This window comes from Coregonus clupeaformis, chromosome 18 (assembly GCF_020615455.1).
Source record: "Coregonus clupeaformis isolate EN_2021a chromosome 18, ASM2061545v1, whole genome shotgun sequence".
NCBI lineage: Eukaryota > Metazoa > Chordata > Actinopteri > Salmoniformes > Salmonidae > Coregonus > Coregonus clupeaformis.
The window spans coordinates 38643645-38756878 of NC_059209.1; the positions used below are offsets into that span (position 1 = coordinate 38643645).

At 44.2% G+C, this 113234-nt stretch overlaps 3 protein-coding genes across 6 annotated transcripts; 2 read left to right on the plus strand and 1 right to left on the minus strand.

Moving 5' to 3' along the window:
* Positions 1-10118: 10118 nt before the first annotated feature.
* LOC121530715 (frataxin, mitochondrial) lies at positions 10119-32949 on the minus strand. Of its 3 annotated transcripts, none has more exons than XM_041835894.2 (7): positions 32690-32947; positions 31833-31953; positions 31330-31422; positions 30803-30900; positions 27699-27819; positions 21184-21281; positions 10119-12262 (listed from the first exon to the last, which is right to left on the minus strand). In XM_041835894.2, exons 2-7 carry the CDS (start codon positions 31884-31886, stop codon positions 12124-12126), a joined length of 603 nt encoding a protein of 200 aa, XP_041691828.1. In that variant the 5' UTR covers positions 31887-31953; positions 32690-32947; the 3' UTR covers positions 10119-12123. The 3 variants fall into 3 exon arrangements, with proteins under 3 accessions (XP_041691828.1, XP_041691826.1, XP_041691827.1); XM_041835892.2 differs by having other exon boundaries at positions 31833-31919; positions 32690-32945; XM_041835893.2 differs by lacking the exon at positions 31833-31953 and having other exon boundaries at positions 32690-32949.
* Positions 32950-34184: 1235 nt separating this feature from the next.
* LOC121587203 (up-regulator of cell proliferation) lies at positions 34185-44214 on the plus strand. Its single transcript, XM_041904125.1, has 6 exons — positions 34185-34383; positions 38054-38155; positions 38263-38298; positions 39539-41826; positions 43327-43837; positions 44027-44214. Exons 2-6 carry the CDS (start codon positions 38128-38130, stop codon positions 44212-44214), a joined length of 3051 nt encoding a protein of 1016 aa, XP_041760059.1. The 5' UTR covers positions 34185-34383; positions 38054-38127.
* A 10591-nt stretch (positions 44215-54805) lies between these two features.
* Positions 54806-111552, plus strand: LOC121530714 (metal transporter CNNM4). Of its 2 annotated transcripts, XM_041835888.2 has the most exons (8): positions 54806-56201; positions 89327-89470; positions 90890-91030; positions 94276-94445; positions 102693-102789; positions 108893-108955; positions 110466-110638; positions 110824-111552. In XM_041835888.2, the coding sequence occupies exons 1-8, from the start codon at positions 54806-54808 to the stop codon at positions 111121-111123; spliced, it is 2484 nt and encodes an 827-aa protein (XP_041691822.1). In that variant the 3' UTR covers positions 111124-111552. The 2 variants fall into 2 exon arrangements, with proteins under 2 accessions (XP_041691822.1, XP_041691825.1); XM_041835891.2 differs by lacking the exon at positions 108893-108955.
* Positions 111553-113234: the final 1682 nt, after the last annotated feature.

The following is a 113234-nucleotide window of genomic DNA, read 5'->3' on the forward strand; positions in this document are numbered from 1 at the left end:
TAGCATTTGGTCCCATATTGGTCCCATATTCATAACACGCAATGACTACATCAAGCTTGTGACTCTACAAACTTGTTGGATGCATTTGCTATTTGTTTGGTTTGTGTTTCAGGGTTATTAGTGTAGAAGAGAAGTCTAATGGGGTAAATAGTGTATAGTGTCTTTTTGGGAGTCACTTTTATAGTAAAGAAGAGCAGAATATGTGGTTCTAAACACTTGTGGATGCAGCATGATTGCAGTCTACATGGGGAGTTACAGAGGGAGAGCAGCAGAACTACTGGGAGTTATAGGGGAGCAGCAGTAGTCTACTGGGGTTATAGTGGAGCAGCAGCAGTCTACTGGGGTTATAGTGGAGCAGCAGTAGTCTACTGGGGTTATAGTGGAGCAGCAGCAGTCTACTGGGGTTATAGTGGAGCAGCAGCAGTCTACTGGGGTTATAGTGGAGCAGCAGCAGTCTACTGGGGTTATAGTGGAGCAGCAGCAGTCTACTGGGGTTATAGTGGGAGCAGCATCTACTGGGGTTATAGTGGGAGCAGCAGTAGTCTACTGGGGTTATAGTGGGAGCAGCATCTACTGGGGTTATAGTGGAGCAGCAGTAGTCTACTGGGGTTGTAGTGAAGCAGCAGCAGTCTACTGGGGTTATAGTGGGAGCAGCATCTACTGGGGGTTATAGTGGAGCAGCAGTAGTCTACTGGGGTTATAGTGGGAGCAGCAGTAGTCTACTGGGGTTATAGTGGGAGCAGCAGCATCTACTGGGGTTATAGTGGGAGCAGCAGCATCTACTGGGGTTATAGTGGGAGCAGCAGTCTACTGGGGTTATAGTGGGAGCAGCAGCAGTCTACTGGGGTTATAGTGGGAGCAGCAGTCTACTGGGGTTATAGTGGGAGCAGCAGTAGTCTACTGGGGTTATAGTGGGAGTAGCAGCAGTCTACTGGGGTTATAGTGGGAGCAGCAGTAGTCTACTGGGGTTATAGTGGAGCAGCAGCAGTCTACTGGGGTTATAGTGGGAGCAGCATCTACTGGGGTTATAGTGGGAGCAGCAGTAGTCTACTGGGGTTATAGTGGGAGCAGCAGTAGTCTACTGGGGTTATAGTGGAGCAGCAGTAGTCTACTGGGGTTATAGTGAGGAGCAGCAGTCTACTGGGGTTATAGTGAGGAGCAGCAGTCTACTGGGGTTATAGTGGAGCAGCAGTAGTCTACTGGGGTTATAGTGGAGAGCAGCAGTCTACTGGGGTTATAGTGGGAGCAGCAGTAGTCTACTGGGGTTATAGTGGAGCAGCAGTAGTCTACTGGGGTTATAGTGGAGCAGCAGTAGTCTACTGGGGTTATAGTGGGAGCAGCAGTCTACTGGGGTTATAGTGGGAGCAGCATCTACTGGGGTTATAGTGGGAGCAGCAGTAGTCTACTGGGGTTATAGTGGGAGCAGCAGCAGTCTACTGGGGTTATAGTGGAGCAGCAGTAGTCTACTGGGGTTATAGTGGGAGCAGCAGCAGTCTACTGGGGTTATAGTGGGAGCAGCAGCAGTCTACTGGGGTTATAGTGGGAGCAGCAGTAGTCTACTGGGGTTATAGTGGGAGCAGCAGCATCTACTGGGGTTATAGTGGGAGTAGCAGCAGCAGTCTACTGGGGTTATAGTGGGAGCAGCAGTAGTCTACTGGGGTTATAGTGGGAGCAGCAGCATCTACTGGGGTTATAGTGGGAGCAGCAGCAGTCTACTGGGGTTATAGTGGGAGCAGCAGTCTACTGGGGTTATAGTGGAGCAGCAGCAGTCTACTGGGGTTATAGTGGAGCAGCAGTAGTCTACTGGGGTTATAGTGGGAGCAGCATCTACTGGGGTTATAGTGGGAGCAGCAGTAGTCTACTGGGGTTATAGTGGGAGCAGCAGCAGTCTACTGGGGTTATAGTGGGAGCAGCAGCAGTCTACTGGGGTTATAGTGGGAGCAGCAGTAGTCTACTGGGGTTATAGTGGAGCAGCAGTAGTCTACTGGGGTTATAGTGGGAGCAGCAGCAGTCTACTGGGGTTATAGTGGAGCAGCAGTAGTCTACTGGGGTTATAGTGGGAGCAGCAGTAGTCTACTGGGGTTATAGTGGAGCAGCAGTAGTCTACTGGGGTTATAGTGGGAGCAGCAGCAGTCTACTGGGGTTATAGTGGGAGCAGCAGTAGTCTACTGGGGTTATAGTGGGAGCAGCAGCAGTCTACTGGGGTTATAGTGGAGCAGCAGCAGTCTACTGGGGTTATAGTGGGAGCAGCAGTAGTCTACTGGGGTTATAGTGGGAGCAGCAGTAGTCTACTGGGGTTATAGTGGAGCAGCAGTAGTCTACTGGGGTTATAGTGGGAGCAGCAGCAGTCTACTGGGGTTATAGTGGGAGCAGCAGTAGTCTACTGGGGTTATAGTGGAGCAGCAGTAGTCTACTGGGGTTATAGTGGAGCAGCAGCAGTCTACTGGGGTTATAGTGGAGCAGCAGTAGTCTACTGGGGTTATAGTGGAGCAGCAGTAGTCTACTGGGGTTATAGTGGAGCAGCAGCAGTCTACTGGGGTTATAGTGGGAGTAGCAGCAGTCTACTGGGGTTATAGTGGAGCAGCAGTAGTCTACTGGGGTTATAGTGGAGCAGCAGTAGTCTACTGGGGTTATAGTGGAGCAGCAGTAGTCTACTGGGGTTATAGTGGAGCAGCAGCAGTCTACTGGGGTTATAGTGGGAGCAGCAGCAGTCTACTGGGGTTATAGTGGAGCAGCAGAGTCTACTGGGATTATTGTGGAGCAGCAGTAGTCTACTGGGGTTATAGTGGAGCAGCAGTAGTCTACTGGGGTTATAGTGGAGCAGCAGCAGTCTACTGGGGTTATAGTGGGAGTAGCAGCAGTCTACTGGGGTTATAGTGGGAGCAGCAGTAGTCTACTGGGGTTATAGTGGAGCAGCAGAGTCTACTGGGGTTATAGTGGAGCAGCAGTAGTCTACTGGGGTTATAGTGGAGCAGCAGTAGTCTACTGGGGTTATAGTGGGAGCAGCAGTAGTCTACTGGGGTTATAGTGGGAGCAGCAGTAGTCTACTGGGGTTATAGTGGAGCAGCAGTAGTCTACTGGGGTTATAGTGGAGCAGCAGTAGTCTACTGGGGTTATAGTGGAGCAGCAGCAGTCTACTGGGGTTATAGTGGGAGCAGCAGTAGTCTACTGGGGTTATAGTGGGAGCAGCAGCAGTCTACTGGGGTTATAGTGGAGCAGCAGTAGTCTACTGGGGTTATAGTGGAGCAGCAGCAGTATACTGGGGTTATAGTGGGAGCAGCAGCAGTCTACTGGGGTTATAGTGGGAGCAGCAGTAGTCTACTGGGGTTATAGTGGAGCAGCAGCAGTCTACTGGGGTTATAGTGGAGCAGCAGAGTCTACTGGGGTTATAGTGGAGCAGCAGAGTCTACTGGGGTTATAGTGGAGCAGCAGCAGTCTACTGGGGTTATAGTGGAGCAGCAGAGTCTACTGGGGTTATAGTGGAGCAGCAGCAGTCTACTGGGGTTATAGTGGAGCAGCAGAGTCTACTGGGGTTATAGTGGAGCAGCAGTAGTCTACTGGGGTTATAGTGGGAGTAGCAGCAGTCTACTGGGGTTATAGTGGGAGTAGCAGCAGTCTACTGGGGTTATAGTGGAGCAGCAGTAGTCTACTGGGGTTATAGTGGAGCAGCAGCAGTCTACTGGGGTTATAGTGGGAGCAGTAGTCTACTGGGGTTATAGTGGAGCAGCAGAGTCTACTGGGGTTATAGTGGAGCAGCAGAGTCTACTGGGGTTATAGTGGAGCAGCAGCAGTCTACTGGGGTTATAGTGGAGCAGCAGAGTCTACTGGGGTTATAGTGGAGCAGCAGAGTCTACTGGGGTTATAGTGGGAGCAGCAGTAGTCTACTGGGGTTATAGTGGAGCAGCAGTAGTCTACTGGGGTTAAAGTGGGAGCAGCAGCAGTCTACTGGGGTTATAGTGGAGCAGCAGAGTCTACTGGGGTTATAGTGGAGCAGCAGAGTCTACTGGGGTTATAGTGGGAGCAGCAGAGTCTGATGTACAACTGTCACTGGGCTACTGGTTGAGATGAAGGCTACTATAAAGGGGAAACTACTCTATAACATGTAATAGTGGGAAAGATATAAAAACTATAAAACAAGTACGATATAGATTAGCTCAGTTGTAGAGCATGGCGCTTGCAACGCCAGGGTTGTGGGTTCGATTCCCACGGGGGGCCAGTATGAAAAATGTATGCACTCACTAACTGAAAGTCGCTCTGGATAAGAGCGTCTGCTAAATGGCTAAAAATGTTTTAAAAAATAAATAATTCATACTGCAACAACTACATGATCTCACAACAAACCACTGCACAGATTCCAAAGTCTACTCGTTGCTTGAGATTTCAATAAAACTGACATAAAGGATATACATAAAACACCACAATACTGTACTTGTATACTCAACTATCAAGTATTGTTGAAGGGTAAGTTTATTTACCTTGTAGGATGTTTGTCCCCTCTTTTCTGCAACAAATATCCTCAGTAGAATACCAGCGGGTTGATAAACTAAACAGGAATCAGGATGTCTTGTATGTACACACGAGGTATCCAGGCGTCAAACAGGTGCATATGGGCGTGTCTGGATTGGGAATGAACAGGTGAGCACACGCCCGGACTACTGTAGTTTGTCGTTTTTTTTTGCGCCTTGGAATTCGAAACCGCATTATCTGCAGGCCTACTTCATGTTGCTAGAATGCCTATTGCGAAACAACGCCTTTAAAATGCTTCACAACTATTTTCCAAATAGAAAGGTGATGAAATTCTGAACCATAGGCCTGTGTTACATACCTTCTTGTTTACAGTCGCGTATCCATTCCAGGCTCGAATTTGTTGAGCAACGCTCCTCGGTCCGCTGTGTCGAAGGCCTACTCTCATTTCGGATGCCCCCTGCGCCGTAGCTCCACCTGTCGGTTCTGTGGGTTGTTTTATAGAGGGAGGACGCAGGGTGATATCTGAGTCTTTCAGACGGAGAGAGAGAGGAAATATAAAAGGCTGCAGACAAAAGGTGTTCAATCCAGCGGCCACGTCGTTCCCATGGAAACTTCCTTCCTTCAGTTTCTAGCAGCTATTTATGGGGCTGTGATGTCGGTGACATGTTGGTGGTGGTGTTGTTGCAGGATACATGTACATAGCAGGGCCATGCTCGTCACCATCTGGAAATCTAAGCAAATCTAGGCATCACTGTCTGTTAATGATTATGGTCAACTGTAAATAAGATACATAGGCCTAAAGAAACATAGGCCTAAATGCATAAAACACCACAATACTGTACTACAATAATGTAGGCCTAAATGCATGTACAAATAACTATTGATTACACTGATTCTGGCACAGCTATGTCACAACTATCAAATCGTGGGCCTAATCTAATGACACACAGATCAAAAGACGTTGCACAGTACTTGCCATTGAATAAGAAACACAAATTTTTTTTTTTTAAACATAGTTGAAGCTGTTCCTTTGACATACAGGAAGGAACATGCACTGCAAACATGGCGTTACAGATCTGTCCGTCCGATGTGTGTGTGAGTGTTTATATTCGGGGAGGATCTCTGTCTGTAGTGTAGATGTTGATTGAAGATCATCCAGAGACTAATCTAATCTGATAGCAGTATAACCACATTACAACCACGTGTCAACGCCAACAGCCATACGTGGACGAGACTGACTCAATCTTCTGATGCACCCCAAATGGCACCCTATTCCCTATATAGTGCACTACTTTTTGACCATAGGTCCCAAAATTACTGCACTATAGGGAATAGGGTGCAATTTAGGAAGCAACCAACATTGTGATGCATCAGGCTGACTCTAGGGTCCAGGAAATGTCTTTATCTAACCACGACATCGACATGGACAATTACACTGAACTTCAAATTATTTTATTTCCCGATGAGAAACCAGAGGTTCCAATAAATATGGGTTTGACAGGCGTGAACACTCTTTGACGACACTGATTGACGTACCCAGTTCATATCCCAATTATCTCTTTCCTCCCAAAGTGTGCACTTGTTCACATTCCTTCACTGATTTGAAAGGAAATGACTGCTATGAGAAATATGGTGGAAACTCCCTCTAGCCCACGCCTCCACCAATCCAACACGCTTAGATTTGTGGGAAGTAAGGTACAAGAGTACACTTCAGGAGGAAGGCGATATTATTAGAACACACCCTCTGGGTCCTGAAATAAAGGACCCTCTGGGTCGTGAAATAAAGGACCCTCTGGGTCCTGAAATAAAGGACCCTCTGGGTCGTGAAATAAAGGACCCTCTGGGTCCTGACATCTCACTGGGAGGCAGACAGCAGTTCAGAGTAAGTGCAGCTCTTTTGAGAAGAAAACACAGAGACAGACTGGAGAGAATTATAGACAGACTGGAGAGAATTACAGAGACAGACTGGAGAGAATTATAGAGACAGACTGGAGAGAATTATAGAGACAGACTGGAGAGAATTACAGACAGACAGGAGAGAATTACAGACAGACAGACTGGAGAGAATTACAGACAGACAGACAGGAGAGAATTACAGACAGACAGACAGGAGAGAATTACAGACAGACAGACAGGAGAGAATTACAGACAGACAGACAGGAGAGAATTACAGATAGGCAGGAGAGAATTACAGACAGACAGACAGGAGAGAATTACAGATAGGCAGGAGAGAATTAGACAGACAGACAGACAGGAGAGAATTACAGACAGACAGGAGAGAATTACAGACAGACGGGAGAGAATTTCAGACAGACAGGAGATAATTACAGACAGACAGACAGGAGAGAATTACAGACAGACAGGAGAGAATTACAGACAGACATGAGAGAATTACAGACAGACAGGAGATAATCACATGGTTTTACAGTGTTTTCCACTAACGCCGTATTTTGGCCAAACAGCTAAACGATCGATGACAGGGAAACACTGATGTCTATCCCACCTATCTGTAACTGTGGGCGGTGTGATTTGTGTGCGCTGTGGTTGGTTGCAGTCTAATTTCTTTACACGGAGGAGGGGGAGAGCTCCTTCATAGTCTCTGTAACCACGTTTCCATCCACAGTTTTTATGCGAGTAAAGTCATACCATATATTTAAAAAAACACAACAGCTGTGATGGAAATCAGGAAGTTTCGGTACATTTTTATAAATGCTGACAGATGATTTGTTCGTTCGACATGGTGGGATCTTTTTGTGCCGGTGAAATTAATTATACAAAAAACTGGCAGTGGAAACGCCTTTATGTGCAAATATTGAATAAAATGTGCATATTGTCTTTATGAGGATTTTTGAATATTCACATAGAAATCTGTCTTATGAGTGATTTTCAGGGCTCTAATGCGACCATTTTACTCGCATATCCGCCTAAAATTAGATACGTGCAAACCACAAAAGTAAAGCATGAGCACATGTGCGAATTGTGATTTTATGCTAAATTAAATCCTGCCGGGGCTATTTTCTAAGTATTTCTGACATTTTGTTTCGTAGCTGGTAGCTAATCACACAAAGAACCAGAGAAATGATGAATGATTTCTATGCAAATAACTACATAGAGTCCCATATATTCCACCTCGCGCCAGGGCCGTAACTACATGAGGACAATTTCTTTTTAATAAAAAAAGAAATATATATATTTTATGAACTCAGTGGGGTACTCGACTTCCTGTTGAGAGTTAGAATAGTAGAATAAACCAGGTGACATTTTGAAACGTAGTTGCGCACCAGCAGTTTTCCTCTTGCTATAAAACAATGCCCTTTCCAGGACAGACTGGCCAGGTGAATCCAGCTGTTAAATCCACTTCAAATCAGTGTAGACGAAGGGGAGGAGACAGGTTAAAGAAGGATTTTTAAGCCTTGAGACATGGATTGTGTACGTGTGCCATTCATAGGGTGAACGGACAAGACAAAATATTTAAGTGCCTTTGAACGAGGTACGGTAGTAGGTGCCAGGTTTGAGTGTATCAAGAACTGCAACGCTGTTGGGTGTTTCACGCTCAACAGTTTCCCGTGATGTCTCAAGAATAGTCCACCACCCAAAGAAAATCCAGCCAACTTGACACAACCGTGGGAAGCATTGGAGTCAACATGGGCCAGTATCTCTGTGGAATGACACCTTGTATAGCCGACAAATTGAGGCTGTTCTGAGGGAAAGGGGGGGGTGAAACTCAATATTAGGAAGGTGTTCCTAATGTTTTGTACACTAAGAGTATGTCACTCACTGACAGTGACTCAATTAGCCCATGTCAGTTAATTTTTTTTTAGATTGGTCTATTCATGCCAAGGGGCCCTGACCTCCAGGGGTCACCCCTTGATTTTGTTAGTCACTCTCAGTCAGATATCATATTAACATGGCATAAGTAAAGGCAAAACGTGTAGAATTGCAGAAAATTAGCTGCAAAACTGCAAAAAAATTATATGTAAAGCAAACTAATTTCTTTACTTTTTGTTAATAAAATACTTTTTCTGCTAACAGATCCTTCTGTACGTATTCAATGATAGTTTTTAATCCTGGTGCTGAGTTGATGTGTAGCGGCTAATTGTTTAGCTAATGTGTTTTGTAGATCGACTGAGGTGAATGAAGCTACAGCAACCAACGTGATAACGGCTGGGGTCATTTTTTCCTTGTTACTGTTGTTCTCCAAATAGCATTTTAGAGTTATTAAATTGTATAAAAATCCCACCTTCAATGTCCAGACCACACCAAGACTCAGACCCTGGTTATTGCCCTTCCTAGCCAGCAACAACAGTTGATTTTTTTCTTCTCCCAAGCGAGGAGTTGAGCGTGTCGAATTTGGTTAGCAAAGAAATAATGGCTTATTTGCTGTGTGTGGCTTATTTGATCTAATAGAAGTTTCGTGATGCTTAGGTTGTTACGAGTGTACTGCTATAAGTAGGACATGTGACATACCGGCAACTTTGAGAAAAAAAACACTTTATATCGGAGTTGTGCCTGTTGTTCACACGTGTATCTTTGTTTGAGCATGGATCACCCCAAAAACAATTCTCACACCCCAAAATCATTTTACTCACCCCAAAAACATTTTACTCACCCCAAAAACATTTTACTCATCACAAAAACAATTTCCATTGTGCGCCAAAATGTATTTTTGTGCTGCTAAAATGTGTTCCTTGTAATAATGTCAGCATAGAACCCTGAATGTGTTCCTTGTAATAATGCCAGCGTAAAGTCCTGAATGTGTTCCTTGTAATAATGTCAGCGTAAAGTCCTGAATGTGTTCCTTGTAATAATGTCAGCGTAAAGTCCTGAATGTGTTCCTTGTAATAACGTCAGCGTAAAGTCCTGAATGTGTTCCTTGTAATAACGTCAGCGTAAAGTCCTGAATGTGTTCCTTGTAATAACGTCAGCGTAAAGTCCTGAATGTGTTCCTTGTAATAACGTCAGCGTAAAGTCCTGAATGTGTTCCTTGTAATAACGTCAGCGTAAAGTCCTGAATGTGTTCCTTGTAATAACGTCAGCGTAAAGTCCTGAATGTGTTCCTTGTAATAACGTCAGCGTAAAGTCCTGAATGTGTTCCTTGTAATAACGTCAGCGTAAAGTCCTGAATGTGTTCCTTGTAATAACGTCAGCGTAAAGTCCTGAATGTGGTCCTTGTAATAACGTCAGCGTAAAGTCCTGAATGTGTTCCTTGTAATAACGTCAGCGTAAAGTCCTGAATGTGTTCCTTGTAATAATGTCAGCGTAAAGTCCTGAATGTGTTCCTTGTAATAACGGCAGCGTAAAGTCCTGAATGTGTTCCTTGTAATAACGGCAGCGTAAAGTCCTGAATGTGTTCCTTGTAATAACGTCAGCGTAAAGTCCTGAATGTGTTCCTTGTAATAACGTCAGCATAGAGCCATGTAATGTAGTCTAAGTGGTAACAATGAGGCAAAATCCGGACTTATTGTTTTCTTGCACATTCATTTACATTTTTGTTTCATTTAGCAGCCACCTTTCATTTATTTTTCAAGATAATGTGGGTTGTGGGCTATTTAAATACTTTTTCTGTTCTGAAGAACAAACATCAAACATTGTGACATTTCATATCTTGCAGTAAAACAGTAAATAAGACTTTAATCTCAAGAGAAGACAGGTTAAATGTTAAAAAAGGTTTAATGTTCTTTTATTTAGAGAATAGTCCTGATCATATAGGTCTAGACGATATCCAAAACAACTAACACACTGAATTCACACATTTTCAGTAACTAAAACTGTAAAGTCATGTCCTTCTACACACAATACCACAACTATTTCCAATCTGGGAGGTAAATTTGATAAAGTATTCAATCATTTTGCTGTGTATTTCGGATGGAATCAAGGCATTAGAATATACCAGAGGCCACCAAAATATAGGTTGATGGGCAAAATGTTTCTAACCCTGCCTGGCTACTTTTTCTATTTGGCTAGCTACTCCAGGTACTTGTTTAAAACACTGTTTGAAACATATTTACAGGTATTCAATTATAAAACAAGATGGCAAACAAGGATACATACATTTCAACACATTCATACCCGAGACTCCCAGAATAGAATTTGACAGTGAATGCAGACGAATCCGAAGAGAACTGAACTTTCCAAACAATGGAGAATGGGAGTAATATTATCCTGGCTCAACATAAACAATTGACTCCGCTTGCTCCCTATAGATGCATTTCATCTGAACTGTCTGACAGTATGACTGTTGTTCCGACAGTCTCTGTCCCACCAGAACATTCCACTATAAATATGTTTCTATGCACAGTTCAACACAGGCCCGTTGACACGTCAGGACAGAGATTGACTGTCTCTCTCGCTCTCTCTCTTCCAGCAGTGAATAAGAAAAGAGCAGAGCTCCACCACTGATCTAGAGGGAAAAACTCTTACTCTCTCCCAAAGTAATCCCTGTCTACTATGCACCCAAAACAGACTGTAGCGCAGTAACATCACATTACAGAGACACTAACCACCGATAGTCGAATGCCTGATGTCCATGGACCAATTGAAAATGCACACTATAGGACTGACCTTAACAGTGCTGTGCTGGTTTGGATATTTTCTTTCTACATTGTCCTTTCCAGCACGGTTCCAGAAACTATGGTGGATACATAACCAGACCAGTCCAGCCCTATTATGTGAATCAAACACAAGCTTTAGATAACAGTTTGGGAGAGATAGGACATCAGAGAGAGAGAGACCCACTAACGTCTGTTTTACCCATAGGAGGTAGAACGACTGGAGCAAAGCCCCTCAGACCATAGCAATGTGACAGGATCACTCATGGGAACACTCAATATGGCCGCCGGTCCATTCATCACAGAACACTGACTGGAATGGGATTCCTCGTTGTAGTAAATCTAGTTCTATGGCTTTAGCTGCGTTTGGCTCAGCCATTTAAACTGGACAAGACTGGGGGAAACAGAACAATGAATCCAGGGTTGGGACTCATTTCCATTTAAATAGAATGTGTCTGTTGTTTACGATGTCTATAGCATGTTTAACTGGCCATCTTAATAGAAAGCTGTTCATTGATTATGGTGTTTCTCAATAGGTCCCAACAGGTTTATCATTACAGTTTATAACTGCTCAATTAGACATATTTGATCCGAATAAGATGGCACTTGTTTAGAAATTAACAGAGGAATACGCCAAGCCTGAAGTAGGATGTGAATTCAGGAACGAACTTCAGCTGTAATGAGAAAGTAATCATAACCAACTGAAATGGTCTGGCAACATTTTCCTTTCCTTCTGTTACAGACAAGACCGACACATCCGTTCACATGTATATTCATATACACAAATAAACACTGCATCATCAATACATACAATTAATGCCCTTATTTGATCTATATTATATCACAGATTTATATGAACGTTACGGTATTTAAGTGGTATTGGTGCATAAATCCATTTGGTTCTGTTTCCGAGCTGAATCCTAACTTGAAATCTGGGCACACAAGAGGTTTTACAGACGTGTGATTAAGTACATGGATGTAGTGATGAAGATTATTCTAATTTTCCACATCAGTAGTATGCTGTGTAAGAGAGTTGGGACAGATGCCAATCTATTTCCTATGTAGTGCACTACTTTTGGCTCCATAGGGAATTGGGACATGGCCCAGGTCAGGAGTGTACTAGCGTGGTCATGTCCAGGTTCATGTTGTAGATGATAGAGAACTCTCTAGAGAGGAGCTGGTGGAGACCCATGCCGTCATGGGAGTAGACCCAGCGCTCTCCTGTCCAGTCATAACGCTTCGGACCACTGGAGGAGAGAGAGAGCCACAGGAAGGGGAGGAGATCAGGCTAGAGTTGAAAACACCTAAATCACTATGAATTGACTGGTCAAACATTTACTAGCACATACAGTGGGGAGAACAAGTATTTGATACACTGCCGATTTTGCAGGTTTTCCTACTTACAAAGCATGTGGAGGTCTGTAATTTTTATCATAGGTACACTTCAACTGTGAGAGACGGAATCTAAAACAAAAATCCAGAAAATCACATTGTATGATTTTTAAGTAATTAATTTGCATTTTATTGCATGACATAAGTATTTGATCACCTACCAACCAGTAAGAATTTCGTCTCTCACAGACCTGTTAGTTTGTCTTTAAGAAGCCCTCCTGTTCTCCACTCATTACCTGTATTAACTGCTCCTGTTTGAACTCGTTACCTGTATAAAAGACACCTGTCCACACACTCAATCAAACAGACTCCAACCTCTCCACAATGGCCAAGACCAGAGAGCTGTGTAAGGACATCAGGGATAAAATTGTAGACCTGCACAAGGCTGGGATGGGCTACAGGACTATAGGCAAGCAGCTTGGTGAGAAGGCAACAACGGTTGGCGCAATTATTAGAAAATGGAAGAAGTTCAAGATGACAGTCAATCACCCTCGGTCTGGGGCTCCATGCAAGATCTCACCTGGTGGGGCATCAATGATCATGAGGAAGGTGAGGGATCAGCCCAGAATTACTCGGCAGGACCTGGTCAATGACCTGAAGAGAGCTGGGACCACAGTCTCAAAGAAAACCATTACTAACACACTATGCCGTCATGGATTAAAATCCTGCAGCGCACGCAAGGTCCCCCTGCTCAAGCCAGCGCATGTCCAGGCCCGTCTGAAGTTTGCCAATGACCATCTGGATGATCCAGAGGAGGAATGGGAGAAGGTCATGTGGTCTGATGAGACAAAAATAGAGCTTTTTGGTCTAAACTCCAGGAGGAAGAAGAAGGATGAGTACAACCCCAAGAACACCATCCCAACCGTGAAGCATGGAGGTGGAAACATCATTCTTTGGGGATGCTTTTCTGCAAAGGGGACAGGACGACTGCACCGTATTGAGGGGAGGATGGATGGGGCCATGTATCGCGAGATCTTGGCCAACAACCTCCTTCCCTCAGTAAGAGCATTGAAGATGGGTCGTGGCTGGGTCTTCCAGCATGACAACGACCCGAAACACACAGCCAGGGCAACTGAGGAGTGGCTCCGTAAGAAGCATCTCAAGGTCCTGGAGTGTCCTAGCCAGTCTCCAGACCTGAACCCAATAGAAAATCTTTGGAGGGAGCTGAAAGTCCGTATTGCCCAGCGACAGCCCCGAAACCTGAAGGATCTGGAGAAGGTCTGTATGGAGGAGTGGGCCAAAATCCCTGCTGCAGTGTGTGCAAACCTGGTCAAGACCTACAGGAAACGTATGATCTCTGTAATTGCAGACAAAGGTTTCTGTATCAAATATTAAGTTCTGCTTTTCTGATGTATCAAATACTTATGTCATGCAATAAAATGCAAATGAATTACTTAAAAATCATACAATGTGATTTTCTTTTTAGATTCCGTCTCTCACAGTTTAAGTGTACCTATGATAAAAATTACAGACCTCTACATATTTTGTAAGTAGGAAAACCTGCAAAATCGGCAGTGTATCAAATACTTGTTCTCCCCACTGTAAATGTATGTAATATAGTAAATAAAATGTACATAAATGTATGCAATATAAAATATAAACGCAACATGCTACAATTCCAAAGATTTGACTGAGTTACAGTTCATATAAGGAAATCAGTCAATTGAAATAAATAAATTAGGCTTTAATCTATGGATTGCAAAGGACTGGGAATACAGATATGCATCTGTTGGTCACAGATACCTTTAAAAAGAAATGGGCCTCAGAATCTCGTCACGGTATCTCTGTGCATTCGAATTGCCATCGATAAAATGCAATTGTGTTCGTTGTCCGTAGCTTATGCCTGCCCATACCATAACCCCACCGCCACCACTGGGCACTCTGTTCACAAGAGTTGACATCAGCAAACCCCTCAGCCACACAACGCCATACGCCGGTTGGACGTACTCCCAAATTCTCAAAAATAACGTTGGAGGCGGCTTATAGTAGAGAAATGAACATTAAATTATCTGGCAACAGCTCTGGTGGACATTCCTGCAGTCAGCATGCCAATTGCACGCTCCCTCAAAACTTGAGACATCTGTGGCATTGTGTTGTGTGACAAAACTTCCCATTTTAGAGTGGCCTTTTATTGTCTCCAGCACAAGGTGCACCTGTGTAATGATCATGCTGTTTAATCAGCTTCTTGATATCCAACACCTGTCAAGTGGGCGGCAGGTAGCTTAGTGGTTAAGAGCGTTGTGCGAGTAACCGAAAGGTCGCTGGTTCTAATCCCCGAGGCGACTAGGTGAAAAATCTGTCGATGTGTCCTTGAGCAAGGCACTTAACCCTAACTACTCCTGTAAGTCGCTCTGGATAAGAGCGTCTGCTAAATGACCCAAAAAAAAAAAAAAAAAAAAAAATTATTATTATTATTATTATCTTGACAAAGAAGAAATGCTCACTAACTGGGAAGTATACAAATTTGTGAGAAATTAGCTTTTTGTGCGTATGTCTGGGATTTTTTATTTCAGCTCATGAAACATGGAACCAACACTTTACATGTTGCATTTATATGTTTGTTCAGTGTAAACAAAATGTACATAGATTGTGATATATTAAATAAAATGTACATACAGTGCATTCGGAAAGTATTCAGACCACTTCCCTTTTTCCACATTTTGTTACGTTATAGCCGTTTTCTAAAATGGATAAAATATTTTTTCCTCAACAATCTACACACAATACCCCATAATGACAAAGCGAAAACAGGTTTTTAGACATTTTTGCAAATTTATTTAAAAAAATGAAAAACAGAAATACCTTATTTACATAAGTATTCAGACCCTTTGCGATGAGACTCGAAATTGAGCTCAGCTGCATCCTGTTTCCATTGATCATCCTTGAGATGTTTCTACAACTTGGAGTCCACCTGTGGTAAATTCAATTGATTGAACATGATTTGGAAAGGCACACACCTGTCTATATAAGGTCCCACAGTTGACAGTGCATGTCAGAGCATAAACCAAGCCATGGGGTCAAAGCAATAGTGCGTAGAGCTCCGACACAGGATTGTGTTGAGGCACAGATCTGGGGAAGGGTACCAAAACATTTCTGCAGCATTGAAGGTCTCAAAGAACACAGTGGCCTCCATCATTCTTAAATGGAAGAAGTTTAGAACCACCAAGACTCTGTGGAGATGGGAGAACCTTCCAGAAGAACAATCAGCTCTGCAGCAATCCACCAAATCAGGCCTTTATGGTAGAGTGGCCAGACGGAAGCCACTCCTCAGTAAAAGGCATGACTGCCCGCTTTGAGTTTGCCAAAAGGCACCTAAAGACTCTCAGACCATGAGAAACAAGATTCTCTGGTCTGATGAAACCAATATTTAACTATTTGGCCTGAATGCCAAGCTTCACGTCTGGAGAACACCTGGCACCATCCCTACGGTGAAGCATGGTGGTGGCAGCATCATGCTGTGGGGATGTTTTTCAGTGGCAGGGACTGAGAGACTAGTCAGGATCGAGGGAAAGATGAACGGAGCAAAGTACAGAGAGATCCTTGATGCTGCTCCAGAGCGCTCAGGACCTCAGACTGGGGCGAAGGTTCACCTTCCAATTCGCGGTTTGAGGCAAGCAACACTGAAGCATGCATGAGAGCACCAGCTGTTCCGGACGACTATGTGATCACGCTCTCCATAGGCGATGTGAGTAAGACCTTTAAACAGGTCAACATTCAAAAGGCCGCAGGGCCACAGATTACCAAGACGTGTACTCCGAGCATGCGCTGACCAACTGGCAAATGTCTTCACTGACATTTTCAACCTCTCCCTGACCGAGTCTGTAATACCAACATGTTTCAAGCAGACCACCATAGTCCCTGTGCCCAAGAACACCAAGGTAACCTGCCTAAATGACTACCGACCCGTAGTACTCACGTCTGTAGCCATGAAGTGATTTGAAAGTCATGGATCACATCAACACCATTATCCCAGAAACCCTAGACCCACTCCAATTTGCATACCGCCCCAACAGATCCACAGATGATGCAATCTCTATTTCCCTCCACACTGCCCTTTCCCACCTGGACAAAAGGAACACCTACGTGAGAATGCTATTCATTGACTACAGCTCAGCGTTCAACACCATAGTGCCCTCAAAGCACATCACTAAGCTAAGGACCCTGGGACTAAACACCTCCCTCTGCAACTGGATCCTGGACTTCCCGACGGGCCACCCCCAGGTGGTAAGGGTAGGTAAAAACACATCTGCCACACTGATCCTCAACGCTGGGGCACCTAAGGGGTGCGTGCTCAGTCCCCTCCTGTACTACCTGTTCACCCATGACTGCATGGCCAAGCACGACTCCAACACCATCATTGAGTTTGCCGATGACACATAAGTGGTAGGCTTGATCACCGACAATGATGAGACAGCCTATAGGCAGGAGGTCAGAGACCTGGCAGTGTGGTGCCAGGGTAACAACCTCTCCCTCAACGTGATCAAGACAAAGGAGAAGATTGTGGACTACAGGAAAAGGAGGGCCGAGCACGCCCCCATTCTCATCAACAGGGCTGTAGTGGAGCAGGATGAGAGCTTCAAGTTCCTTGGTGTCCACATCACCAACAAACTATCATGGTCCAAACACACCAAGACAGTTATGAAGAGGGCACGACAATGCCTATTCACCCTCAGGAGACTGAAAAGATTTGGCATGGGTCCTCAGATCCTCAAAAAGTTATACAGCTGCACCATCGAGAGCATCCTGACAGGTTGCATCACCACCTGGTATGTCAAGTGCTCGGCCTCTGACCGCAAGGCACTACAGAGGGTAGTGCGTACGGCCCAGTACATAACTGGGGCCAAGCTTCCTGCCATCCAGGACCTCTATACCAGGTGGTGTCAGAGGAAGTCCCTAAAAATTGCCAAAGACTCCAGCCACCCTAGTCATAGACAATTCTCTTAACAGCTTCTACCCCCAAGCCATAAGACTCCTGAACAGCTAATCAAATGGCTACCCGGACTACTTGCATTGACCCCAACCCCATTTCTACGCTGCTGCTACTCTCTGTTTATTATCTATGCATAGTCACTTTACCTACATGTACATATTACCTCAATTACCTGGACTAACCTGTGCCCCCGCACATTGACTCTGTACCGGTACCCCCTGTATTTAGCCACGTTACTGTTATTTTATTGTTGCTCTTTAATTATTTGTTATTTTTCTATTTTATTATATTTTAGTAAATACTTTCTAACACTTATTTTTCTTAAAACTGCATTGTTGGTTAGGGGCTTGTAAGTAAGCATTTCACTGTAAGGTCACCTGTTGTATTCGGCGCATGTGACAAATAACATTTGATTTGATTTGAAGAGGACAACGACCCTACGCACACAGCCAAGACAACGCAGGAGTGGCTCCGGGACAAGTCTCTGAATGTCCTTGAGTGGCCCAGCCAGAGCCCGGACTTGAACCCTATCTAACATCTCTGGAGAAACCTGAAAATAGCTGTGAAGCGACGCTCCCCATCCAACCTGACAGAGCTTGAGAGGATCTGCTGAGAAGAATGGGAGAAACTCCCCAAATACAGGTGTGCCAAGCTTGTAGCGTCATACCCAAGAAGACTCAAGGCTGTAATCGATGCCAAAGGTGCCTCAACAAAGCACTGAGTAAAGGGTCTGAATACTTATGTAAATGTAATATTTCATTTATTTATTTATTTATTTGCAAAAATTTCTAAAAACCTGTTTTTGCTTTGTCATTATGGGGTATTAATGATGGGGGAAAACGCTCGAACATAACAAAATGTGGAAAAAGTCAAGGTGTGAATACTTTCCGAATGCGCTGTAAATGTATGGAATATAATAACTAAAATGTACATAAATGTATGTAATGGAGCAGCTTATATACAGTTGAAGTCGGAAGTTTACATACACTTAGGTTGGAGTCATTAAAACTTGTTTTTCAACCACTCCACAAATTTAGTTTTGGCAAGTCGGTTAGGACATCTACTTTGTGCATGACAAGTAATTTTTCCAACAATTGTTTACAGACAGATTATTTCACTTATAATTCACTGTATCACAATTCCAGTGGGTCAGAAGTTTACATACACTAAGTTGACTGTTCCTTTAAACAGCTTGGAAAAATCCAGAAAATAATGTCATGGCTTTAGAAGCTTCTGATAGGCTAATTGACATCATTTGAGTCAATTGGAGGTGTACCTGTGGATGTATTTCAAGGCCTACCTTCAAACTCAGTGCCTCTTTGCTTGACATCATGGGAAAATCAAAAGACATCAGCCAGACCTCCACAAGTCTGGTTCATCCTTGGGAGCAATTTCCAAACGCCTGAAGGTACCACGTTCATCTGTACAAACAATAGTACGCAAGTATAAACACCATGGGACCACGCAGCCGTCATACCGCTCAGGAAGGAGACGTGTTCTGTCTCCTAGAGATGAACGTACTTTTGTGCGATAAGTGCAAATCAATCGCAGAACAACAGCAAAGGACCTTGTGAAGATGCTGGAAGAAACAGGTACAAAAGTATCTATATCCACAGTAAAACGAGTCCTACAGTGAGGGAAAAAAGTATTTGATCCCCTGCTGATTTTGTACGTTTGCCCACTGACAAAGAAATGATCAGTCTATAATTTTAATGGTAGGTATATTTGAACAGTGAGAGACAGAATAACAACAAAAAAATCCAGAAAAACACATGTCAAAAATGTTATAAATTGATTTGCATTTTAATGAGGGAAATAAGTATTTGACCCCCTCTCAATCAGAAAGATTTCTGGCTCCCAGGTGTCTTTTATACAGGTAACAAGCTGAGATTAGGAGCACACTCTTAAAGGGAGTGCTCCTAATCTCAGTTTGTTACTTGTAGAAAAGACACCTGTCCACAGAAGCAATCAATCAATCAGATTCCAAACTCTCCACCATGGCCAAGACCAAAGAGCTCTCCAAGGATGTCAGGGACAAGATTGTAGACCTACACAAGGCTGGAATGGGCTACAAGACCTTCGCCAAGCAGCTTGGTGAGAAGGTGACAACAGTTGGTGCGATTATTCGCAAATGGAAGAAACACAAAATAACTGTCAATCTCCCTCGGCCTGAGGCTCCATGCAAGATCTCACCTCGTGGAGATGCAATGATCATGAGAACGGTGAGGAATCAGCCCAGAACTACATGGGAGGATCTTGTCAATGATCAAGGCAGTTGGGACCATAGTCACCAAGAAAACAATTGGTAACACACTACGCCGTGAAGGACTGAAATCCTGCAGCGCCCGCAAGGTCCCCCTGCTCAAGAAAGCACATATACAGGCCCGTCTTAAGTTTGCCAATGAACATCTGAACGATTCAGAGGAGAACTGGGTGAAAGTGTTGTGGTCAGATGAGACCAAAATGGAGCTCTTTGGCATCAACTCAACTCGCCGTGTTTGGAGGAGGAGGAATGCTGCCTATGACCCCAAGAACACCATCCCCACCGTCAAACATGCAGGTGGAAACATTATGCTTTGGGGGTGTTTTTCTGCTAAGGGGACAGGACAACTTCACCGCATCAAAGGGACGATGGACGGCGCCATGTACCGTCAAATCTTGGGTGAGAACCTCCTTCCCTCAGCCAGGGCATTGAAAATGGGTCGTGGATGGGTATTCCAGCATGACAATGACCCAAAACACATGGCCAAGGCAACAAAGGAGTGGCTCAAGAAGAAGCACATTAAGGTCCTGGAGTGGCCTAGCCAGTCTCCAGACCTTAATCCCATAGAAAATCTGTGGTGGGAGCTGAAGGTTCGAGTTGCCAAACGTCAGCCTCGAAACCTTAATGACTTGGAGAAGATCTGCAAAGAGGAGTGGGACAAAATCCCTCCTGAGATGTGTGCAAACCTGGTGGCCAACTATAAGAAACGTCTGACCTCTGTGATTGCCAACAAGGGTTTTGCCACCAAGTACTAAGTCATGTTTTGCAGAGGGGTCAAATACTTATTTCCCTCATTAAAATGCAAATCAATTTATAACATTTTTGACATGCGTTTTTCTGGATTTCTTTGTTGTTATTCTGTCTCTTACTGTTCAAATAAACCTACCATTAAAATTATAGACTGATCATTTCTTTGTCAGTGGACAAACTTACAAAATCAGCAGGGGATGAAATACTTTTTTCCCTCACTGTATATCGACATAACCTGAAAGGCCGCTCAGCAAGGAAGAAGCCACTGCCATAAAAGAAACCGCCATAAAAATGCCAGACTACGGTTTGCAACTGCACATGGGGACAAAGATTGTACTTTTTGGAGAAATGTGTGGGCAGAACTGAAAAAGCATGTGCGAGCAAGGAGGCCTATAAACCTGACTCAGTTACACCAGCTCTGTCAGGAGGAATGGGCCAAAATTCCCACAACTTATTGTGGGAAGCTTGTGGAAGGCTACCCGAACCGTTTGACCCAAGTTAAACAATTTAAAGGCAATGCTACCAAATACTAATTGAGTGTATGTAAACTTCTGACCCACTGGGAATGAGATGAAAGAAATAAAAGCTTAAATAAATCATTATCTCTACTATTATTCTGACATTTCACATTCTTAAAATAAAGTGGTGATCCTAACTAATTTTAACTAGGATTAAATGTCAGGAATTGTGAAAAACTGAGTTCAAATGTATTTGTCTAAGGTGTATGTAAACTTCCGACTTCAACTGTATGTATTTTAATTATCAAATAAATTCAATCAAGCGCTGTACACAGCAGAAATAACTGTTTTTTCCAATTTTGCACAGACACAGACCTGGTAGGAGACGATAGCCAGATCTGTTTGTTAGGAGTCTGTTTGTTGATGACGTATGTCCCATGGTCTCCTCCCACCTTCACTGTCAACACACCACTCTGGAAGGAGAAAGAGAAGAAAACCTGTTGAATTTGACTTATTAAGCTATGACTCATTCTTACTCTAACTTAGAACGGCCCATAGGGCAGGAGCCCATCTCCTGTTTCTGACATACCAGTACACCCCCTGGACAGGACGCTAGTCTATAAGACAAGTCAGTCTACCTACTGTAGCAGCATGTCCGTATTATTTCTCAGCCTGACAGGACTCCGAGCAGAGCGTGGCTGGCAGATATACAGCAGTAACACTGTTGTCCGATCTAACACAGCGGCAGCCTGCCAGGACAACGTCTGAACGCTACAAATCCATTCATAATCACAGGAACTCCAGTAACTGCTCTGTACAGACACACACCACCAGCCTCACTGGTTAAATTAGGTTTTATTTATTTAATGAATGACTGTCGTCTGATGGGATTTGTACAGCCACAGCCCTCTCTTCCATGTCCTCTCTTTCCCTCCTCTTCTGCTCTCCTTCTCACCATCTCCTCTCTTCTTCCTCTAAATGATATCCCTTCTCCATTCCTCTACATACCTCTCACCCTCCTCTCTCCCAATCCTTCCTCTCCTCTCCTCTCCTCTCCTCTCCTCTCTTCTCCTCTCCTCTCCCCAGGCCAGGGTTGACCTCTAGGCTGCAGCGCTGCACTATTGGCTCGTTAACAGGCGTTAATGAATATTTCCCACTCATTAATGGGTTTAAACAGTCATGGTAGCAATAATCCTATTTCTATGGGTGTCACAGAGAGGGTGGTGGACTGCATTCTATAATGGAGCATGAAGGATTCAATGAGAGAGGATTCCAGAATGGGCTGGGCTGTTGAGGATTCCATAGTGACAGGGCAGGAATACTGTCCTGTAAACCCCTCAATGGCCTCTTCTTTCAAGGACAACATTAAGAGCATTGTGATGTCATCCTAGTCAAACATACCATCTATAGTAATTTCATTCAAGTGCTACATGACAACAATTTCCAGTCAGAGAGGGCCAGGTACAGTATGAGGGGTTAGTGTGTACACTCAGTATGAGGGGTTAGTGTGTACACTCAGTATGAGGGGTTAGTGTGTACACTCAGTATGAGGGGTTAGTGTGTACACTCAGTATGAGGGGTTAGTGTGTACACTCAGTATGAGGGGTTAGTGTGTACACTCAGTATGAGGGGTTAGTGTGTACACTCAGTATGAGGGGTTAGTGTGTACACTCAGTATGAGGGGTTAGTGTGTACACTCAGTATGAGGGGTTAGTGTGTACACTCAGTATGAGGGGTTAGTGTGTACACTCAGTATGAGGGGTTAGTGTGTATACTCAGTATGAGGGGTTAGTGTGTAAACTCAGTATGAGGGGTTAGTGTGTACACTCAGTATGAGGGGTTAGTGTGTACACTCAGTATGAGGGGTTAGTGTGTACACTCAGTATGAGGGGTTAGTGTGTATACTCAGTATGAGGGGTTAGTGTGTACACTCAGTATGAGGGGTTAGTGTGTACACTCAGTATGAGGGGTTAGTGTGTATACTCAGTATGAGGGGTTAGTGTGTACACTCAGTATGAGGGGTTAGTGTGTACACTCAGTATGAGGGGTTAGTGTGTACACTCAGTATGAGGGGTTAGTGTGTACACTCAGTATGAGGGGTTAGTGTGTACACTCAGTATGAGGGGTTAGTGTGTAAACTCAGTATGAGGGGTTAGTGTGTACACTCAGTATGAGGGGTTAGTGTGTACACTCAGTATGAGGGGTTAGTGTGTACACTCAGTATGAGGGGTTAGTGTGTACACTCAGTATGAGGGGTTAGTGTGTAAACTCAGTATGAGGGGTTAGTGTATAAACTCAGTATGAGGGGTTAGTTTTTTTATTTATTTCTACACACAAACCTATTTAGGCAACAGGGACCTTGATCCAGGAGGGGATTGAATGTCTCTAGATAATTGTTGTGATTGGAGGATAGCTGTGAGGGTTATCGAATCAAGATCAACTCCTCTGTTCTCCCTCGAGCTCGTTAATGATAGAATGTTCATATTTGAAGATGGCAGAAAGTCTCTTTGGCAATGACAAGGAGTGGAATGTTAGCTACAGAGTCTGGTACTCAGGCTAGAATGTCTCTGCTCTAACCAAGAAGCTCGATCTTGAATCTAGCCACTTAGCTAGCGAGTTAGCAAACCAAATGCATAGCTGGAGCCCTGAGCTGGATATGATTTTGATTTGTTATAGTTATACTTCACTTATAGTTAGTTATAAGCAGTGGTGTAGCCTCTGGGTGCCCCCCAACCCAAACAAATAGTTGGATATTATTTATTTTTGTTTAAACGGTATTGAAAATCATACTGTCGGTATTTCGAAATATACCGTATACTAGGGTATCGCCCGAGCCTATTAAATACCTCCTCACAGGCGAGAGAGAGAGAGAGAGAGAGAGAGAGAGAGAGAGAGAGAGAGAGAGAGAGAGAGAGAGAGAGAGAGAGAGAGAGAGAGAGAGAGAGAGAGAGAGAGAGAGAGAGAGAGAGAGAGAGAGAGAGAGAGAGAGAGAGAGAGAGAGAGAGAGAGAGATGCTCTGGGGAGGACGGAATGAGAAAGAGAGGACTATAGATATTTGTGGAGAATTTATCCCAGAGGAAATCTAACAGTGCCAACAAACACAGCTGTGGGACTGACAGGCATGCAGTCCAGTGTCATGATGTGACCAGTGAGGTGGTGTTAGGAGCAGACTGGGAGTGAGCGTGAATAGCCTGTCAGGCTGTCTCCTAACACCACCTCACTGGCTACATCGTGACACTGGCCTGCATGCCTGTCAGTAACACAGCTGTGTTTGTCCTCCCCAGAGCATATCTCTCTCTCTCTCTCTCCCCCAAAGTGAAATAGATAAACAAAAGTGAAATAATAAAAAATTAACAGTAAACATTACACTTACAAAAGTGGCTATGTACAGTGTTATAACGATGTGGAAATAGTTAAGAAAAATAAATCAACTTACAGTGCATTCGAAAGCTATTCAGACCCCTTCACTTTTTCCACATTTTGTAACGTTACAGCCTTATTCTAAAATTGATCAAACAAAAACACACAATACCCCATAATGACAAAGCAAAAACAGGTATTTATAAATCTCAGCAAAACTTATTTACATAAGTATTCAGACCCTTTACTATGGGATTCGAAATTGAGCTCAGGTGCATCCTGTTTCCATTGATCATCCTTGAGATGTTTCTACAACTTGATTGGAGTCCACCTGTGGTAAATTCAATTGATTGGACATGATTTGGAAAGACACACCTGTCTATATAAGGTCCCACAGTTGACAGTGCATGTCAGAGCAAAAACCAAGCAATGACGTCGAAGGAATTGTCTGTAGAGCTCCGAGACAGGATTGTGTCAAGACACAGATCTGGTGAAAGGTACCAAAACATTTATACAGCATTGAAGGTCCCCAAGAACACAGTGGCCTCCATCATTCTTAAATGGAAGAAGTTTGGAACCACCAAGACTCTTCCTAGAGCTGGCAATTTGGGGAGAAGGGCCTTGGTCAGGGAGGTGACCAAGAATCCGATGGACACTCTGTCAGAGCTCTAGAGTTCCTCTGTGGGGATGGGAGAACCTTCCAGAAGGACAACCATCTCTGCAAAACTCCACCAATCAGGCCTTTATGGTAGAGTGGCCAGACAGAAGCCATTCCTCAGTAAAAGGCACATGACAGCCCGCTTGGAGTTTGCCAAAAGGCACCTAAAGACTCTCAGACCATGAGAAACAAAATGATCTGGTCTGATGAAACCAAGATTGAACTCTTTGGCCTGAATGCCAAGCATCACGTCTGGAGGAAACCTGGCACCATCCCTACTGTGAAGCATGGTGGTGGCAGCATCATGCTGTGGGGATGTTTTTCAGCGACAGGGACTGGGAGACTAGTGTGGATCGAGTGAAAGATGAACGGAGCAAAGTACAGAGAGAACCATGATGAAAACCTGCTCTCATGACCTCAGAATAGGGGGTAAAGGTTCACCTTCCAACAGGACAACGACCCTAAGCACACAGCCAAGACAATGCAGGAGTGACTTCGGGACAAGTCTCTGAATGTCCTTGAGTGGCCCAGCCAGAGCCCGGACTGAAAATAGCTGTACAACGACACTCCCCATCCAACCTGACAGAGCTTGAGAGGATCTGCAGAGAAGAATGGGAGAAACTCCCCAAATACAGGTATGCCAAGCTTGTAGCATCATACCCATTAAGACTCGAGGCTGTAATCGCTGCCAACGGTGCTTCAACAAAGTACTGAGTAAAGGGTCTGAATACTTATGTAAATGTGATATTTCAGTTTTGTATTTTTAATTCATTTGCAATATTTCCAAAAACCTGTTTTTGCTTTGTCATTATGGGGTATTGTGTGTAGATTGATGAGGGGTAAAAAAAAAACGATTTAATCAATTTTAGAATAAGGCTAACGTAACAAAATGTGTAAAAAGTCAAGGGGTCTGAATACTTTCCGAATGCACTGTAAATATGGGTTGTATTTACAACGGTGTTTGTTCTTCACTGGTTGCCCTTTTCTTGTGGCAACAGGTCACAAATCTTGCTGCTGTGATGGCACACTATGGTATTTCACCTAGTAGATAAGGGAGTTTATCAAAATTGGGTTTGTTTTCGAATTCTTTGTGGGTCTGTGTAATCTGAGGGAAATATGTGTCTCTAATATGGTCATACATTTGGCAGGAGGTTAGGAAGTGCAGCTCAGTTTGTGGGCAGTGTGCACATAGCCTGTCTTCTCTTGAGAGCCAGGTCTGCCTACGGTGGCCTTTCTCAACAGCAAGGCTATGCTCACTGAATCTGTACATAGTCAAAGCTTTCCTTAAGTTTGGGTCAGTCACAGTGGTCAGGTATTCTGCCACTGTGTACTCTCTGTTTAGGGCCAAATAGCATTCCAATTTGCGCTGTTTTATGGTAAATTTTTTCCAATGTGTCAAGTAATTATATTTTTGGTTGGGTCTAATTGTGTTGCTGTCCTGGGGCTCTGTTTGTGTTCGTGAACAGAGCCCCAGGACCAGCTTGCTTAGGGGACTCTTCTCCAGGTTCATCTGTCTGTAGGTGATGGCTTTGTTATGGAAGGTTTGGGAATCGCTTCCTTTTAGGTGGGTATAGAATTTAACGGCTCTTTTCTGGATTTTGATAATTAGTGGGAATCGGCCTAATTCCGCTCTGCATGCATTATTTGGTGTTGTACGTTGATATACAGTATGTGGCTGTTTTCGCTGCATAATATTTAGAAAATGTCATTTTGGGGTTTATAAAAATGTCTGCTAAATGCTAACTCCCGTTCTTATAAGCTTGTGGCAAAGCTACTAGCTAGCATATAGAAATCGGTGGTAATGTAATGGAAAGGCTTGCTTCTTTTTATAATGCACTCGGTGGATTCATAGATTCTACTTGTAGAAGCAAGATGTCCCCTAGAAGCAGTGATGCCGACAAAACACACAAGCCAGCAGCAGTCAGCCAGTCAGTCAGTCAGTCAGCCAGCCAGTCAGTCAGCCAGCCAGTCGTCTGGGCATCAATAGATCCTCTTGTTGTCTGATACAGCACCGACCCAGGTCAAGATGTCAGCTCATTACCACCATTAATCACTTTTTACCATAATGTCAGACCAATTTACTCCCATGGACACAGACACGAACAGACAGACAGACGAACAGACATACAGATAGACAGAGAGAGAGAGAGCGAGACATCAGTGTATTGACGTGGTGTTTAGTGCCCTGGGCACCATGGATCCCTAACAGACATGCACTCATCATTCACAACCAGACACACAGGCCTTCACAAATAGATAAACAGGCCTTGGACTACTGATCATTCACAACCAGACACACAGGCCTTGGACTACTCATCATTCACAACGAGACACACAGGCCTTGGACTACTGATCATTCACAACGAGACACACAGGCCTTGGACTACTGATCATTCACAACGAGACACACAGGCGTTGGACTACTGATCATTCACAACTAGATACACAGGCCTTGGACTACTCATAATTCACAACTAGATACACAGGCCTTGGACTACTCATCATTCACAAATAGTTTTTTCTGATGAAGAACTCCCAACATTATCAGGATAAATGTGGCAAATAGGATTGTCAAACCTCCAATGGAATGACATGTGAGTCAACAGCTACCCCTAGTGGACAAAATGGAGGAGGACAGAAACAGTACGTACAGTATCTCCCTGGACTTACAGAGAAGACAACGTCATACTCTGACCATTTGTCATTTAGTAGATGATCTTCCAATTAGTATACAATCAGAAGCCTACTACTTGCAGAGAAGACAACGTCATACTCTGACCATTTGTCATTTAGTAGATGATCTTATCCAGAGTAACTTACAATCAGAAGCTTACTACTTACAGAGAAGACAATGTTATGTGTGTGTACTTACAGAGAAGAGAACATCAAACTCCGGCCCTGCTAGTGGTCCATCCATCAGATCCTCAAAGTAGTCAGCCAACGCATCCAGAGTCTCATCTGCTAGCTTCTCATAGGCTGCCTCGCTGATCTCACTGGGGAGGGATAAACACACAGGGTTAGGGTCAGAATGAGGGTCAACAACCACAGAGGCTGAATTTTATACAAACTGTATTTGGCATGTGAACTGAATGTCCACTCACTGGCCTGAAAATAACTTAACCCAAATAGAACACTGCCTACTGTACTCCCTGTTCACCCATGACTGCGTGGCCACGCACGCCTCCAACTCAATCATCAAGTTTGCAGACGACACAACAGTAGTAGGCCTGATTACCAACAATGACACGACAGCCTACAGAGAGGAGGTGAGGGCCCTGGCGGAGTGGTGCCAGGAAAATAACCTCTCCCTCAATGTCGACAAAACAAAGGAGCTGATCGTGGACTTCAGGAAACAGCAGAGGGTGCACGCCCCTATCCACATCGACGGGACCGCAGTGGAGAAGGTGGAAAGCTTCAAGTTCCTCGGCGTACACATCACTGATGTTCTGAAATGGTCCAGCCACACAGACAGCGTAGCGAAGAAGGCGCAACAGCACCTCTTCAACCTCAGGAGGCTGAAGAAATTTGGCTTGGCACCTAAAACCCTCACAAACTTTTACAGATGCACAATTGAGAGCATCCTGTCGGCTGCATCACCGCCTGGTACGGAAACTGCACAGCCCGCAACCACAGGGCTCTCCAGAGGGTGATGCGGTCTGCCCAACGCATCACCAGGAGCAAACTACCTGCCCTCCAGGACACCTACAGCACCCGATGTCACAGGAAGGCCAAAAAGGTCATCAAGGACAACAACCACCCGAGCCACTGCCTGTACACCCCGCTATCATCCAGAAGCGAGGTCAGTGCAGGTGCATCAAAGCTGGGACCGAGAGACTGAAAAACAGCTTCTATCTCAAGGCCATCAGACTGTTAAATAGCCATCACTAGGCGGCTTCCACCCGGTTACGTAACCCTGCACCTTAGAGGCTGCTGCCCTATATACATAGACATGGAATCACTGGCCACATTAATAATGGAACACTAGTCACTCTAATAATGTTTACATACATACAGTGAGGGAAAAAAGTATTTGATCCCCTGCTGATTTTGTACGTTTGCCCACTGACAAAGAAATGATCAGTCTATAATTTTAATGGTAGGTTTATTTGAACAGTGTGAGACAGAATAACAACAAAAAAGTCCAGAAAAACGCATGTCAAAAATGTTATAAATTGATTTGCATTTTAATGAGGGAAATAAGTATTTGACCCCTCTGCAAAACATGACTTAGTACTTGGTGGCAAAACCCTTGTTGGCAATCACAGAGGTCAGACGTTTCTTATAGTTGGCCACCAGGTTTGCACACATCTCAGGAGGGATTTTGTCCCACTCCTCTTTGCAGATCTTCTCCAAGTCATTAAGGTTTCGAGGCTGATGTTTGGCAACTCGAACCTTCAGCTCCCTCCACAGATTTTCTATGGGATTAAGGTCTGGAGACTGGCTAGGCCACTCCAGGACCTTAATGTGCTTCTTCTTGAGCCACTCCTTTGTTGCCTTGGCCGTGTGTTTTGGGTCATTGTCATGCTGGAATACCCATCCACGACCCATTTTCAATGCCCTGGCTGAGGGAAGGAGGTTCTCACCCAAGATTTGACAGTACATGGCCCCGTCCATCGTCCCTTTGATGCGGTGAAGTTGTCCTGTCCCCTTAACAGAAAAACACCCCCAAAGCATAATGTTTCCAACTCCATGTTTGACAGTGGGGATGGTGTTCTTGGGGTCATAGGCAGCATTCCTCCTCCTCCAAACATGGCGAGTTGAGTTGATGCCAAAGAGCTCCATTTTGGTCTCATCTGACCACAACACTTTCACCCAGTTCTCCTCTGAATCATTCAGATGTTCATTGGCAAACTTCAGATGGCCCTGTATATGTGCTTTCTTGAGCAGGGGGACCTTGCGGGCGCTGCAGGATTTCAGTCCTTCACGGCGTAGTGTGTTACCAATTGTTTTCTTGGTGACTATGGTCCCAGCTGCCTTGAGATCATTGACAAGATCCTCCTGTGTAGTTCTGGGCTGATTCCTCACCATTCTCATGATCATTGCAACTCCACGAGGTGAGATCTTGCATGGAGCCCCAGGCCAAGGGAGATTTACAGTTATTTTGTGTTTCTTCCATTTGCGAATAATCACACCAACTGTTGTCACCTTCTCACCAAGCTGCTTGGCGATGGTCTTGTAGCCCATTCCAGCCTTGTGTAGGTCTACAATCTTGTCCCTGACATCCTTGGAAAGCTCTTTGGTCTTGGCCATGGTGGAGAGTTTGGAATCTGATTGATTGATTGCTTCTGTGGACAGGTGTCTTTTCTACAGGTAACAAGCTGAGATTAGGAGCACTCCCTTTAAGAGTGTGCTCCTAATCTCAGCTCATTACCTGTATAAAAGACACCTGGGAGCCAGAAATCTTTCTGATTGAGAGGGGGTCAAATACTTATTTCCCTCATTAAAATGCAAATCAATTCATAACATTTTTGACAAGCGTTTTTCTGGATTTTTTTGTTGTTATTCTGTCTCTCACTGTTCAAATAAACCTACCATTAAAATGATAGACTGATCATGTCTTTGTCAGTGGGCAAACATACAAAATCAGCAGGGGATCAAATACTTTTTTCCCCTCACTGTATATACTGTATTCTATTCTACTGTATTTTAGTCTATGCCACTCCGACATTGCTCATCTTAATATTTGTAATATTTGTATATTCCTTAATTCCATTATTTTACTTTTAGCTTGAGTGTATTGTTGTGAATTGTTAGATATACTGCACTGTTGGAGCTAGAAACACAAGCATTTCGCTAGACCAACAATAACATCTGCTAAACATGTGTATGTGACAAATAAAATGTGATTATATTGTAGTAGAGCGTAATACTGCAGTTCCTTAATGTTGCCACGAGGGCTTCGCAAGAGATTAAATGAGATGTGTCATCAATGGTGATACTACACTTAGCTAGCACTCCTCTAGTCTCCCACGGTACCTTTCCCTTATCTGAACAGCGTTTTCCTCTGTCTGTACTGGTGAAGTGACATGTAGAACTCTCCTCTGTTCTCCTCCTCCAGTTCTGCTATCAAGCCACTGGGATAGAGAAACACACAGATAGGTATATCATTGCATTGTATAGTATAAAGTGCTGTGGCAAAAAATCTGTATGATATCATAGTTCCCTAGACCAGCAGACAGTCACCAACCCTGGTACTGGATCTTGCACAGTGTATGCAGGCTTTTGTTCCTGCCCAGCATCACCAACATCTGTTCAACCACTGTCTTGATGATGAGTTAGTTGAATCATGGGTTGTTAGTGCTGGCGGGAACAAAAAGCCCACTCACCCTGTTGCTCTCCAAGACCAGAGTTGATGACCACTACCCAAGGTGATGTACACCTGGCTGGCTTCTCCCTAGTCACAAAACGTGGTGATGTTATCAGAGTCAGATTTACTAGGCAAGCTCCTCAGCTGACATCAAAAACCAACAGTGTTTATCAGCGGGACTAGTAAGTAAGTTGACCTTTGATGAACACAGGGCACTCCACGAGATCACAGGCTTAGATGTGTCATTTGTTGGAGACCAGGTTCTCAAACAGCGAGAGTTTCCCAGGTGCTGAAAATGAGAGAAGGCAATATCTGTTATTGCATCTTGTATGCATGATTCAGTTGATAAACACCCGCATTTTTAAAGGTGCTACACATAGGATATATATATATATTTTTAAACCTTTATTTAACTAGGCAAGTCAGTTAAGAACAAATTCTTATTTATAATGATGGCCTACCCCGGCCAAACCCTCCCCTAACCCGAACTACGCTGGGCCAATTGTGCGCCGCCCTATGGGACTCCCGATCACGGCCGGTTGTGATACAGCCCGGAAATTGTAATTTCAGAAAATGTCCAAACATCTGCAGTAATAGTGGCATGAAATTGTATGCACTCACTAACTGTAAGTCGCTCTGGATAAGAGCGTCTGCTAAATGACTAAAATGTAAATGATAGTGTTTCACAGTATTACTTACCCGCCAGTGTTGTGATATTCGCCTATTGATTTCTCCCACCGGTGCAGCATCCATTGTCAAAACAGGATAGGTCTTCTGACTTTGTGGCTGCGTTGTCAAGTAGAAATCGCTCCGTCATTTCCTGGTTAATAAAATTCTACACCCTTCACTCAATTTCAGTTTATGTGAGAAAACAAGCACTAAATAGTGTGTGTGGGGGGGTCATTATACCATCTAAATATCTTTCCCATAACAACAAATACTGTTTTTACTGCTGTTTGAAGCAGGTGGACCAAAACCGTCATTCAAAAATAAACCCCCCTTTCCCCTAACATGGCAGAGACTGGAGCCTTTTATTTTCGGTTTTGGTCCACCAACTTAAACCAGCTGTAAAAATGATATTTTTTGATATTGAAAAGATATTTCGCAGCTATTTAGAAGGTACAATGATTCCCTACAGCATTCAGTACTTGTTTTCTCACATAAACTGAAATTGAGTTAACAGTGTAGAATCTTAGCAAATTATTAGGCGAATATCACAGCAAATCACAAAACTGGCGGGTAGGTAATACTGTGAAACACTACTATTACACTATTACTGTAGATATTATGGACATTTTCTGAAATTACAATACAAAAATCCCCCCCAGAATCCTGTGTGTAGCACCTTTCAAAGTCAGTAGCTAAGTTTACTTTCCCGTGGAACCAACTAGACAAACGGTAGGTTTAAATTAGAGTTTATTCAACATTCTGACAAAAGGAAATCTCCCATTTTCGCCCATCTATTTGGTGGCTATAATCTTGCTAGCTAACGTTAGCTGTTACACAATGATGACATTTGCAAAACATAGCTAGCGGCGTGGCAAATATGACATTACCTTATTAGACAGATATCTGGTCCCTTGTACACATGTCATCGTTCTCTGCTGTATTATATAGCTCTGGTCGCGTATGAATTGATAAATACATAGTTTTTTAATGGATAACCTCTGCATGTTCGCCTTTCAGTGCTGCTGATCTTGTTATCAACTTGATTGGTAATGTCTGTTCGGGAACCTTCTACTCATGCCTGTTTGGCGGTTTACTACAGCCAAAAAGTCATAAACCCAGTCTATTCTTCAATTTCTCTTCCTAAAATGTGATTTTAACCCTAACCTTAACATACTGCTAACCCTATGCCTAACCTTAAATTAAGACCAAAAAGCAAAATGTTTGTTTTCATGCATTTTTGTGATGTAGCCAATATTGACTTTGTGGCGGTGGTAACTAGTGTTAACCCTGTTTGGCTACACCGTTATGGCGCATTAACACCACCTGCCAGCCTGGAGTGGGATGGCACATTAGAGAACTTTTCTCCTTTCTAACCGTATGCACTGAAATAGCAGGGGCCGATTTCCCAAAAGCATCTAAGGGTGTTTCACACTTGGTCCCTTTCAGACAATTTTTGTGAACTCAGTGCGGTTCGCTTAATTTTTTGTGCAGTGTGAACACTCCAAAAGAACTCAGACTCCTCAAAAGAGTGTGGTATCTGAACAATTTATGATTTTGTTAACGTTTGCAAATGGTAGCTTAGAGGATGTTGATTCAGCTTAGGGAAGCATCTGGGGAGTGTTAGAAATTGCGTAATTCAAATCTGGTATTGGAATAAGAATCAAGAGATCTTCAATCCAAGCTAAATTTATTACATGCAAAATGTATGTATGATAAGTATGAAGGTTCGTATATACGGGTCCACTGAAATACCACGCAGGGCACTCAGAGAACTAATCCATTGTTACAGGTTCTTCTTCAAATACTCGGACAGTTTTTAGTTCCTGCTCTCTGCTGGGCCTATCAGGGTAGAGGTTGGGCGTGGTTTAGACTTGCCCAACCTATCCGTTGGCGCACCGGCAGGTCCCAGCCCTGTTGCCAGGCAGAAGTTTTTATCATAACAACCTGTAGAGTCAGCACTTTTTGCAGTACCCATGTCCTTGGACGGTTCACAGATCACAAAGAAGCAGTGTTCGTATCTGTGAGAAATACAAGTCTTATCTATAAGAAATACAAGTTTTATCTCATCCTAGCCCCTAACGTCCCTCACATGAATCACAGCCTGTTATGTGAAACAATTCATATCAGTACAGTATATACCTTTTATGCTTGAATCATTAATGCATTCTTTCTAAGTTAGTAATCCCATCCATTTATGAGAATAATAAATCCCCACAGGAGCAGTTTTAGAGGGGCACCCTGAAGCAGAGGAAGTCTGTTAGGTGACCTCCTGGGATTGGTATGTAGGGGAAACACCCATATCAGATTACATAGGAGATATACTATGGTTTGGGACAAAGGACTGAAATCCTTTGTTATGAATAAACCTTTATAATCAAAGTACAGTTTCAGCGGAATTCTTGTTCCCACAGCATAATTAGCAGAATGTTAGCAGAATGTTAGCAAAGTTTTTATCATAACAACCTGTAGAGTCAGCACTTTTTGCAGTACCCATGTCCTTGGACGGTTTGGGACGGTCTGCGTCTCTCCAGTGTTCCATTCATGAGCTGCGAAGTGACTCCCGCTCAAGCCGGCTCATAAGGTGAGATTTCTCATAAAATTTGTGCGCTAGTCGGTTTGCTGGCTTATGGGTGTGTGCGCTGGAGAAATGTACCGTTTTAAAAAACCTATGTGTGCATTTTGCTGGGTTGCTGTGGGATAGGAGTCCGTTCTGAAAATTCTAAATTTGTTTGCGCTGGTAAACAACGCAAACAGGGGGGGAGTATATAACTATTGAAGAATAGAAGGAATAAGGCCAGGAACTAAGGTAAATGTATACAAATTAGGACATTGCGGATCTATGGAAGCCCTCTAAACGAGGCGATCATTAGGATGTGCCGAAAATCCTAAAACTGTGTATGTTTGTGTGTGTAGAAGAGAGTAGAAGTTGTGTTCTATGTTTTGTGAGCTCTGTTAAAGTGTTACTGTTTGTCTATGAGGAGAAAACGGAGGTACAGCGGAACTTTTAACTTTCTGTTTGGCTTGGAGAGAGAGCTGCTTGAGGGCTCCGTCCACGCTGAAATCGCACTGGTGAATGTACTACGCATGCGTGTGATTTTATGACTTTAGAGTTACGTAGGGCAAATGTGCCACTCCTCTGCCTACACTGGCTGCTGGGAGACGCAGACTCAGAAGCAGACAGAGAGAGATTTGAACACGAATGGAATGTTCTATTTGTTAAATGGGCTGTTGCTTAACGATGAAACTATTTGTTGAGATCTATTGAGTTGATAAATGAGAGAGATATGTTGACGGATTAAAAATAAAAAATAAAATAATTAATTAAATAAATAAAATAAAATGTTATTGAGCTATCTATCAATATTCCTGAGTTAAGTTGTTTGCTTATTTCTTAGCGCGAATGTGAACAGAGGAATATTGAATGGTTGAAATTTGTGTCAACGAAGGAATAAACTCTGTATTCGGTGATTATCCTCCTGCACCTGACTCCTTTCACCACACTCACCACACATCTAGTAAATATCAATATGTTTATTCCATAATCTAAGGATACATGTATGATCAAATAGTCAGTTTATATTGATATTTTCAGTAAATTTGGTCAAAATCTTTGACTGTCCTACTTGGGGTGCTTGTACATTTTACAACTTAAATATGACATTAGGCCTACAGTTTCAATATCTCCGGCCCAGAAAACCAGTATCTTACAAGGTAAAGTTATCCTGGTTTAGTGGGGTCTCACTCAGTTTTCTCAGAGGGTCTATCTGAGAATGGTCCTTGGTGGTGTTATAGCCCACAACAGTAGCTGAAAACATCTGAATGTTCATATTTTCTGTATTGCATAATAACTGTATGAAAAGTAACTAATGCCTCCATTCCATGGTCTGAGTGTTTACACTGACTATACAAAACATTAAGGACACCTGCTCTTTCCATGGGCCAGCATCCCTGTGGAACTCTTTCGACACGTTGTAGTCCATGCCCCGACGAATTGAGGCTGTTCTGAAGGCAAAATGGGGTGCAATCAAATATTAGGAAGGTGTGAAGTATAAAAGATGGACTCTGGACTTGAGAGGGCAGAGCGCTCTCTGAATGAAGCCTGATAATTGTAAGCTGGGAGACTTAGTCTGTCTGTTAGAGATTTACAACCTCTGGGATACAGATTGAGTAATATAAGAGTTCAGTTTTGAAACATTGAGAGAGAAATTCTCGTGACAATTACACTCATCTGAATATCTGCAGTGCTGCTCATGGCAACATGGGCTCTTGAGTGGCGCAGTGGTCTAAGGCACTGCATCGCAGTGCTAACTGTGCCACTAGCCGGCCGCGACCGGGAAACTCATGGCGGCGCACAATTGGCCCAGCGTTGTCCAGGGTAGGGGAGGGAATGGCCGGCAGGGATGTAGCTCAGTTGATAGAGCATGGCGTTTGCAACGCCAGGGTTGTGGGTTCGATTCCCACGGGGGGCCAGTATAAAAAAATATGTATTCACTAACTGTAAGTCGCTCTGGATAAGAGCGTCTGCTAAATGACTAAAATGTAAATGTAAACATCATATCGCTGAGTCGCAGTGTAAGTTATACAACATTTTAATAGGTTTCTCGGTGTTGGTCTGTTTGACATTGAACATTGTCCCCTATCATGATAGAGTATAGAGATGTTACCATTGTGAACATCTTTGGGTGAATTGTTAATCGTTCTGTTGAATCAGAAGGCCCATCACAGTGTAGGCTTTGATATCATATGATTACACATCAGACCTGGGTGGAAAATAGTGGTATTTTGTAGTTTATTAGATACTTTTTTTACATAGTTGAGGTAGTTTCATGTGAAGGATCAACTAAAGGCAATTATTTCCTTTGATATTGAAAAACAGGTATCAGAAAAAACAAATCATATTTTAAAGTATTTCGAATACTTCTCAGAAAAACAAATACGTTTTTTTTTATATATAAAAGTTATAAATACAAAAAATTGACAGCACTTTATAATAACACCTTGTAATGAAGAATTTATAATGGATTAGTAAATAGTTTATTCATCATTTATTCATCATTACTCCCACATTTGTAAATGTTAGTAAGCTAGTTATTTACACATTTATAAACAACTTTTAAAGCTGAGATCCTCAGTTCTGGGAAACAGTGCTTTGGCTGCCCCACCACCATTGCTATTGTTTTTGTTGATGAGCTCAGGAATGTCAGGCAGTAGGATTTTTTTTAAATCTGTAGATATTATTGTGCTCTTCTATCGTGCGTACAATGATGTCCGAGGTGAAAAAACTGTGTTCATTGTTTTCAATAACTTATTTGTTGTTGTAATCTTGCACTTTCTTCAAGCACTTTTTGATTGCAAATAGTTTTGAATGTCTATGATATCATACAGAGCTTGAAGAAATATTGCTCGTAACAGGCTATCATCCGCGTTAAATCAAACTTTGTTGGGGTGATTTAATCATACATATTTATTATGTGTATTTGTATGTCATAATGAACAAAAAATCTTCAATAAATTGATTGACGTTGCCATTTTACAAGTATATGTATTTAAGTATACTGTACATTCAGATGTTAGTCATATATTTAGTGAATATGGCCGAAATCTATTATTACCTCAAATGATTACCAAAAAATTAATAAAAAATGTAAACGTTGACTGCATTTACACTTGTCCCCTTAGTATAACTCTGCCCCACAATGTCAGATCCTCACAGGGTAAAGTGCTTATTGTTCAGAAGTGTCCTTCTGAGTAGTTAGAGGGGACTTACATTGTCTGAGAAAGGTATTTTCATTCGCTAATACCAAAGTTTGACCAAAATGATGGGAAATATGCTTTTTCTGTGTATATGCAGGACTTAAACCATTATGATAAAATGTCAAATATGTTTGTTCCATAGTCTAAGTATGCACGTATGATCAAATAGTCAGTTATATTGATATTTTCAGTCAATTTTGTCAAAATATTTGACTATCCTATTTGGGTGCTTGTACATTTTACCCCTTAAATATGACATTAGGCCTACAGTTTTCACATCTCTGACCCAGAAAGTCACATTCCTACGAGGTAAAGTTCTCCTGGTTCAGTGGGGTCTCTTGCACTTTCCTCTGAGGGATGATGGGAAATATCCTTTGTCTGTGTATATGCAAGACTTAAAGCTTTATACAACATTTAAAGTAACTGTAAATATGTTTACTCCATAGTCTTATGTATGACATGTTTGAATGTAGATTGTTTTTACTCTTTTATTCTAGTTTCTGTGGCTTGAAGCATGACTAGTCAGTGACACCATAGAGAGAAGAGAGAAGGAGGTGGATTCCCATTGACCATGGCTTCCCATCCAGAGGGAATAGAAAGTAAGTTCATCCTACGACTACTTAAAGTGAATAACAACAATAACACAGATTCCATTGATTTTTCATTGTAATGCTCATTAAATTATTTATTTTTTGGGGGTTGACAGTGAAACACTACCCAGAGGCTTCCAAACTCGACCCAGGTAAAGTGCATGTGACTGTCAGCCGTCACTAGATTCATGTGATCTTCATCCCTAACAACTCTGAACCTGTACAGCAGTTTCTCAAGTATTTTTGTCAGGCCAATGCAATGCTGTATAAACATAGGCTATATTAAAACGATTCTAGCTAGCTAGGCAGATGCACCCTACTGCTGCTACACAAGCAGAGCCCACAATGGATGGGAAATCTACCCAATCCACACATACGTACTTGTCAGTTAATAGTACACTTTTATTTTATATCACTCAATTATTCAATTAATGGTGGCCAATATTGAAAGAAAGAGAGGTGTAATCGAGCTGTGTTTTTGCTCTGTAATGCATGAAGCAGGCTGCTATTTACTTTGACTACATATCCATAATGCATTTATTACACATCTATAATCGGCTCATGAACGCGTTATAACAGGTCCCAACCGCATTACTGAAGGTTAATGAAATATATCTATAGCGCATTCATGTCATGCTATGCAAGAGCTCATAATTAGGTATCTCAATACTGTAGATGCATTATTACAATGACAGCATAGTGTTATCAATAGGGCTGTTCTCAAAATGTGCTTCTGCCATACCAGTGTTAGTGAGTATGCCAAAAGGCCAAACCACATTTTGAAAGTTGTGCTGATATATAGCCTGTAACCGCCCCATTTCCCCTTCCAGCCCGTGACTTTACATTTTACATTTTACATTTTAGCAGACGCTCTTATCCAGAGCGACTTACAGTTAGTGAGTGCATACATTGTTTTTTATTTTAATTTTCTATTTTATTTTTTGTACAAACATTTTTCCATACTGAAGCACAATTTTGAGAACAGCCATAATGATGACACTACGCTGTCATTGTAATGATGCATCTATTAAGATACCTAAATAAGCGCTTGCTGCATGACATAAATGCGCTATAGATATGCTATGGATATATTCCATTAACCTGTAATAATGAGGTTGGGACCTGTTATAACACGTTGAGGAAATGCTTATAAATGTGTAATAAATGCGTCATGGATATGTAGTCAAAGTAAATCACTACTGAATATACAGTCCTTGGCAAAAACAAATGTAGACATTAATATATCTTCTATATCTTCCAAAATGTTTTAAACAATGGGGGAGGAGTACAAATATGGTGGTGCAGTGGCTTCAAAACAGCACCCCCTGTCAATCATCTAATGTTTATATACATTAATGATAACTTCACTGAGTTTCACTGTTCTTATTTTAGGTCCTCTGAAGACATTACTCCACAAATTTGGTCTGGAAAAACAATATCCTAATAAACTGACTCTTAGATCTTTGCTCGAGATCAACAAGGACAGTATATCTGATGAACCTGTTGACTCACTCAAAGCAGTACCATGGTACTTTCTGAAGAAGCTATTGATTGTCAATGCAAAATGTAGGAGTTGCGCATGTTTACCCGTGGATGAAAGTAGCATTGAGCTTGATAGTGATGACAATACAGAGGATAATGAGGTAAATCTTCTAGATCTCATCACTGCACTCTTTCTCTGTGCTGACCGTTTCCTGCAGCAGGAAATGGCCCTCAAGATGTCCATGTGCCAGTTTGCTGTGCCACTCCTGCTACCCCAGGGCACTGGCACTCAGAGCACCCTCATGTTGTGGGCCTTGAGGGGTATCCTTAAAGAGTGGCGTCCACATTCGCTATCAGAGTCAAAAGGGTTTGAGGAAGGTAATATTGTGCTTTTGCAAATGCCTTTAATCTCCTTTGTCAGGCTTCAAGCCTGTAGCATGTCAAAATCGCAGCTTTTGAATCATGTCCTCAGCATTGACCAACAGAATCACAACATTTTCGCTCACAAAGACATGGATGGAGGGGCAGCTCCAAGGACGATCTCAGATGGCTTGGTAGAGGCTTGCTGGTATCTTCCATGTGGAAACAGAAATGGTGATCACTTTCCGGAACCACTAACCGTTGCTAATTTAAGAGGAGACATTTGTGCTTCACAAGCACAATTTCGTTTTCTAACCCAAGTGTCAACAGCCATCTTCGTCTTCCTGGACAGTGTTGATGAAGATGAACGGAAGTTGTTGCTCTCTCTTGGGGACATGGGATCCAAGCTGTTCCTCGTGGTCATTTCCAAAGGAGAGGTGAGCCGTAATGTCAGGACATCGCTAAAGGAGATAATGGATGCATTCAAACTAAAGTCAAACAAATTACTGATGCGGAGACCAAATGTCAACCTTGCAAGATTCTCACATCAGCTCACCAAAGCCATGAAAGATATGTTGAAGGAATCTACTTCAAAAATAAGCATAGAAAGTATGTCAAACAAAGCTATCGATCTGGGGTCATCTGTTGATGAATGCAAGACTGAGGCCTCAAAATCAGCAGCTGAGGAGATTCTGAAAGGCATTGGAAACCAGAGCATAGTGGATTACAAGAGGAACCAGCTGCCATTGCAAGGTGAACACTGGAAACAATTAGCTAAGCTAGAGAAAGAGGAGTGCAGGTTAAAATACTTCAGAGGAAACAGACTAGAAGAGTACAAGGCCAAACTCCAGAAGAATCAACTGAACATTAGAAGAGAGCAGAGCAAGTACAAGACTACCAAAGCTATGGCACGCTTTCTAGGATTCCTGGCAACAACCGATAAAGAGGAAAAGGCCTTATTTCTGAAATGGTTGCAACTCAAGCTTGATATGCGATCACGGAAAGACTTGGCATCTCTGCAAAACAGATTCAAAGAACGGTCTTTGGTGAATCAAGATAATAAATGTTTGGAAGTGCTAGATCAATGTCTTTTGGACTCGTCTCTGGGAATCGAACATTTCATGAGAGAGATGGGACAAATCTATGAGGCATCCAGGCTTGGAAATCCCAAAGCATCAGCAGAACATTGCCCTCTCCCTGCCCTGGCAGCTGAGCTGCTGTTGGATGGCTATCCATTTGAGCTTTTGGATGGAGATGCCTCCAACATCCCAGAGAAGTGGGTGACAGATGTCCTGATGGAGCTTCACAGAAAGGTGGGAGAGAAAAGCAAGCTGCTAGTACTAACTGTATTGGGGGTACAGAGTACAGGAAAATCAACGCTGCTCAACACCATGTTTGGTGTGCAGTTCCCCGTCAGCAGTGGCAGATGCACAAGGGGAGCGTTCATGCTTTTCCTCAGGGTGGGAGAGGATATGAGGAAAGACCTGAGTTGTGACTTCATCCTTCTAATCGACACAGAGGGCCTCAAGTCACCAGCTCTAGCACAACTGGATGAAAGCTGTGAACGCGACAATGAGTTGGCAACTCTAGTGATCGGTCTTAGTGATATCACAATCATCAACATTGCCATGGAGAACTCAACAGAGATGAATGAAGTCCTGCAGATAGCTGTTCATGCCTTCTTAAGGATGAAAGAAGTTGGGAAAATTCCAGTTTGTTATTTTGTGCACCAAAATGTGGCAGGAGTGTCTGCACACAACGTGACGGACAGAAAATATATTCTGGACCGACTCAATAAAATGACACAGATTGCAGCTGAGATGGAGAAGCGGCCCTCTGTAAATACATTTACTGATGTACTGGATTATGATGCAGACAAAAACAACTGGTATATTCCTGGGCTGTGGCATGGCACTCCACCAATGGCACCTGTCAATACAGGTTACAGTGAAGCTGTTTTGGCTCTCAAGAAGAACCTTCTAGAAGTTCTTAAAACATGCAGACATGATGAACCTTCACAGATCCCAGCATTCATTGAATGGATGAAGAGTTTGTGGAAAGCTGTGAAATATGAGAACTTCATTTTCAGTTTCAGAAATACTCTTGTTGCTCAAGCATATGACAACCTCTGGAAAGAAATGACGGAATGGGAGTGGGAATGCCAAAAGAAAATCTATACATGGCGGACTAATGCAGACCTACAGATCTCAAACATTGAGGTAAACAGCTTTGAAAACCAGGCAGACATCCAAGACTTCCAGAAATTGGAGGAATCTTTAAAATCTGAGGCATTGAAAATGGTGGCAACTCTAGAGAAAGAGATGACAGAGAAACTGGATGCATACTACAAAAGGAAAGACAAAAATGTATCTCTGATAGAAAAGTACAAAATTGATTTCTTTCATCATATTCGAGATGTTCACAGAGATATCTTAAACACGGAGAATAATAAACTTAACATGGCCGTAAAGCTTAAGCAAAATACGGTCAAGGAAGATGACGTTCATAGAGAACAGAAAGTCAGGATTGAACAGAAGGTATCGCAGCTCCTGCAAAACTCCAATGACAGGAAAATCCCACTCTCAGACGAGCAGCTGAAAGATGAGTTTGGGAAGATGTGGAGCCGAGAAATAGTGAAGATTTCAAGGTTGGAAGAGTGTGACATACCTTCTTCTGTTTTCAAGCAGTTGAGAGGAGATTTCTTCAATCGCAATGTGAATGAGGAGTTTCAAAATGTAGAGAATCTGACAGCCTACGGCAAGGAGCCTTTCAAGGCCAGGGACAGACATATTTGTACCATGACAAAATTCAAACTGAAAATGATGTTTGCAAAGAAAAAAGCTAAAGAAAGTTTGCAGAGATTTTCAGAGAGCGTTATTGATACCTGCACAAGGTTTATCGTAGATTCCACAAAATCACAAACAGATTACCATGAGATTCTTACGAAAAAAGTTCTTGAGAAGATAAACGAATCTCTGAAAGAGAACTACAAGGACCTAAAAACAAATACAAAGTTTGAGGTTGACCTGAAACTGCACATATGTGGTATTGCCTCAAGGGAATTCCTTCATATGCACAGGAATTTCCTTCTTCGCAAAGATCCTCAAAAGCGTCTGGAGGAGTCCAGGAATCAGTACTTGTCTGATTTCATAGACTTATACAGAAAGAGAGACCATGGCCAACGCAAAGCACAGGATTTCGCCCAGCACGGTCTCCGACCAGCGATCTTACAATACATCAATAGGTTCCTTGGGACTGACATTGTAGATTAAATGGTGAAAAGTAGCCATGCAGCAGAGTACAGCTCACGGTCATCCTTCCAGTACTCTATCCTCAAGGAGCTGCTGGAAAAAGATGACTTTCAGACCTTTGTCAAATACTTTCAGACGTACGAGATCTATGTTAAAGATTTGATATGCCAGCACATTAAAGAATGCTTTTCAGCTGAGCTGTCTTTTGTCATGTTGAAAAACAAGAGGCTGAAGGAGATCATTCAAAAGATAAAGGAGGCCATAGAAAAAGCTAGCCAACCTCTGCCCAATGACACTACAAGTGTCACAGAGTTTCTGAAAAACCTGTGCAAATATCTTGTCAAAGACATCTCGATATCCATGGACGCTGTGGACGGGGTCCTCTTTCAGATAACTACTACCTGCGATCCTTTCACCACGAGTCTCCAAGAGTCACTGAGTGACTTGAAGCAGCAAATGGAAGACGAATTCTCGAAATCCACTGACGTCATCGAATCCCTTTACACCCTTCCCATCAAACCTCTGGACGAGCTCTTCAAGCGGGTGTCGGGTTGTGCGAAGCAGTGCCCCTTCTGCAAAATGCAGTGTGATGCTGGAGGTAAACAGCACAGAGAGCATCACGCAAATGCACATCGGCCACAAGCACTGGGCAGCTGCATAATTATTCACACTCAAGAACTTGTTGAAACACTTTGCACAACTGATGTACACAGTGAAAGATCTTTCAGATGTGAAGCCACTGACTGGGAGTTACACCCTTACAAAGACTATCGTACCTATTTCGCAGACTGGAACATCCAACCAGACTCAACTGATGAGGCTTCTGACTACTGGAAATACGTCCTGGTGACATACAATGACAGGCTGGCTGTGAAGCACAATGCCAAGCCAGCTGTGATTCCAGAGGCATGGAAGAGCATCACAAAAGCGCAAGCGCTGGAGGGATTGAAGGTAGCTTTCAGTATAAAACAGTAGGCAGTAGCAGAATGACACCTGAGTGCCAATATGGGCGCCGACTTTCATTTATGAAAAACTATGTTCAGAATGTTATGCTGTGTAAGTCAAAATCATGTTGTAAGATTTATTCCCTGAACGATAAGGAGATGAACCATCTCTGTTCCAGGTACATAACTTTTACACTAAATTACTGTAAAACAATCCCATTTATTTAGCTTTCTAACATGCATATCTGTCTCACTGTTCTAGGTAATATTACTGTAAAATAACCCTCATGATTAAAAATGATTACGCTTTGTAATAGTCTAATCTGTCTCACTGTCCCAGGTAATGGCATGTTAAAAATAATTAGAATAATGTTTACACTTACTTTGAATAGGTTAGAGGTATAATTCCTTGGGGCAAAATTAGACAGATTTATTTGTAATCATTTCTTGTTCATTTAGTATTTTGCCTTTATGGCCTCTCTCTCACTCAATTCCATTAATTGTTTGCTGTTGCTTTTGTTTTTCTTTATTGTAAAGCGACTTTGGGTTTCAGAAACGCGCTATATGAATACAATGTATTATTAGTAGAAGATGGCGATGACACCTAGAATCTCTACAATGTTCACAAATGGGAAGAAATAACATGACTGAAGATGGAATTGATAAAGTGGCACTACCACCATAATTGAGAAGTTCACCCTGAACATATCATCTTACGTATTTTAATGGAACTGCACATGTTGAAATATTGTATTCAAGACATGATTCAATTGTGACAAGGGGAAAGTTTTTTAAACAATGTGTTAAAAGCTAAATATGCTAATTAATTCATAATGATTTATTATATTTTATTTGAGAAGGATGATACTAAGATGAATGTCTGTACGGTATTGGTGAGGTTGTACAATAATTAACGGATTTATGAAATTATGTTAGTCACTGTAGTCTTGAGAAAATATGCTGAGTGAAATAAACAACCTGTTCATTTACTTTGATGTTATCAGTATATTATTTAAATAAATATATATCTCCTTTATCTTCTTATCTAATCTCTCTCTCTCTTATGTTTATGTCAAGGGATTTGACTTTTGTAGTTCAACTTTTGTAGAGGACTCCCTCTACTGCTCTATTCTGGTTACTGCATGTCAGTAATGTTACTCAATACAATGTAGCGTAACATAAAGTCTTACATACACATTAATCCTCTACACATTTTACATTGAGAGATCATCTGCTCAGCAACCGTTTTGAAACAAGACACCAGTCTTCACCGTAGTCAATAAATGATAAATGATTAATAAAACACCAACTGGAGTGCAGTAACTAGTCACCTAGACATGTAGCCTACATTACAATGACTGTAGGTATAGTCTTCATAATTCCCATTCCCACGAAATGTATCTACATCACCTATACATGTATGGCCCTGTTACATGACTCACAACACTGCTTTGCTCACTACATCAATGGGTTTGTTTTGCGTTGTGTCTGCAGCACTGGGGATGGTATGAATTCATGGGAGAGAATAAACCCAATGGCTTTTACATAATACACAACATTGATGATCTCAGCAGGGACAACAGGAGGACTTATACATGTATGAATAATTCAATAACAAACTGTTAAATTATGTTTATAAGTAGTTTATAACAGGAAGGGTTACAGTAACGGTTATACTGAAGTTTGGAGCCACCACACGACATCTTAATGAGTGCATAGTTTGGCAGGGATACCAAGGATTGAGTCAATCACAGATGCAGCAGAGAATCAGTTATCATTACGACATCTGGAAAGCCTAACAAATGTACTGATGATACGATAGGAACACCCAGAGCCTTCTATTAGGTAGAGTTGAGTTGAGTTAAAGGAGCAATCTGCATTTCAAACAATAACAACGCACACACCCTGCCACTGTTTTGGTAAAAAGCTGAGGGATGGGGCTGCAGAAATGTAACACTCAGATTAATAGACAGAGCTATGGATGCAAGGACTGACCATCCATGATATCAACATGATAGTTTTAATCCCTGTTTTGAAGCTATACAGTTTTTGTTTACAAACAATGGAGTAAACCAAGCTTATATTTTGTGTTCTGATGGGGTACAACAGTTGATCTGAGTTCATGAGGCATTAATAAGTTATATTCTTCAATAATCAGTGAGTATACAGTTGGGTACTCATCATCCCTACATAAATGAGAGAAGATTCAACACTGCTGTAAATCATGTTCAGTCAATGATTGGTGGGTATGAAGACCAAAACAATAACATTGTTAGAGATTACTTCCTGTACCGTTTCACCAACCAATAGTAAGTGGTAAAACAGGGAAGTGGTAAGTGTGTTGATATAAGCTGGTAAGGGGTAATATGTTAGGAATGATATGATTGAATGTCTGGGGTGTACATTTGGCCAGGACATCAGGATTTCAAACGTGGGTCAAGGCACTTCATGAAAACCGACCTTTTCTGTTCCTGGGACAGAGCATTAATGCATCACACCCAAAAGTGAGAAAATAACTGTTAAAAATCATGTTGCATCATGATAAATAAGGGTTAATCTTATAAGCATGTGTATCTGCACTTATTAATGGTTAATAACTGTAGATAAATATTGTCTCACTATATGGCAAACACTAACCAGTTATTGCACTATTTTGACCAATGCGGCATAACAGTTTGTTAATGGTTTATAATGCATTTACAAATGATTAAATAACTGTTAATGACGTAATTACACTGCTCAAAAAAATAAAGGGAACACTAAAATAACACATCCTAGATCTGAATGAATGAAATCATCTTATTAAATACTTTTTTCTTTACATAGTTGAATGTGCTGACAACAAAATCACACAAAAATTATCAACGGAAATCAAATTTATCAACCCATGGAGGTCTGGATTTGGAGTCACCCTCAAAATTAAAGTGGAAAACCACACTACAGGCTGATCCAACTTTGATGTAATGTCCTTCAAACAAGTCAAAATGAGGCTCAGTAGTGTGTGTGGCCTCCACGTGCCTGTATGACCTCCCTACAACGCCTGGGCATGCTCCTGATGAGGTGGCGGATGGTCTCCTGAGGGATCTCCTCCCAGACCTGGACTAAAGCATCCGCCAACTCCTGGACAGTCTGTGGTGCAACGTGGCGTTGGTGGATGGAGCGAGACATGATGTCCCAGATGTGCTCAATTGGATTCAGGTCTGGGGAACGGGCGGGCCAGTCCATAGCATCAATGCCTTCCTCTTGCAGGAACTGCTGACACCTCCAGCCACATGAGGTCTAGCATTGTCTTGCATTAGGAGGAACCCAGGGCCAACCGCACCAGCATATGGTCTCACAAGGGGTCTGAGGATCTCATCTCGGTACCTAATGGCAGTCAGGCTACCTCTGGCGAGCACATGGAGGGCTGTGCGGCCCCCCAAAGAAATGCCACCCCACACCATGACTGACCCACCGCCAAACCGGTCATGCTGGAGGATGTTGCAGGCAGCAGAACATTCTCCACGGCGTCTCCAGACTCTGTCACGTCTGTCACATGTGCTCAGTGTGAACCTGCTTTCATCTGTGAAGAGCACAGGGCGCCAGTGGCGAATTTGCCAATCTTGGTGTTCTCTGGCAAATGCCAAACGTCCTGCACGGTGTTGGGCTGTAAGCATAACCCCCACCTGTGGACGTCGGGCCCTCATACCACCCTCATGGAGTCTGTTTCTGACCGTTTGAGATGACACATGCACATTTGTGGCCTGCTGGAGGTCATTTTGCAGGGCTCTGGCAGTGCTCCTCCTGCTCCTCCTTGCACAAAGGCGGAGGTAGCAGTCCTGCTGCTGGGTTGTTGCCCTCCTACGGCCTCCTCCACGTCTCCTGATATACTGGCCTGTCTCCTGGTAGCGCCTCCATGCTCTGGACACTACGCTGACAGACACAGCAAACCTTCTTGCCACAGCTCGCATTGATGTGCCATCCTGGATGAGCTGCACTACCTGAGCCACTTGTGTGGGTTGTAGACTCCGTCTCATGCTACCACTAGAGTGAAAGCACCGCTAGCATTCAAAAGTGACCAAAACAACAGCCAGGAAGCATAGGAACTGAGAAGTGGTCTGTGGTCACCACCTGCAAAACCAGTCCTTTATTGGGGGTGTCTTGCTAATTGCCTATAATTTCCACCTGTTGTCTATTCCATTTGCACAACAGCATGTGACATTTATTGTCAATCAGTGTTGCTTCCTAAGTGGACAGTTTGATTTCACAGAAGTGTGAATGACTTGGAGTTACATTGTGTTGTTTAAGTGTTCCCTTTATTTTTTTGAGCAGTGTATAAACAATGTATAAACCCTAAACAAACGGTACCTTATTGTAAAGTGTTACCAATTGAACTACTGTTGGCTATTTAATATAGGCTCAAGACTTTAAAGTAATCTCCATCTCACTCATCACTTCTGTGTAATTTGACCTGTGTGTAAACATTGCTGGTAGATGCAACTAACATCTACTGAGGCTCAATCAAAGGAAAAAAGTACAATAAAACACACTGTAAATTTAGGATGGCCTATTTCAATATAATCTCAAGATTACTGCAATTTACCCAGCATTTTCCTATTGCTCTGTTTACTGTTTCATGTACTACACAAAAACATCAAATAAATTGTCCATAAAACTGTAGACTATATGAGCAATCCCCTTACCCTTGTATCCAAAAGAGAAAATGTGCAAACATACTGTTATTGTTGCTGTTCACCCATCTCCAGTGTGACAGAGTGCCTTCAAACTCAATGTGTCTATGTACTCATAGGTCAATTCCATGACAATGATTGAAGGATTGGATCAATTTTTTCTCTCCTGCTTTGCACAGTACTTTTGGCATATAGTCAAACTAATGTTAATATGTTGGTTTCTCCACGTTTCATAAAATGTCCCTGATCCACTCTAGCAAAGACTGCACATACTGTAATTGTATTGTAATGGTTGCTGTAATGGCTACCAAAGGTGCTTCCACCAAGTATTAACTCTGGGGTGTGAAGACATCTTCAATGTTATATTATTATCTTGCACTCTGAAAAGGTGGAGTAGGTAATTCCTTTTCAGATAAACATTTTAAGGCAGCAAAATGTGAAGACTGTGCAAGGGGTGTGTAGACTTACACTAGGCACTGTGCCTACAAACCTAAGCCTAACAATTCCAATCATTTGACCGGTGTATCCTGTTTCCTTTGTTCTGTGTTTTATCATGTTTTATTATCTAGGTCCAATAGGCTATTGTTATTTTCACATGGCATTTTATCTTTAAATACCCATTTATTTCAGTATTAATGTATTACCTACATCTTCTGTATACTGTCTTTCTGATAGGAACAACTGAAATCCTAAACAGAAACCACATAATCCATTACAATAACTATTGGATAACTTTCTTTGGATAAAGTTGTGCAGGTGTGAGTATTTAACTCTAGATGCACATTCTGACAATTCCGTTAAATTATTACCAACAAAAAAAGCACCAAAAAGGTGTCTATTTTCAAAACCAAAGGGCAGATTGTCCTGTCTTGGACATACGTATTTATTTATCTTTACAATGCAAAGATTGAATATTGGTTAACAAGAGTGGCATAATATGTTCAGGTAAGACCTCAAGTAGCAAATGTTTGGTCACATCAAGTGAAAACATGAAATGTAGCCAAAAGATTTGTGAGAATACGGTCATTAAACTTCATATAATCTCAAAACGACATAACGGAATTTTACACATAACCACAGTGCCTTGTCATGTCAAGACACAATTCATCCTTCACAACACAGACTATTTGTATATTGGTAAGATATCCTGATATTTACAGACTATTCATTAAATGAGCAAATGTTTGGTCACAGAGAGTGAAAACGAACACATGGCATTGGCCAAATTTCCACCCCAACCTTGGTGGAGACGACACAGTGAAGATGGTCATTATTCACATCCACCTCTACTGTAACAACTTTAGGTTTTCATTCTGTCTGTGTCTGTTCACTTGGTAATGGTGTGAATACCAAAAAAAGTCTGAACTTGTCCATTCAGGAATTAGTCCATTCACGCTCCTGTAGAGAGATTCCATTCAACTGGCCCCAAACTCTGTCCGACAGACCTGTGGTGTCTTTCTGTGGTTTGAACACAAGAGGGTGCACTAACACTAAAACATGAGCCACATCACCCCACATGATGAAAATAGGGGAGTTGGAACAGGATAAAATTAAGAACTCAATTAAAACACAATTCATTATTTACATCTCACGCCACTTAATTTCCTCTCACACCACACTATTATGAGACCCACAGGACCAGGATCTATTATGAGACCCACAGGACCAGGATCTATTATGATACCCACAGGACCAGGATCTATTATGAGACCCACAGGACCAGGATCTATTATGAGACCCACAGGACCAGGATCTATTATGATACCCACAGGACCAGGATCTATTATGAGACCCACAGGACTAGGATCTATTATGATACCCACAGGAACAGGATCTATTATGATACCCACAGGACCAGGATCTATTATGATACCCACAGGAACAGGATCTATTATTATACCCACAGGACCAGGATATTTTATGATACCCACAGGAACAGGATCTATTATGAGACTCACAGGACCAGGATCTATTCTGAGACCCACAGGACCAGGATCTATTATGAGACCCACAGGACCAGGATCTATTATGAGACCCACAGGGCCAGGATCTATTATGAGACCCACAGGACCAGGATCTATTCTGAGACCCACAGGACCAGGATCTATTATGAGACCCACAGGACCAGGATCTATTATGAGACCCACAGGACCAGGATCTATTATGAGACCCACAGGACCAGGATCTATTCTGAGACCCACAGGACCAGGATCTATTATGAGACCCACAGGACCAGGATCTATTATGAGACCCACAGGACCAGGATCTATTATGAGACCCACAGGACCAGGATCTATTCTAGCATCTGTTTTCTCCTGACTCCTGCAAATGGCAGCTGGCCCAGGAAATCCACCAGGGTGTGTGGCAGGGCAGGTCATGGGCAGGGTAACAGGGGCAATGGGCATACGTACCTCAGATGCCAAGAGCACCATGCATACTAGGACGCAATGCCCTGCTGCCAGTTACTCACATACCAGTCAGGATGAGTATTGGGTATCTGCATTGACACTGCAGCAGACCTGGGTTCAAATACTATTTCAGGTATTTCATTTGCTTTTCAATACATTTCAAAACAAGTATTCAGCTTAGGGTTGCAAAACTACTGGTAATTTATCCAAGTTAGTGGAATCTTCAGTAATATTGGTAATTAACAGAACATCTAGGGCAATGTATTGTAACTTTGGTCATTTATACTTGAATAACCCTTAAAAAATGTATTCATATATAGTATTCATTTTTCATATCTGTCCATATTGTCCATGAGTTTCTAGTAGATAGACCATATGGTTAAGACAAAAATGGAACAATGTAAAAAAAATTACCTCTGCAACTCATCCAACTATTGACTTTTGTCACAACTGCCACAAGTTTGAGGCCAAAACATTGACAACAAATACATACTGACATAGTAAAATAAATAAAAGTGTATAAAAAATCTAAAGGATATTTCATGCTGAAACCCTCATATTAAACACCAATGGTATTCACTAATTGATGGTTTATGTTTAGGATCATGTTTTACAGCTTTGTCATTCTTTTTTTTTCTTCAAAATCATCTTATTTGATTATTTCATATATTTTTCATGTGATAAGGCCAGAGAGAGGGCCAGAGATCACTACAGACACCTGGACTACAGGAAAAGGAGGACTGAACACGCCCCCATTCACATCGATGGGGCTGTAGTGGAGCGGGTCGAGAGCTTCAAGTTCCTTGGTGTCCACATCACCAACAAACTATCATGGTCCAAACACACCAAGACAGTCATGAAGAGGGCATGACAACGCCTATACCCCTCTGGAGACTGAAAAGATTTGGCATAGGTCCTCAGATCCTCAAAAGGTTCTACAGCTGCACCATCGAGAGCATCCTGACCGGTTGCATCACCGCCTGGTATGGCAACTGTTCGTCATCCGTCCGTAAGGCGCTACAGAGGGTAGTGCGTACGGCCCAGTACATCACTGGGGCCAAGCTTCCTGCCATCCAGGACCTCTATACTAGGTGGTGTCAGCCACCCAAGTCATAGACTGTTCTCTCTGCTACTGCACGGCAAGCGGTACCGGAGCGCCAAGTCTAAGCCCAAAAGGCTCCTTAACAGCTTCTACACCCAAGCCATAAGACTACTGAACAATTCATAAAATGGCTACCCGTACTATTTGCATTGACCCCCCACCTTTTTTTTTTACACTGCTGCTAGTCACTGTTTATTATCTATGCATAGTCACTTTACCCCTACCTACATGTACATATTACCTCAATTACCTCGACTAACCTGTACCCCCGCCCGCACCAGTGGAGGCTGCTGAGGGGAGGATGGCTCATAATAATGGCTGGAATGGAGTCAATATAGTGGTATCAACCACATGAAAACCACATCTTTAATGTGTTTGATACCATTCCATTGACTCCATTCCAGCCATTATTATGAGATGTCCTCCCCTCAGCAGTCTCCACTGCCCCGCACATACCACCTATATATAGCCTCGTTATTGTTATTTTATTGTGTTATTTTTTGTAAAAAAAAAATTACTTTAGTTTATTTTGTAAATATTTTCTTAACTCTTATTTTCTGAAAACGGCATTGTTGGTTAAGGGCTTGTAAGTAAGCAATTCACGGTAAGGTCTACACCTGTTGTATTCGGCACATGTGACAAATACAATTCGATTTGATTTGATTTCTGATCATCTGAATTACCCAAAAGGGCCACTAGATGTCTTGTGATAGACTTTGAAAGTTTCCAGTAATAAACATTCTTTTCTTTTTTAACATTTTTAGTCATTTAGCAGACGCTCTTATCCAGAGCAATTAGGATTAAGTGCCTTGCTCAAGGGCACATCGACAGATTTTTCATCTAGTCGGCTCGGGGATTAGAACCAGCGACCTTTCGGTTACTGGCACAAGGCTTACCCACTAAGCTACCTGCCGCACTACATTCCCTTGCAACCATAATTCAGATAGCCTTTATCTGAAAAAACAAGTACCGTAGTTGAATATTGGAAAGTATTTGAAAATACTCAAATACATTGACTCAAATAAACTCCCATGCACTTAACCCAGGTATTTCAAAATAATATTTCAAATAAGTGTTTGAAAATACTTTCAAATATAATTTGCTAGACTATTTTTTATTTTTAACAGATAACGATTAAAATACTCAGATAAAAGTACTTAAAGTATTTAAATAACAAATACTCAAATACACATGTATTTGAACCCAGGTCTCTACTGCTTGTGTGTGGTGCAGTGAGCTCCTGAGTGGCGCAGTGGTCTAAGGCACTGTGCCACTAGAGATCCTGGTTCGAATCCAGGCTCTGTCCCAGCTGGCCGCGACCGGGAGACTCATGGGCGGCGCACAATTGTCCAGGGTAGGGGAGGGAATAGCCGGCAGGGATGTAGCTCAGTTGATAGAGCATGGCGTTTGCAACGCCAGGGTTGTGGGTTCGCTTCCCACGGGGGGTAAGTATATATATAAAAAATATATGTATTCACTAACTGTAAGTCCCTCAGGATAAGAGCGTCTGCTAAATGACGTAAATGTGCAGGCACTAGTCAATCTCCTATCAATATGAACCCCTACATGTTGGTAAAAAATTAAATAATCATATGAAAAGATAAAGTTCAGAAATATCTTGCAGGGTAGCGGTAGAGCAGTAGATCCCCGTGTACTCAGTTAGAAATATCAGACTTTGGGAATGATCTCATCACTCTACAATCAGAGTGAGGCATTTATGTCATGATGTAATGTTTACTACCAACAAGGTGCAGTTGACTGAAAACAGGAGCAGGTGTATGTGATAATAAGACATTTCAGACTTTAAAGGGGCAATCTGCAGTTGCTACATCCATTTTTGGATTTATAAATTAATTATATGTACCCACTGATTCTTGAAGAATATAACTTATAAATGACTCATTAGCTTAGTTGAACTGTCCCCATCAGAACCCAAAATAGAACATTGTTTGTTTGTAAACAAAGTCAATATAAAGAAACACTGTATAGCATGATATCATGGATGGTCGGTTCTTGTATCCATAGCTCTGTCTATGAATTTGAGAGCGGTTACATTTCTGCAGCCCCAATCCTCAACTTTCTACCGAACCAGTGGCGGAACTTTCCACCGAACCAGTGGCGGGGAAAACGCTTGGTTATTGTTTCAAATGCAGATTTCCGCTTTAAACAACAATAAATATAATGTGTGAAGCGCCACTGTTCCATATCAATACCTAAAATAACATGTATAAGTGCCACAAATGTTATTGATACCCTTGCGTACGTTCACCTTAAAAACAATACTAGCAGTCCACCTTAAGAAAACAAGAGGGGCTCGCTCAATTTTAATAGGTGACGTTTCGGATGCGGATTGGACGCGCCGCAGCATTATGTTAATGAAGGGCGGGCTGTGCAAAGTGAGTAGGTGACGTCAGCTCCGAGTTCGCGGAGAGTGAAACAAACATGGCGACAGACTGGAGTGGCTGGCAGGGGTATACGCTAACTTTAATCGTTTTCTTACGGTGTACGGCGGGCACAGAAGCCGAGACGGGGATCCCGGAGACCGGTAGCCCCACCCAGGTCTTCGGCATGCGGCTGGAGAGGAGCGACAAGCCGGCCACTACCACAGACGACGGGGTGATCCAAGTAACAGAGGAGAGCAACATCTTCATGAGGTTCTACGGGCTGCAGATTCTTCCTGACACCTCGTCACAGATCAAGTTCATGGAACATGAACATGTTGATGTTACCAGCAACAATGGCCATTTTAACAGGACTTGCGCCGAATATACCAAAGATATCGTTATCCGGGGTGGCATGAACGTGAGCCACCTCGGAACCTCGGGGGTGGTGAGTTTGAAAATCAAGCCGCTACGGAAGCGCGAGCTCAAGAAGGAGTATGGGCTGTGCGTCCGGGACAGCCAAGATGGCAAGTGGTACCTGTTGGGTGAGGATGACGGGAGGCTGCGGGTGGTTGAGGAAAAGAAGTCCATGCTTCCTATGTGGTTCCAGTGCATCCTCATCTGCTGCCTGCTGGTGCTGTCAGGTATGTTCAGCGGGCTCAACCTGGGACTCATGGCCCTGGATCCTATGGAGCTCCGTATAGTCCAGAACTGCGGTACCGAAAAGGAGAAGAGGTACGCCAGCAAGATCGAGCCCATTCGGAGGAAAGGGAACTATCTTTTATGCTCGTTGCTCCTGGGTAATGTGCTTGTCAACACAACGCTCACCATCCTCCTGGATGATTTGATAGGGTCAGGTCTGGGAGCAGTGGTCGCTTCCACTATAGGTATTGTGATATTCGGGGAGATCGTTCCCCAGGCGCTGTGCTCTCGCCACGGACTGGCTGTAGGAGCTAACACCATCATGGTGACCAAGTTCTTTATGTTGGTGACCTTCCCACTGTCATGGCCCATCAGTAAACTCCTGGACTGCATCCTGGGCCAGGAGATCGGTACCGTGTACAACCGGGAGAAGCTGGTGGAGATGCTGAGAGTAACGGAACCGTACAATGACCTGGTCAAAGAGGAGCTCAACATGATCCAGGGCGCGCTCGAGCTACGGACCAAAACCGTTGAAGATGTCATGACGCCGATCAGTAACTCCTTCATGATCCACAGCGACGCGGTGTTGGACTTTAACACCATGTCAGAGATCATGGAGAGCGGTTACACACGCATACCGGTGTTCGAGGACGAGAGATCGAACATTGTGGATATCTTGTTTGTCAAGGACCTGGCTTTCGTTGATCCGGATGACTGTACGACGCTGAAGACCATCACCAAGTTCTACAACCACCCAGTGCACTTCGTGTTCCATGACACCAAGCTGGATTCCATGTTGGAGGAGTTCAAGAAAGGTTTGTTTGGAGACAGGTTGACTCCCAAATGACACCCTATTCCCTTTATAGTGCACTACTTTAGACCAGGACCCAAAGGGCTCACAGGGAGGGAAGGTAGTGAGGGTGATGTGGTTTTGTTTACATTGATTAGTTTGTTTACCTGATCACTAAACAAGTTATTTACCTTGTTTACTACCTTTACCTAGTTTGTTTACCTTGTCAGGGACAGCAGTGGCTGATGGGGGCTTTTCCAATGGAAGTGTGTGTGTGAGAGGTGATAGAGCCTATTAGGATTTAACTCCTCTGTGTGTGTGTGTGTGTGTGTGTGTGTGTGTGTGTGTGTGTGTGTGTGAGAGAGAGAAATAGACTGTCACTTTTCATCAGACACACACACACACATCAAAATATTTGGGCCCAGAAATGCATGTTTTCTCTCCATCAGTTTCAGTGAACTTTGAGAGAGATGTTATGTTATTGATTCTTTGTGGGCTTGTTTGATGTTTTTATATGGCATCTATCTGGCCTATCTGGCTGCATTCTATGAGCCGCTCGCCTCTATCCTGTTCCTGGTTCACCCCATTGGATTCCATGTCACGTCACACACTGTAGTGTACAAACTTCTCATTCACCTAGCTTCTCTATACACACACACACACACACGCTCTCTCGCCCTTTCCCGCAGGGGTGTTTTAATCACTCTCTCCCAGGGTTTGGTCTCAAGGTCAGACCCCTAGACAGACAGACAGACACCGACATACAGACAGACACCTAGACAGACAGACACCTAGACAGACAGACATACAGACAGACTGTAGATAGCTTCTTCAGCTTTCATTCGCTGCCAGGCAGACAGACGTAGACAGACACCTAGACAGACACCTAGACAGACACCAAGACAGACACCTAGACAGACATCCAGACACCTAGACAGACAGACAGACAGACACCTAGACAGACAGACACCTAGACAGACAGACACATAGACAGACAGACACCTAGACAGACAGACCGACAGACAGACTGTAGATAGCTTCTTCAGCTCTCATTCGCTGCCAGGCAGGCAGGCAGACAGACAGACAGACAGACAGACTGTAGATAGCTTCTTCAGCTCTCATTCGCTGCCAGGCAGACAGACAGATGGACTGTAGATAGCTTCTACAGCTCTCATTGGCTGCCAGACAGACAGACAGACAGACAGACAGACGGTCACACTGTGTGTGTTTGTGTTTCTCTCTACAGATGAATGGAGGAGGGGCATCTCTCTGATTCACTGGTGTTATGGTATCTCTTCCTCCTCTTCGTTATCAGTCATGTGACTGGGACGACATTGTGTGTCTAGTTCTCTGTTTTCATTGATTTAGAATTAGAACCACAGTAGCCTTGTAATTCTCAGTCAGCCCTCTCACTCAACCTTGAACAATGTAGGCCCATACAGACATAAACAAGGCAGTCTGCATCCTACTACTGTCAGGTAATGTAGCCTAGCCAGCCTAGCACAATAGGATTGAGTAAAGTTGTAGTTAATGTCATTATAAGTGTCAGTATAGCAGCACATAAGCCCATTCTCTGGAACGTCTTCAGTGGTGGCTGGCAGGCAGACAGGGCTACGGGACGGCGGGTTAGATTTGGCTGTGAAACAGTGTTCCACCTAATCTCTATTGGCTAACCCAGTACACTGTGGAGGGATAGTGGACATACATGTGTTGTTTGGCTCTGCAGCCGTCCGTTTCGTATCCATGGTGAGTTGGCGAAACACATGACTCCCAACCCCCCACATGGCATGTCGAGTTCCAGAGTTCCACTCCCTGCCATTTGGCATCGGTTGCCATGGCACCCAACACTGTCTGCCATTTGCTGTTGTCCTGAGTGCTCTGTGTGTATGATGCCCCCCGCCTTGTCTCTTTGGTCCAGTCTAAAGATGAATAGGGTCTAATGTGTTGTCATGGAGAGCAGAGACCAAGCGTTGTGGTGAAACCAGAGCTATAGGTGAACAGGTAGATCAGTGGCGGTTCGTGCCGTTCAAGATTAGGGAGGGCAATTTTTTAAATGAGCATGGCCTTATTTCTGTTACAGCATATTGGATGACTGTCATTCATATTCCATTCACCCAGCTCAATGTAACATCAATAGGTTTAGGCTACTACATGATACTCAAATTTGCCCTATACCGATCATGAGGTTGCTACAACCTAGCCGACAAATGAAAGTTTATAACGTTGGTGCACAGGTCGAGAGAAAAGTTGGAGTAATCAAGGTGACAGATGGTGACACATGCAATACTGCCATGCACACTCTTGCCTGCGTCTAGCTGTTCCTGGGGTGTAATCATTAGTCCAAACAGTTGCAAAATGTTTTGTTTTGCAACTAAAACTATAGTTTCTGTTGGACAATTTCAGGTAGGTCTCTCCCCGTTGCGTTCCGTTTGCTTCCGTATAAGAAATGTTTTGCTACAGAACCTGCTCACCCGCAAACACAGTTCACTTTCATAGCAGCCACATACAGCGACATCACTTTGCTCGTTGTGAAATTCCTTCTCGCATCTAAGCACTCTCCTCCTCTCGCCTTTTCTCTTCGCTTGTGGACTTCAGTGCACAACACAACAGCTGTCTGTGACCAGGCACAAAAACCTATCCAAACCAAACCTTCATACCATAACCGCTAACTGCTACACAGCCTACATCATTGCCACCATATTAACGTTATAGTCAACAAACTAGAACTAACGCGTTAGTAAACCCACAATCCAAACAATGTGTACAATCACGCAGTACAGTGTACAGCTAGCAGTTACATCGGCGGGCCCCGGTGGCAATAAATTTATATAACCGGAAGCTTACCTTGACTTGGAAGAGTTGCTGTGTTGGATAGCCTTAGCCAGCTAGCTAACATAAATAACGTTCCTCTCTGTTTTGAGTCAGGTTGTTGAGTAGGCTAGCTGCATTAGCTAAGTAAGTGACCTTAGAATAAATAATAATAATATAATATGCCATTTAGCAGACGCTTTTATCCAAAGTGACTTACAGTCATGCGTGCATACATTTTTTGTGTGTATGGGTGGTCCCGGGGATCGAACCCACTACCTTGGCGTTACAAGCGCCGTGCTCTACCAGCTGAGCTACAGAGGACCATAAATGCTCTCTCTGCTGCTTCTCCTTAATTTTTGAAGAAATTAATTTGTTAACTGTTCAACTATTGTATTTTTCTCTCTTTGAGTCAACTACTCACCACACTTTATCCACTGCAGTGCTAGCTAGCTGTAGCTTATGCTTTCAGTACTAGATTCATTCTCTGATCCTTTTGATTGGGTGGACAAGAAGTTAGTTCATACTGCAAGAGCTCTGATAGGTTGGAGGATGTCCTCTGGATGTCGTCATAATTACTGTGTAAGTCTATGGAAGGGGGTGAGAACCACAAGCCTCCTAGGTTTTGTATTGAAGTCAATGTACCCAGAGGAGGATAGAAAATAGCTCTCTTCCGGCTACACCATGTCGTTACCGTAGAGGATGCTGTTGAGGCTAATGTAGAACTTAATTGCAAAACAGTGTTTTCATCAGTTATTTGGTGCCCTGAGTGTATTTAGTGTAGTTTTATCAAAAAAAGTTACTTTTTAAATGTCTCACTATTTGTATTTTTATGAAATTCACTGAATAGGATGGTCCTCTCCTTCCTCCTCTGAGGAGCCTCCACTGCAGGGTTTCTGTTACCCGGTAATAGTTGGCTTTTGGACGATTAAAAAAATAGAAATGCTGATAAATAAAATAGGCTCCGCCAATTGTCCGGGAGAAGAAAAACATCCCATTGCAAAATAATGCTTTTTAGCCTATTCATTGATGGAAATACTAGTTGATGTCAATACATTTGACTGGTCATGCTTATCGGTCTATAGGTTAATTTGCATAATTGAGTGGAATTAAATTGGCGAGTGTGTACAGTATATTCATTATGTAGCTTATTTATCATATGCCTACAGCATACAGAGCCTTTGAGCGGAAAATATGTCAGACAGAGAGAGCTGCAGCTGCAGCATCTCAAACAGCAAATGTATAGGCAACGGAAGGCCGGCTTCATCAGCACGTCACACACCACTTTGCAATGAACTGGAGGCAGTATGCATTTTGAAAACATATACTTAATTGTTAGAAACCTGAACGTTTTATTACTTATTATGAGGAGTGTCTTACCAAAATCAGACCATATCTGTGGAGGCAATTCATTTATATAAACTTTCTTTCATTGTCCAGTAGCCAAAGGCACAATCCTAGTAATATTAGATCTCCAGTCTTTCTCAATGTCTAACGGATATTTTCATCTGTCACATAAAACCGCTTGCATGTGTGGTGCGTGTTTACCCGCTAATTGCTTTATGGAACGAACATTCACGTGCAGCCTGGTATACTGCCTGGTGCGTATCGCTGCGCTTTTAATCGGAAGAAATAATAGTTTATCAACATTTTAAGCTAAACGTTCTGATCTGTTTCATCAGACTCATTGGTTTGTAACTTTTTTTTTAAATATAGCATAGGCCTCCTGGTTGGATGGATTTGGGATCAATCGTCCTCCCACAACTGTCCCAGAGTCTGTTTGGAATAGGCTATTTCTTTCTCGACAAGCTGACCAATAGAATAGGTCAACTTTTCTACTATGGGGGATTTTGCTGTTCGTTACTCGTCTTGTTGGCTGAGGAAAAGTAAATGTGGACAGTTATTCTAACATCTTCAAAGTGCGCTTCAGAATTCAGTACGAAGGACCGCACATCGTTGCATCCTCGACTTGCATGTTCTGTTAATATAAATTACCATAATCTAAATGTGATTTCTGTCATTCTAAGCACCGTGGGTGGACGCCCTAATCAGGTTGCTCACCCATGGGTCCCGTACATTTCTCAAATGTCCGGTGCTACATTTTCCTAACGGAAACCCTGCTCCATTGATTATCTGTAGATTATGTCCATTATGTCTGTAGGCCTGGGTGAAAAACATGATGTGAATCAATGGAAACACCTGGTCACTGTCCATAAAATTGTAGGGTAATATCACACAGAGTTGGGGTGAAAGCAGAGCTATAGGTGAACATGTAGGCCCTGGGCGAAAGATAAATCTGTACATGAACAGATTCAATGAAAACGTCTGGTCACTGTCCAGGCTATTGGCTAGCTTCCAGTCCTGCTCTCTTGTAGTGATATGGAAAAACAGCATTTTGATCTTGAGTGTGTGTGTGTGTGTGTGTGTGTGTGTGTGTGTGTGCGTATGTAGTGTGTGTGTGTGTTGGGGTGTCAGTGTAAGTTTGTGTCGGTAGAGAAGTGTGTGTGTGTGTGTGTGTGTGTATAGATTCAGTGCAAGAGTTAGTTAAAATAAGGGTTCATGCAGGAAGTCCGGGTAGCCATTTGATTAGCTATTTAGCAGCCTTGTTTAGCAATCTTATGGCTTGGTGGTAGAAGCTGTTCAGGGTCCTGTTGGTTCCAGACTTGGCGCACTGGTACCGCTTGCCGTGTGGGTGTGGGTGTGGGTGTGTGTTCCTGCTGTGAGTCACCCTGATGATCCTCCACAGATTGTTTCATTGTTTCCTCATCAGATAGGAAGATAATACCAGCTGACTATATAAAGATATAAAGCCCTTCTATCATACCTTACAGACAGACAGACAGACATCATACCTTACTGTATCACCGCAGACAGGCAGGCAGGCAGGCAGACAGACAGACAGACAGACAGACATCATACCTTACTGTATCACCAGAGATAGGCAGGCAGACAGACAGACAGACACGCAGGCAGACAGACAGGCAGGCAGACATCATACCTTACTGTATCACCAGAGACAGGCAGGCAGGCAGACAGACAGACACGCAGGCAGACAGACAGACAGGCAGGCAGGCAGGCAGGCAGACATCATACCTTACTGTATCACCAGAGATAGGCAGGCAGACAGACAGGCAGGCAGGCAGGCAGGCAGACATCATACCTTACTGTATCACCAGAGACAGGCAGGCAGGCAGGCAGGCAGGCAGGCAGGCAGGCAGGCAGACAGACAGACAGACAGACAGACATCATACCTTACTGTATCACCAGAGACAGGCAGACAGGCAGACAGACAGACACGCAGGCAGACAGACAGGCAGGCAGGCAGGCAGGCAGGCAGGCAGACATCATACCTTACTGTATCACCAGAGACAGACAGACAGACAGACAGACAGACAGACATCATACCTTACTGTATCACCAGAGACAGGCAGGCAGACAGACAGACAGACACGCAGGCAGACAGACAGGCAGGCAGACATCATACCTTACTGTATCACCAGAGACAGGCAGGCAGGCAGGCAGGCAGACACGCAGGCAGACAGACAGGCAGGCAGACATCATACCTTACTGTATCACCAGAGACAGGCAGGCAGGCAGACAGACAGACACGCAGGCAGACAGACAGGCAGGCAGGCAGGCAGGCAGACATCATACCTTACTGTATCACCAGAGACAGACAGACAGACAGACAGACAGACAGACATCATACCTTACTGTATCACCAGAGACAGGCAGGCAGACAGACAGACAGACACGCAGGCAGACAGACAGGCAGGCAGACATCATACCTTACTGTATCACCAGAGACAGGCAGGCAGGCAGACAGACAGACACGCAGGCAGACAGACAGGCAGGCAGGCAGGCAGGCAGACATCATACCTTACTGTATCACCAGAGACAGACAGGCAGGCAGGCAGACAGGCAGGCAGGCAGGCAGGCAGACATCATACCTTACTGTATCACCACAGACAGACAGGCAGACAGACAGACAGGCAGGCAGGCAGGCAGGCAGGCAGACAGGCAGGCAGACAGGCAGGCAGGCAGGCAGGCAGGCAGACATCATACCTTACTGTATCACCAGAGACAGACAGACAGACAGGCAGGCAGGCAGGCAGGCAGACAGACAGACATCATACCTTACTGTATCACCAGAGACAGACAGACAGACAGATAGACAGACAGACAGGCAGGCAGGCAGACATCATACCTTACTGTATCACCAGAGACAGACAGACAGGCAGGCAGGCAGACAGACAGACTATTGTTTGTTAACTCTTTAGTAAGTTGACTGATAGAGAACACATTGTCATTTACAACAATGACCTGGGGAATGACCTGAGCTTCATCAAATCAAATGTTATTGGTCGACATATATTTTGCAGATGTTATTGCGGGTGTAGCGAAATGCTCGTGTTCCTAGCTCCAACAGTGCAGTAACATTTAACAGTACACACAAATCTAAAAGTAAAAGAATGGAATTAAGAAATCTAGAAATATTAGGACGAGCAACGTCGGAGTCCGGAGTATAAATATACACTATATATACAAAGTATGTGGGCACCCCTTCAAATGAGTGGATTCGGCTATTTCAGCCACACCCATTGCTGACAGGTATATAAAATCGAGCACACAGCCATGCAATCGCCATAGACAAACATTGGCAGCCTTACTGAAGAGCTCAGTGATTTTCAACGTGGCACCGTCATAGGATGCCACCTTTGCAACAAGTCAGTTTGTCAAATTTCTGCCCTGCTAGAGCTGCCCTGGTCAACTGTAAGTGCTGTTATTGTGAAGTGGAAACGTCTAGGAGCAACAATGGATCAGCCGCGAAGTGGTCGGCCTCACAAGCTCCCAGAACGGGACCACCGAGTGCTGAAGCGCGTAGCGCATAAAAATGGTCTGTTCTCGGTTGCAACACTCACTACTGAGTTCCAAACTACCTCTGGAAGCAAAGTCAGCACAATAACTGTTCGTCAGGAGTTTCATGAAATGGGTTTCCATGGCCGAGCAGCTGCACACAAGCCTAAGATCACCATGCGCAATGCCAAGCGTCGGCTAGAGGGTGTAAAGCTCGCCGTCAATGCTCTGGAGCAGTGGAAACCCGTTCTTCGGAGTGATGAATCACGCTTCACCATCTGGCAGTCCGACGGACAAATCTGGGTTTGGCGGATGCCAGGAGAACGCTACCTGCCCGAATGCATAGTGCCAACTGTAAAGTTTGGTGGAGGAGGAATAATGGTCTGGGGCTGTTTTTCATGGTTCGGACTAGGCCCCTTAGTTCCAGTGAAGGGAAATCTTAACGCTACAGCATAAAATGACATTCTAGACGATTCTGTGCTTCCAAATTTGTGGCAACAGTTTGTGGAAGGCCCTTTCCTGTTTCAGCATGACAATGCCCCCGTGCACAAAGCAAGGTCCATACAGAAATGGTTAGTCGAGATCGGTGTGGAAGAACTTGACTGACCTGCACAGAGCCCTGACCTCAACCCCATCGAACACCTTTGGGATGAATTGGAACGCAGACTGCGAGCCAGGCCTAATCGCCCAACATCAGTGCCCGACCTCACTAATGCTCTTGTGGCTGAATGGAAGCAAGTCCCCGCAGCAATGTTCCAACATCTAGTGGAAAGCCTTCCCAGAAGAGTGGAGGCTGCTATAGCAGCAAAGGGGGGAGCAACTCCATACTAATGCCCATGATTTTGGAAAGAGATGTTCGACAAGCAGGTGTCCACATACTTTTGGTTGTGTGCGTGATGGGATGTATAGACATTAATGGACAGGATGTGGATAGAATATGTAGTATATCTGACTAATACGTAGGATAGAATAGTATATGTACAGCAATAGCTGAATAGGATGGCCTTGACTAGAATACAATATATACATATGAAATAGATAAAACTGTATGTAAACATTATTAAAGTGAGCAGTGTCCCATTTATTAAAGTAACCAGTGATTCCATGTCTATGTACATAGGGCAGCAGCCTCTAAGGTGCAGGGTTGAGTAACCGGGTGGTAGCTGGCTAGTGCCAGTGACTAAGTTCAGGGCAGGGTACTGGGTGGAGGCTGGCTAGTGATGGCTATTTAACAGTCTGATGGCCTTGAGATAGAAGCTGTTTTTCAGTCTCTCGGTCCCAGCTTTGATGCACCTGTACTGACCTCGCCTTCTGGATGATAGCGGGGTGAACAGGCCGTGGCTCGGGTGGCTGAGGTCCTTGATGATCATCTTGGCCTTCCTGTGACACCGGGTGCTGTAGATGTCTTGAAGGGCAGGCAGTGTGCTTCATTAAACCATCTCAAATATCCCCATATATATATAAAACCACAGAATGCATTAAGAAAATTCATGACAAGTTTGAAAGCCATAGAGCCTGAAGGGACTGTACAGCTACCGTAGGTGGGTGGGTGGGTGTTTGGTTGGTTGGTTGAATTTTGAAAACACTGTTTCAGATTGAATACCTCGTGCCAACCCTCTCCCAATGTTCCCTTATGTTGTGGTGGGTTTTCCAGTTGTCAGGTGGCAATTGATTGTCATTGTGCACCAGGACCTTGTAACCTATATCTGTGATGGCAGACAGGCCTATCTCACCATGTACTGTGCTTTTGTCAGTTGTTAGGGACCTCGCTGTATGTGTGTGTGTGTCACAGACAGTTCAATGACATTCCTTCACGTTAACCCAGCCCAATGTTTTTCTTTGTCCATTACATTTTATGACACTAATTATGTTCTGCCTCTAGCCAGGTTAGCCTAACCCTTAGACAGTGTCTGTTGAAATGCTTTGCCTAACCATTAGACACAGTGTCTGTTGAAATGCTTTGCCTAACCCTTAAGCTCAAATCTAACGAAAAGCAGTTTGTTTTTTTACATGTGTGTGCAAGCTGGAATTAGAATGCATGGTAGTGAATGAGAGAAAACAGATGGTCCGCGAGAGTCAACATCGTCAACGGCGTCATGCGCTTCAAATTAGAAAGCAAGTCTATTTTTCTCGCATCTATGCGATGCAATGCTGGTAAAGTGAACAGATAAATTGCCAGAAAATAGGCTGTTACGTCTGGAATTGTGACGTGTAGTTAAAAAGTGTCTAATTAGTGTTAAGTTTAGCTTCCAGTGCCAATAACTTTATGCCTACCTTTTTGTAGATTTCGAGCACAGGGATATAGCCTAGGCAGGCTACATCTGGGAAACTGGAGGAACTCTGTAAAATGAACACCCGCCACCTGCCACCTGCGGGTAGATTCTGGCATTGGCGGGTAAGATGTCTATTTCACCAGCCACATTGGTTGGTGGTAGGGCTCCACAGTGTGAGCATTTCACTCGCATTTGTGAATAAAAATAGTCAAGTATGATCACATTTATAGTAAAACAAATGCTGCAGTAGCTGTATTCAAAGTATTTCTGCTGTTTTGTTTCATAGCTGATAAATTAATCGCACAAAGTCAAAGAACTATGAATCCTATATAACCTATCCCACCTCGAGCTGCAACACTGCCAGGCTGGGAGCTGTGCACACGTGAAGAGCTGAGTTCAAGATTCATTTTTAGAAGCGCTGCGCACAGACATAAAAGTTGGTCTAATTTACTTGAAACGAACGTCTACTGAAGTGAGACTTTGTCCTTGTGTTTCTATGGCTATTTACCTTGTTTTGTTACCAAGTTAGGCTGTTTTTCACTGCTTGAGTTTCAACTGCTAGGGAAGAGAAGACAACACTGGTACTAGTCAGACTCTCAATCTCACAGACACAAACGTGACTGAGTCACGTTACCACGGGAACCTTCCACCCTTAAAGGGGCAGGTAAACATTTTTGCGTCTGATAATTTGGTTAAAAGACTCAGGTCACAAAATTGAAATGAAATTAAACATCATACCACATTACTTCTTACTAGTAATACATGTATTGTTTTAGAAACGTTTACAAAGCATGCTCATCCTTTTTTATGTGTTTTTTTGTGTAATTTTAGCGGGGGAAAAAACATTTTGGCTGGTAAAAAATCTGAGTGGCTGGTATATTTTTCAATCTATCTGCCACAGTGGCTGGTGGACCAAAACATTTTTTAGGCCCTGAACTCTGTTCAAGAGAAAAATACTGTTATGTAGAAAGAACGAGACTAGCTAAATTCGTTATAAACTGCTAGCGTGTATTAGCTACAACTCTCCTCACATTGGTGAGCCAACATAACAGGAGGCAGGTACGGTGGCTCCTGTAGGACATATAAGGTGAGTCAAAAGGAACACAACAATCATTCACAGGGGCTGCATAGTGAACATAATACAACTGTTTATTATGGATTCTCATGACAATTAAGTTGAGATTGCTGTGAACAAATCAGTTGGTTTATGGAAGTGGCTGAGTGAGTGTGACTCTTTTCTTTTGCCCCCTTCCCTCTCCTCCACTCAGTCTCCCCCCTTCCCTCTCCTCCACTCAGTCTCCCCCCCTTCCCTCTCCTCCACTCAGTCTCCCCCCCTTCCCTCTCCTCCACTCAGTCTCACCCCCCTTCCCTCTCCTCCACTCTGCCCCCCCCTCAATTAAAGGGCTTTATTGCCATGGGAAACATATGTTTACAGTGGGGGGAAAAAGTATTTAGTCAGCCACCAATTGTGCAAGTTCTCCCACTTAAAAAGATGAGAGAGGCCTGTAATTTTCATCATAGGTACACGTCAACTATGACAGACAAAATGAGAAGAAAAAAAATCCAGAAAATCACATTGTAGGATTTTTAATGAATTTATTTGCAAATTATGTGGAAAAATAAGTATTTGGTCAATAACAAAAGTTTCTCAATACTTTGTTATATACCCTTTGTTGGCAATGACACAGGTCAAACGTTTTCTGTAAGTCTTCACAAGGTTTTCACACACTGTTGCTGGTATTTTGGCCCATTCCTCCATGCAGATCTCCTCTAGAGCAGTGATGTTTTGGGGCTGTCGCTGGGCAACACAGACTTTCAACTCCCTCCAACAATTTTCTATGGGGTTGAGATCTGGAGACTGGCTAGGCCACTCCAGGACCTTGAATTGCTTCTTACGAAGCCACTCCTTCGTTGCCCGGGCGGTGTGTTTGGGATCATTGTCATGCTGAAAGACCCAGCCACGTTTCATCTTCAATGCCCTTGCTGATGGAAGGAGGTTTTCACTCAAAATCTCACGATACATGGCCCCATTCATTCTTTCCTTTACACGGATCAGTCGTCCTGGTCCCTTTGCAGAAAAACAGCCCCAAAGCATGAGGTTTCCACCCCCATGCTTCACAGTAGGTATGGTGTTCTTTGGATGCAACTCAGCATTCTTTGTCCTCCAAACACGACGAGTTGAGTTTTTACCAAAAAGTTATATTTTGGTTTCATCTGTCCATATGACATTCCCCCAATCCTCTTCTGGATCATCCAAATGCACTCTAGCAAACTTCAGACGGGCCTGGACATGTACTGGCTTAAGCAGGGGGACACGTCTGGCACTGCAGGATTTGAGTCCCTGGCGGCGTAGTGTGTTACTGATGGTAGGCTTTGTTACTTTGGTCCCAGCTCTCTGCAGGTCATTCACTAGGTCCCCCCGTGTGGTTCTGGGATTTTTGCTCACCGTTCTTGTGATCATTTTGACCCCACGGGGTGAGATCTGGCGTGGAGCCCCAGATCGAGGGAGATTATCAGTGGTCTTGTATGTCTTCCATTTCCTAATAATTGCTCCCACAGTTGATTTCTTCAAACCAAGCTGCTTACCTATTGCAGATTCAGTCTTCCCAGCCTGGTGCAGGTCTACAATTTTGTTTCTGGTGTCCTTTGACAGCTCTTTGGTCTTGGCCATAGTGGAGTTTGGAGTGTGACTGTTTGTGGTTGTGGACAGGTGTCTTTTATACTGATAACAAGTTCAAACAGGTGCCATTAATACAGGTAACGAGTTGAGGACAGAGGAGCCTCTTAAAGAAGAAGTTACAGGTCTGTGAGAGCCAGAAATCTTGCTTGTTTGTAGGTGACCAAATACTTTTTTTCCACCATAATTTGCAAATAAATTCATAAAAAATCCTACAATGTGATTTTCTGGAGAAAAAAAATCTCAATTTGTCTGTCATAGTTGACGTGCACCTATGATGAAAATTACAGGCCTCTCTCATCTTTTTAAGTGGGAGAACTTGCACAATTGGTGGCTGACTAAATAGTTTTTTCCCCCACTGTACATTGCCAAAGCAAGTGAAATAGATAAACAAAAGTTCTCCCCCTCTTCTCTTATCTTAAACGGTCGCCCCATTGGCTCATGTTTCCTCAATCATGGCCCTCTGACCCTAGTCCCCAACACGCCCCTCCCCCTCCACTCACTAGGGTTAGGCTAAGGCACTCCTACTGGCTCCTGTCCTCCACTCACTAGGGTTAGGCTAAGGCACTCCTACTGGCTCCTGTCCTCCACTCACTAGGGTTAGGCTAAGGCACTCCTACTGGCTCCTGTCCTCCACTCACTAGGGTTAGGCTAAGGCACTCCTACTGGCTCCTGTCCTCCACTCACTAGGGTTAGGCTAAGGCACTCCTACTGGCTCCTGTCCTCCACTCACTAGGGTTAGGCTAAGGCACTCCTACTGGCTCCTGTCCTCCACTCACTAGGGTTAGGCTAAGGCACTCCTACTGGCTCCTGTCCTCCACTCACTAGGGTTAGGCTAAGGCACTCCTACTGGCTCCTGTCCTCCACTCACTAGGGTTAGGCTAAGGCACTCCTACTGGCTCCTGTCCTCCACTCACTAGGGTTAGGCTAAGGCACTCCTACTGGCTCCTGTCCTCCACTCACTAGGGTTAGGCTAAGGCACTCCTACTGGCTCCTGTCCTCCACTCACTAGGGTTAGGCTAAGGCACTCCTACTGGCTCCTGTCCTCCACTCACTAGGGTTAGGCTAAGGCACTCCTACTGGCTCCTGTCCTCCACTCACTAGGGTTAGGCTAAGGCACTCCTACTGGCTCCTGTCCTCCACTCACTAGGGTTAGGCTAAGGCACTCCTACTGGCTCCTGTCCTCCACTCACTAGGGTTAGGCTAAGGCACTCCTACTGGCTCCTGTCCTCCACTCACTAGGGTTAGGCTAAGGCACTCCTACTGGCTCCTGTCCTCCACTCACTAGGGTTAGGCTAAGGCACTCCTACTGGCTCCTGTCCTCCACTCACTAGGGTTAGGCTAAGGCACTCCTACTGGCTCCTGTCCTCCACTCACTAGGGTTAGGCTAAGGCACTCCTACTGGCTGACACCCCAGTGAAAGACTGGAAGTTGCCCTTTTAGCACAGATCTAGGAAGTTAAATTTCTCATATCCTATCTGTAATCCTTTTATAAGGGGGAAACAAAACGCTGACCTTAGATCAGGTTCTGAGCAACTTCCTCCAACTTCCTCCTTCAGAACAGGTGATGCCCAGCTGAGTGTTGGACACTTGGACGTACGCACACACAGACACACACACAGACACACACACAGACACACACACAGACACACACACAGACACACACACAGACACACACACAGACACACACACAGACACACACACAGACACACACACAGACACACACACACACAGACACACACACAGACACACACACAGACACACACACAGACACACACACACACAGACACACACACAGACACACACACAGACACACACACAGACACACACACACAGACACACACACAGACACACACACAGACACACACACAGACACACACACAGACACACACACAGACACACACACAGACACACACACACACAGACACACACACAGACACACACACACACAGACACACACACAGACACACACACAGACACACACACAGACACACACACAGACACACACACAGACACACACACCTTTATGACTGTTGGAGGTTGCCCAATCCTCATACTGATAAGACTAGTCACAGGTCAGTGTGAGTCTGTCCACTCCTCCTTTCTGCGTTGGGTGTTAGCTAAGGGCATTTCCATCTAAAAGGACCCATGAGCACCAATGTGAAGTTCATAGGAGCATGTCAAATAAAAGCGAAGAGTCTATATTTTTGAGGAATTAATGCATATATACGTTTTTACTACCATTTCCCATCCTAAATATTAGGAATAAGCAAAGGCTTTGATTTCTGGTCAAACAGATGGAAAAGGGGTCTTAGACAACATCTGCCAGAAAGTATTCAAAGATATTACAAATACATCAAAACACAATAATATTGAAGTAAAGACCCCTGCCAACTAATATCAACACATATTTATTTTTCGAGAAATGATTTGCCTACAGCATTTGAATTGGCTACTGCCCTCCCTTCCACTGGCATACTGTTATGTTCAGCTCATAACTGTTTTTTCTCTCTTTCTGTCGTCTGGTGGTCAAAGCAAGACTGTTAAAACAGTCTGGACAACCCTGAACATTAAACATTACACAAGTTCCACAGGAATAGCGACATTTCAAATGGCTATATACTGTACATTGATGTAACGATGTGCAAATAGTTAAAGTACAAAAGGGAAAATAAATATGGGTTGTATTTACAATTGTGTTTGTTCTTCACTGGTTGCCCTTTTCTTGTGGCAAAGGGTAACAAATCTTGCTGCTGTTATGGCACACTGTGGTATTTCACCCAATCGGGCTCCCGAGTGGTGCAGCGGTCTAAGGCACTGCATCTCAGTGCTTGAGGCGTCACTACAGACCCCCTGGTTCAATTCCAGGCTGTATCACAACCGGCCGTGATTGGGAGTCCCATAGGGCGGCGCACAATTGGCACAGCGTCGTCCGTGTTTGGCCAGTGTAGGCCGTCATTGTAAATAAGAATTTGTTCTTAACTGACTTGCCTAGTTAAATAAATGTAAAATAAATACAATAAAAAATATGGGAGTTTATCAAAATTGGATTTCAAATTCTTTGCGGGTCTGCGTAATCTGAGGGAAATATGTGTCTCTAATATGGTCATACATTTGGCAGGAGGTTAGGAAGTGCAGCTCAGTTTCCACCTTATTTTGTGGGCAGTGTGCACATAGCCTGTCTTCTCTTGAGAGCAAGGTCTGCCTACGGCGGCCTTTCTCAATAGCAAGGCTATGCTCACTGAATCTGGACGTAGTTAAAGCTTTCCTTAATTTTGGGTCAGTCACAGTGGTCAGGTATTCTGCCACTGTGTACTCTCTTTAGGGCCAAATAGCTTTATAGTTTGCTCTGTTTTTTTTGTTAATTCTTTCCAATGTGTCAAGTAATTATATTTTTGTTTTCTCATGATTTGGTTGGGTCTAATTGTGTTGCTGTCCTGGGGCTCTGTGGGGTCTGTTTGCGTTTGTGAACAGAGTTTCACGACTTCCTCCGAAGCTGCCTCCACTCCTTGTTCGGGCAGGCTTCGGCGTTCGTCGTCACCAGCTTACTAGCCACTGCCGCTCCATATCTCATCATTCCATTTGTCTTGTCTTGTCAATTACACACACCTGGTTCATATCCCCTCATTAGTACATGTATAAGTGTTCCCTCTGCCCCCTTGTCCTTGTGGGTGATTGTTATTTGTGAGTTGAGTGTAGCTCAGTTGAGCTACCCGTACCTTGTATTTCCGGGGATATTGTTCCCCATGTGCCTGTATTTTGTTGACGCTATCCAGCGTAACTGTGTCCTACGGAATAAACTCTGTATTCTGTGATTTACCCTCCTGCGCCTGACTCTTTCAAATCACATTCTCACACAGAGCCCCAGGACCAGCTTGCTTAGGGGACTCTTCTCCAGGTTCATCTCGCTGTAGGTGATGGCTTTGTTGTGGAAGGTTTGGGAATTGCTTCCTTTTGGGTGGTTGTAGATTTTAAACGGCTGTTTGCTGGATTTGGATAATTAGCGGCTATCGGCCTAATTCTGCTCTGCATGCATTATTTGGTGTTTTACGTTGTTCACTGAGGATCTCTCTCTCTCTCTCTCTCTATTAAAAAGAGGAGGATCCCATCAGCTTTCTATAGGCTAGGCCTACCATATTTATTTCTCAACTTTCCTAATATTAAGCACGTTGATTCTGTTTACAACCGGAGACGCCTACCTGGCTGGCATGAAAATGAACCGTGGGAAAAGCGTCCTCCATTCGCTATTCAATTGCATATAGATCGGATGACGTCATTTTCCCCTGCCCCTGTTCTGACAGGTGCATGATAATGGCCCATTCTAAATCAACTAATTTCATATATTATTTAGTATATGTAAAGACAAGATTCAATTGAGGAAAGTCTGATGGGTGAGTATCTCTTGTGAATGATGCCCAGGGTGTGCAGTCTAAGGGACTAAACAGTGCATGCATTTATTTGTGACTTTTTCACATCATACTCGCGTGCATCCTTTCTATTTTATTCCATTCAATGTTCAATTGTATTCTTCTTACTATAAAATAATATAAAATTATGCTACTGGAATTCTAAGCAAATCTTATCTGCTAAATGAACTAGTGTAGCCCACAGCCATATGGCATAGCCAGATCAGGGCCTAACATAAGGACGACTCAGAGTATGCTATTCTGTTCTTCTGAAATAGGCTACATTTTCTTAATATCATAATGTTATGTTGATTTTTAGACCTGCCTAAATGAAATAGCCTAAGGGATTGGTTGTGATCTATATTAAATGGATTTATTAGAAATGTAGATATTCCTAAGGTCCGCATCAGCGGCTTGTAGACGATGCGTGGAAACACAGATGCTGAACGTGTTTGTTAATTAACGGTCAATTACCATGAGACCTGCAGTTATTTGCATGACAGTTACCGGCTAACACTATTTCATGACTGCCACAGCCCTAACCATGACACCTACCACCTACCCTCTTTCCATTTAGTGTAACAAGCGTTCTCACCCACTGAGCACAGACTGACACCGGACGTTCGTGGACATTGAAAAGTAGCTGAAATCTGGTCAGTCCACCCTGGCCAGACCAAATCTGAACCAATCATAGACGTCTATGTTTCACAAATTTGGACAGCACAGTACAGTACAGTACAGTAGAGTATAGTTCAGTAGAGTAGAGTAGTGGGTTCGATCCCCGGGACCATACGTAAAAATGTATGCACACATGACTAAGTCGCTTTGGATAAAAGTGTCTGCTAAATGGCATATTATATTATTATAAAAGCATTCCTGGTGAAGCTGGTTGAGAGAATACCAAGTGTGTGCAAAGCTGTCATCAAGGCAAAGGGTGGCTATTTGAAGAATTTCAAATATAAAATATATTTTGAGTTGTTTAACACTTTTTTGGTTACTACATGATTCCATATGTGTTATTTCATAGTTTTGATGTTTTCACTATTATTCTGCAATATAAAAAATATAAAAAATCAAGACAAACCCTTGAATGATTAGGTGTATCCAAACTTTTGACTGGTAATGTATACTGTACTTTACTGTACTCTACTGAACTATACTCTACTGTACTCTACTCTACAGAACTATACTCTACTGTACTCTACTGTACTCTACTCTACTGAACTATACTCTACTGTACTCTACTCTACTGAACTATACTCTACTGTACTCTACTCTACTGAACTATACTCTACTGTACTCTACTCTACTGAACTATACTCTACTGCTCTACTCTACTGAACTATACTCTACTGTACTCTACTGAACTATACTCTACTGTACTCTACTGTACTCTACTCTACTGAACTATACTCTACTGTACTCTACTCTACTGAACTATACTCTACTGTACTCTACTCTACTGAACTATACTCTACTGTACTCTACTCTACTGAACTATACTCTACTGTACTCTACTCTACTGAACTATACTCTACTGTACTCTACTGAACTATACTCTACTGTACTCTACTGAACTATACTCTACTGTACTCTACTGTACTCTACTCTACTGAACTATACTCTACTGTACTCTACTGTACTGAACTATACTCTACTGTACTCTACTGTACTGAACTATACTCTACTGTACTCTACTCTACTGTACTATACTCTACTTTATTGTACTCTACTGTACTTTACTGTACTCTACTGTACTATACTCTACTGTACTCTACTGAACTATACTCTACTGTACTGAACTGTACTTTACTGTAATGTGCTCTACTGTACGGAATTATACTCTACTGTGCTGTACTGTGATGTCCAAACTTGTGAAACATAGACGTCTATGATTGTTTCAGATTTGGTCTTGTCCGGACCAACCAAATGTGGTCTTGTTTGGGGGGTAGAGCGTATTTCTACTTTTGTGTACCTATTCAGGATACATCACCATGAAGATAATTATATTCATATTAGTGATGCGTGGGTTGACTCATAACCCACTGTCCCCACGGTTATATCCGCAGGGTGGGCGGTTTTAGGGTCATGAAATATTGTGTGGATGAAGTGTGGGTGGGTAATGGTCGGGTTGTGTGTGTGAGGCTTGTGTGTGTGTGTGTGTGTGTGTGTGTGTTAGGCTTGTGAGGCGTGTGTGTGTGTGTGTGAGGGGGGCCTGTGTGTGAGGCGGGCCTGGTCGTGAGGTGGGCCTGTTCGTGAGGCGGGCCTGGTCGTGAGGTGGGCCTGGTCGTGAGGCGGGCCTGGTCGTGAGGCGGGCCTGGTCGTGAGGCGGGCCTGGTCGTGAGGCGGGCCTGGTCGTGAGGCGGGCCTGGTCGTGAGGCGGACCTGTGTGTGAGGCGGGCCTGGTCGTGAGGCGGGCCTGGTCGTGAGGCGGGCCTGGTCGTGAGGCGGACCTGGTCGTGAGGCGGGCCTGGTCGTGAGGCGGGCCTGGTCGTGAGGCGGGCCTGGTCGTGAGGCGGGCCTGGTCGTGAGGCGGACCTGGTCGTGAGGCGGGCCTGGTCGTGAGGCGGACCTGTGTGTGAGGCGGACCTGGTTGTGAGGCGGGCCTGGTCGTGAGGCGGGCCTGGTCGTGAGGCGGACCTGTGTGTGAGGCGGACCTGGTCGTGAGGCGGGCCTGGTCGTGAGGCGGACCTGGTCGTGAGGCGGGCCTGGTCGTGAGGCGGACCTGTGTGTTAGGCGGACCTGGTTGTGAGGCGGGCCTGGTCGTGAGGCGGGCCTGGTCGTGAGGCGGACCTGTGTGTGAGGCGGACCTGGTCGTGAGGCGGGCCTGGTCGTGAGGCGGGCGTGTGTGTGAGGCGGACCTGGTTGTGAGGCGGGCGTGTGTGTTAGGCAGGCGTGTGTGTGCGTGAGGCGGGCGTGTTTGTGTGTGAGGTGGGCGTGTTTGTGTGTGTGATGTGTTCTATTTTTAACAAGACAGACCCTCAGGTGTTCTGCTGTTGTTTGAATATCTCGTGTACACACACACTCACACTCACAAGCACACACACACAGCACATGTGGCTAATCAGCTGACTCACTGACCTGCAGGACTGTGGTTTTCTCTTTGCATATGCATATATGCTTTTATTTCTGGGAAGGAAATAAGTTGATGACAGGAGTTAAGTCTGTCATTCTAATCCTAATTCTTAATGATTATAATAATAATAATATATTGTGTATATGTGCCATTCAGAGGGTGAATGGGCAAGACAAAATATTTAAGTGTCTTTGAGTGGGGTATGGTAGACACAACTGTGGGAAGCTGTTCTGAGGGCAAAAGGGGGGAGGGGGTGCAACTCAATATTAGGAAGGTGTTCTTAATGTTTTGTATACTGAATGTTGAAACACTTTTAATTAGAGCATAAACAGGTTAGACGAGTAGAAAAGTAGTTTAGAGTTAGACTTTAATGAATAAAAGGAGTGTTGTCATTGGCTGTCTTGTGATGACACCGGTCAACTGCCACATGGGGAGAACAACTACCCTTCCTCATGCTTCGGTTCGGCTGGCACCTAGCCAAACGATTTAGCTCGCATGCTCCCTTAAAACATGGTTTCCCCAACTTTTTCACTCAGGTCCCCCTTCCAGCAATGGGGAACACCCATTGCCATTTTTGCTAAAAATGTAAGCAGATCAATGCACATCCACTAATTATGACTAACTTCTTGTAGCAGGCATTATAGACAATTAACACAGGTCTTTATAAACAATCCCTCAAGCACAAGCCCCCGTTCTAGTGAGTAGGCAGCTAATCTTCATATTTCAAGTTTATTTGTTTGCTAACAAGGTAGAACAGTTGAACTGTTATGAATACACCCTCCGGTCCGTCTCCAACTGTTTGAACAACATAGCCTGTTCACTTTGTTCAGATATTGAAGTCAAGCGGCCTACCTGGAGAAGAAGAGGCTTATTTCTCAGAATGAGAACGAGTCGCCATTTCCTTATATAAATGCATATTTCTATACTCATTGCACATTCATAAAACACAGACTAGACTAGCGAATAACTGTCTGTGGCTGAAATGCTGCTAGTGGTACGTGGTACCGCAATGCCATGCGCAACAGAGACTTAGCATTCATTTTCCACAACATGTTCACTAACCAGGTTTCCATCCAACCTTATGCGAGTAAAGTACATGTCGATAAACTTTCCAAATGTTGGCTAGACAAGGTGGGATCTTTTAGTCGTTTTAAATGAATTATGGGGGAAATGTCTGTGGAAACTCTCTTATGCGCAAATATTGCTATAATAACCATCATTTTGAAGTAAACTTGGAGTCACGCGATGACATGTTCTGTGGTCCTCCCACTACGACTCGGGAAAGCATTCAGTTTATTAGGCTACAGATGAAATAAGTTATGATGAACTTCACAGGGTGGTGAAAGTGCAAGGTGATGAGCTTGATGCTCCTTTCCAATAAATATCAAGGGTCTTATTCTGGTGACATGATGGTCGATGGCAGCCGATTGACAAATAAAAAATAATCTTGCTATTTTGTCCATAATAAGCTCATCATGTAGGCTATAGGCCTACGAACTGTAGCTGTTAGCTGTTAGCTGTTAGCTGTTAGCTAGAGCGCACGTGCCAAAACCAGAGTGGGCACACTCACTATATAACACAACCTTTTTGGTGAGAAAACCATCAGTATAGTTGAAAATGCGATGGAAACCCATTTAACTTGTCTTTTCTATTCGGTACATGTGAATTTAACCGCAAAACGTTATGTGCACTACATCATCACGCATTTTATCTGCAACAAGTCAATTTGATAGAAACATCTCTGATGGGAAAATGCGCATATTGTTTTTATTTGGATTTTATAATATTTTTAAATCTTTCGCCTATTGGATGGAAACCTAGCTATTGATACTCTCGCTCCACTAGGGCCCTCTCAGCCAGCTGGCTCCACTAGGGCCCTCTCAGCCAGCTGGCTCCACTAGGGCCCTCTCAGCCAGCTGGCTCCACTAGGGTCCTCTCAGCCAGCTGGCTCCACTAGGGCCCTCTCAGCCAGCTGGCTCCACTAGGGCCCTCTCAGCCAGCTGGCTCCACTAGTTTGGTTATAATTTGGTTGGGCCAGATTGTCTGAGTGCTGTCCTGAGGCTTTGTTGGGTTGGTAGTGGTTTGTGAACTTAGCCTCAAGACTAGCTGGATGAGGAGACTTTCCTCTGTTCATCTCTTGTCATTTCAGGGCTTTGTACTGATAGGACTGGGTATCGCTTGTTTTTAGTTGGTTATAGAATTTGATGGCTCGTGTTTGTGTATTAGTAATGGATATATTTTTTTGTTGTTTACATTTTAGTCATTTAGCAGACGCTCTTATCCAGAGCGACTTACAGTTAGTGAATGCATACATTTTTTATTTTTTCATACTGTCCCCCCGTGGAAATTGAACCCACAACCCTGGCGTTGCAAGCACCATGCTCTACCAACTGAGCTACACGGGACCCTACGTGTAGCCTTATTCTGCGCTGCATGTTTTATTTGGAGCTTTTCTCTGTACGCTAAGAATGCTTTTGCAGAATTCTGCATTCAGGATTTCAGTTGATTGTTTGTCCCATTTTTTTTAAATATCTTTATTAGTTTGCGGACCCCACACTTCACTTCCATATAGGGCAATTGGTTCAATTGTAGATTTGAATATTTTGAGCCAGGTTCTAATTGGTATGTTAATTTGAATTAGTTTTTTGATAGCGTAAAAAGCCCTTCTTGCTTTCTCTTTTAGTTCATTGACGGCCAAACATAAATTACCTGTGGAGCTTATTTTTAAGCCCAGATATAAATAAACCTTAGAACACACTATCTTTTGTTCCTACTGTGAAATTGTGTTTTAAGTCTTGGGATTTTGATCTTTTTTTTGGAAAATCATGTTTTTTGTCTTCTTGAAGTTTACTGTCAGGGACCATGTCTGACAGAACTGATGTAGGATATTTAGATTATGTTGTAGACCCACTTTTGTGGGTGACAAGAGAACTAGATTGTCTGCATACAGCAGGAATTTAACTTCCGTCTCTCGCTCTCTTTCTGTCTCTGTGTCTCTCTCTCTCCTTGATCCATCAGTGGGGAGGGGGTGTCTGTTCTGTGGGGAGGAGAAGACAGTGCAGCATCAGTTTTTTTCTTGTTCCAGGCTGGTAGGGTTGGTAGGGTTTTCTGTCCTGGATGGTTGGTGTACTGGGTTGGGGCTAACTGTGGACCTGTATGTTGGAGGGCTTAGGTACAGTGTAGCAAATAGGCTTAGGGACTGTTTAGTAAATTACTAGTTGGGGCAGGCAAAAATGGCGGTGTGAAAGACCAGGTAACATGAGTTTCAGGGGGCGGGGTGTACGGATCCCAGAGCTGTGCCGTCGGAGCTGGTGCGGGCTCGGCTCACACTGGAGCATATGGGGGGCTGGTGAACCGTCTAGAGGACTTTGTAGCGGTGTGGGGCGTCAGGGGGGTTCTATGTACAGTGGACGAGGAGGGGGGCTTGGTTCTAACTTTATAGGTTCGTTAAAATGAAGTAAAGTTTGTGCTTTTAATGATGTAACTACAGGGCTCGACATTTAACACTTGTCCTCTTGTCCGGGACAAGTTTTTATTTTTTTTATTGTTGGACAAGAAGTCTATAGATTTAAGTTGTCTGAATAGACAAGTTTAAAAAAAAAAATCACACCACAATATCAAACAATTACTCAGATCAGATCTGGATCCGAGAGACCAACATTGGAATAATTTTCAAAGCCTACATGTCAAAGTGTAGGTGATATTCATATTGTCTACAGACTCCTGTCCAAACCCATGCTGACATGAGGGAGGCCCCAGAAAATGGAGCCAAACTTTAATGACACTTTTAATGACATAAATATAGGCTAAACGCCAGTCATGTTTTACAAATATAATGAAGGATGATGAATGTTAATGTCTAAAGGCTTGATTCTGTCGACATACTCGAGGCACGGTTCGTTCGGATCAAATGGCCACAAGACCGGAGAGTGAAGGACAGTGCCTGTTGCGCACCGCACATCACCCACCTTGAATCTGAGCAGAGGCGGTCAGAATTGTTTTACTATTTAGGCCTAACCATAAACGTAATTGTTTAAAACCTAGATGTTTTATGACATTTTATGAAGCATGTCTTACCTTGTTTCAAAGTAGCCTAGCCAAAATAGAACTGTAGAAATGTTGAGGGAATTATTTTATAAAGACTTAAAATGCCATTGAAACCAGCATTTTTCTCATGTTCTATTTGTTTTCAAAATCAACGTTCTTTTATTGTCCAGCAGCCAAAGGAATAACCCTATTCATAATAGTAACACATGATAGTTGATGCATCTTTAGATCTCCCCTTTCTTAGTTTCTAAGGTAATTTTCATCTCTAACATGAAACCACTCGCGCGTGCGGTGTGCTTTTCAGAACAGTGTTTTCCTGCTAATTTCATTTTGGAACATTCGCAGTAGCCTACAGCCATGTGGGCATTGTTGAGCTTATAATATGAAGAAATCAAACGTTATCAACATTTTAAGCTCATCTGTTGCATCAGCCTCATTGCTTTAAAAAATATATATGTGATGTGGTTGTATGAATTTCGGATCTCCCGTCCTAGAGTCTGTTTTGAATCGTACAAATATTTTTTTGCGTCCCAGGGATGACATCTTATATTTTGAGACAGGTTTGAATATGCAAAGAAGCCAATGGGCAGAGTGTAGCCTACATTTTTGTCTGACTCTCCATAGTAAAGCATTTTATTTTGTAAATTGATTCCTTGCAGGAGACTCATACTCAGTCTCCTGAGTGGCGCAGTGGTCTAAGGCACTGCATCGCAGTGCTAACTGTGCCACTAGATCCTGGTTCGAATCCAGGCTCTGTCGCAGCCGGCCGCGACCGGGAGACTCATGGGCGGCGCACAATTGGCCCAGCGTCGTCCAGGGTAGGGGAGGGAATGGCCGGCAGGGATGTAGCTCAGTTGATAGAGCATGGCGTTTGCAACGCCAGGGTTGTGGGTTCGATTCCCACGGGGGGCCAGTATAAAAAAAAATATATATATATATATATATGTATTCACTAACTGTAAGTCGCTCTGGATAAGAGCGTCTGCTAAAATGACTAAAATAAAATAAAAAATAAAAATAAAAATAATGTAGAAATGGTGTCCAAAGGACAAGTAGCAAAAAAAGTGAATATCAAGCCCTAAACTATTGGGCCAATAAAGGTATTTTTAAATCTCTGTCTCTCTCTCTCTCTCTCTCGCTCTCAATTCAATTTCAATTCAAAGGGCTTTATTGGCATGGGAAACATATGTTAACATTGCCAAAGCAAGTGAAATAGATAATAAACAAAAGTGAAATAAACAATAAAAAATTAACAGTAAACATTACACTCACAAAAGTTCCAAAGGAATAGAGATATTTCAAATGCCATATTATGGCTATATACGGTGTTGTAACGATGTGCAAATGGTTAAAGTACAAAAGGGGTAATAAATAAACATAAATATGTATTGTATTTTCAATGGTGTTTGTTCTTCACTGGTTGCCCTTTTCTTGTGGCAACAGGTCACAAATCTTGCAGCTGTGGCAAACTATGGGAGTTTATCAAAATGTGATTTGTTTTCGAATTCTGTGTGGGTCTGTGTAATCTGTGGGAAATACAGTGGGGAGAACAAGTATTTGATACACTGCCGATTTTGCAGGTTTTCCTACTTACAAAGCATGTAGAGGTCTGTAATCTTTATCATAGGTACACTTCAACTGTGAGAGACGGAATCTAAAACAAAGATCCAGAAAATCACATTGTATGATTTTTAAGTAATTAATTTGCATTTTATTGCATGACATAAGTATTTGATACATCAGAAAAGCAGAACTTAATCTTTGGTACAGAAACCTTTGTTTGCAATTACAGAGATCTTACGTTTCCTGTAGGTCTTGACCAGGTTTGCATACACTGCAGCAGGGATTTTGGCCCACTCCTCCATACAGACCTTCTCCAGATCCTTCAGGTTTCGGGGCTGTCGCTGGGCAATACGGACTTTCAGCTCCCTCCAAAGATTTTCTATTGGGTTCAGGTCTGGAGACTGGCTAGGCCACTCCAGGACCTTGAGATGCTTCTTACGGAGCCACTCCTTAGTTGCCCTGGCTGTGTGTTTTGGAGTCGTTGTCATGCTGGAAGACCCAGCCACGACTCCATCTTCAATGCTCTTACTGAGGGAAGGAGGTTGTTGGCCAAGATCTCGCGATACATGGCCCCATCCATCCTCCCCTCAATACGGTGCAGTCGTCCTGTCCCCTTTGCAGAAAAGCATCCCCAAATAATGATGTTTTCACCTCCATGCTTCACAGTTGGGATGGTGTTCTTGGGGTTGTACTCATCCTTCTTCTTCCTCCAAACACGGCGAGTGGAGTTTAGACCAAAAAGCCCTATTTTTGTCTCATCAGACCACATGACCTTCTCCCATTCCTCCTCTGGATCATCCAGATGGTCATTGGCAAACTTCAGACGGGCCTGGACATGCGCTGGCTTGAGCAGGAGGACCTTGCGTGCGCTGCAGGATTTTAATCCATGACTGCGTAGTGTGTTACTAATGGTTTTCTTTGAGACTGTGGTCCCAGCTCTCTTCAGGTCATTGACCAGGTCCTGCCGTGTAGTTCTGGGCTGATCACTCACCTTCCTCATGATCATTGATGCCCCACGAGGTGAGATCTTGCATGGAGCCCCAGACCGAAGGTGATTGACCATCATCTTGAACTTCTTCCATTTTCTAATAATTGCGCCAACAGTTGTTGCCTTCTCACCAAGCTGCTTGCCTATTGTCCTGTAGCCCATCCCAGCCTTGTGCAGGTCTACAATTTTAACCCTGATGTCCATACACAGCTCTCTGGTCTTGGCCATTGTGGAGAGGTTGGAGTCTGTTTGATTGAGTGTGTGGACAGGTGTCTTTTATACAGGTAACGTGTTCAAACAGGTGCAGTTAATACAGGTAATGAGTGGAGAACAGGAGGGCATCTTAAAGAAAACTAACAGGTCTGTGAGAGCCGGAATTCTTACTGGTCGGTAGGTGATCAAATACTTATGTCATGCAATAAAATGCAAATTAATTACTTAAAAATCATACAATGTGATTTTCTGGATTTTTGTTTTAGATTCCGTCTCTCACAGTTGAAGTGTACCTATGATAAAAAATTACAGACCTCTACATGCTTTGTAAGTAGGAAAACCTGCAAAATCGGCAGTGTATCAAATACTTGTTCTCCCCACTGTATGTGTCTCTAATATGGTCATACATTTGACAGGAGGTTAGGAAGTGCAGCTCAGTTTCCACCTCATTTTGTGGGCAGTATGCACATAGCCTGTCTTCTCTTGAGAGCCAGGTCTGCCTACGGCAGCCTCTCTCAATAGCAAGGCTTTGCTCACTGAGTCTGTACATAGTCAAAGCTTTCCTTAAGTTTGGGTCAGTCACAGTGGTCAGGTATTCTTCCACTGTGTACTCTCTTTAGGGCCAAATAGCATTCTAGTTTGCTCAGTTTTTTTGTTAATTCTTTCCAATGTGTCAAGTAGTTATCTTTTTGTTTTCTCATGATTTGGTTGGGTCTAATTGTGTTGCCGTCCTGGGGCTCTATTTGTGTTTGTGAACAGAGCCCCAGGTTCGTCTCTCTGTAGGTGAGGGCTTTGTTATGGAAGGTTTGGGAATTGCATCCTTTTAGGTGGTTGTAGAATTGAACAGCTCTTTTCTAGATTTGGATAATTTGGATAATTCTGGTCTACATGGATTATTTGGTGTTATACGTTGTTAACACACGATATTTTTGCAGAATTCTGGCATCTGGACCTTTTTTTGGAACACCATTATTTTTGTCTTACTGAGATTTACTGTCAGGGCCCAGGTCCGACAGAATCTGTGCAGAAGATCTAGGTGCTGCTGTAGGCCCTCCTTGGTTGGGGACAGAACCACCAGATCATCAGCAAGCAGTAGACATTTGACTTCTCTTGCTCTCTGTCTCTCTAACACTTCCCGTCTTGTCACCAGAGTGCTGACAGTGCAGTCACAATCCAGTCACATCCTCTCTCTCTGTGTGTGTGTGTGTGTGTGTGTGTGTGTGTGTGTGCACGTGTGAGTGTCAACACTTTAGATTGACTGATATCATTAGATTACCAGTGTCAAGAAGCCGCAGCAACATGACTTGTCGTCTCTTGCACTTCCTCAGTTGTCATTTTAGTCTGCTTCAAGTAGAATAGAAGGAACAGAATAGCGTTGTAGCGAGGTGTACCCTAGATATTCTTCCAGAACTGTAATGAAGTGACCAGGACCTGAGGGTAGGCTGCTGGGCCTGGAAAAGCAGGTTGGAACAGTTGAACTGTTGAACTGACCTCCTACCTAGTTTGGAAATAGGCAGACAGGTCTCCTATTAACTTAACACTACAGGAGTAGGCTAACCTAATGTCCATGCTGACCCAAGCCTCCCAGGCAGATGACTACAGAAGTGTGTGTGTGTGTGTGGTGTGTGTGCGCGTTTGTGCATGTGAACTTGTGCGTGTGTGTGAGAGAGACGGAGTGTGTGTGTGGTTGTGTGTGTATGTTTTTGTGAGAGACTAAATAAGTTGGTGCGGTATAGCCAAATTTAGGCCTGTGTCTGTCTTTTGTATTCTGTGTTGTGTGTTTCCATGCTAAATCACGTACTCCCTGGTCCTTTGTCAGTGATGACACTGGTAAACAGTCATTATCTATTTGAGAGAAGTTTCAAGATGGCTGACGAGGGGGTGATGATAATGATGATGATGTGTATTAGACTGTATTAGATGTTGTGTTGGAAATACTGCCCTAGAATTCACTTTTTGGTCCTCCAGCCACTGTGGCACTCATATTTTTTACCAGCCTAAAATATTTTGTTTCGCTATAATTACACCAACAAAACACAAGAAATGAGCATGCTTTGTAATGTTTCTTAAACAATAAATGTATTACCAGTAAGAAGTAATGTGGTATATTTAACTTCATTTCATTTTTGTGACCTGAGTCATTAAACCAAATTATCAGACGCAAAAAATGTTTACCTGCCCCTTTAAGGGCGGGAGGTTCCCGTGGTAACGTGACTCAGTCATGTTTGTGTCTGTGAGATTGAGAGTCTGACTAGTACCAGTGTTGTCTTCTCTTCCCTAGCAGTTGAAACTCAAGCAGTGAAAAACAACCTAGCTTGTGAACAAAACAAGGTAAATAGCCATAGAAACACAAGGACAAAGTCTCACTTCAGTAGTCGTTCGTTTCAAGTAAATTAGACCAACTTTTATGTCTGTGCCCAGCGATTCTAAAAATGAATCTTGAACTCAGCTCTTCACGTGTGCACAGCTCCCAGCCTGGCAGTGTTGCAGCTCGAGGTGGGATAGGGTATATAGGATTCATAGTTCTTTGACTTTGTGCGATTTAATTTATTTAATTTATCAGCTGTTAATTTACTATGAAACAAAACGGCAGAAATACTTAGAAAACAGCTGCTTCAGCATTTATTTTACTATAAATGTGATCATACTTGACTATTTTTATTCACAAATGCGAGTGAAATGCTCACACTGTGGAGCCCTACCACCAGCCAACGTGGCTGGTGAAATAGACATCTTACCCGCCAATGCCAGAATCTACCCGCAGGTGGCAGGTGTTACAGTGAGGGAAAAAAGTATTTGATCCCCTGCTGATTTTGTACGTTTGCCCACTGACAAAGACATGATCAGTCTATAATTTTAATGGTAGGTTTATTTGAACAGTGAGAGACAGAATAACAACAAAAAAATGCAGAAAAATGCAAATGCAAATCAATTTATAACATTTTTGACATGCGTTTTTCTGGATGTTTTTGTTGTTATTCTGTCTCTCACTGTTCAAATAAACCTACCATTAAAATTATAGACTGATCATTTATTTGTCAGTGGGCAAACATACAAAATCAGCAGGGGATCAAATACTTTTTTCCCTGACTGTAGTTTTAGACCCTGCTGGTTTGTCATAATCCCTCTCAATTTCCTGAGACATCTCAACATCCTCCCAACTCCTCACCAGACACTTGTGACTTTGGCTGACCGACTCGCTGACTGACTGCCGACTGACTGGCTGACTGGCTGGCTGGCTGACTGCCGACTGACTGGCTGGCTGGCTGACTGACTGACTGACTGACTGACTGCCGACTGACTGGCTGGCTGGCTGACTGACTGACTGACTGACTGACTGCCGACTGACTGGCTGACTGACTGACTGACTAGCTGGCTGGCTGACTGACTGGCCGACTGACTGGTTGGTTGGCTGGCTGGCTGACTGGCTGGCTGACTAACTGGCCGACTGACTGGCTGGCTGGCTGACTGGCTGACTGCCGACTGACTGGCTGGCTGGCTGGCTGGCTGACTGACTGACTGACTGACTGCCGACTGACTGGCTGACTGACTGACTGACTGACTGACTGACTGACTAGCTGGCTGGCTGACTGACTGGCCGACTGACTGGTTGGCTGGCTGGCTGACCGACTCGCTGACTGACTGCCGACTGACTGGCTGACTGGCTGGCTGGCTGACTGCCGACTGACTGGCTGGCTGGCTGACTGACTGACTGCCGACTGACTGGCTGACTGACTGACTGACTGACTGACTAGCTGGCTGGCTGACTGACTGGCCGACTGACTGGTTGGCTGGCTGGCTGACTGGCTGGCTGACTGACTGGCCGACTGACTGGCTGGCTGGCTGACTGGCTGGCTGACTAACTGGCCGACTGACTGGCTGGCTGGCTGACTGCCGACTGACTGGCTGGCTGGCTGACTGACTGACTGACTGCCGACTGACTGGCTGGCTGACTGCCGGCTGGCTGGCTGGCTGGCTGACTGGCTGGCTGGCTGGCTGGCTGGCTGACTATTGTGCCCCACATTTTTTATTATATGTTGTTGTAATATGTGAATATGTTTATTGCACAGTTATGATAATGACATAACTGTAGACTAGCCTATGTCATAAACAGTCATGTCAGCTGATGTCAGTTCTGACTTGTCAGTTGACACAAACTGTTGTTTACTGTAGCTCAACCAATAACTGCTAGCCCACTGTTAGCCCTTTAGCTCAGCCAGATAACAGTTTGTGTCATGACTGTTTTAATCCTAGGATGCATAGTAAACATGACACCCCAAGAATGCATATGCTGGGTCAAAATGACCCGATAATGTAATACCTGTGTTTTATTTATATGGGTCTAAAATAAATATCTCTGGCCGGAATGCCAAGCGTCACGTCTGGAGGAAACCTGCTCATCCACTGTGACGCAGCCGCTGGAGATGAACCTTCCTCTACAGTTTGCTAGGAAAAGGTCCCACACATACCGGAAGGCTGCCAGGTGGACCTATGCCTCTCTGAACACTCTGGTCCTCTTGTCATCAAGCCTCCGGTAGCAACGAATATCCTCATATCTTCCGACCGACATGGTGGCCTTATACATTGGATTCTGCAGTGGATCCAAAAATAGCTCCCATCTACAGATGGGGATGTTCACTCCAGTAAGACCCCGTTTTTTCTCAGTCTGTTTGACTGGTTTTCACTCTCCTCCCCATCTGTAGAATCCTCTAGGACAGCTGGACTACCAGGTGCATCCACAACTCCAACTTGACCCACAGGCACATAGTCTGTGTCATCTGAATTGGATACCTCAGATTCTGAGTCAGAGGCACCAATGGCTTCCTCATCCGGCATCTGTAAAACTATTTTGGTTGTACATTCTTATGGGCCTCCTTATGAAACTCCTTTTACTCAATGAGTTAAAAAGGAGAAATGAAAACAGTAATTAATGAACATTAAAGACAAGATATTTTATAAATACATTGATTTTATTGTTGTAGCAAAAAGAAAGGTCAGTTTGAGAGTGCAATGCAGTGAATTCCATAGGAAATACATACAGGTCATGTTTGACCCATATATGAAGACTTGGGGTAGTGATGCAAAAACTATTTTTGCTTAAAAAATAAGAAAGAAAAAAAAAAACTAGGATGTTGGAACATTAAAGACACATTATTTAAGGAATTCCTGGAATATTAGATTACTTTTTTTTTGGGGGGGATCAATACAGCAAAAAAAACATTAGGCCGGTCATTTTGACCCAGCATATGCATCCTAGTATTAAGACCATTGTCCATAAGCAGTTGTCATTATTGATTATTATCTGATGTGTCACTGGTATGACAGTTATGTAGGCTAAGTCTTATGACACAGCTCTGTAGGGGTTCATTTCCCCTTAAGCAGAATAAGTGACAGAATTACAGAAGTGTCTGTGCCTTCACGGTCACTGTCCTCCTTAACTTCCCATTCTATGTTCTCCTTTTCATTGAACATGTTCCTGATTTCACTTGTGCGTTCTCCTTTTTCACCTCTCTGATTCGAAGAAGACCCTTTGACTCATTTATTTCATTTAATTGAGTCATTTTTCAGGGTTTTCTGCTTGTCTGTTAGTCTATTTCTCTTGAACAAGGTGTTCTCTATCAGGTTGGAATTGCTCTGGATAAGACTGAAATGTAAATCTACAATCTCAGCATTCACTTTTCCGCTGCCTCAAGCCCTGTGTGTCTGTCATTACTGTGCTTGTGTGTCCACAGCAGCCTGCAGCTTTCACACTCAATCCGTGAGTACGGCGCTCCATCCCTGCAACCTCATTAATAATACTGTACAGTATGTTTCCAGTTTTAGCCAACTATGCATTTTTTATAGTCCCTTTGATGGAGCACTGGCAACAATATTTGGACGTTGGAAAATGTGTCAAGGTGAAGAGTATTGTTGCCTGACCGTGTGTGTGTGTGTCTGTGCGTTCATGTGTGTTTGTTCGTTGTTGTCTGCGTTAGGGTGTGTCTGTGTTTGTTGTACAATAACAGATTGACTGTGGCTAAAGTCCAGCTACAGACAGTTTGGCGGTTGTTTTTAATGCAGTCACACAGGCCCTTGAGCAAGAACTTCAACTCAAATTGGCAATATTAGATGATTAGATATGAGTTATTAAACTCAGAATATTTATGAAACTTGGAGGTATAAAATACTTGTTCAAGTGCAAAAGTAATGTGTTAATATTTGAACCCATAAATGAACCAGTCTCTTTCTCTCTCTCTCACCAGGTAAGTCCCACCTGGCTATCGTTCAGAAGGTGAATAATGAAGGCGAGGGGGATCCGTTCTACGAGGTGCTGGGATTGGTTACCTTGGAAGACGTCATCGAGGAGATCATCAAATCAGAGATCCTGGATGAGTCTGACCTTTACAGTGAGTCTACTGGGTTATAACATGTTTATTACAACATATATGTTCATAGAATGAGCCTATAACTCATTTATTAGCCTGTATAGATATCTATTAGATACCCTTAGAATGCAAAGCTGAGGACGTGCATGCTCATCGTGCATGTGTCTATTTTCTAAGGATAAAACTAAGAACATTAACAACTTCATAGTTAAGAACACTATAACGATATGGAAGAAAATGAAACGTATTCTACAAGAACCAGAATCACTCCCTAAAAACACAACATTATGGAACAATCTTTGTATAGCTTTTCAGAATTAATCGATAAATTGGCCCACATTGAAAACTAAAGGCATAGAAACCGTAAATGACTTGGTAATAGGAAATACATTTATTTCCATGACAGCTTTAAAAAGCAATTTTGGGTTGACCAATGTAGATATTTTCAAATACATCCAACTTAAAAGTTTATATCACAACTTTGATTTGAAATCGTTTGGACATCAGAGCAGTCTTGACAGAGTCAGAAAAGGATACTCATATGATTGATAAGATATACAAAACCTTGCAGAGAGCCTGTCCAACTGACAATCTCTTAGAAAAAAATATAAACTATTGGAACCAAGATTTAAAAATAACTGACATTGGCACAAGATGGAGGGAATGTTGGAACATAACGAACGAGATTACAGTGAACGAAAATGTACGCAATTCACAAATTCTACAGCACAACGGCAGAGTCATGTCTGAAGTGCAAAACTACTAATGACTCAATAATTCAAGCCTTCTGGGAATGTTTCAAAATTAAAAAGTTATGGGCGGAGTTGGAAAGATGGATGTCAGAGGTATTGCAATGTAAATTTACTTTTCAGTGAGACACCCGATGGGTTGGACAATACTCTTCTCATCAATTATCTTTAAAAAAAACGTATACTCAAACTGAAATTCAGCCAATCCTCCCCACGCAATGGAAAGGTCAAATGCTTTATTATCAAACATTTTAAAGAGCGTGGACAATGGAGAAAAACAAAATGGTGCAGTTTGAGGCCATGTGGCAGCAAGGGATTAGGGCGCTGGAGATGAGGGGTGGGGGCTAGTGGGTCTGGGCAGGTGGGATGTAGTGACATTTGAATGAAGTCGTTTTTGTATGTGTATGTTTTGTATTGTTTATAAAATATCAAATCAAATCAAATTTTTCAAAATCCGCTGTGTGACACAAATTTAACAATATTAATCCACTCGGGATAAACTGTTTTCTGAGATTGGGATCCTCAGTCAGATGCTTATCAGAGGTCCCTCCCCTCTGACCTTCTCCTCCAATGGGTTTTGAGAAGGAGGAGAAGAGAGAGGATTCGAGGAACCAAGGAAATGCAATTGAGATTCTGCCCTAATCGCTGACCTGTCCTTTGTGTTCTGTCCTTTGTGTTCTCTCTCACCAAGCTGACAACAGCAGAAACAGGAAGAAGGTGGCACCCAATAAGAACAAACGAGATTTCTCTGCCTTCAAACAGAGTGAGAGCGAATCCAAAGTCAAGATCTCCCCTCAGCTGCTATTGGCTGCTCACCGCTTCCTGGCAACAGGTTAGACCTCCAAACCACACAATGCGACCCCACACACTGTCACACACTACCTAACCACGATATGGTACAATACAGTGCATTCGGAAAGTATTCAGTCCCCTTGACCTTTTCCCCATTTTGTTACTCTACAGCCTTATTTTAAAATCAATCTACACACAATACCCCATAATGACAAAGCGGAAACAGGTTATTAGAAATGTTTGCAAATGTATTAAAAATAAAAAACAGAAATACCTTATTTACATAAGTATTCAGACCCTTTGCTTTGAGACTGGAAATTGAGCTCAGGTGCATCCTGTTTCCATTGAGATGTTTCTACAACTTGATTGGAGTCCACCTGTGGTAAATTCAATTGATTGGACATGATTTGGAAAGGCACACACCTGTCTATGTAAGGTCCCACAGTTAACAGTGCATGTCAGAACAAAAAACAAGCCATGAGGTCGAAGGAATTGTCCGTAGACCTCCGAGACAGCATTGTGTCGAGGCACAGATCTGGGGAAAGGTACCAAAAAATGTCTGCAGCATTGAAGGTCCACAAGAACACAGTGGCTTCCATCATTCTTAAATGGAAGAAGTTTGGAACCACCAAGACTTTTCCTATAGCTGGCCGCCTGGCCAAGCTGAGCAATCTGGGGAGAAGGGCCTTGGTCAGGCAGAGCTCCAGAGTTCCTCTGTGGAGATGGGAGAACCTTCCAGAAGGACAACCATATCTGCAGCGCTCCACCAATCAGGCCTTTATGGTAGAGTGGCCAGACGGAAGCCACTTCTCAGTAAAAGGCACATGACAGCCCGCTTGGAGTTTGCCAAAAGGCACCTAAATTCTCTCAGACCATGAGAAACAAGATTCTCTGGTCTGATGAAACCAAGATTGAACTCTTTGGCCTGAATGCCAAGCGTCATGTCTTAAGGAAACCTGGCACCATCCCTACGGTGAAGCATGGTGGTGGCAGCATCATGCTGTGGGGATGTTTTTCAGCGGCAGGGACTGGGAGACTAGTCAGGATTGAGGGAAAGATGAACGGAGCAAAGTACTGAGATCCTTGATGAAAACCTGTTCCAGAGCGTTCAGGACCTCCGACTGGGGCGAAGGTTCACCTTCCAACAGGACAATGACCCTAAGCACACAGCCAAGACAGCGCAGTAGTGGCTTTGGGACAAGTCTCTGAATATCCTTCAGTGGCCCAGCCAGAGCCCGGACTTGAACCCGATCAAACATCTCTGGAGAGACCTGAAAATAGCTGTGCAGCGACGCTCCCCATCCAACCTGACAGAGCTTGAGAGGATCTGTAAAGAAGAATGGGAGAAACTCCCCAAATACAGGTGTGCCAAGCTGATGGCGTCATACCCAAGAAGACTTGAGGCTGTAATCGCTGCCAAAGGTGCTTCAACAAAGTACTTAGTAAAGGGCCTGAATTCTTATGTAAATGTGACGTTTCCGTTGTTTATTTTTAAAACATTTGCCAAAATTCCTAAGGCTGTAATGTAACAAAATGTGGAAAAAGTCAAGGGGTCTGAATACTTTCCCAATACACTGTATGTCTAGCTCAGTTGGTAAAAGCGTGTCGCGACTCGCTAAGAATGCCAATGTTGTGTGTTTGCTCAATTCCCTCAGTGATTGCTTATTCATAGTAAAAATGAATGTAACAATGGTTGAATGTAATTACATAAATGATTAACTTGTGTTGCCAGCACCACTAGTCATGTGGTCTGTTGCAGCATGCTTAGAGCCAGAGCCAGAATGACGTTGCTGTTCCCTCTGCTCTCTCTAAAACAACAGAGATTGCAGTTACAGCAGGCCTCTCTCTGTCTGTCTCTACCCCCCCCTCTCTCTGTCTGTCTCTACCTCCTCTCTCTCTGTCTGTCTCTATCCCCCCCTCTCTCTGTCTCTACCCCCCCTCTCTGTCTGTCTCTATCCCCCCTCTCTCTCTGTCTGTCTCTATCCCCCCCTCTCTGTCTGTCTCTACCCCCCTCTCTGTCTGTCTCTACCCCCTCTCTCTCTGTCTGTCTCTACCCCCCTCTCTGTCTGTCTCTATCCCCCTCTCTGTCTGTCTCTACCCCCCCCTCTCTGTCTGTCTCTACCCCCTCTCTCTGTCTCTACCCCCCCTCTCTGTCTGTCTCTATCCCCCTCTCTCTCTGTCTGTCTCTACCCCCCTCTCTGTCTGTCTCTCCCCCCCTCTGTCTGTCTCTACCCTCCTCTCTGTCTGTCTCTATCCCCCCTCTCTCTCTGTCTGTCTCTACCCCCCCTCTCTGTCTGTCTCTACCCCCCTCTCTGTCTGTCTCTATCCCCCTCTCTCTCTGTCTGTCTCTATCCCCCCTCTCTGTCTGTCTCTACCCCCCTCTCTGTCTGTCTCTATCCCCCCTCTCTCTCTGTCTGTCTCTACCCCCCTCTCTCTCTGTCTGTCTCTACCCCCCTCTCTCTGTCTGTCTCTACCCCCCTCTCTCTGTCTGTCTCTACCCCCTCTCTCTCTGTCTGTCTCTATCCCCCCTCTCTCTCTGTCTGTCTCTATCCCCCCTCTCTCTCTGTCTGTCTCTCCCCCCCTCTCTGTCTGTCTCTACCCCCCCTCTCTGTCTGTCTCTATCCCCCCTCTCTCTCTGTCTGTCTCTACCCCCCTCTCTCTGTCTGTCTCTACCCCCCCTCTCTCTCTGTCTGTCTCTACCCCCCTCTCTCTGTCTGTCTCTACCCCCTCTCTCTGTCTGTCTCTACCCCCTCTCTCTCTGTCTGTCTCTATCCCCCTCTCTGTCTGTCTCTACCCCCTCTCTCTGTCTGTCTCTACCCCCTCTCTGTCTGTCTCTACCCCCTCTCTCTCTGTCTGTCTCTATCCCCCTCTCTGTCTGTCTCTACCCCCTCTCTCTGTCTGTCTCTACCCCCTCCTCTCTGTCTGTCTCTACCCCCTCTCTCTGTCTGTCTCTACCCCCTCTCTCTGTCTGTCTCTCCCCCCCTCTCTGTCTGTCTCTACCCCCTCTGTCTGTCTCTATCCCCCCCCTCTCCCGGACTCCCCATCACTCTATGTCTCTGCGAATGCCTGATATTTTGTTGATGATGTCATCTTCATTGGAGACGAGCAGTGTATTGTTGGGTGCCAGTCTGTTTCTGCTCTGTTTAACTCATTGTCACTCCAAACATGACAATAAGTGACAAGGAGTTGGCATAAGAACACAAACGGATCTGGGACCAGGCTATATTGTTGGACAACTTTAACATCCTTTAGTTCTGACTAATTATAATTTGTGTCTCTCTCCAGAGGTGACGTTATTCAGCCCGTCCCAGATATCGGACAAGGTTCTGTTGAGGATTCTGAGACACCCAGACGTCATCCAGGAGATTAAGTTCAACGACAGTGACAAACGCTGTCCTCAACACTTTGTCTACCAAAGAGGGAAGGCTGTCGACTACTTCATACTCATACTGCAGGTAGGCTACACACACACACACACACACACACACACACACACACTCTGTCTTTCTGTCTGTCTCTCTTTCTGTGAATCAGTCAGTGGTTGATTCAAAGAGTCACCATCGTGACATTCCCACATGAAAGGTTCCTCCTTAGTTTTTTATATAAGTCATCACTTCCTCTCTTCATACTGGCCTGGATTAGACCCGAGCAACTCTCTAACATCTCAGTGTTTCTCAGTGTTGAACGCAGCTATGTCCTGCTACTCGTAACCGATGGCAACTCCCTGCCCTGCCTCGACAGTGGGGTCGCAAAAGGGTCCGCAAAGCGTTTTCTTATTTAAACAGGCACTGGGTTGATGGAGGGAGGCTCTATGTCAATCAACCACACAGCCAGATGAACCATCCTGTTTAAGGACTGTTGTGAAAGCCGCCACTGGCCTCACGCAAGGCCCTCACACCTACACTCTCTCCAACATATTGCTCTCCGGAAGCAGAGTAGAGGAGACGAGGAGGCCACTTTAGACTATTGAGAGGAGACGAGGAGGCCACTTTAGACTATTGAGAGGAGACGAGGAGGCCACTTTAGACTATTGAGAGGAGACGAGGAGGCCACTTTAGACTATGGAGATGAGACGAGGAGGCCACTTTAGACTATGGAGTTGAGACGAGGAGGCCACTTTAGACTATGGAGTTGAGACGAGGAGGCCACTTTAGACTATTGAGATGAGACGAGGAGGCCACTTTAGACTATTGAGATGAGACGAGGAGGCCACTTTAGACTATTGAGAGGAGACGAGGAGGCCACTTTAGACTATTGAGAGGAGACGAGGAGGCCACTTTAGACTATTGAGAGGAGACGAGGAGGCCACTTTAGACTATGGAGATGCAGGGCGTATATACAGGGGTTGGGCTGGGGGTATATACAGGGGTTGGGCTGGGGGGTATATACAGGGGGTTGGGCTGGGGGGTATATACAGGGGTTGGGCTGGGCGTATATACAGGGGTTGGGCTGGGGGGTATATACAGGGGTTGGGCTGGGGGGTATATACAGGGGTGGGGCAGGGGGTAGATACAGGGGTTGGGCTGGGGGGTATATACAGGGGTTGGGCAGGGGGTAGATACAGGGGGTTGGGCAGGGGGGTAGATACAGGGGGTTGGGCTGGGGGTATATACAGGGGGTTGGGCTGGGGGGTATATACAGGGGTTGGGCTGGGGGTATATACAGGGGTTGGGCTGGGGGTATATACAGGGGTTGGGCTGGGGGTATATACAGGGGTTGGGCTGGGGGTATATACAGGGGTTGGGCTGGGGGTATATACAGGGGGTTGGGCTGGGGGTATATACAGGGGTTGGGCTGGGGGGTATATACAGGGGGTTGGGCTGGGGGGTATATACAGGGGTTGGGCTGGGGGGTATATACAGGGGTTGGGCTGGGGGTATATACAGGGGGTTGGGCTGGGGGGTATATACAGGGGTTGGGCAGAGGGGTATATACAGGGGGTTGGGCTGGGGGGGTATATACAGGGGTTGGGCTGGGGGGTATATACAGGGGTTGGGCTGGGGGTATATACAGGGGGTTGGGCAGGGGGGTATATACAGGGGTTGGGCTGGGGGTAGATACAGGGGTTGGGCTGGGCGTATATACAGGGGTTGGGCAGGGGGTATATACAGGGGTTGGGCAGGGGGTATATACAGGGGTTGGGCTGGGCGATATGGCTTACCTGGTTAAATAAAGGTGAAATAAAAATAAATAAAAATAAATAAAAAATATGGCCAAAAAATCATATCTCAATTTTTTTTCACATTTAGGGGCGATTCACAATATATATATATTTTAATGTTTTCTCTAAATAAGCTTTGTTGTACAATTAAAGGTAAAATACACTGCATTTCAAACAGTCAGCAATAATATTAAATTCAGGGCTTGTGAAGTTATACCTAGGTTAAATATAACCCTTCCACAACCATAAGACCCACTAATAATTTAATTATTTTATCAATATAGTTTAACCTGCTTTTCTGCAATAATCACTGATCTGGCTTTCAAGTCTGTCTATGAACATGACCTTTTTGTTACAAATCTAACCAGAACCATGTATAATGCACATCCACTAATATTGACTAACTTCTTGTAGCAGGCATTATAGACAATTAACACAGGTCTTATAAACAGTCCCTCAAGCACAAGCCCACGTGCTAGTGAGTAGGCAGCTAATCTTTATATTTCAAGTTTAGCCAATTTAGATCTATTTGCTAGCTAACAAGGTAGAACAGTTTAATTGTTATGAACACACCCTTCTGTCCGTCTCTGTCACGATCGTTTACGAACGAGACGGACCAAGGCGCAGCGTGATATGCATTCATATTTATTAACGACTAAACAAACGACAAAACAACAAACTAAACGTGAAGTCCAAGGTAGCATACAAACAACATAACTTACACGGAACAAGATCCCACAACTAACAGGTGCCAAAAGGCTGCCTAAGTATGGTCCCCAATCAGAGACAACGAGCAACAGCTGCCTCTGATTGGGAACCACACAGGCCAACATAGATCTATAAATACTAGATCTAACCATAGACAATAAACATAGCACAACACGACACAGAAAATACACACCCTGACTCAACAAATACGAGTCCTAGAGTCAGGGCGTGACAGTCTCCAACTGTTTGATCGGCATGCTAGCCTGTCCACTTTGTTCAGATGTTGAAATCAAGTTGCCATTCTTATTTCCCACAGTTATCAAGTTGGCTGGATGTCCTTTGGGTGGTGGACCATTCTTGACACACACAGGAAACTGTTGAGCGTGAAAAACCCAGCAGCATTGCAGTTCTTGACACACTCAAACCGGTGCGCCTGGCACCTACTACCATACCCCGTTCAAAGGCACTTAAATATTTTTTGTCTTGCCCATTCACCCTCTGAATGGCACACATACACAATCCATGTCTCAATTGTCTCGAGGCTTAAATATCCTTCTTTAACCTGTCTCCTCCCCTTCATCTACACTGATTTGAAGTGGATTTAACAAGTGACATCAATAAGGGATCATAGCTTTCACCTGGATTCACCTGGTCAGTCTATGTCATGGAAAGAGCAGGTGTTCTTAATGTTTTGTTCACTCAGTGTATAGGGAGTAGAATATAACATTGCTATATACAGGGAGTATAATGGAGGGAGAGAGAGAAGAAGAGGGGGAGAGAGAGACGTAGGGTCCAGAGGGGCCTTCGCTAATCGATCCCTCTTACGTAAAGGGGAGGAGGAGAGAGGGAGGGAGGAGGAGAGAGGGGGGAGGAGAGAGGGAGGGAGAGAGGAAGGAGGAGAGAGAGAGGGAGGAGGAGGGAGAGAGGGAGAGATGGAGGAGGAGAGAGGGAGGGAGGAGGAGAAAGGGGGAGGAGGAGAGAGAGAGGGAGAGAGGGAGGAGGAGAGGGGGAGGGAGGAGGAGAAAGGGGGAGGAGGAGAGAGGGAGGAGTAGAGAGGGAGGAGGAGAGAGAGAGGGAGAGAGGGAGGAGGAGAGAGAGAGGGGGAGGAGGAGAGAGGGGGAGGAGGAGAGAGGGGGGAGGGAGGGAGGAGGAGAAAGGGGGAGGAGGAGAGAGGGGGAGGAAGAGAGTGGGAGAGGGGGAGGAGGAGAGAGGGGGAGGAAGAGAGTGGGATAGAGGGAGGAGGGGAGAGGGAGGGGAGAGGAGGAGAGAGGGAGGAGGAGAGACTGAGGAGGAGAGAGGGAGAGAGGGAGGAGGGGAGAGGGAGGAGGAAAGAGGGAGGGGAGAGGAGGAGAGAGGGAGGAGGAGAGGGGGAGACACCATGCGTGCCACGGTGTCAGTCAGCTGTGTATCAATATGCTAATACCAACTGTTATCTAACCCCCAGCTAGCCTCTGTACCACTCTGTGTAGAAACTCACACTCACACACACATAAATCAGTTATGGAATTAGTCTCCAAACAGTCATTAGCCAGCGCCAGTAATCCAGGGATCATTAGGCTCAGCTCGTTAGCCCCCCCCACCCCCCACCTCATCATGATGTTATAATAATAATCTACTCAGGTGAAATAATCCATAGAGATACACTGCATGGCCAACAGTATGTGGACACCTGCTTGTCCAAACATCTCTTTCCAAAGTCATGGGCATTAATATGGAGTTGGTCCCCCCTTTGCTGCTATAACAGCCTCCACTCTTATGGGAAGGCTTTCCACTAGATGTTGGAACATTGCTGCAGGGACTTGCTTCCATTCAGCCACAAGAGCATTAGTGAGGTCGGGCACTGATGTTAGGCAATTAGGCCTGGCTCGCAGTCGGCGTTCCAATGCAGGTGTTCGATAGGGTTGAGGTCAGGGCTCTGTGCAGGCCAGTCAAGTTCTTCCATACTGATCTCGACAAACCATTTCTCTATGGACTTCGCTTTGTGCATGGGGGCATTGTCATGCTGAAACAGGAAAGGGCCTTCCCCAAACTGTTGCCGCAAAGTTGGAAGCACAGAATAATCTAGAATGTCATTTTATGCTGTAGAGTTAAGATTTCCCTTCACTGGAACTAAGGGGCCTATCCCGAACCATGAAAAACAGCCCCAGACCATTATTCCTCCTCCACCAAACTTTACAGTTGGCATTATGCATTGGGGCAGGTAGCGTTCACCTGGCATCCATCAAACCCAGATTCGTCCTTCGGGCTGCCAGATGGTGAAGCGTGATTCATCACTCCAGAGAACACGTTTCCACTGCTCCAGAGTCCAATGGCGGCGAGCTTTACACCACTCCAGCTGATGCTTGTCATTGCGCATGGTATTCTTAGGCTTGTGTGTGGCTGCTCGGCCATGGAAACCCATTTAATGAAGCTCCCAAAGAACAGTTATTGTGCTGACGTTGCTTCCAGAGACAGTTTGGAACTCGGTTGTGAGTGTTGCAATCGAGGACAGATGATTTTTACACGCTGCACGCTTCAGCACTCGGCGGTCCAGTTCTGTGAGCTTGTGTGGCCTACCACTTCGCGGCTCAGCCGTTGTTGCTCCTAGACGTTTCCACTTCACAATAACAGCACTTACAGTTGACTGGGGCAGCACAGAAATTTGAAGAACTGACTTGTCCTATGACGTGCCATGTTGAAAGTCACTGATTGCTTCAGTATGGGCCATTCTACTGTCAACGTTTGTCTATGGAGATTGCATGGCTGTGTGCTCAATTTTCATACACCTGTCAGTAATGGGTGTGGCTGAAATAGCCAAATCCACTAATTTGAAGGGGTGTCCACATACTTTTTAGTGTATGTTTAGGGGTGTGGGCAGTGGTGGGTGGGAGAGCACTGTCATATAGAGCCTGTCAACAATAGAATGTTAGGAGGTGGAGCCTGTCAACAATAGAATGTTAGGAGGTGGAGCCTGTCAACAATAGAATGTTAGGAGGTGGAGCCTGTCAACAATAGAATGTTAGGAGGTGGAGCCTGTCAACAATAGAATGTTAGGAGGTGGAGCCTGTCAACAATAGAATGTTAGGAGGTGGAGCCTGTCAACAATAGAATGTTAGGAGGTGGAGCCTGTCAACAATAGAATGTTAGGAGGTGGAGCCTGTCAACAATAGAATGTTAGGAGGTGGAGCCTGTCAACAATAGAATGTTAGGAGGTGGAGCCTGTCAACAATAGAATGTTAGGAGGTGGAGCCTGTCAACAATAGAATGTTAGGAGGTGGAGCCTGTCAACAATAGAATGTTAGGAGGTGGAGCCTGTCAACAATAGAATGTTAGGAGGTGGAGCCTGTCAACAATAGAATGTTAGGAGGTGGAGCCTGTCAACAATAGAATGTTAGGAGGTGGAGCCTGTCAACAATAGAATGTTAGGAGGTGGAGCCTGTCAACAATAGAATGTTAGGAGGTGGAGCCTGTCAACAATAGAATGTTAGGAGGTGGAGCCTGTCAACAATAGAATGTTAGGAGGTGGAGCCTGTCAACAATAGAATGTTAGGAGGTGGAGCCTGTCAACAATAGAATGTTAGGAGGTGGAGCCTGTCAACAATAGAATGTTAGGAGGTGGAGCCTGTCAACAATAGAATGTCATCCTCTTGTAATTTTGTTGACAGTTGCTCTTGCAAATACTGTTCTACTGCTACAGTGGGATTGGTCTATTGGCAAAAGAAAGGTAGGAACAGAAAGGAGATGGAAAGAGAAGAGATTTTGTTATTTGTGATATTATGACATAGACGTGGTCATGAATGAATGAATTGGTTGTTGTTGGAAGTGTGTGTGTGTGGGCTGCATTTGTGAATAGCGTGGGAGCAGAGTCATGAGAAATAGGAGCGTTCTCTTTCAGATAATCTCCCTCCGCCCCAATCTGCATTCCACCTATATTACAGCTACGTGAGTGTGTATGTGCTTTTGTGGTGTGTGTGTATGGGGTGTGTGTGTGTGTTTGTGGTGTGTGTGTGTGTGTGTGTATGGGGTGTGTGTGTGTTTGTGGTGTGTGTGTGTTTGTTGTGTGTGTGTGTGTGTGTGTGTGTGTATGGGGGGTGTGTGTGTGTGTGTGTTTGTGGTGTGTTTGTGGTGTGTGTGTGTGTGTGTGTGTATGGGGTGTGTGTGTGTTTGTGGTGTGTGTGTGTTTGTTGTGTGTGTGTGTGTGTGTGTGTGTTTGTGGTGTGTGTGACTGCGTCCTTCCTGTTACAGACCATTACATAGGCCTATTTTTGGTTGGTTGTTTGTTCATGTCTGCTCCCAGACATCAGTGATCTCTGTTTCCAGAATATTGTCATCAGCAATCAAATATTTGTCCCTTGGTGGGAGGGAGAGGGAGAGGGAGAGAGGGAGAGAGGGAGAGGGAGAGAGAGAGAAGAATGATTTTTGGTGGGAGGATGGGGTGGGTGAACTAGAGTTATTATTGCTCCATAGTAGCTGGTCACACTCATCACATGATGTGCAGCCGTATGCAAACTACTGGCAGCCCTATTCAGTAATATGTCAGCCATTATTTCATAAAACCTTTTATCACACACCCATATGCAGGCAGGCACATGCCTGGTTAGAACGGTCCGACAGGGACTGCGAATTTCAATCAGTTATGAAGGCAGAACGTTCCGAGATTCACCCAGCTGTATGCAAAGTACAGGCAGCCTCGTTTAGCAATATGTCATCCATTATTTCAAATAGGCTTTGATTTTATCACACACACACACACTGGGGGTCCTATCAGAACAGATACACCAGTTGGAATTTAGATAAGCTCTGTAGATATCCTCTGCTCCTGGAGATATAAAGAATGTGCAATATTTTGTTCCAGCCCAGCACTAACACAAATAATCAAGTAATCACCCACACTACAGGGCTTCTGGACTAGAGCTGCTGTTCCCTGCTCTAGAGGTTTGTCTAAAAGTTATATAGTAGACAGTCAGTGGAACACAGAGAACTATCTTCTCAGGTGGGGTCAGTTAGGGTTCTCTCTCACAGTTGATTATTGTGTGTGTGTGTCACTTTGGTGTATTGTGAAAGCTGGTGGATGGGTGGACTTGTAGAGCAGGTCAGACTAGAATAGCACCTAGCTTTTCACCTCTCCCTCCCTCCCTCCCTCCCCCCTGTCTGGTTCTATTCTTTCTCTCGCTGACCACCCCTCCCCTACTTTAAACATACCACACATGGTGTGTAAACCTGTGTGTGTGTGTGTGTGTCCTTTGTATACTCTGATGGTGTGTTCAGGGCTGTATGTCCTTTACTAATGTGACTCCACCCTGGGCACTGAACACACTCCCAACACACACACACACACACACACACACACACACACACACACACACACTCACACACTCCCAACACACACACACACACACACACACACACACACACACACACACACACACACACACTCACACACTCCCAACACACACACACACACTCCCAACACACACACACACTCCCAACACACACACACACTCCCAACACACACACACACACTCCCAACACACACACACACACACACACACACTCCCAACACACACACACACACACACACTCCCAACACACACACACACACACACTCCCAACACACACACACACACACACTCCCAACACACACACACACACACTCACACTCCCAACACACACACACTCACACTCCCAACACACACACACTCACACTCCCAACACACACACTCCTTACCCCCCCTCACTGGCCCTGTCCCGTCCGACGATCTCTCTGTGACAAAACATTCAGAGAGGTCTCCTTACCCCCCTCACTGGGGTTGTTGTTGTTGTTTGTGCCTAATCCATTGTCTGTGTTTGTCAGGGTCGGGTGGAGGTGGAGGCCGGGAACGAGAACATGAAGTTTGAGACGGGACCCTTCTCCTACTATGGGGTCATGGCCCTCAGTGCTCCCACATTAGGTGAGTCCTCTCTCTCCTCCATTACTCTCTGTCTGTTTCTCTCCTATCTCTCCCAATTCAAATCTCTCTCTCTCAATTCAATTTCAATTCAATTTAAGGGGCTTTATTGGCATGGGAAACATATGTTAACATTGCCAATGCAAGTGAAATAGATAATAAACACAAGTGAAATTAACAATAAAAAATAAACTGTAAACATTACACTCAGAAGTTCCAAAAGAATAAAGACATTTCAAATGTCATATTATGTCTATATACAGTGTTGTAACAATGTGCAAATAGTTAAAGTACAAAAGGGAAAATAAATAAACATAAGTATAGGTTGTATTTACAATGGTGTTTGTTCTTCACTGGTTGCCCTTTTCTTGTGGCAACAGGTCACAAATATTGCTGCTGTGATGGCACACTGTGGTATTTCACCGAATAGATATGGGAGTTTATCAAAATTGGATTTGTTTTTCGAATGTGGGTCTGTGTAATCTGAGGGAAATGTGTCTCTAATATGGTCATACATTTGGCAGGAGGTTAGGAAGTGCAGCTCAGTTTCCACCTCATTTTGTGGGCAGTGTGCACATAACCTGTCTTCTCTTGAGAGCCAGGTCTGCCTAAGGCGACCTTTCTCAATAGCAAGGCTATGCTCACTGAGTCTGTACATAGTCAAAGATTTCCTTAATTTTGGGTCAGTCACAGTGGTCAGGTATTCTTCCACTGTGTACTCTCTGTTTAGCGCCAAATAGCATTCTAGTTTGCTCAGTTTTTTTGTAAATTCTTTCCAATGTGTCAAGTAATTATCTTTTAGTTTTCTCATGATTTGGTTGGGTCTAATTGTGTTGCTGTCCTTGGGCTCTGTGTGGTCTGTTTGTGTTAGTGAACAGAGCCCCAGGACCAGCTTGCTTAGGGGGCTCTTCTCCAGGTTCATCTCTCTGTAGGTGATGGCTTTGTTATGGAAGGTTTGGGAATCGCTAACTTTTAAGTGGTTGTAGAATTTAACAGCTCTTTTCTGGATTTTGATCATCAGCGGGTATCGGCCGTAGTCTCAATTTGGTGTTTGTCCCATTTTGTGAATTCTTGGTTGGTGAGCGGACCCCAGACCTCACAACCATAAAGGGCAATAGGTTCTATAACTGATTCAATGATTTTTAGACAGATCCTAATTGGTCCTGGCAACTGGACATTTTTTGGAACACCATTATTTTTGTCTTACTGAGATTTACTGTCAGGGCTCAGGTCTGACAGAATCTGTGCAGAGGATCTAGGTGCTGCTGTAGGCCCTCCTTGGTTGGGGACAGAAGCACCAGATCATCAGCAAACAGTAGACATTTGACTTCAGATTCTAGTAGGGTGAGGCCGGGTGCTGCAGACTGTTCTAGTGCCCTCGCCAAATCGTTGATATATATGTTGAAGAGGGTGGGGCTTAAGCTGCATGCCTGTCTCAACCCACGGCCCTGTGGAAAGAAATGTGTGAATTTTTTGCCAATTTTAACCGCACACTTGTTGTTTGTGTACATGGATTTTAGAATGTTGTATGTTTTCCCCCAACCCCACTTTCCATCCGTTTGTATTGCAGGCCTTCATGTCAAATTGAGTCAAAAGCTTTTTTGAAATCAGCAAAGCATGAGAAGACTTTGCCTTTGTTTTGGTTTGTTTGTTTGTCAATTAGGGTGTGCAGGGTGAATACGTGGTCTGTCGTACGGCAATTTGACAAAAACCCAATTTGACGTTTGCTCAATACATTGTTTTCGCTGAGGAAATGTAAGAGTCTGCTGTTGATGATAATGCAGAGGATTTTCCCAAGGTTGCTGTTGACGCATATCCCACGGTAGTTATTGGGGTAAAATTTGATTCCAGTTTTGTAGTTTGGGTTGATCAGTCCTTGGTTCCAAATATTAGGGAATATGCCAGAGCTGAGGATGATGTTAAAGAGTTTAAGTATAGCTAATTGAAATTTGTGGTCTGTATATTTTATCATTTCATTGAGGATACCATCAACACCACAGGCCTTTTTGGGTTGGAGGGTTTGTATTTTGTCCTGTTGTTCATTCAATGTAATTGGAGAATCCAGTGGGTTCTGGTAGTCTTTAATAGATGATTCTAAGATTTGCATTTGATCATTTGCTGTTTCATTTGCTGAATCCAGTGGGTTCTGTATGTTTTTGCTGTTTGTTCTATGTTATAGGGCCAAAAAGATTGAAGTGGTTTATCCATACATCTCTGTTTTGGATAGATAACTCTTCGTGTTGTTGTTTGTTTAGAGTTTTCCAATTTTCCCAGAAGTGGTTTGATTCTATGGATTCTTCAATTACATTGAGCTGATTTCTGACGTGCTGTTTCTTCTTTTTCCAAAGTGTATTTCTGTATTGTTTTAGTGTTTCACTATAGTGAAGGCGTAGACTCAGGTTTTCTGGGTCTCTGTTTTTGTTTGGATAGGTTTCTCAATTTCGTTCTTAGGTTTTTGCATTCGTTATCAAACCATTTGTCATTGTTGTTAATTTTCTTAGTTTGTCTGCTTGAAATGTTTAGATTTGATAGGGAAGCTGAGAGTTCAAATATACTGTTTAGGTTTTCTACTGCCAAGTGTACACATTCGCTATTATAGTGAAACATTTTGTCCAGGAAGTTGTCTAGAAGGGATTGAATTGGTTGTTTCCTAATAGTTAATAATAGTTATTTTATACGCTTCCACACTACTCTCCCACATTTATAGCGTGTCTTAATATTATTCTGTTCCTTTGGCTTTGATGCCTCATGATTGAGCATAGCTTTGTTCAAGTAGAGTGTGATTTTGCTGTGGTCTGATAGGGGTGTCAGTGGACTGACTGTGAACGCTCTAAGATACTCTGGGTTGAGGTCAGTGATAAAGTAGTCTACAGTGGTCTAAGGCACTGCATCGCAGTGCTAGCTGTGCCACTAGAGATCCTGGTTCGATTCCAGGCTCTGTTGAAGCCGGCCGCGTCCGGGAGACCAGTAGCGTATTTCTTTCATGTAGCCAGTGCTTTTGAATACCTGAAGTGAAGTCAGCAGGGGCAATAAGTTCAGGAATTATACACACCAATGGTTTTGGTTTCTCAAAACTATTTTTCCTGATGAACTTTGAACTCTGTGGCTCTGCCTGTCTACCTCTCTTCCTCATTTCTCTCACTCTCTCTCTCTACCTCTACCTCTCTTCCCTCACTCTCTCTACCTCTACCTCTCTTCCTCATTTATCTCACTCTCTCTACCTCTGTCTCTCACTCTCTCTCTCTACCTCTCGCTCTCGCTCTCAATTCAATTTCAATTTAAGGGCTTTATTGGCATAGGAAACGTATGTTAACATCGCCAAAGCAGGTGAAGTAGATAGTAAACAAAAGTGAAATAAAGAATAAAAATGAACAGTAAAAATAAAGACATTTCAAATGCCATATTATGTCTATATACAGTGTTGTAACGATGTGCAAATAGTTAAAGTACAAAAGGGAAAATAAATAAACATAAATATAGGTTGTATTTACAATGGTGTTTGTTCTTCACTGGTTGCCCTTTTCTTGTGGCAACAGGTCACAAATCTTGCAGCTGTGATGGCACACTGTGGTATTTAACCTAATAGATATGGGAGTTTATCAAAATTGGGTTTGTTTTCAAATTCTTTGTGGATCTCTGTAATCTGAGGGAAATATGTGTCTCTAATATGGTCATACATTTGGCAGGAGGTTAGGAAGTGCAGCTCAGTTTCCATCAAATTTTGTGGGCAGTGTGCACATAGCCTGTCTTCTCTTGAAAGCCAGGTCTGCCTACGGTGGCCTTTCTCAATAGCAAGGCTATGCTCACTGAGTCTGTACATAGTCAAAGCTTTCCTTAAGTTTGGGTCAGTCACAGTGGTCAGGTATTCTGCCACTGTGTACTCTCTGTTTAGGGCCAAATAGCATTCTAGTTTGCTTTTGTTAATTCTTTCCAATGTGTCAAGTAATTCTCTTTTTGTTTTCTCATGATTTGGTTGGGTCTAAATGTGTTGTTGTCCTGGGGCTCTGTGGGGTCTGTTTGTGTTTGTGAACAGAGCCCCAGGACCAGCTAGCTTTGCGTGCTCTAGGGCAACGGTGTCTAGATGGAATTTGTGTTTGTGGTCCTGGCAACTGGACGTTTTTTGGAACACCATTATTTTTGTCTTACTGAGATTTACTGTCAGGGCTCAGGTCTACCTCACTCTCTCTGTCCTTACAGAGTGTTTTGTCTCTCACTCACTTGTTTGTCTCTATTCATACTTCTCTCCTTTTTCCTTCTCTCTCTTTCACCTGTTTGTTTTAATCTGAGAATAATGTATCCTACACCTACAGCTCAAATCAAACGTAGATTCTCTCTTTTACTGTCACATGTAATGCGACCTGTAAGTGTGAGTCAAGGAATGGTTTAACTAAGTACTTTTACATGTATATTTTCCACCTTGGTTACTCAAAACCACGCTAGCCTGGGCTGTCGCTAGTGGGATTTGTGGATCTCCACTATCGTCTGGGCTTGATGTGGCCTGCCGGTAATACACTGGTGTCCCCCGGCGGCCGGTTCGTACATAAAACATTCTCCATTCAGGCTGCAAAGGCTTCAATTTCCTCCTTAACTAGATTTAATGGCGAGAAGGCGAGAGAAAAAAACGGTGAAAATATGCGTACTTTCCTTATGAAACACAATTTTCCACCACCATACTAGTGGCTAATGCCTAAGAATGCCACTTCCTGATTTTGTGCCCCGCGTTCAGCTAGGGGTAAACAGACTGCTGCAACTTGTTTGGCTGAACATGATATGCAACATTCGGGACTAGCATTCCTAGTTAAGGAGGAAATCGAAGCCTTTGCAACCTGAAAGGAGACTGATTTCTGTACGAACCGGTCGCTGGGGGACACCAGTATAGTAGCCCAGACAATAGTGGAGATCCGAAATCCCGGTTGAAGGTTTCCCGGATTCAGAAGGGAATAAACAGGAAATACCGACTCCTCCAACCAGGATTTCTGGAAATACAGGGAATTTTATGAAATTTCCCGAAACTTTTAACCCTACTCATGTCCTCTCTTTCTCTCTCTCTCTCTCTCGGCTCTCTCTCTCGCTCTTTCTCTCGCTCTCTGTCTCTCTCTCTTTCTGTCTCTCTCTTGCTCTCTCTCTCGCTCTCCCTCTCTCTCTTTGTCTCTCTCGCTCTCTCTCTCTCTCTTTGTCTCTCTCGCTCTCTCTTTCTCCCTCTCTCTCTCTGTCTCTCTCTTGCTCTCTCTCTCGCTCTCCCTCTTTGTCTCTCTCGCTCTCTCTTTGTCTCTCTCGCTCTCTCTTTCTCCCTCTCTCGCTCTTTCGTTCTCTTTCTCTCTTTGTCTCTCTCGCTCTCCCTGTCTCTGTCTCTCTCGCTCTTTCTCTCGCTCTCGCTCGCTCTCTCTCTCTATCGCTCTCTCTCTTTCTCTCTCCCTGTCTCTCTTGCTCTCCCTGTCTTTCTTTGTCTCTCGCTCTTTCTCTCGATCGCTCTCTCTTTCTCTCTACCTGTCTCTCGCTCTCCGTGTCTCTCTCTCTCGCTATTTCTCTCGATCGCTCTCTCTCTCTCTCGCTCTCTCTCTCTGTACCTCTGTTTCCTCACTCTCCTCTCCTTTTCTTCCGCTATTCTTTCTCTACCTTCCTCTTCTCTTTCCTCTCTCTCTCTCTCTCTCGCTCTTTCTCACGATTGCTCTGTCTCTCTCTCTCTCCCTGTCTCTCGTTCTCCCTGTCTCTCTGTCTCTCTCTCTCTCTCTCGCTCTTTCTCTGTCTCCATCTCTCTCTCTCTCTCTCTCTCTCTCTCTCTCTCTCTCTCTCTCTCTCTCTCTCTCTCTCTCTCTCTGTCTCTCTGTCTCTCTCTCTCTGTCTCTCTCCCTCTCTCTCTCCCTGTCTCTCTTTCTCGCTCTTTCTCTCGATCGCTCTCTCTCTTTCTCTCGATCTCGATCTCTCTCTCTCTCTCTCTCTCTCTCTCTCTCTCTCTCTGTACCTCTTTGTTTCCTCACTCTCCTCTCCTTTTCTTCTCTTTCTCTATCTTCCTCTACCTCTTCTCTTTCCTCTCCTCCCTCCATCTCGCTCTCCTTTCTGTCTTTCATCTCCTCCTTCCATCTGTCTCTCCATCTGTCTCTCTCAGTGGTGTCATCTCGTCCTCGTCACCTCTCTCTAAAGAGGTTCTCTCTGTTCTCCAGGTTGCCAGGTAACCTCCGGCATGTCTGGGCAATGGGGAAACATTTAACTGTAACACCCAGGCTGGGGAAGAATATAACCGTAACACCCACTACTTTATCCTACTTTATGTAGTAGTTTTATAGAAAATGGTAGTGACTACTGAGTAGTCTACAGGATCATCAGCATCAGTTACACACAAACCTTCACCAATCAAAAATGCTACCAAACGCTGACGGTGCAAGGAAACTTGCCGTCCTATATTACTTCTGTTTCTAGCCTTCATCTGCAATTTAAATCAACAAGTCTCAGGCTAACTGCTAACTCTCATTAGCTTTGGTGGAGTGTGGAGGACTCTGTTGCACCAGAAGAGAAACTATACCCCATTTTGATAATACCAGGTAATGTGTCTTCCTGGCCTGCAGAGGGCATTGCAGTGGTTAGCAGTTTGTTGATATGATTGGTAGTAACCTACCTTAAGGCGCACTGCCCGTGGGGTTGGCAACTTGGCATCCGCATGCCCAGGGCTAAGACTGGCACGGCCCTTTCTCCACCTTGCATCACAGGCCAGGGTTAATGTTGCAGAAACTGGAAGCTGGGTGTCTTCTCAGCCTGTTATTGGCTGAGTGGTTGACAAGCAGATCTTCAGCTGTTAGACTCTGCATCACTCTGTGTTCCCGTCACGCCTGACAATCATGCATCTCACCTGCAGTACTGCACTGGCACAAACCAACTGACACACACACACACACACACACACACGTTGGATGTCACACACTCATGCAAGTTCTTCACACTTTTGAAATACAGTGTGGTTGGTTGCTATATGCAAGCTCTAAAGATTAGGTCCACCTGCAGAACGCCTCTAAGGTGTTTTATAAATCCATGTGGATACACTTTACTGAGGCACTGGCATCGTGTGTTATTCAATGGCATTGTGTGTTATTCAATGGGTGCCAGATGTTGCGAGCAGCGCCACCTGGTGGCATTAGTGTGAAATGAACAGATTTCTAATTTGTGAGGTGTGTTTCACCGCGTGTAGAAACTAGTATTAAACCTTCTGACTCTCTCTAACAGGTCTCTCTAACAGGTCTCTCTAACAGCTCTCCCTAACAGCTCTCCCTAACAGCTCTCCCTAACAGCTCTCTCTAACAGCTCTCTCTAACAGCTCTCTCTAACAGCTCTCTCTAACAGGTCTCTCTAACAGGTCTCTCTAACAGGTCTCTCTAACAGGTCTCTCTAACAGGTCTCTAACAGGTCTCCCTAACATGGATGGATATGTGTGATTTTGGTTATGTGTTAGCTCTGACAAGTCTCTTGTCTCTCTCTGTCCATCCAGTTGACATGCCCATTACTGCATTAACTGTGTATTGGCCTCCAGAAGGCACCTTTGCCTGGTTTGGCAGTGGCATGCACATTTTTCACAGATTTAGCCTACCATTTCATTAACACAGTTTTACGTGTTTGTGTGCATCTGCACGTGTGAGTGTGAATTTTTCCTTGTGGCTCACTCTAACGCTACGACCCTGTGTGTGTTTCAGAGTCCCACATCGGTGGTTTGAACAGGACAGCGTCTCTGGGCACTGCAGATCGGACAGAGTCCGTGTCAGCCAGCGGCAGCAGCAGCCAGCTCAACACTCAGTACGCTGTCCCCTCACCATCATACACACCAGACTTCTATGTACGAGCTCTCACAGACCTGCAGTTTGTCAAGGTAAGGATACCCAGTCATACGTTGATACCTCCTGCACTGAGCTTTAATGATTTGGCTCGGATAGAGACGGTGTGTGTAGGCTTATGTTCGACCCCAACACTACAACACCTTGATTATCTCTCTCTCCTCTCTTTCTCTCTCTCCCTCACCATGTCCCTTCATCCTCCCTCTTCCCTCTTTGTCAGATCACGCGGGCCCAGTACCAGAACGGTCTGATGGCATCTCGTCTGGATTCCGCCCCCCAGTCACCTGATTGCGGCCACCCCCGTCTGGAGGGTACCACACCCCCTGTGGGCACCGCCACTCTCGGCTTCCTGGCTGACGACACCCCCACTCCGGAGAAAAGCCCCCTCCTGGACGACGAGACCACCTCTCTCCTCAACGAGCAGTACGGCCCCCTCCTGGACGACGAGACCACCTCTCTCCTCAAGGAGCAAAACTCTCTGCCTCACAACCACCACAACCAATCAGAGAGCAGCATATGACACACACACACACACACACACACACATACACTAGTGCACACACTTATATATTTGCGTTTACACATACTACCAGGGACTGGGAGCAGACATCCACACACACACTCTGACATTATTCCAAACTGTCTGAAGGAACGACTCTCTCCCCCCATTTTAAAAGTCAACCCTGTGGCTGGAAGTGTGGACATTGTCAGCTATCCCCCCTGTACCTCCTCTTCTTCCAGCATGGTCAGCTATCCCCCCTGTACCTCCTCTTCTTCCAGCATGGTCAGCTATCCCCCCTGTACCTCCTCTTCTTCCAGCATGGTCAGCTATCCCCCCTGTACCCCCTCTTCTTCCAGCATGGTCAGCTATCCCCCCTGTACCCCCTCTTCTTCCAGCATGGTCAGCTATCCCCCCTGTACCTCCTCTTCTTCCAGCATGGTCAGCTATCCCCCCCTGTACCCCCTCTTCTTCCAGCATGGTCAGCTATCCCCCTGTACCCCCTCTTCTTCCAGCATGGTCAGCTATCCCCCCTGTACCCCCTCTTCTTCCAGCATGGTCAGCTATCCCCCCTGTACCTCCTCTTCCAGCATGGTCAGCTATCCCCCCTGTACCCCCTCTTCTTCCAGCATGGTCAGCTATCCCCCCTGTACCCCCTCTTCTTCCAGCATGGTCAGCTATCCCCCTGTACCCCCCTCTTCTTCCAGCATGGTCAGCTATCCCCCCTGTACCCCCTCTTCTTCCAGCATGGTCAGCTATCCCCCCTGTACCCCCTCTTCTTCCAGCATGGACAGCTATCCCCCCTGTACCCCCTCTTCTTCCAGCATGGTCAGCTATCCCCCCCTGTACCCCCTCTTCTTCCAGCATGGTCAGCTATCCCCCCCTGTACCTCCTCTTCTTCCAGCATGGTCAGCTATCCCCCCTGTACCCCCTCTTCTTCCAGCATGGACAGCTATCCCCCCTGTACCTCCACTTCTTCCAGCATGGTCAGCTATCCCCCCTGTACCCCCTCTTCTTCCAGCATGGTCAGCTATCCCCCCTGTACCCCCTCTTCTTCCAGCATGGTCAGCTATCCCCCCTGTACCTCCTCTTCTTCCAGCATGGTCAGCTATCCCCCCTGTACCCCCTCTTCTTCCAGCATGGTCAGCTATCCCCCCTGTACCCCCTCTTCTTCCAGCATGGTCAGCTATCCCCCCTGTACCCCCTCTTCTTCCAGCATGGTCAGCTATCCCCCCTGTACCCCCTCTTCCAGCATGGACAGCTATCCCCCCTGTACCCCCTCTTCTTCCAGCATGGACAGCTATCCCCCCTGTACCTCCTCTTCTTCCAGCATGGACAGCTATCCCCCCTGTACCCCCTCTTCTTCCAGCATGGTCAGCTATCCCCCCTGTACCTCCTCTTCTTCCAGCATGGTCAGCTATCCCCCCTGTACCTCCTCTTCCAGCATGGACAGCTATCCCCCCTGTACCTCCTCTTCTTCCAGCATGGACAGCTATCCCCCCTGTACCCCCTCTTCCAGCATGTTCAGCTATCCCCCCTGTCTGCAACGTGTGTTTTGTCTTTCTGTCTGTCTGCAACGTGTGTTTTGTCTGTCTGTCTGCAACGTGTGTTTTGTCTTTCTGTCTGCAACGTGTGTTTTGTCTTTCTGTCTGTCTGCAACGTGTGTTTTGTCTTTCTGTCTGTCTGCAACGTGTGTTTTGTCTGTCTGCAACGTGTGTTTTGTCTTTCTGTCGGTCTGCAACGTGTGTTTTGTCTGTCTGCAACGTGTGTTTTGTCTTTCTGTCGGTCTGCAACGTGTGTTTTGTCTTTCTGTCTGTCTGCAACGTGTCTATGTACTGTAACAGTTAAGGACAGAGATCAAAGGAGACAACAGAGATTGGAAAGAAGGACCATGTGGAGGAAAGGAGGAAGGGGCAGAACAGGGGTATGAGAGAGAGAAGTAGAGAGAGATAGTGGATAGATAGAATGTGACTTGGGGTAGTGGTGTTGGGTATACAGGACTGGACTGAGAGAGGCCCCTTATGACCATTACTTTTATAGACTGTCAACACAAGTGGTTTTTATATGGATTAACACATGTTTTTCTTCTCACTTTGATATAAAAAGGCCATCAGAGTTTCAGATATAGACAG

Excerpts from the sequence above, each read along its gene's own strand:
- LOC121530715 (XM_041835892.2), bottom strand. The coding sequence starts at position 32,806 with ATGCAGAGGTTATCCATTAAAAAACTATGTATTTATCAATTCATACGC. Across the intron at positions 27,820-30,802 it reads GCTGTTCAGATAAGGGAAAG|TGAGATCAGCGAGGCAGCCT; the intron begins GTACCGTGGGAG and ends ATCCCTCCCCAG. Across the intron at positions 12,263-21,183 it reads TGGCTATCGTCTCCTACCAG|TGGTCCGAAGCGTTATGACT; the intron begins GTCTGTGTCTGT and ends TCTCTCCTCCAG.
- LOC121530714 (XM_041835888.2), top strand. The coding sequence starts at position 54,806 with ATGGCGACAGACTGGAGTGGCTGGCAGGGGTATACGCTAACTTTAATC. Across the intron at positions 56,202-89,326 it reads GTTGGAGGAGTTCAAGAAAG|GTAAGTCCCACCTGGCTATC; the intron begins GTTTGTTTGGAG and ends CTCTCTCACCAG. Across the intron at positions 102,790-108,892 it reads CCTCAGTGCTCCCACATTAG|TGGTGTCATCTCGTCCTCGT; the intron begins GTGAGTCCTCTC and ends TGTCTCTCTCAG.
- LOC121587203 (XM_041904125.1), top strand. The coding sequence starts at position 38,128 with ATGGCTTCCCATCCAGAGGGAATAGAAA. Across the intron at positions 38,156-38,262 it reads CCATCCAGAGGGAATAGAAA|TGAAACACTACCCAGAGGCT; the intron begins GTAAGTTCATCC and ends GGGGGTTGACAG. Across the intron at positions 41,827-43,326 it reads AGATGGAGAAGCGGCCCTCT|GAGCTGCTGGAAAAAGATGA; the intron begins GTAAATACATTT and ends TCTATCCTCAAG.